Source organism: Erythrolamprus reginae, chromosome 5, assembly GCF_031021105.1.
Source record: "Erythrolamprus reginae isolate rEryReg1 chromosome 5, rEryReg1.hap1, whole genome shotgun sequence".
NCBI lineage: Eukaryota > Metazoa > Chordata > Lepidosauria > Squamata > Dipsadidae > Erythrolamprus > Erythrolamprus reginae.
This window is the reverse complement of record NC_091954.1, coordinates 36357668-36501846: the sequence shown is the minus strand read 5'-3', so window position 1 is coordinate 36501846 and position 144179 is coordinate 36357668. Positions and strand designations below refer to the sequence as shown.

Below are 144179 nucleotides of genomic sequence, written 5' to 3'. Positions count from 1 at the left end.
AAATCAGATTTAAAAACATTATTGCAGAGGCAAATGGCAAATCAAACCGGTGACCACAACAATGAGGATGGTTTTCAGCAATGTTGCTAATGGTATTTTGGTGCTGAAGGAGCCAAAAGTTTAACATCCATGAACTGACCAGGCTTAAGTGATAAAAATCCTGAAATTTACACAGGAATCAACATTAGGAGTACATTATCTTTAAGGGTTATCAAATAACTTGAGGAGGGATAAGGACTTCTAACAGCTTCCTTTCTAAAAGAGTGGAGCCAGTTTTTGATAAGATACAATGGAAGGGATGCACCAGACAAGCACACCAGCCTTTGGACTCCCAAGTCCTTAGGAAGCAGCTGGTTGTGATTTCGTGGCAGACCAAAGGTTGAATATCTGTTGAAGGTGGGGGTGGAAAAAACAACAACACAAAGAACCTTTCCAGTAATATTTGATGATTTCTGGAGTTAGTCTGTTCTAGCCACACACACAAAATAGAAGGGGACCCCTTTAAAAAGCAGGCAATTCCATCTGCCTTTTTTGAAAACTTCGAGCTAAAACCAGATTTTCAGCAATTTAAGTAACAAAATAATTCAAGCCGTCATTATGTCAGTCTATTCTGAGCAACTTCCTTAAATATAGCTGGAGCTTTAGTGGGCAGGTGTGGGAGATTTCCTTCTCCTTTCATCTATTATATGTAACTGTTTAGAGCAGGTGTCTCCAACCTTGGCAACTTTAAGACTTGTGGACTTCAATTCAATTCAATTCAATTTATTAGATTTGTATGCCGCCCCTCTCCTAGAGTTCCTCAGCAAGCTGGCCAACATCTCTTCACCAAGTAAGAGACTAGACTACACTTCCTCCCCAACCCAGTTCTTTCCAGATTTATTGAATTTTGGCTTTGAGAAGTCAAAGGTAGCAAGGGCTCTGAGTAACTACTGTAGCTCTCCTCTTGGTATACTCACTTCCTTTCTGAAGAAACGAGGCCACACCCCAATATTTCATTCTAAACTTGGCAGGGTCCTCTGTCTCAGTGAAGGTGCCAATCATATCAGCACACATTTCCCAGTTTCTGAAAAGGAGAGATGGATTTAAGGTCATAGTTGTAAATCTGTAGCTACTTGTGCTTTATCAGTAAGGAAAAAAATGTGAGCAGGTAGCAAAGAGGCACAGAATGTGAGCAGGTAGAAGAGAGGCAAAGACTATAACAGGCTGGGTCACATCATTTTTTTAACTTGAGAAATAACCCTTTTTCTTCTTGTGTTGAACCTTCCAACACAAGTCAAAGTGTATAATAATCAAGGCCAGAGGTGATTGTTGGCATAAGATGGAAACTACCACCACTATCACTATAGGATTGACCCCTGCTTTGTCCTTCTTTATTGCAATAGTAATAAATTCTAAAACCTAGCAGTTTGATGTCCCAAGGTATCTAAGATAGCAACCTGGCCCTTCCTAATGATAGAGTCGGAAGGAAGCTGGATGTCAAAACTCACTCAAAGAGCATGACTCGGCCCGTGGCAGTGGCAGTCATTCTATCATTCGCATCCACAGTAAAGGTGGCCACCACATTATCCTGAAGAAACAATCCTTCAGGGTCTTTCTTGGCTACGGCATACCAGACACCAGCGTACTGTCAAGAAGAGAAAAAAATAAATCCTTACCAGATCTATCTAAAGGAATAGGTCAACTTGAGGAAATGAAATGCCAACAAAGAAATTTTCAGTTGCAGGCATTTTCATATGTCACTAACATTTGCAACAAAAATGAAATTCCAAGTACACTATGCAAGAATGAACTTCAAGAAACCCTAAAACATTTTGAGAAAACCTCAACCAACCTTAATTCTCAGCAAATGTTGCTTAAAGTAAAATTCCATATTAACCCTGGTATTCTCCTCCCATTTACTATACACTTGTTACCCTCCGGGTCCTTTTAGACCCAGAGTATAAAAAGGTTGGTTCTAGCTACTGGAATGGTCTTTTTGAATACTTTTTTCACTAGTATACTAATTTGAACATTTCTGAACATAATGAAATGAAAATTGAAGTGAAAAAAATAATGCTTATTTGTTTATTTTGCTCATCAAACCTGCCCCCCCATTTTTGTGAAATTTTGTTCATTTTCATCTAGATTAGGCTGCAAAATCTGACTTTTTTTACCATCCTTGGTATTGGGAAACTAATTTGAACATTTCTGAACACAATGATATGAAAAAATTGATGCTTATTTGTTTATTTTGCTCAGAAAAGGGCCTCCCCTCCCATAGCTGTGTGCACTTTTTTCAATTTATAGATAGAATAGCCTGCAATTTTGTTCATTTTTATCTTGATTAGCCTGCAAAATCAGAACCTTTTGACCATCTTTGGCATTGGCATACTAATTTGAACATTCTGAACATAATGAAATGAAAATTGAAATGAGAAAAAATGATGTTCGCAAAGATTATACACTTGTATAATAATATATAATATAATATATTATATACACTTTGAACACTTGGAGTCCTCCGGGTCATATGTGACCCGGAGTAAAAAAGGTTGGTTCTAACTACTGGAATGGGTTTTTTGAATACTTTTTTCACTAGTACACTAATTTGAACATCCCTGATCACAAACAAATGAAAAATGAAATTTTAAAAAATGGATTTTGCAGGCTAATCTATCTATAAATTGAAATAATTGCACACAGCCAGGGGGCAGGGTTTTCTCAGCAAAATAAACAAATAAGCATTAATTTTTGTGTTCAGAAATGTTCAAATTAGTATGCCAATGCCAAATAAGGTCAAAAAATTCTGATTTGGCAGGCTATTCTATCTATAAATTGAAAAAAGTACACACAGCTATGGGGGGAGGCCTTTTTCTGAGCAAAATAAACAAATAAGCATCAATTCTTTCATTTCAATTTTCATATCATTGTGTTCAGAAATGTTCAACTTAGTATTTCAATGCCAAAGATGGTAAAAAAAGTCAGATTTTGCAGCCTAATCTAGATGAAAATGAACAAAATTTCACAAAAATGGGGGGCAGGGTTTGATGAGCAAAATAAACAAATAAGCATATTTTTTTCACTTCAATTTTCATTTCATTGTGTTCAGAAATGTTTAAAGTAGTATACTAGTGAAAAAAGGTATTCAAAAAGACCATTCCAGTAGCTAGAACCAACCTTTTTATACTAAAAGGACCTGGAGGGTAACATTGGTAACTTTTTTTGCCCAGCCAAAACTATACACACACACACACACACACACACACACATCCCAAAAAAACCCCACCACCCTTAGAAAGAACCCCTCAAATGAGAAAAAGTCATGGAATTTCAAATTTTAAATATGCAGGGGAAATTTTTTACAGGGTCCCAAACTTCATTTCGGGTCCTTTTAGACCTGAGGAGAATACCAGGGTTCAGTTGGTGAATGCCACTTACAAGCCACATTTTAGGACTTCTGAGAACAGATGTACACATTTTGATTATAGGCCTAAAAATATTTACCCATATAGTAGGATTGTATTGATATCATCCTTCTCATCTTCTCATCTTTCCTACTACCTTCTCCTATTGGTGTCTAAGATTTATCACTTGTTGTATGTTGTGATTAATGATTGTAACTATGATCTATGATATATGTTCTATTCCTTTGTTGTTGTATGTCCTCTAAGAGCTTATACACCAAAGACAAATTCCTTGTGTGTTCAATCACACTTAGCCAATAAAGAATTCTATTTTGTTCTGTTCTGTTCTGTTCATTCCATTCCATTCCTTTGAAGAGGAGTAGATTATTTACAATAACTATGTCAAACTTAATCATTAATCTTTGTTTTATTTACCAGATAGTTCTTAGGTCATTACAAAACCAATAGGAAGGTACAAATACATACCATTTCACAGTGCCGCAAATTATCAACTGATTATGAGCCAATAGACAAAGGAAAACACTAGATAGTGTATATCCATACCTTTTCCTTGCATATCTAATTTTTATTTCCATACTAACCAGGAAAAGTGATAGGGAAAGTTGCCTGCCAGTAAGAAACATCCAATATCAGATTTGCATTTCCTAGAAAAATCACAGTTGAAGGAGTCTCTGCAATCTTACAAAAGGAAGTCTAAAATATTTTATGACTGTTTTTTGTCAAGAATCCTAAAGATCCGTGCCTTATATTTCATGAAATGTGGTCTTCTGCAGCTAAAGTAGCTTGTTTCCTCTCTATTTTATTTTACTTATTTCATAGGTATCATCCCACCTTTATTCAATGTTCAAGGCAGTATACAGCACTGAAAAAGACCCATTACAAAATGTAAGAATAAAAACTATATTCTTGAAGACAAGCCACAATTAAGATCCGTATCTAAAACAATTGCTATCCATCAGAAGTTATCTATAAAGCTTTCTCTCCCCCCCCCCCCCATCATCTCTCAAAAAGGTAAAGTAGAGATAAACTGGATTAGATAAATCAGCCTTGTGGAAATTACACATAAATGATTTGGATAAAAAGAACAGAGCCAAAACTCTTTCCCCATCAAAAGAAAAAACAACCCTGTCTCAGTCTGTCAATAAGAAAACATGATATCTAACCTTTATAATAGAAGATGACTCACTTGGAGTTTACGTACTGGTGAAACATCTACTTACATAGGCTGCAATATTTCATTGATTATTTTGCTTCCACGCATGCACAGAAGCAAAAAAATCACCAAAATCTCTCTCTCGTGCACGTCCCCTTGAGAGATTTTGTGTCCTGCGCATGAAGCAAAAATACGGAAAAAAGATGGCGGTGCCCAAATTGCGCAATCTGGCAGCTGCTACCGGTGTGCCTGCCCCAGTGAGGGGCTACCAAAATTTTTACTACCACACTGTGGGCGTGGCTTATGCAAGATGCCCTGCATTTTCTTTCATCTTACAGTGCAAATTGGGTGCTCTGGGTGGAGCTCCATTTTTGCTACCCCACTGCGTTCCACCCCATTCGGGCAGCAGCCCACCCCTGGCCTTCCCCTACCATACCGGTAGGACCCACTACTAGCTGTAGGGGAGCAAACTAGAATAGCTACAGGAAGGAAAAGATGAAGAGAAGATACTTACCCGATGTTTATCAAAGTTTTCCTGAACCGCGAAGTTGCTCACTTGACAGTTCCGCTGAGCTTGACATCTGCTATCCAATAAGGCCAAGAACGTCACCAGCATCAACCGGGCAAGAGTTGGACTCCTACAAGACATCTTCCTCCTTTGTGCCTGCAACAAAAATCAAATACTCATCATCACATGCCGGGGGGGCAGGGGGGAGGAAGACTGCCCCGAATAACCTAAAGATGAAGAACAGACTCTTTTAGGCTTGTGGCAGATGAAACAGGAGGTCTTATGATGCCCCCTGAATAGGGCACTAGAATTCCTCTAAAAGGATCTTTCTGAATCAGTATTGGGGAGTATTAGTCAGGTCTTCTTCTATATAACATGGTCACCAGAGAATCAAATAATGAAAGAAGTTACTTGTCTGTGGAAGAGAAATGCAGATCCAGCAGCTAAGTTCTAAAGCAAACAGGAAGAAGACATGAGCTTTATAACCTTGGATGAGGCTGGTGGAGCAGTTTGTTTGTTTTTTTTTAACCTATGGAGTAGAATTGGGAGGGGGAGGCGTTAGATTAATTCCAGCTGTTGGCCAAACTCTCCTGACAAAGATCTTGCATAACTGTGCAGCAGGAGGCTGGGGAAGCAAACAGCAATGATCTTTGATCCCCAGCCACTGGCTAGGTAGGGAGGGTAGTAGAGCACATACTCTTCCCTGGATTCTGGACCAAAGGAGGTCTTTCCAGTTTATGTAACACCATCTGCCTAAAAGCCAAGTCAAGAAAGTAGGGTAAGCGCAGCAAATTCTGGCTATGGTTCAGAAGAGGGCTTGATGGCTGCAAGAACTGATGGCTGCTTGATGTCTCTGAGGACTGTTTTTGTTTTCCTGTGTGGTTAGGAACACTTTGTTAAGACAAAAAAAAAAGGATTCTTGTTCATTAAATGTTGTCGTTGATTCTTTGGGCCTCTCTGATATTTTTTTTTACAATGGAATTGTGATAGGAAAGAAGGATGACAATATAGTGGTTGGATCCCCCCCCCCCTTTATTGCAGAGGTCTTCAAGATTGGCAACTTTGAGAGTTGTGGACTCCAACTCTGAAAATTCATAGCTAGCTGGAGAATTCTGGGAGTTAAAGTCCACAAATCCTAAAGTTGCCAAGTTTGAAGACCTCTGCTCTATGGACCAGCCTGGTTAACTTGGTTTTAAAAGGGAGAAAAAGTGTCTTACATGTGAATGTGAAACAGAGCAGAAGATGGTTTTCCTGGGGATGAGCTGCCTTTCACATAAAGTATAGTTCTGAAGAACAATTGATTGTTTAAGACTCCATCTTCTCTGTGGTCAACATTTATTTATTTATTTATTGGATTTGTATGCCGCCCCTTTCCGTAGACTCGGGGTGGCTAACAACAGTAATAAAAACAGCATAAACAATCCAATATTAAAATAGTTTAAAATCCTTATTATAAAACCAAACATACATACAGACATATCATGCATTAAATTGTGAAGGCCTAGGGGGAAAGAGTATCTCAGTTCCCCCATGCCTGGCGGCAGAGGTATAAAGGCAATAAATGAAACAGTTGTATCAATAGAGATATTTACCAAAACAGCTAGAGAAACTGAAGTTGGCTATGACAACGCTGCCCTTTCCGCGACGCCATTTGCCGCCGCTGCAACCGGCGCGGCCACATCGCAGAGGCATGCAGAGCGCCCCTTCCCGAGGAGTCCTTCTCTGCACCCCGCCAACCGAGATTCAACAATCAGGCACAACAACCGCGAGACAACAAATTTTCCAGAGGCTTCAACCACAGAAACTACTCCACCGCTAACCGTGACTACTCACGAGGTAACGCACAAACTTACGTAAATTGCGCAAATACAAAAAAGGGGAGCAAAATTGTTATCTCCTTACATTTAAATGGCAAACCCTGTAATTTGGAATTAGACACAGGGTCAAAGTACTCTATTATGCCTTGGGACAAATTTAAAATGTACATGCCAAATTTTCTTAAATCTGATTTAATGCAATCAACTCTGGTTATAAGAGATTTTCAGGGAAATGTTATACCTGTATTGGGTAAAGTAGATGTGCCTGTTCAATTTAAGAAATGTAAATGTTCTCTTCCATTGGTTGTGGTTGAGGGAGCTAAACACTCCCTCCTTGGGTTAACATGGATGTCTCCTCTAGGCATTGAAATATCGGGAATTTGTAATATTAATGCTGATAATGATGTTCCTAACTTTGTTCAAGAGTTCCCTGAGGTTTTCAGCCCTACTTTGGGCACATATAATGGGCCGCCTATTTCTTTTTCTCTAGACCCAAAGGTTCCCCCTGTCAGACTTAAGCCTCGCAGGGTCCCTTTACCACTCCTCCCCAAATTGGACATCCAACTGGATAAACTTATAGCTCAAGGCATTCTAGTCCCGGTGGAACAAGGGCCATGGGAAACCCCTATAGTCACACCGCTTAAACCTGATGGCTCCTTAAGGGTCTGTGCAGATTACAAAGCAACCATAAACAAAGCCCTCCAACACCACCCATATCCAATTCCGGTAGTCCAACAGCTCCTGCACTCACTGGGGGAGGGAAGGGTCTTCTCTAAAATCGACCTCGCACAGGCATACCAACAGCTCCCGGTCGATGAGGCCACATCCCTGGCACAGACCATAGTTACTCACAGGGGTGCTTTCAGGTGCACCCGCTTACAATTTGGGGTCAGCATAGCCCCAGGCATTTTCCAAAGCCTAATGGAGCGGTTACTGGCAGGCATAAAAGGAACCACCCCATATTTTGATGATATACTTATCTCAGGGGACGACCAGTCACAATTAAATGACAGAATTAGAGAAGTATTGTCCAGGTTACAATCCAGGGGTTTGAGAGTAAAAGCAGACAAATGTGTATGGGGAGCCAAAAGCATCGAATTTCTGGGTTACAGAATAGACGGTGAGGGAATCCACCCCACAACAGAAAAATTAAAAGCCATAACAGAAGCACCCGAGCCAAATAATAAGACGGAACTCCAAGCATTCCTGGGCCTTCTTAATTTTTATTCTATCTTTCTAAAACAGAAGGCAACGGCAGCAGAACCGCTACACAGACTGCTGCAGAAGGGAATTCCCTGGACCTGGGGCACACCTGAGCGCGAAGCTTTTTGCAAAATAAAACAATTATTGACATCTAAAAGTGTAGTGGTTCAATACAGCTCAATTTTGCCCATAAGGCTTACATGTGACGCTTCGGCTTATGGGGTAGGCGGGGTATTAGCTCATATAATGCCCAACAAAACAGAAGCCCCAATCGCTTTTTTCTCCAGGACACTGTCCATGGCCGAAAGGAATTATAGCCAACTGGACAAAGAGGCATTGGCCCTAGTCTCCAGCGTGAAGAAATTTCACAACTACCTGTGTGGGAGGAGTTTTGAACTTATTACAGATCACAAACCCCTATTAGGTCTATTGGCTTCTAACAAACCAACTCCTCCTTTCATGTCCCCCAGATTGATTAGGTGGGCGCTATTTTTATCTGGATACCAATATGAGTTAAACCACAAAGGGGGAAAAGCAATTAACCATGCAGATGGCCTAAGCAGATGCCCCATGCCTGAATTAGTTAAAGACCCAACCCCGGCAGAAGACATATTGCTACTAGACTTTGAGGAAAATCCTCTGACCACAGCCAAAGAGGTAGCTGAACACACCAAAAAGGACCCAATATTGTTAAAAGTTATTAACTGTATTCAAAAGGGTTGGATAGGAGATCATGAGGAAGCAGGACTAACAGAATTTAAAGCAAAAAGGTTGGAATTGTCTTATATGAAGGGTTGTATTTTATGGGGTGACAGGGTAGTCATCCCTAACAGTTTATTTATTTATTTATTTATTTATTTATTACTTAGATTTGTATGCCGCCCCTCTCCGAAGACTCGGGGCGGCTCACAACATGTAAAAAACAAATCATAAGCAATCAGACAAATTTAAAATATTTAAATATTTAAAAAACCCCATATGCTAACAGTCACACACACAGACATACCATGCATAAATTAAACGTGCCCAGGGGGAGATGTTTCAGTTCCCCCATGCCTGACGGCAAAGGTGGGTTTTAAGGAGTTTACGGAAGGCAGGAAGAGTAGGGGCAGTTCTAATCTCCGGGGGGAGTTGGTTCCAGAGGGCCGGGGCCGCCACAGAGTCTTTGTTTTTAATTTAAATTTAAATTGTTTTTAATTTAAAACAAAAAGTGCTATGTATGCTACATGAGGGCCACCCAGGTATTGTTAGAATGAAGGGCTTGGCCAGAGGACACTTGTGGTGGCCAGGCCTAGACTCAGACATCGAGCAATGGGTAGCAAACTGTGACCCTTGCCAGGAGTCACGTCCCAATCCCCCCAAAACAACACCAATTGAATGGGAGAAACCCACTGGGCCATGGTCACGCATACACATCGATTTTGCAGGCCCTATTGGATCCCAAAACTTTTTGATTGTAGTAGATGCTTTCTCCAGATGGGTAGAAATAATAGCCATGCAAAACATCACTACTTGTGCCACCATAAAGGCTTTGTATCACTTGTTTGCCACGCATGGGTGTCCAGACATCCTGGTTTCTGATAATGGGCCACAATTGACTGCCAGACAATTTGAATGCTTTCTCAGTAATTTGGGGGTCAGACACGCCCTCACATCTCCTTATTCGCCATGGGTTAATGGTCTGGCAGAACGTTATGTTCGGGTGGCCAAAGAGGCACTGCGCAGGGCAGGCCCAGGGGAAGTACAACACAATTTGGATAAATTCCTATTAATGCAACATATCACCCCAAATTCCATCACTAATAAAAGCCCTGCAGAAATTCTATTGGGTCGAAAAATAAGGTCCCCTCTGGACAGGTTGCACCCCCATTATTGTACAACAAATTATAATGATGTAACAGGTAGAATACCTGAAAGAAGTATGTACCTAGGGCAAAATGTATTTGCTAAAAATTTTGATGGGGGTTTAAACTGGCTCAAAGGAAAAATACTCCAGCAAACAGCTCCTAAAACATATTTTGTTCTACTAGAGGATGGCCGCACATGGAAGCGGCACATAGATCACTTGCGGGGGCGTTTAACACCTGACAATGATCAAACCGCTAACCAACATTCTTCCCCCCAAGCAGACTCTCACACAGAGCCTGAACTTTTTGATTGTTTAATGGACTCACCACGGCCAGGATTCTCCAACAACGACTCCGAGCCGTCCTCCTCGTCAGGAACCGGTGCAACGCCATCAAATCCTCAGCCGCAGGCCGGAGCCCCAACTCGGGCCCAGCCGCGGACAAGAGACTGCAACGAGCCATCCTCCTCCGTTGAGTTCACAGACGCAAATGATCTGCGCAGGTCTGAGCGACTTTCACGCAGGCCAAGCAGACTGGAGGATTACATCACATGGCTCACTGATTGACAGTTGCGCTCAACCAATGAGGGAGGGGTGTTAAGTCTATAAAAAAGAAATTCTGTAAAATACTGTCTCTGTAAATTTTAAAATGTGAATAAATCAAGGTCGCGTCTGATTGGTTAAGACGCACGGCCGTTTCTTTTAGGCGCGAGCCTTTAAAGTATAAATAGAGCTGCTTTTGACACTGACAGCTCAGACGCGTTTCCTGGCTGAAGTCACTTGTTCGAGCTGAATAAACGGAACCGTCTGTACCATTCCTGACTGGTCTGATTCATTTCAGCTATGGCACTACTTAAGACAATTTTTTTAATGTTCAAAATATTTTACATACAATAATTCAGTAATTCCTCAAGGAAATCCCAAAGTCAGGACACTTCCGTATTTGTTTTTAATTATCAGATTTATTTGCCACCCATCTTGTATTTCAAAGCGAGCAGCTAGAGATTTCATCCCCAAATCCTTCCTAGCCATTCTATAGACATCCATAGTGGTAGGCTACTAGACAGAATGCCTAATCCGGCTTGCTTCTGCGGCTCTGGAGGTCCCATGAGTTTTGGCAGAGTTATGCTGCTGCACCCATGCAGATAGCGAAATCGTGCATGGAGATGCAGGCCTGCTTGTCTTCCGTTGAGGTTTTTTATTTCCGCGTATGTGCGGAAGCAAAAAACTTAGCCGGAACATGGGTGCACCACTGGACATCCATGGTGAGTAGATGGGAAAGTGGGGCAGGAAAGTAACTCATGCATATAGAATTTTTATTGGTCAAGTGTGATTGGACACACAAGGAACCTGTCTTGGCGCAGATGCTCTCAGCATACATAAAAGAAAAAGATACATTTGTCAAGAATCATGTGGTACAACACTTCATGATTGTCATGGGGGTCAAATAAGCAATCAATATTAATAAAAATCTTATTACGAGTCAGAATTGTGATAGCAAGATGTCACTGACATGTATTATATTTAGATAGTCCTCGACTTACTGCCACAACTGAGCCCCAAAATTCTGTTACTAAGTGAGACAATTGTTAAGTGAATTTTGACCCATTTTACGACCTTTCCTGCCACAGTTGTTAAGTGAGTCACTGAAGTTGTTAAGTTAGCAATGTGGTTGTTAAGTGAATCTGACTTTCCCATTGAATTTGCTTGTCAGAAGGTCGTGAAAGGTGATCACATGACCCGGGACACTAAAACCATCATTAATATGAGTCAGTTGCCAAGCGTCTGTATTTTGATCACATGACCATGGGGATGCTGCAACTGTTGTAAATGTGAAAAATAGTCATAAGTGATATTTTTTCAGTGCCGTTTTAACTTTGCTCACTAAATTAGTTGTTGTAAGTCAAGGACTACCTATAATTCACACTGAACAATGATATCATGATGCATTAGACCAGCATGCTGGAAACGGGGGATTCTGGGAATTGAAATCCACCCATCTTCAAGATCCGAAGATTGAGAATCATTGGATTAGACATTACTACAAATTCTAGCAAAAAGCCTAGGGTAGGCACGTGGAGATAAATAATGGCTTTTAATCAACAACTGGTACAAGCAGCGATAACCAACAGAACTCTCGACAACAGCTCTTATACTGAGGTATAATAACCAATGAGCTTTTAGAGAACCCCCACCTCTGCACAAACCAATAAGCAATCAGTGGGGACACAACACACAGCATGTATACCACGCTGGGTTGATCCTGATTCAGAATGGTTTTTAGAACCAGTAGCACTGGTGGTGAGAAGCTCCGCCCACCTGCCCAGGTTGCTTCTGTGCGTGCATAGAAGTGTCACACATGTGAGCACGCTTGTGAACTGGTGGCAAAATATTTTATAACCCACCACTGATATATACTATAATGTCTGAAGGTTGCTAAAGTCTGCACTACTATTAATCTTCTCATTGTTCCCATCACCCATCTCCTCCCACCAATGACTGTATGACTGTAACTTTATCTTTTCCTTTATGTACGCTGAGAGCATATGCGCCAAGACAAATTCCTTGTGTGTCCAATCACACTTGGTCAATAAAGAATACTATTCTGTTCTGTTCTGTTCTGTCCTGTCCTGTCCTGTCCTGTCCTGTCCTGTCCTATCCTATCCTATCCTATTCTATTCTGTATTTGTACCTGAGCAACAAGTATAATATATTGCTAAGAAGCCAAGAGCAGAACACACACACTCACACAAGGCAGTTTTTGCCCATACCTCTTCCTATGGCAGCTCAAATGTTGAGGTCAGTGTGAAGGGCTTACTGAAGGACAAATGAAGTCTCTCTTGTGAACAAAACAACAATCATTGCCCCTGATTGTGTATGGATCTTTCCTAATCCAATACGCTGAGGTTATCTCCAGTCATCTGAGAGGTTACCCAGCAGCAGCCCTTAGAATTGTGAGGCTGAACCCATGCCACATGTTCCACAAGTGGCATGCAGAACCATATCGGTGGGCATGTGAGTGTAGATCCGGTGCACATGCATGTACCAGCCAGCTGATTTTCAGGCCTTCTGGGCCCACTGGGAGTTGGGAAACAGCCTGTTTCCAGCCTCCAGAGGGGGTGGGGAAGGCCCGTTTTGTTGCTCTCCCCAAACTCCAGAGCTATTCTAGGAGCCTGGGGAGGGTGAAAATGGCCTTCCCCATCTTCCCAGAGGTCTTCTGGAGGCTGTAAATGTTCCATTTGCCGACTTCCAGTTGAACCGGAAGTTCTTTTTCCCCCCACTCTCCCCAGGTTTCAGAGCCTTTCTAGGAGCCTGAGGAGTGTGAAAATGGCTTCCCCACCCCAGAGAAATGGGTCATCTCTGGCCTCTGGAGGGCTTCTGGAGATGTGGGGAAGGCTGTTTTCACCATCCCCAGGCTCCTAGAAAGACTCTGAAGCTTGTGGAGAGGGAAAAATGGGTGTGCCATCATGTGCTGGGGGGGGGGGGGTCATCCGTGCATTCATGGTGGGGCCATAGGGAATTATGATTGTGGGCATGCCTGCACGTAGCCCCCCCCCTTTGGCAAGTAAATTAAAAAAGGTTTGCCATCACTGCCTTAGAACATACAATAACACATTATAACACCACCACCACCACCACCATGTGTTTACAATGGATTATATAATTGCGTGTGGAATATATGGATTGAGATGAATGCCATGTTACCAGCTCTTGATATGCCATGCTTCCAAGATGGCATCCATTGCTGTGGAGGTGCAATTAGAATATTGCTTTGGGTTTTAGTCAACAGACACAAGAAGGATATTAAAAGGTGTGTCATAGAAGGTGGTCAAGGCAATCAGCAAATCAAAGTCTTTAGAATTTACCAGACACCCCCTTCCCTGTCTTGTTGATAGGTTTCTTTCGTTATTATATAAAATGACCTTTTTTCCTTCCTTTTCAAACAATTGGCATTTCCTCAAAGTCAATATTTATCCTGAAGTTTCAACATGTCTCTAATCATTTCAAAGATCCTGTTACATATTCTTTAAAGAGGTAGCCTCAGCTGAACAAGGCAGAACAAGCTGAAACCAGATGAGGCTCCATATTTGGATGGAATGACAATTCTAGCGATAATGGTGGAAAGGTGTTGCAAACAAAAATATCCAGATTATATTGTTAATCAATTCTTTCCTCTTTCTTTCATTAAAAATCCTAAACCCTGGACCTGGACAGGAAACATATATTTCAATGTTTTTAGTAAAATAAAATAACTTTAAAGAACAGCATCAGAATCAAGAGAAAAGCCCATTTAATTTCTTGAGAAACCTATCAGAAATCTTTATAATTGACTTATTTGACATGCAATGCCATGATTTGTTTTAGCCATGGTTTTTCAAGCAAGCCATTATGTCTTCATGCACTCATCACATTAAGCCATTTTAGCTATTATGGAATGTTTTCAGGGCTTGTGTTCAAACAGCATGTTCACTCAACATGAAGCAAATCATATTAAGGTCAGCACTAATTGAACCATTAGTTTTCAAATGAAGTGAAGGGCCATATATAAAGTCCAAAGCTATTTTTTTTCCTACAGGAGAAAACTTCTTACAGAAGCAACTTGACTTCTGATATGCAGGATTTTATACAGATATCCCGTTGTTAACAATCACTTAATTCAAAATTATGACAGCAGTGAACTAGTCATCCTTATTATTGGTTCTTGAAGTTCCATCTATCTTAGCACACTGTCACATGATCCCAGTTATCACAATTAAGCAAGGACTATATATTATGGTTATAGTCATTTTAAAAAGTGACTTAACTATGTGTTTAACTAAGGAAATCTTCTTGCTGCTTTATAAAAACACCTATATTTGGAATATGACATCGCACCACAATTCCAATGAAACTAAGGAGTTTATTCCACAATTTCAAATTTTCCTACCTAAATATCACTATCTGCCAAAAACTGACAGTCACTACAAATTTTATCGGAAATAAAATTACATTTGAAGTTGATTTAGTTTGAGCATTTAAATGGTAATCAAAGATCCTTTTTCAGTGCTCTGGTTTGATACCATTCATTTTTTAAAAGGAAGCTGGGTCTTTTCTCCATTCAAAATATAAACATTCATACAGCTTAAATGCAAAAGGAAACTTAAGAAGCTTTTCCTTTTCAAACTTGGATGCTAAAAAAGCAGTGAATAAAATATCCAGATCTTCTTGGTTGATTAACTTAACCTGAAATATCTTGTCAAAGGTTGCACTGATAACATGACAAAACTAGGGTTCTTTTTGTCTTTCCTTTATAAAAAAAATTAGCCATGGGGATAAGTAGGAGAATGAGTTGCTATCACTATGGTTACAGTATTTAAAGGTAAATACTGGATGAGCAAGTAGAACCTCATAAATACCTTTGGCATTTCCCTGGCACTTGAAGCTATTTAAATAATCACTTGCTCATCTTTTATCCTTCTTAGACTATCCACGTACTACAGAAGCTCAGGATTGAGGCATCACTAAGAATGATTCCATAAATAGTTGCATTTGCTATAGTAACCACAAATATCAAAGGCAAAAAGGCAACATGTGTATTAAAATAACAAACGCTGGCTATGCCAAAATTCCCTGAAAATCAGAACAACATCTATCTAGTTCATCACTGCTTTAAAATTCAAATTTACCATAAAGAAGGTGGTGGTTGGTGGTGGGGAATATGCCAAAATGTCTCACCTGAAAATATAATCAAACACATAAATCTCCATCTTCTCCTTAAGAATGATCTGCTTTTATTATTTTTTTAATATAAGAAATTTATCAAGGGATAAAGGGACCTGGGCACATTGGAAGATGACTATTTTGGCAATTATGCTTTTAGGACTATTTGAAATTAACTGAATAAACAGACCCGGAAAAAAGAGAATGTTAATAAACATAATAAAATCTTCACTACTGATGTTCACTCAATCTTGTTATTTATTTTCCTTGCTGCAATTGATGGATAAATCACTTTTTCTTCTAACAGATTGCATAGACTTCTTTTGTTATTTTGGGTGGTTTTCATTTTGCTGAAAAGTGTCCTAATTATCTTGGGCAAAAGGCTGCTTTAAAGAAAGAAACAAATATTTGAAATTGATCTTATTCTAAATTCTAAGAGACTTAGATCTCCGTAAACATGCATAACTCTTAAGGCTTTTTTCCACTGTGGCCTTAAGCAGCTTTTGATTGCCTTGCGTAAATGGGCTGGAAATGAAGTCAGCTTAAGAAATCTCTTTCCAGGGTTCAGCCCTTTCCTGTGCTTCGGCCCTTGGGGATAGCCTGGGATTCTGTCTTTACTCCTCCCAGTGTTCTGGGCAGGCAATGACCAATTCCGCTTCTTTTCATGTATGGGTCTTTGAGGACATGTGGCTTTCATTGATAAGCCTTTACGTCAGACCTCCTCTGTTGACGCTGCCTTCTCCTTGGCACTTCCCCTGTGATGTGTCTCATCGGTGGCATGGTCTAAGCCACAACAAAACCAAGCATGTTTTACTGTAGTCTTCTTCCTGTCCCATGTGTTAGAAAGTGAAAATCAACAGAACTCTTAGCCAATTCCACCTGATTTTAAAACTGCATTTCATTAAACTTGATGTTACAGTGAAAATTGAAGTGAAATGAAATTTCAGTGAACTTGTTAAACCCCCCGCCCCAAAAAGGAACTCAATCTGGGATTATTATTATTATTATTATTATTATTATTATTATTATTATTATTATTATTTTAAGACTAATGTTTCACCAATCCAACAGTCCAATTTCTTTCTTCTTGGTCTTTTGGTTGCTTTTCTAACAAGATTTCCTGATAGAACAATTAATCAGTGGAACAGCTTGCCTCCAGAAGTTGTGAGTGCTCAAACACTGGAAGTTTTTAAGAAGATGTTGGATAACCATTTGTCTGAAGTAGTGTAGGTTTTCCTGCCTAAGCAGGGGGGGTTGGACTACAAGACCTCCAAGGTCCCTTCCAATTCTATTATTAACATTGTTGTTGTTGTTGTTGTTGTTGTTGTTATTCATAAATGATTACCAAAGGAAACAGAAACAAGAGAAAGAAAGAAAAAGAGCTGAATGGTGCATATCTAGCCACTTCGTTTAGTTTGTTTTCTCTGTGAAAGAATTACAAACACTGAAGGGTCACTGTTTTCATAGTCTATTGTAAAAACAAAGGAGAAAAGAGGGATTCGCTGGTCAAAGTTCCTTCAGACAAAAAACTGGCAACGTTTCGACGAGGTCCCACTTGTCATCTTCAGGCTGGTACTTTTGGCCTTGTGCTAGGGTGAACATGTATATGTTTTCATAGATTTTGATGGGTATATGCATTTAGATTGTTGTGAGTTTGGTTTTTTTCCCATGTAAAATTTTGAGTGTCTTTGCGAAATCACATTCGCCATCTTCAGGCTGAAGTTATTGGCTTCTGCTGCTCTGAGTATACCTTTCGTCTCATCACCTAGCCATACCCTTACCAGGGAAGAGTTATATGTTTTTTCCCCTTTTCTGTAGAATCACCCTGGTATTCGTAAACATGGGAGAGAGCACACTGCTTCCTTTCTGCCTTTAGGCCCTTCCAGTGGCCATATCCAAGACAGTTAATTTTTTATAGCCAACAAACTATATTCTCTGTGTAACATATTTTTGATGAAAATGAAAAAGAAGGGAGGCTAGTATAGATCTATTTCAAGCTTATTTTGCTCTCATCAGCTAGCCAGACCTTTACTGGAATTTTAACCTGGGGCCTATACATTTATATATATGTATGTATATATCCTGCAGCTTTGTTGCCAAAGTTTTTTTTAATGATTTGTTTCCTTCCCAGGGTTGAGAGAGAGTGACTGGCACAAGGACCTCTAGATGGCTTCATGTCCAAGGTGAAACCAGAACTCATGACCTCTCACCTTGTAGTCTGATGCCCCTAACCATTGGACAACCTGGCTCTCTTATTTGGTATACATTGCGTCCTTAGCGGAATGAAGGACTACACTCGTGGGTGAGTAACGGCTCTTTTATTACAACAAGTAACGGTTTCAGAATTCAGCATAAAGACAACATGGCCTTGCCCAGCAGCTATATATATGCCGGGCTGCCGACCAATCACCTTATAGTATTTTCCTGCCCAAGGAATATGGGGCGGGTACATTGCCTAACTGTCCTCTGGACACAACACCCCTTCCCACCTGGTTGGTGCACACAAAATCCTCTAAGTAAGCGGGACGCTTGTGTGTCCTTGCTGAACGGCGGGGTTTGGCCCCTGATGGGGGCAAGGATGATTCTGTTTCTGTAGACAATGGTTGTGGTTGATCTTACGTGTGAATTTCCTGGTGTAATGGTTGCGGTATTGGTCTTTGATATTGATTGTTATATTGGATAAGGACTGCGTCAGATGACAGCAAGTCCTTGACTGCCTTAAATGAAGCCTGTTCTACGTCTCCCCAAACCCATAGTCTGTCGTTTCCCAATAGTCTATACAAGGGTTCAGCTATGGTTGCTTTGTGTGGTAAAAAGGTGTTGTAAAAGTTGAGGAGGCCTAAAAAAGCCTGTAATTCAGACTTGTTCACAGGTGCAGGTGCCTGTTTGATAGCTGATATCTTAGCCTGTGTTGGGTGAATGCCGGCAGCGTCTATGGTGTAACCTAAAAAATCAACACGGGGAACTCCTATGTGGCACTTGCTACGTTTTAAGCGAAGGCCTGCCTTTTGAAAACGGGATAGGACACCCCTAACACGTGCGAGTAATTGTTGTTGTGAGGTGGCTGATATAAAAATGTCATCAAAGTATGGCGTTACGCCAGGTAGTCCGTATAACAGCCTCTCGATGATGTTCTGAAACAGGCCAGGAGCCACACTTATGCCAAACTGGAGGCGGCGACAACGGAAAGCTCCTCGGTGGGTGACCAGAGTTTGAGCCTCCGCAGTGGCATCATCCACCGGGAGTTGTTGGTACGCTTGCGCCATATCCAACTTGGCAAAAATTGACCCCTGGCCGAGGGAATGTAGCAAATGCTGTACCACCGGTACTGGATAGGGGTTGGAGCTTAGGGCGTGATTGAGTATCGCCTTATAGTCTCCACAAAGGCGAAGAGACCCGTCGGGTTTGACAGGAATTACCAGCGGAGTTTCCCATTTGGAATAATCAGTGGCCTCTAGAACCCCCTGCTGAATGAGTTTGTCCAACTCTGCGTCCACTTTTTTCCTGAGTGCAAAAGGAACTAGTCTGGGTTTTAGTCTAATGGGGGCCACTTTGGGGTCTAGGTTAAGGGATATTGGTGTTCCCACATAACAACCCAAAGTGTTGCTAAATACATCAGAAAACTCATCAAATATACAAGAATATACCGTATTTTTCGCTCTATAAGACGCACCTGCTGATAAGACGCACCTAGTTTTTAGAGGAGGAAAATAGAAAAAAAATATTTTGAGCCAAAAAGTAGGCTAAAATATTTATTACAATAACACTGCCCTAGGGGAATTGGGAAAATATACAAACAAGCCCCCCTCTCTCTTTCTTTCTATCTCTCCCTCTTTCTCTCTACCTTTCTTTCTCTTTCTCTCTCTCCCTTTCTCTGTCCCTCTCTTTCTTTCTCTCTGTCCCTCTCTTTCCTTCTCTCTGTCCCTCTCTTTCTTTCTCTCTGTCCCTCTCTTTCTTTCTCTCTGTCCCTCTCTTTCCTTCTCTCTGTCCCTCTCTTTCTTTCTCTCTGTCCCTCTTTCTTTCTCTCTGTCCCTCTCTTTCTTTCTCTCTGTCCCTCTTTCTTTCTCTCTCTTATCTCTCCTTCTCTCACTCACTCTCTTTGTATCTCTCTCTTTCTCTCTCTCCTTCTCTATCTCTCCCTCTTTCTCTCTCCCCCTTTCTATCTCTCCTCTCCCTTTCTCTGTCCCTCTATTTCTTTCTCTCTGTTCTTCTCTTTCTTTCTCTCTGTCCCTCTTTCTTTCTCTCTGTCCCTCTCTTTCTTTCTCTCTGTCCCTCTTTCTTTCTCTCTCTTATCTCTCCTTCTCTCACTCACTCTCTTTGTATCTCTCTCTTTCTCTCTCTCCTTCTCTATCTCTCCCCCTTTCTATCTCTCCTCTTCCTTTCTCTCTCTTTCTCTCTCCCTTATTTTTTCTGTTTTTCTGCTGTGGGCGGTTTAGGGCCCCTCAAACCCCGACGACCTCGCCCCCGGATCCTGGCCGGGACAGGGCAGCTTCCTCTGACAGGCGCCACGCGGGGCCGAGGGGGCTCAGCAGGAGGCGCAGCGGCGGGCGGAGAGAGGGAGGGGGGGCAGCGGCGTCCCTCCTGGCCTTGGCGGGCCGCCCAATCCTCCCCACCTCCTGCAAACGCGGCGGGCAGCGGGGGGAGAGCGAGGAGCCGGCTCCGGCGGGCGCGGGGCTTGGCTGGCTGGCGGGGGGAGCGCCGCTGGTGGTGCGAAGGGAGATTCTCCTCCAGGAGGGAGGGGGCCAGGCAGCAGCTAGCCATCCGAGTTCGCAGCCAAACTTTGCACAGGCGGCGGCCGGCTGCGAGCGACTGGCTGGGTTTTGTGTCTTCGAGACCTCCCTGCCTCCTGAAGCGATTCCCGTAGCCTTCCCAAAGGCTCGGAACCGCCAACGCTCCTCCGGTGCTGCTCCGCCTCCTAAACCTGCAGGGTGGAGGCGTCCCCCGGCCCAGCACTTCCCGAGGCCGAAAGGTGCGGCTCTCTTCGGGGTTGGGAAGAGGAGAGGTGGCGACAGAGGCGGCGGTCTCCAGATGAGTATATCGCCGCCCCCCCCCTCTGCTCCAGCGCCTCCCCCCCCCTCCCTGCCTGCATCTTCGCTCCATAAGACGTGGCTAATTTTTCATCCTACTTTGGGAGGAAAAAAACTGCGTCTTATGGAGCGAAAAATACGGTACATCAGGGGTCACTGAGTGAATTCCCGAGACAGACAACCCTAGTTTGGTAAACCAGTCCTGCCCCAACAGAGATGGTAGGGGATTAGCTACAATTATTAATGGAAGAATTCCAGAATATGCCCCTTTTTTAACATGAAATTTCCCCTCCCCCTTGGTTGGAATTAGGTTTCCCTGATAGTCCCTCAGTTTTACACTTGTTGGGCCCAATTTGGCTTGGGACGGGTCTGCAACAAGCTGCGAAAATGTGTCCCAGGAAACCAAACTTCTGGCAGACCCGGTATCTACCTCCATTTCTAAGGGTGACCCTTCAATAGTTACAACCAAAGAAATTTTTTTGGTCCCACCTCCAGCTGCTAAAAATACTTCTTCTTCCCCATCAAATAGCTCTCGATCAGGTTTTGTGGCGAAGCAGTCGCCACGGCGTTCTGGCAGGCGTTGGTTTGTGTTGCGTGACGGTGTAGCACAGTTGGCCGGTTGGTTGGGAGTCGAACGGCAGACTCTTGCTAGGTGACCCGCTCGTCCGCAGCTGTAACAGGTTGCCGTGCGAAATTGGCAGGAAGAGCGAGGGTGTGGATCTCTGCAGCTAGGGCACGGTGGGTAAGATGGCCGTGGTGTCGGTGTGGTCCTCTGGTTGGTTCCATGGTTTGGTGTGCGACGGCGGTTGGTGGTGGTACGAAGTCAAGCGACTGTTTCACCTTGGTTGGTGTTGTCAGTAGAAGAGCAGGTTGTCGCATGAATGCTCGGTTGTGGAGGAGATTTCACCGTTTCCGGAATACGGCGTTGGATGTCAGCGGACGAGTGAAAAGACGTCTCCGCGGCACAGGCATCATCAATGGCTATGGCTAGGGTGAGTTTGGAGTGGGCTAGGAGGTGGCGCTGCACCTGAAGGTCTCGCACCCCGCAAACCAGCTGTTCCAACAGGGAACGTTCCAGATTTTCGAAATCACAGTCCCGCGCTGCATCCTGCAGGGCAGCCACATATTGAGTGATTGACTCCCCCTCTGCCTGGATGCGACAGCGGAAATGAAAATGGCATGAAATGAAGGATGGAGCAGGAGCATAATGTTTTTTAAGTTTGTCCATCAACTCGTCCCATGGAACCTCATAGACCACCTGTGGTGCTACAAGTGCACGTGCCATGCGGAACATGGTTTTGCCACAGGCATTCAAAAAGCATGCCGTACGGCGGGCTTCTGACAGTTCAGTAAGATCTTGCGCTTTGAGGTAGCATTCAAAACGGTCGAGGAAACTTTCCCAGGTGTCGTTACCGGGGTCAAATGGATCGAAAGAAGCAGGAAATGCACCGTGGCTCGCCATAGTGGTGATGAAGGTCTTTGGTTGGTACAATTAAGGCCTGGTGGTTGTTTGGCTGTCAGAGATTCCTGTGGCCGCCCAGCAGGTGGACTCGGTGGTGGTGGTGTTATTTATTATTTAACTATTTTTCTTTTTTTTTTCTTTTTACTGGCCCGCCACCCGGTGCCGCTTTGGCAGCGTGGGCGGCTGGCTTCGGTGGCCGTGGAGCAGCTGAGCCCAGCGGCAGCACAGCAGCAGTAGCGTGAGGGGATTTCCCTCCGGCGGCAATGTGAGCGGCTCAAGGAATTTCTTCGGCCGCCAGCAGCACGGGCGGAAAGAGGTAGTGTGGAGCCCTGTGGCGTGGCGGTAACGTGGGCAGCCCGATTTCTTTGGCCGCCGAACAGCTGAGCTCGGCGGCAGTGCGGTAGCAGCACGGGCGGTTAAGCGAGGCTTCCTTTGGCCGCCGAGGAGCCCGGCGGCGCAGCGGTAGCGTGGGCGGCCCGACGGGCAAGGATTCTTCGGCCGCCAAGCAGCTGAGAGGCTCGGGGCGAAAACAGGGGGATTCCCTAGGCTACCGAGCCATTGGTGAGCTTGGGGGCCAGTGCGGCAACAACGTGGGTGTTGGGAAAGATCGGGGTTTTTCCCTCGGTTATTGCCTGGCTCGGTGTGGTGCCGTAAAAAGATGGCTGAGGGAAATCCCTGGTTACCTTTTCTCTGGTGTCCGTTTCCTCGTCGCCAAATGTTACGTCCTTAGCGGAATGAAGGACTGCACTCGTGGGTGAGTAACGGCTCTTTTATTACAACAAGTAACGGTTTCAGAATTCAGCATAAAGACAACATGGCCTTGCCTGGCAGCTATATATATGCCGGGCTGCCAACCAATCACCTTATAGTATTTTCCTGCCCAAGGAATATGGGGCGGGTACATTGCCTAACTGTCCTCTGGACACAACAGTATAGGAATTCCATGCTAGGTTTTTTAGCCTTACATACTTTCTTCCATGGAGAATGCAGCATCGATGCTTGAAGAGCATCCTAGCTCGCTTTGTGTATCCAAGATCGATGAATCGTTTATATTGAAAAGAGTCAGTCTGTGTGAATGCAGATCTCCAAGAAGCAAAAGATTGTCTATGCAAACCCTCAGTGGGAAAATTAATAGCAAGAAGGAGCAAGCAAAAGCAAGTGAAAATATACACACACAGCCTTATAAGTATCTTTTCTATACTGTGCATGATGTAGCAATGGATAGATTGGTTTATCATGCTAAACAATCTGATTTAGAATAGGCAAGTTAAGAGCGCTGAAGGATTTAGTGTCCTGACATCTCTTTAATTAGCAGTCACTGGATCCTTCACTTAAGAAGACATAAGCTACTGGACTGCTGTCATACTTCAAGGATTTTAGAAGGTTGGAAAGCCCACAGAACAAATCTATAGTTGCTGAAGATACAATGAACAACATATCCTTTTCCCATTAGAAGAAAAATCCGACTTTTGTTGGGTTTTAGGTGGGGATGCAAGAGTAAAATAACAACAGCAGCAGCAGCAATAACAACAACAACAACAATAACAACAACAAGCTGCCAAAGAGAAGTCAAACAGAATGGGTGAAATCAATAAAGAAGATGTTGAAAAATATTTGGACAACAACCCGCAATTTGCCAAGGAGTTTTATGATAAAAGACTTCGCCCAGAAGCATTAACGAACCTCTTCAGAGTCAACACTGAGAATTTGAAGGACGGCATCTCCTTCCAAGAGATGACCAAGGTAGAAGAATGTGAGATACTTTTGGAATTGATTTACGAAATCCAGGACGACGAAGCTGGTTTGGAAAAGATCTCACATAAAGTCCTGCAAAGGTTGGCACAGTTAATAGCAGCCGACAAGTGCAGCATGTTTGCCTGCCGTTCCCGCAATGGTACCCCAGAGTTAGCTAGCAGACTCTTTGATGTCACCCCTACATCCAGTTATGACGACAATTTGGTGGCTCCTGAAAAAGAAGTTGTTTTTCCTCTGGACATGGGGATAGTAGGTTGGACGGCTCATACTAAGAAATCATTTAATGTTCCAGATGTAAAAAAGGTGAGTAGAAGTTTCTTCTGAGTTTGGAGAATTGATAAAGTCCATTTTATGTTCTGGAGTTGTGTAAAAATACTTTTTACAAAAACATTGGGTACTATAGAGCAGTGTTTCCCAACCTTGGCAACTTGAAGGTATCTGGACTTCAACTCCCAGAAGTCCCCAGCCAGCATTTGCTGGCTGGGGAATTCTGGGAGTTGAAGTCCAAATATCTTCAAGTTGCCAAGGTTGGGAAACACTGCTATAGAGCTCTAGAGACTTCCTTAAATGTGCCAAGTCTCTGAAATGGCTGGCAGACGTAAATATTTTTTTCAAATAGGAAACTATTTAACAATTCATATTCTTCAGCATCTTAAATGAGATGGTTTTAGAGCACTATTTAAACTATAGACAGAATAAGGAAGGTCTGTTATTTCTCAAGCAAATCCTTGTCTGAGATAATTGACATCTAAGCTTCTACCTAATGTCCTTCCTGATTTCAAACTGGATTGAAATTAGTCTTATTTATTTAATAACACAAAGGTAGTGGTTTCTGTATAATTTGAGACCATCGCCCTATTTTAGTTTGAGGGAATTCCCTATATCATGAATATTAGAAGTACCGTGCTAAGTCCAGTGAGGTAAGATTGTTCTTGATCTCCTTGGTTTATTCTCCTGTAATCTACTTTATGAATTAAAAGGATTATCTACCAAGCTCCCTTGTTGATAGCAACGGGGAATGCATCAAAGACCACTTGATATTTCCCAGGTAGCACCTGGGTTGACTTTTGTGCTGCAAAGAGATGTTTGACTAAAACAAACCACCACGGGCCAATTCAAGTCTGTGACCATAATAAAGATTGATTGAATCACAATAGGCTTGTGGCTCAATTAATCTAATTCTTGGCTGTGTGGTTATGTTCTCCTGCAATTATTTCCAAATCGGGGCATAATCCATTAAAAATTTTCTCTTGGGGAAACAGATCGAAATAAATAGGAAGGATAGCATTAAACAAAGCTCTAGAATATGATCTGCTTTCTGGGAATCACCCTGAATTGCAGCCAAAATGAATCCAGCAGTTCTGATTTTCATACTAAGTCTCCAATAAATTTGGAAGAAATTTATTGTAGAATTTTAAAGCCTAAAATCTATCCCTTCCCTTCCTTTCCTTTTCCTTGCTTTTCCTTTTCCTTTTCTTTTTCATTCCCTTCTTCATCCTGCTCTTGCCCCTGCCCTTTCTTTCCCTTCTTGTGGATGCAATTCATGCCGCTTATGAACTCATAATCAATCTGAGCCTTTTAGTCAGGGATACCTAAAACTAAACATCAAATTTATTGATCTGTCAATTTGATGCAGCCTGTTTTTTTTACCTCCCCACTCTCTGTATTAAAAAGCAGTTATGTGTAATTTTTCATTGATACAGGGATATTTTTCTATGCTGTTTTTATATCCTCTAATTTAAAGAAAACCACTTTAGGAACATTTCCTATGACTTTTGATTGCATTTTACAGATTCTTCTGCAGAAAGTGTGTCTCTTTTGAGCTAGGATGTGAAGAGCTGGATTGTTTGATTCTAAAGAGAGTAAAAAAGAGGAGTTAACTAACTAATGTAATTATAAATGCTATAGTACCAACCTTGTCTGCATATCCAATTTCCAATACAGATTTTGAATGTAATTTTTCAGACATTTTTAAATTCAATATTAGCACCCGGGTACTGACCTTCTGATATCATCCCTTCCTGCTGATATAATCCTACACTTCTGAACTGTTTCACTATTACGATTTTGTTATAATTTTGATACCACCACTATTAATACCAATAATGTCCTATTTAATTATTCAGTCAAAACTCCCCTGCCATGCATTTACACAAGGGAATTATGAAAATATAGGGTCTTAATTAACATCATCATTGGAAATAAATTTTATGAAGAACAGTTGCAGGAACTGGATATGTCTGGTTTAATGAAAAGAAGGACTACGGGCAACATGATAACAGTGTTCCAATATCTTAGGGGTTGCCACAAAGAAGAGGGAGTCAAGCTATTCTCCAAAGTACCTGAGGGTAGAACAAGAAGCAACGAGTGGAAACTAATCAAGGAGAGAAGCAACTTAGAACTAAGCAGAAATTTCCTGACAGAACAATTAATCAGTGGAAGAGCTTGCCTCCAGAAGTTGTAAATGCTCCAACATGGGAGGTTTTAAAGAAAATGTTGGATAACCATTTGTCTGAAGTGCTTAAGCAGGGGGGTTGGACTAGAACAGTGTTTCCCAACCTTGGCAATTTGAAGATATCTGGACTTCAACGCAAATGCTGGCTGGGGAATTCTGGGAGTTGAAGTCCAGACATCTTCAAGTTGCCAAGGTTGGGAAACACTGGACTAGAAAACCTCCAAGGTCACTTCCAACTCTGTTATTCTCTTCTACAATCTCTGATTACATAATATCTGTAGGTGGTATGTGTCTTCCTCAGTCTTGGGCCTGGAAGTTTGAGACTTCTGCACAATATCTTAGCTGTTTTTAGCACTGAAGTCTGGACACAGAGCTCTGATGTTGTTTCTGTGATTTGTTGGGAGAGAATCTCCTAGTTTAGGAGTTACAGCCCCAAATGCTCCTATCACCACTGGGACACTTTGGTTTTTACTTTCCACATCCTCTTTAGTGCTTCTTTCAGGCCATGTTACTTCTCCAGTTGCTCATACTCCTTCTTCCTGATGTTGTTGTCATCAAATACTTCTGTCATCACTTCTCCCCCCCCCCTCTCTCCCTGTGTGTATGTTAATTATGAAAAAGTATACTCTTTCTGGCTCGTTAGAATTCAATATCTCATTTGCATGGGAGATGAGGAACAATGGTTTATTTAATGTGAAATTACCCAGACAATCAGTAATATTCAACTTTTAGAACTAACATAAAATCATCTTAGGAAGCTCCCCAGAGACAAAGCCATTCTTCTCCAAAACCAACTAAGCTTTGGATGCGGGAATTCATCATGTGTGTTTATTTGGATTCTTCTTCTGTGCTCAATTTGAATATCCAGAAATAAGCAAACATTTCCAAAATACTTGAACTATAACTCCTACAGCAACTCAGAAATTCTAGATCTTTCCAAATCAGATCTCATATATTAATGCTTTTTTCATTAATACTAGCCATAGTGGCCTGATTAATTGTATTTCAAAGGAAAATTCCCTCCCTGAAGCTTTGGAAGGAGTGTGAAGCATTTTTTTTTTAAAGGCAAGATGGTGGTCATAACTCCGCAAATGGAGCCATTTTATTACCTGCTTTTTAGCCCCCTGTAATAGGGGCCTCAGTGTAAAAAACAACTTCACTAAGGCTAATAAATCATTTGAGAATTTCCTTCTGGTTTAGGAGTTAAAAATGGCTATTTGATGAGATATGCCGGGCTTCACCCAAAGCTTTGCTATAAAAAATTGGCTATTGTCCTGACGTAAGCAAATCTTCCTGGAAACAAGAAAAAGAGTTCTCATAATAGCAGTATTGTTTCCACTTCTCATTTCTGAGGAAAGCAATAATTTCTCTTCAAAGTGGGATGAGGTTTGGTTATTGTCATGTGCGAATCAGGGGTGAAATTCACAGGTTCTGAGAGGTTTTGGAGAACTGGTAGTGGAAATTTTGAGTAGTTTGGAGAACTATCAAATACCACCCCTGGCTGGCCCCAGAGTGAGATGGGAATGGAGATTTTGCAATAACCTTCCCAGTGATGGGTTCCTACTGGTGTGGTCCACATCTACCACTTAATCTTCCCCCAGGAGTAAGGAGGAAATGGAGATTTTGCAGTATCCTTCCCATGAGAGTGTTGTGTGGAAGGAGTTTGACCGGGTGACGCCTGATGAAGCAGACAAGGCCATGGGAGCTGGGAGCTCCGCCACCTGTTTATTGAACCCGTGTCCCTCCTGGCTGGTCTCGGCCAGCCAGGAGGAGACACGGGGCTGGGTCCAGGAGATTGTCAACACTTCTTTGAGGGAGGGGTCCTTTCTATCTCCCTGCAAGGAGCCGGTTGTTCACCCCCTCCTCAAGAAGCTTTCCCTGCACCCAGCTGTTTTGAAAAACTATCGTCTTGTCTCCAACCTTCCCTTTTTAGGGAAGGTTGTTGAGAAGGTCCTTGGATGAAACCGATTATCTGGGCCCTCGGCAGTCAGGTTTCAGGCCGGCTACAGCACAGGAACTGCTTTGGTCACACTGACGATGGACTCTGGTGGGCCCGGGATAGGGGTCATTCCTTTATCCTGGTGCTTCTTGACCCTCCAGTGGCTTTTGATACCATCTGCCATGGTATCCTTCTGCACCAGCTGGAGGGGTTGGGAGTTTGAGGCATTGTTTTACTGTGGTTCACCTCCTACCTCTCTGGCCAGTCACAATTGGTGTTGGCAGGTGGCCAGAGGTTGACTCCTAACTCCCTCCCCTGTAGGGTTCCTCAGGGGTCGGCCCTCTTGCCCCTGCAGTTTAATATCTACATGAAACTACTGGGTGAGATCATCCACAGCACGGGATGAGTTACCATCAGTATGCTGATGGTGCTCAGTTATACATTCTCACTCCATGTCAACTCAGTGAAGCAGTGGAAGTAATGTGCTGGTGTCTGTCAGGCTGTCAGGGTTTGGATGGGCATCAATAGGCTCAGACTGAACCCCGACAAGACGGAGTGGTTGTGGGTTTTGTCTCCCAAGGACAATCCTATCTGTCCATCCATCACCCTGTGGGGGAGAGTTTTTGCCCCCCTCAAAGAGGGTCCGCAACTTGAGTGTCCTCCTCAAAACACAGCTGAGCTTAGAAGACCATATCTCGGCTGTGGCAAGGGTGGCGTTCACACGAGTGCACCTGGTGCGCCAGTTGTGGCTCTATTTGGATAGGGAGTCACTTCTCACAGTCACTCATGTCCTTATCACTTTGAGGTTCGACTACTGCAATGCTCTCTACATGGGGCTACCTTTGAAGAGTGTTCGGAGAATGAAAATAGCACAAAATGCAGTCACATGAGTTATTGTGGGAGATTTGCCCACATTTCAACGTCATTCCGTAAGCTGCATTGGTTGCCGATTGGTCTCCGGACACAATTCAAAGTGTTGTTTATGACCTATAAAGCCCTATATGGCTTAGGACCAGATTAACTATGGGACCGTCTTCTGCCTCATGTATCCTAGGGGCCAGTTAGGTCCCAAAGAGTCGGACTTCTCCAGGTCCCATCGGCCAGACAATATTGTCTGGCAGGACCTAGGGGAAGAACCTTCTCTGTGGCTGCCCTGGCCCTCTGGAACGAACTCCCTACAGAGACACATACCACCCTCTTGGATAATTTCAATTTGTCTTCTTTGGGCATGGGATCTGAGATAGTTCTGGAGTTCAGGGCTATCCTGATGTCATGGGCTATTCCTGATCATCCAAACTCTGCTGGTCTGACAGGTGTTCTTGTCGGAGCACTGAAATGGGGGAGCTCTTGGTGCCTCCCTTCTCTTGGTCAAATCATTCCCTGATTAGCATTGGATTCTCTAGAGTCACTGTCCCCTGCAGGGAGGCTGGATGCACTAGATTGATCTGTCTTGATGACAGATCGGCCCAGATAGGTTTCAGAGGGAGAGGAAGGAGAGTGATTCCTGCTACTTCGGGGTGTCAATGAGGGCTGCATCAGAGTTGTGTTTGACCTGGAGGGGGTGTATGTGTGGTCAGAGTGGGTGTGACCTGTTCCATGTCATTTATGTCGAGGGTGCTTGTCCCAGCAAAAATGGGTTCCTGTGCTGCGAAGGTCTCCTGCAACCATCTCCCAGTGGATATGGAGCTTGGGAGGGCTGCCCGAGCTCCGTTTTCACTGGCAGATGGTTGCAGGAGATCATCACAGCCGGAAACGGAGCTCAAGGGCACATTTTTGCTGGCAGAGGCACTGTTCTTCACTGTTTCCAGGGTGGCCCTGCAGCCCAGATCTAAGCACCCCACGGGCTGGATCCAGCCAGTGGGCCTTGAATTTGACATCCTGTGCTAGTTGCTACACAGTGCACCTGAGGCCTTGGTTGCCACTTAGAATAGGAGGGTTGCTGAAGCTTTTGACGGGATTACGCCCATGCAATTTCTCCCCTCTTGTGGATCCTGCCACTTGCTGTGGTTCATGGACGAGCTAAGGGAGATGAAAAGATGAGAAGAGATATCTAGAGTAATACTGGTGCTCAACAAAGGGAGAACTTACCCAAACCTGGCTTAGTGATGCCATTAAGGCCTACTTTGTGATATTAAGAGTAGCAAAGCATCAATGCTTCTGCATCCATGAACTACCATCCCCTGACCTTGTTGGGATCTTCCCATCTTGGGAAGAAAGGGCTCTTGTCATGTGAGTGGACGCATTAGTGATGAACTCTGATTTGAATGAGAGTTCTTCCTTTACCTTTTAAAAAGGATTTGGTTTGCCCCCTCCTCAGGAAGTCATCCCTGGGTTTCACTATACTGTACTGGGAAATTCTCATCCATTATCTAACCTCCACTTTCTGGGGAAGGCAATTGAGAAGGTGGCTATACAGAGGTTTTAGAGGACCTTGGATGAAGTGGGTTATCTGTTTTCCTTTCTGTCGGAATTCAGATCTTGGTATGAAACGGAAGTGACATTGGTTGCAGTTTTCTCTGGCAAAACAAGATGGGAATCATCCATCCATCCTTGCCCTACTTGATCTCTCTGTAGCTTTTGGTTCAATGGTATAGTATCCTTCTGGATTGTCTCGGGGGATTGTGAGTAAGTGGAACTGTGTTGTTATCAGATCCAGTTGGAGTGTGTTCAAGAGGGAGAGATCCTGCCCGAGAACCAAGTACAGTGGTACCTCTACTTACAAACTTAATTCGTTCCATGACCAGGTTCTTAAGTAGAAATGTTTGTAAGAAGAAGCAAATTTTACCTTAGGAATCAATGTAAAAGCAAATAATGCATGCAATTGGGGAAACCACAGGGAGGGTGGAGGCCCTGTTTCCTCCCAGGAAATTCCTAGAGAAGCCCCACAGAGGCTTCTCCCCACCTTTTCTGGCCCTGTTTCCTCCCAGGGGATTCCTAGAGAGGAAGCTTCTCTCTGCCTTTTCCGGTTACAGTTTTGGAGCCTCGGATTTGTAAGTGGAAAATGGTTCTTGAGAAGAGGCAAAAAAAAAATTGAACACCTGGTTCTTATCGAGAAAAGTTTGTAAACAGAGGCATTCTTAGGTACAGGTACCACTGTATGTGAGATGATGCAAAGTCCCTGCTCTTATTCAATGTTTATATGAAGCTGTTGGGTAACCTTGTCTGTCACCACAGGGTGAAGTATCACAGACCAAGTGCACAATTTGTGGGCCTCCTAGATTCCTAGACTGCAGGTGGCAGTCGTGGCTACAAAGGCACAGCTTTGTGTTACATACCAGTTCCACCCTTTCCTGGATCGGGGATCTCTGCTCACAGTTACTAATGCCCTAGTCACCTCCTGATTGGATTACTCTAATGCGCTTTGCACAGGACTGCCCTTGAAGATTATCTGGAAGCTTCAGCTAGTGCAAAATACAGTAGGATGAGCAGTTAGATGTGCTAAAACAGCACATGTTATGTCTCAGCTCTGCAAGATGCATTAGTTCTCAGTCTACTTCTGGGTTCAAAGGCTGATTTTGATATTTCAAAGCCTTCATGGCATAGCGTCAGGTTACATTTTCAACTACATCCGCTTGTCCCATCAACTCCAAGAGAGGCATGCTGTCTCTCAGTAGGCCCATGGAGGGGTGGTGTGGGGAGCCTTCTCTGTTGTTGCACTTGTCTTATGGGACCTTCTCATCCCTGAAGGGAGATCAGCCTCGTTCCTCATTTCCAAGAAGTCGCTCAAAATCTGGCTTTGTCATCAGGCCTCGGGAGTGGTGGGAGGTCTCAGGGAACTGGTGGGATCTAGAGGTGCCTTTATTATTAATAGAATTTCATATGTCTGTGCGTATTTAAATATGACTGTGTTCAACATGTTTATTATAGTTTGCATACCTTTTTTTTTTGCTTTATGCCATCCAGAGTCAACTTCTCACAAGTTCAGGAACTAGACAAATTTGATAAATTAAAAAATTGTTTTTTTCTTCATAAGATGGTAAAACTGCTTCTATAAGTGGGCCGATATAGAGCTATAGTCCAAAGGTGATAGTATTACTTGTATTGCGTATGCTTAGTTTTGTTTTTCAATGACAAAGTATATATTGAAATGTCATCCAATCACTGTTTCATATTATGAACTGCGAAAATTTGTTTGTTTGTTTGTTTGTTTGTTTGTTTGTTTGTAAGCTGCCCAACTCCTTACGGACTTTGGGAGGCGAACAACAATATAACAATATACGAAGGTCACCCAGAAAGTAATGCACCACATTTTTTTCTTCAACAATTATTTATTGAACACAATGAAACGTACACACAAGAAAGAATGATGTTTTCTTCTACACTTCCTATTTTTCCACGTAATCTCTGTCCCGTTCTATGGCCTTCCTCCAGCGAGACACAGGGGCATGTATGTCCTGTTGGTACCACTCCTTGTCCTGGTCACGAAGCCTTGGAGCTCTGCCCATCTGTCTTCTAATGGCCTCATCTTCTGTGCCCAGGGACTAACCATACTTTTGTCAACTGCAGATTCTTCATAAACTGTACACAAACATTTGTGAATGTTCCCAACAGTTTCTTTCTCCACAGTGAGAAATTCAGTGATGACACGCTGCTTGTAATGTACATCACTTACAGATGCCATTTTGAAACACTGCTGCGGCTAAACTATCTGTCTGAACAAATGCAAAATTTACACATGCACTCCTGACAATTCAAATAATGTATATCTAAAGTTTCCCAATTGTACCATTACTGTAGACTGAAAAAAAATATGGTGCATTCCTTTATGGGCAACCGTCAAAAAAACAATTTAAAAACCCTTACTAATAAAACATTCATATCCATTCATCCGGGACTAGATGGTCACTGGCCCCAGGCCTGCCAGCAAAGCCATGTTTTCACGGCCTTTCAGAAGGCCAGGAGAGTGGGAATCGTGCAGATTTCTGGGGAAAGTTGGTTCCATGGAACCAGAGCCACCACAGAGGAGGCCTTTCCATGTGGTCCTGACAGCCGACACTGTCTAGCCGATGGGACCCTGAAAAGACCAATTCTGTGGGCCCTAATCGACCATTGGGAGATATTGTGCCTCTATTCATATACATATGTTGAAATTCAGTATCTTCTACATATTTATATTAAGAAGGTTCAAATAGCTATAGCATCTATGAGACAAATTGCACATACAATGGAGCAGGGCTTATGAGAGAGACAGAGAAGTTGACTCAAAATTGATGCAGATGTAAAGAGAAATTGGTACCAATCATGCCTCCTAACCAGTGAAGGGCTACCAAAATTTTTACTACCACACTGTGGGCCTGGCTTATGCAGGATGCCCTGCATTTTCTCTCAACTTTCAGTGCAAATTGCTCTGGGATGGAACTCCATTTTCGCTACCCCACTGCGCCCCCCACCATGTGGGCAGTAGCCCACCCCTGCTCCTAACCATCAAAAGATGGCTTCACGTGAATGTTCATATGACCCTCATTCTGAAATTGGAAACACTTTGTTATGCATGCATGTAGATTCGTGGGAAACAGAAGTTTAGTTATCCAGAAATTGAAGGTGGGGTTCAATTGGAATAATTCAATTTGTCTTCTCTGCCTCTCCAAAATAAAAGTCCAAAGCTGAGAATTCATTAAAATTTATTTATTAAAGCACTTTGGATCTGAAGATAAAAGACTGATGTGATGAAGAGGAGGCTGGAATGTTCAGGTGGACCTCATTTGCAGCTCTTTCATAGCTGCGTCTTTCCCTGGGATCGTTTTCAATTTTCAATTTATGGTAGTTAGAGACCAGTATAGATAATAAAATACAATTAAGATGAGAGTTAAAATCCATTTGTTAAACAACCCCAACTGACATCTATAAGTGAGATCCAAGATATAGCCTGTATAAAATTATAATTTGAACACTAACATTGTATTACATATGATAACTTGTAAAATTACAACAAAGTAAAAGTATCTAAAATTATTACTATCAATGAAGTAATAATATATAGAATTTCAGTGAATTATAGTTATAAAGAATGGATTGTTGACCCATCAAGATTTGATGAATGTCCTCTGCTAATGCATAAGACTTATGTATTTTTCAGAGTATAAGACACACCGTTCTCCCCCCTAAAAGAGGTTGAAAATTTGGGTGCAACTTATACTCCAAATGTAGCTTTTCCAAAGCTGTTTCCCAGCCCTAAGGAGGTACTAGTGATCTTCCCTGCTTGCAGGCTTGTTTTCATTGCTATTCCGAAGTTCTTTTTCCAGCCCTAAGTATTTGCAGCCTTATTTTCATTGCTATTCCCTCCAAAGAAGTTTTTTTCGGCCCTAACCAGGGGACAAAATAATGTGCTGAAGCTAGGGGTGGGCTGCTGCCCAGATTGGGGGGTGGGTGGGATGCAGTGGGGTAGCAAAAATGGAGCTCCACCCCAGAGTGCCCAATTTGCACTGAAAGATGTTGAAAGAAAATGCAGGGCGTCCTGCATAAGCCACACCCACAGTGTGGTAGTAAAAAGTTTGGTAGCCCTTCACTGGCTGAAGCTGACCAGACTAACGATGCTAGCCAGATGAATACTTGTAACATAATTGGTAGTCTTGCTAGAAGTTAGCTTTGTATAATTTTCTCGGCTGTCCTCACTACTCTCTATATGGACTTTCTATCTGAGGCACTGCTATCACCAAACCAAACGGATGCAGTTTGTTAAAATGCTCTCAACTGTACCTCGGTAAAAAGTGGCCAGGACAGAAGGACAAAGATGTGCTCTCCTTATCCGACACAGGAAATGCAGGCCCTGTTTTGCATGCTTCACTAAGAATGACGTCTGGAGAGACCAGTTCAAATTGTTAGTCATCTGCACCCCCAGATACTTAATACTATTGACAGCTGCATCCTTGATACTGAGTGGAATATGACTACGCCAGCTCTTTCTAAAATCTACAGTTATCTCTTTTGTTTTATCAACATTTAGAACAAGATTACTTTTGTTGCACCAGTCCACCAGACCCTTCACCTCTTCCCTATAAGCATCTTCATTGTTACCTGGACACTGCCATGTCATCCGCATACTTCATAATATGAGTTGTGTGTTTCATCACCTGCCTCCCTATATCCCTCTTGCAGATGTCATTATATAACTGTGCCATTCCCTCCATACACTTCTCCGTGTTAAGGGATAAATGAGACTTACTGTATCTCTCAGGGGCTTTTAGAGACAAGCAGTAACAATTCGGTTCTTTGCAGATGAAATATGTCCTCCTCACAATTTTCTTAATTTACATTTGAAAAGTAAACTAACTGTTCCTGTTTGTTTCAGAATACACACTTTTCTGACTTTGTGGATAAACAAACTGGTTATACAACCAACAATATGCTCACCATTCCCATTGTGCTAAATAAGGAAGTTCTCGCTGTTTTCATGGCAATTAATAAACAAAATGCCTCTGAGTTCACTAAAGAGGATGAAGAGGTAAGTATGGATTTCTTTTTCAAGAAAATATACATTTTTAAAATTTATTTTTGTCAACCATATTAAGATTACAGTAAAATTATAAACATGTATATATGAGAAGGTTTTGAGTACATGAACATTAGGACAGGGACGGTAGGCACATTGGTGCGCTTATGCACACCCCTTACAGACCTCTTAGGAATGGGGTGAAGTCAATAGTAGGCAGTCTAAGGTTAAAGTTTGGGGGGTTTGGGGAAGAAACCACAGAGTCAGGTAGTGCATTCCAGGCATTGATCACTCTGTTGCTGAAATCATATTTTCTGCAATCGAGTTTGGAGAGGTTTACATTAAGTTTATATCTATTCTGTGCTCGTGTATTATTGCAGTTGAAGCTGAAGTAGTCATTGATGGATAGGACATTATAGCAGATAATTTTATGTGTTACACTTAGGTCAGACCTAAGGCAGCATAGTTCTAAATTGTCTAAGCTCTAAATTTCAAGTCTGGCGGCATAAGGTATTCTGTTGAGAACAGAGTATCTCTGGACATTTTCAAGTGTATTAATGTCTGATATGAAGTGCAGGTTCAAGACAGATGAGCTGTATTCAAGAATTGATCTAACAAATGTTTTGTATACTCTTAACTAGAGTAATTAAAAGTATAATATTACTAGAGAAGAAACTATGCAAGATTAGGTTAACAACTCTTAATGCTTTTTCTGGCAATGTTGTTACAATGGGCTCTGGCACTTTTGTATTTTGTGTCCTGATTTTTTATTGCCAATATGTAAGACAGAGCATTTGTTGGTTGAAATTTGAAATTGCCATTTTTTTGACCATTCTAACACAAATTCAAGGTCTTTTTGAAGGGTAGCAGCATTGTCGGTAGTGTTGAATAGTTTTATATCATCAATGAAGAGAACACAGTTGCTTTTAATCTGATCACAAAGGTGATTTATGTAAAGTATAAAAAGTTTTGGCCCTAAAACGCTGCCTTGATAGGTACAGGATTTGATATAGCGTTCGATATTTTGACCACTTGTTGCCTGTTTGACAGGAACACAGTTATCCATTTATGCTGAGGGGTAGAAATACCATAAGATTACAGTTTTAGAAGTGGTTTGTCTTGCACCACTGAATCAAAGGCTTTACAGAATTCTATATAAATTGCATCTATTGTTTTGCCTTGATCAAGTTGTGTAGTCCATATATTTTTTGCAGTGTAGGGGTTGCAGATTGCAGGATATTTTTTTGCATTGTTTTGCTTAATTTCACCTCTTTTAGTGAGCAGCTTAAGATCATCTTACATTGCATTTAACGTTGTTGAAGCCTAATATGGGCATTTCTTATGCACATCAGAGGAAAACTTTAAGAAGAAACAGGTGCATTTCAGCTAAATATATTCACAGCAGATGCCACTAGCCTAACAGAAGCATCAAGGGGGAACAGGGGAGTATCCAAATGTTAAGATGAAGTCTTTAATTGTGTGAATCAGGCCCTGCCTTTTTAATATATTGTTGTGCACATAAACAAGAAAAGGGCCTCAATCCAGTTATTGTGGCTGTCATCTTGAATTTTTATTTCACTGTGGGTGCTATTGCTCCCTACAATATTGGTGGCAAGTGATGATATGTCACATAAACCAGCCAATGTTCAATACTTTTCAAGATAGAAATGCTTCTTTCTATCTATTTTGTGTACTTTATTTGTTTTTGACTATGATTGGATTAATAAATACAATGCTATTCTTTTAGTATTATTTACTTCTACTCTTATTATGATATAGCAGGATATATGATAGCACTAGAGTTAGCAGGAACAATTTTTGTTTTAGGCTCTACCAATTCTTCTATACCAAGACCCTGATAGCTTTCTGTCGGCAAGCCAACTTTTCCCAGTAAGAGTCAGGCAACCATGGGGCTAACTTCCCTACTATTTCATTATCTAGCTTTATATTATCTATATTAAGTTTATTTGCTATCCATCTCGTTTTCATGGAATTGTAATTGCATAAATTTGGTCTCAGCATTGACAACTTAAAAATGCATGGATTTAAACTCCCAGACAGGTTGGCTAGGAAATTCTGGGAATTGAAGTTCACATACTTTGAAGTCACCAAGGCTGAGAAATCCGATAATTTGTTGTACATTACTTTTTCTTTTCTTTTCTTTTTTTGCAGGTATTTAATAAATATATTAAGTTCCTTTCACTTGCTGTGAAACATTACCACACTACATACCTGTATAACATTGAACTTAGAAAGAGTCAGGTAATTGATCATTATCTACTTTAATAGTCAATTAAATGCAATTATTTTGTATGGACAGTTTGGTTTTACCTTTTCTCTTGCCAAGAGGACATGTGAAGCTGTCATTGCCTATATTTGGTAACTATGTTCGTTCCAAACAGTCTATTATGTCATAGGCTTTGTCAAATAATACCACAAATGCCTTGAATGTTTGAAAAGAGATTATAATGGGTTTTTTTCTATCAGCCACATATTAAAATGCTATCCCCCCCCCCCCCCATCCTGCCTTCTCTTCAACAGATACTGTTATGGTCTGCCAACAAAGTGTTTGAAGAACTGACAGATATTGAGCGACAGTTTCACAAAGCCATGTACACTATTCGACAATATTTAAATTGCGAAAGATATTCCATCGGTCTGCTGGATATGACCAAAGAGAAGGTCAGTATGATTTTATTTACCACCAGAAAACAATTTAACTCTTTATCATTCCTTGCTTCCAAAGAAAGCCTCTTGTCATATAGAAACCATAAGTGAGCCAAAAACAAACATTGAAAAACTTAATCTTTGAAAATGAATTATATTGCAATCAACAAAAGCAGTAATGGGCTGCTGCTCCCATTTGGGGGGGGGGGTTAGTAAGTTTATGCACTATTTATTGAATATTTAATAGGTTTTTTTTAATCGTCCTTCATTCTCTGGTACCTTAGAATGATCCTTATTTACTTTTAAAATAGGAAATAATTAAATAGTATGTTTTTACCCATAAACACTTTAATCTAGAACTGAACTTTTATAGCAATTAGAGAAAATTGAGCTACTTGCCTAATCTGTTATCATACTGAACTTTGTGGGTTCAGTACAAAACCTTAAAATGTTACTGTGCTCCTCAACAAATAATGCTGTCTACCATTTGCCCTTTTTGTGTGTCTATTCAAATAATGTGACTTAATCAACTGAAATAGAGTCCAAGCACCTATTATCTTATCTATTATCTTAACTTATCTGGGTCGGTAAGCCACTCCCACCAAGTCACATGATCTTTAAGCCACCCCCAGTGACATGATTGTCAAGTCACTCCCACCATCAAGCCACACCCACACAATAAGCCACATCCAAAGTGTGGCAGTAAAACTTTTGGCAGCCCATCACTAGTTTCAGGTTTAGGGTATTTAGAATGGAAATGTTATTTGTCTTTCAGAAACCTGTTGTTTAAGGCAAATCTTGCCTACCATGTTGTTTTAACTATAGAAGAGAATATTTGTAGCACAGGATTGAACAGTGGGTTCCTTGGTGCTCTCTATTTTATTTGTAAATTTTTATTTTATTTGTAAAATTTATATGTTGCCAAACTCCACTTGGACTCTGGGCAGCTTACAATAGAAAGAACAGTTAAAAGAATTTTAAAATGCATTAATAACCCTTAAAAAAACCCCATACATATCTCTCAATTACTCATGGCCAAATCAAGATAATAACCTAGTGGCCCCAGGACTACAGGAAAAGCAGGTCTTAACGGCTTTCTGGAAGGCCAGTAAGGTGGGGGTAGTACGGATCTCCAGAGGCAGTTGGTTCCAGAGCATCGGAGCCACCACAGATAAGGCCCTTCCCCACGGCCCTGCCAACCAACGTTGTTTGGTAGATGGGACCTGGAGAAGTCCAACTCTATGGGCCCTTATTGGCCGCTGGGAGGTGTTTGGCAGAAGGCAGTTCCATAGGTAGTCTGGTCCTAAGCCATGTAGGGCTTTAAAGGTGATAACCAACCCAGAGACCAACTGGGAACCAATGCAACTTGTGGAGAGTTGGAGTGATGTGGGTGTACTCTAAGCTTGAATGTCTCTGTAGAGGTTCTCAGTCATCTGGCTCATGGTAGTCCAAAAGTGCTTTTTTTATATAAAGGAAATTGGACTTACTGACTTTTCTTTAAGACATTTCTCTTCCCATCCAACAGCCAGACGCAGAAACAGAGGCCTCTAGTCCTGGAGGCTGAGGCTAGCGGATCGCTTGAGCTCAGGCGTTCTGGGCTGCATTGGCCTATGCCAGGGGTAGGCAAATTTGGCTCTTCTATGACATGTGGACTTCAACTCCCAGAATTCCTGAGCTAGCATGATTGGCTCAGGAATTCTGGGAGTTGAAGTCCACAAGTCATAGAAGAGCCAACTTTGCCTATCCCAGGGCTATGCTGATCAGGTGTCTGGACTAAGTTTGACATTGATATGGTGATCCCTGGGAAGCCAAGGGCCACCAGGTTGATGAAGGAGGGTGGCAGGCTGAAGCCATAGAAACATAGAAACATAGAAGTCTGACAGCAGAAAAAGACCTCATGGTCCATCTAGTCTGCCCTTATACTATTTTCTGTATTTTATCTTAGGATGGATATATGTTTATCCCAGGCATGTTTAAATTCAGTTACTGTGGATTTATCTACCACGTCTGCTGGAAGTTTGTTCCAAGCATCTACTACTCTTTCAGTAAAATAATATTTTCTCATGTTGCTTTTGATCTTTCCCCCAACTAACTTCAGATTGTGTCCCCTTGTTCTTGTGTTCACTTTCCTATTAAAAACACTTCCCTCCTGAACCTTATTTAACCCTTTAATATATTTAAATGTTTCGATCATGTCCCCCCTTTTCCTTCTGTCCTCCAGACTATACAGATTGAGTTCATTAAGTCTTTCCTGATACGTTTTATGCTTAAGACCTTCCACCATTCTTGTAGCCCGTCTTTGGACCCATTCAATTTTGTCAATATCTTTTTGTAGGTGAGGTCTCCAGAACTGAACACAGTATTCCAAATGTGGTCTCACCAGCATTCTATATAGCGGGATCATAATCTCCCTCTTCCTGCTTGTTATACCTCTAGCTATGCAGCCAAGCATCCTACTTGCTTTCCCTACCACCTGACTGCACTGTTCACCCATTTTGAGACTGTCAGAAATCATTACTCCTAAATCCTTTTCTTTTGAAGTATTTGCTAACACAGAACTGCCAATACAATACTCAGATTGAGGATTCCTTTTCCCCAAGTGCATTATTTTACATTTGGAAACATTAAACTGCAGTTTCCATTGCTTTGACCATTTATCTAGTAAAGCTAAATCATTTACCATATTACAGACCCCTCCAGGAATATCAACCCTATTGCACACTTTAGAGTCATCGGCAAATAGGCAAACTTTCCCTACCAAACCTTCCCCTATGTCACTCACAAACATATTAAAAAGAATAGGACCCAGAACAGACCCTTGTGGCACACCGCTTGTAACCTGACTCTGCTCAGAATACTCGCCATTAACAATAACTCTCTGATGTCTATGCTTCAGCCAGCTGCAAATCCATTGAACTATCCAGGGATTAAGTCCAAATCTGTAAAGAAGGGGGATAAAACCTTCTTCAGATATATTAGTGATAAGAAGAAGAAAAACTGCGGCATCACGAAACTTAGTACCGGGAATAATACATGCATTAATGGGAATAAGGAGATCGCTGACCATTTCAATAGCTACTTCTGTTCAGTTTTCTCAAAAGACACCGTACAAAATAATACTATAGAGGGATATAGCATTGCTTCCAGCTGTACGGATTCAGCTCCAGTGATCTTAGAAGCCGATGTCTTAGAAGAACTTGAACGATTAAAGATAAATAAGGCAATGGGTCCAGATGGCATCCACCCCAGAGTTCTTAAAGAACTCAGATCTGTCATTACTACCCCCTGACTGATTTGTTTAACCAATCCTTGTTAACAGGAGAAGTTCCTGAGGATTGGAGAATGGCCAGTGTTGTGCCTATTCACAAGAAGGGCAGTAGAGAAGAAGCTGGTAACTACAGGCCAGTTAGCTTGACATCAGTTGTAGTTAAAATGATGGAGACTCTACTCAAAAAGAGGATAAATCAGCACCTAAAAAACAATAACTTATTGGACCCAAATCAGCATGGCTTTACTGAAGGCAAATCATGTCAGACTAATCTCATTGATTTCTTTGACTATGTCACAAAGGTGTTGGATGAAGGTGGTGCCGTGGATATTGCCTACCTGGATTTCAGCAAAGCCTTTGATATGGTTCCACATAAAGAGCTGATAGATAAATTACATGCATTAATGGGAATAAGGAGATCACTGACCATTTCAATAGCTACTTCTGTTCAGTTTTCTCAAAAGACACCGTACAAAATAATACTATAGAGGGATATAGCATTTCTTCCAGCTGTACAGATTCAGCTCCAGTGATCTTAGAAGCCGTCATTTGGAGTTAGAGACTTTGGCTATTTGGGGCACTGACAGAGTGGGCGAACCAGTCCAGAACGCTTCTCATGCAAAAAGCTTCTTTAGTTCTGAATTGGATGAGAAGCAAAATTTCTTAAAGAAAAATCAGAAAATCTCTGAGCTAGGTGGTTTTCTTACAGACATTTCATTACCAGATGAGTCAACATAATCAGTGCATGATGATATCGGTAGTGCTAATGTTACTACTCTGGTAACGGAACATCTGCAAGAAAACCACCAAACTCAGAGAGCAAAGAGGATCCCGCTGTTTTAACCATGTTAAGTGTTGTCCTACCTGGTCCAAATGTTCTAATAAGGGGCTCAAAAATAGACTACAGAGTGAAGGAAGTCCTGCTCTATTTTTACATGAATAGGGTAGACAGCACACAGGAGACAGGGTTTCCGTTTCATAATAGCCACAGAGGTTATTCTCAGTCATTCGACTGGTTTCCAGCCAAGAAACCAAATCCATGAGTACTGGCACTATTTTTATTGTAAGGTTACAATCATACAGTGGTGAAATCCATTTTTCTGGTTCTGTGGGCGTGGCTTGGTGTGCATGGTGTGGATTGGTGGGCGTGGCTTGGTGGGTATAGCAGGGAAAGGATACCGCAAAATCCCTATTCCCTCCCCACTCCTGGCAGAAGGATATTGCAAAATCTCCATTCCCACCACTGCACTCTGGGGACAGCCAGAAGTGGTATTTGTCGGTTCTTCAAACTACTCCAAATTTCTGCCACCGATTCTCCAGAAACTGTCAGAACGTGCTGGATTTCACCCCTGCAGTCACATAAACTTGCATATCTGGAAGCATTTCCCCTCTTTCCTGTCTTTATTTCTGGCTAAATAGGGAGGGTCTCTTTTTAGATTATTTCTGCACCTTCATTCCTACTACAGGTTGTAATTTCTCTCATCCAACCAATGTCCTGGCTGAAGCTCTTTTCCCTGTCTCCCAGGGTTACTCTTGCCCAGAGGTGGGCTGCTAAGGTGGAATGGTGATGTGTGCTCGCCTCCGTGGCTCTGAGGGCTAGCGGAGTCCAGCGCAATTATGCTACTGCACCTGGGTGATTTCACTACCTGCCCAGGTGCCGTGGCATAGTTCCACCTTAGCAGCCCACCTCTGCTCTTGCTACCCATCGCATCTGTCTTGTCCTTCCCTGTGGATGCTGCTGTGTACTGAGCTTACAATATACCTGATTGAGTTTTCTAGAAATTAGATAACCTATTGGAAACAGATTTTCTCTTACCCAATGGCCGAGGATGAGAATTGAAGTCCAAAATATTATATATGGAGGACATCAGGTTTTTAGAAGCTTCTTTTATTCAGGAACCCCTTCAATAATATGTCATTATTTCTAGGAATTTTATTTTATTTATTTATTTTGTTTTAACATTTTTTCAATCCATGTCTGTACTCTAGCCCAAAATATTTTTGGCTCTGCACATGTCCACCACATATGGTAAAAAGATCCTGGTATTTGTTGACCTTTCCAACATTTTATGCTCTTGTCCTTGAACATTTTAGCAGTTCTTTCTGGTGACATGTGCCATCTGTAAAACAGATGGCACATATTATATTAGTTCTCTTTATAAGCTGTTGACATAGTCAATTTATAATTCCTTTCCCAAAGTTGTTTCCATTTTTCTAGTTCTATTGAGTGCCAAAAATATTGTGCCCATTTAACCATAGTATCTTTTACTTGTTCAAATTCTAACTCCACACGCAACAAATAGCTATATTGTTTTTTATTCAAATTTTCATCTACACTTAACAATATTTCATCTAGTTCAGTCTTTTTCAACATAATGTTCTCCAACTTATTATCTTTTTCATATATTCATTTCTAGGAATTTTATGATGAATGGCCAATTAAATTGGGAGAAGCAGAGCCTTACAAAGGACCAAAGACCCCTGATGGTCGGGTGAGTAGACTATATTACATCTGTCTACACTACAATTGGTACAATGTTGATACATTTAAGATTCTCATATTGCTTTTCCCCCTTGTGTTTAGGAAGTTAACTTCTATAAGCTTATTGATTATATTCTACATGGAGAAGAACAAATCCAAGTAATTCCGTAAGTGCTTCTTATTAAATGCTCAAATAGTAAATAGCTGTAGAATTTCATGGTATAATATGAAATGATGGTTTTTCATCTCATTCTCTGTCTTAAGGTCACCTCCTGCAGATCATTGGTGTCTTGTCAGTGGCTTACCAACTTACGTTGCTGTAAATGGATTTGTAAGTTCCAAATGTTGCTTCCTTACTATTCCTTCTGGGGCTATGTATTTTTTGTGTGTAAATCTACATGTTCACATTTGAATTATTGTATTTTTCGGACCAAAAGATGCACCTTTTCCTGCCCCCGCCACCCCTCCATAAAAGAGGCTTAAAATTTGGGTGAGTCTTATACTCCAAATGTAATTTTTACTAAGGTTTTTTTAAAGCCCTAATGAGGTGTTAACATGATCCTTCGTACTTTGCTAGCTTTTCTTTGCCTTCTTTTTTCAGTGCTGCTTCCCCTGATAATCAGCTGAGCCTTTTTTCAGCCCTAACAGTGAAGCAATCTTCTGTGCTTTCCTAGCAAGCAATCTCCTGCCTTTTATCAGATGTAATGAAGTGCTAACAAGTGATGTGAACTTCTGTGCTTTGCTAGCAAAGCAATCCTCCCTTTGCCTGATTTTCTCATTGTCTCTCTCTGAAGAGAGAGAAAGAAATGAAGTGTTTTAGAAACTGTTTTTTATCCCCAACCAGGGGATAAAAAGCAAGCATGTGGGCTCCAAACCAGCAAACTAATGTGCTGAAGCTGACCAGACTAAAGACTAGCCAGATGAATACCTGGTAGGCAGATTATTTTTTTCCTATTTTTCTCCCCCAAAACTAAGGTGCGTCTTATGCTGCAAAAAATATGGTAATCATTTTAATTTCAGAATCTTGTATATGGAGAGAAACAACATTGTGATACAATTACTTGTGATTCTCTTTTACTTCATGTGTACTGTTTGATTGTGATCAAATTAACTGTCTTCTGTGACACAAAAATATACCATTTGTCTATTTAGCTTAATGTTCTCCATACTGGATGACAGGAGCTCAGAATTCTAGAGCAGGGCCTCTCTCAGCTCTATTCATGAAAAATTGTGGATTATGCCTAGAGCTCATAGTTCCCTCTAAGCTGAGCAGTGAGCAATCACTCACTTAAAAATCATCATCAACTCAGAGTTTTCCAAACCTGCCCAGAAGCCGAGAGGGAAAGAGTGAGAGGGAAGGAGAGAGAGAGGAAGAGAGGAAGAGAGAGAAACAGATAGAAAAAAGAGAGGAAGGAAAAGAGAAAGAAAAAGAATGGGAGTAAGGAAGAGAGAAAGAAAATCAAAATCTAGTTTGAAACTAGCTCAACTATTTAAGTGGCATTTTGATATTGATAGAGTTGCCCTATTATGAGCTCACCATTATAGACACACAGTACAGTATTTTATTTTGAAATTCTCTGAGGCAAAACAGGGTGGGTTTTTCACTTATTTGTTTGTTTGTTTATTTATTTATTTACTTATTTATTTATTTGTTTATTTATTATTTCTGTGCTGCCCAGCCCCGAAGGGACTGCCGCTCAGACACTATACTTTTCCGCCCACCCCCCCAAAAAATTAGAGGGAACACTGCTGTTAGCTAGCAAAGTCCTACTATCTTACTGCAGTCTTCCTGCTCTAACTTCTGGATCATGGTTTCCCAAACAATGAAGTTTATCTCCCTTGAGGAGGTGCAGACCAAGTCCAGGGAAGGTTGTAGTTGTACACTCTTACAATAAATCTAACTTTCCCCCAAATTTCATTGTATGGCTTCATTCTTCATCTATATTGATTTTGCCGCTTAGATTTTAGAAGATGGTTTATATTGAGATCACACTATGGGAAGTGGATGGCAAAACGTTTATCTTTTCCAGTTAATGTATTTTGTGAGTAGTTGGCAATCATCTTCATCAGATACAGGTAGTCCTCTACTTACAATCAAAATTGAACCTGGAATTATAATGGTAAGCAGTGAAGGGCTACCAAACTTTTTACTACCACACTGGGGGCGTGGCTTATGCAAGACACTTCATTTTCTTTCAACATCTTTCAGTGCAAATTGGGTGCTCTGGGGTGGAGCTCCATTTTTGCTACCCCACTGCGACCCCCTCCCCCCGGTCCAGGCAGCAGCCCACCCCTGTTCATTGCGTGGCTCACAAAGTGATTGTGCCCAATTGTATAACCTTTAGTTAGTTGTAAGTAAGCAAATACTGGAGTCATTAAGAAAATCTTATTTATTTATTATTTTATTTGTTTGTTTTGTCAAGTACGTATTGGTGGTGTACAAAGATATAATAATATATATATACATGATACTAGTAAAAGAGAAACATTAGGACAGGGGACGGAAGGCACTCTGGTGCACTTATGCACGCCCCTTACTGCCCTCTTAGGAATCAGGAGAGGTCAACAGTGGATAGTCTAAGAGTAAAGCTTTGGGGGTTAGGCGATGGTACTACAGAGTCTGGTAGTGAGTTCCATGCATCAACTACTCGGTTACTAAAGTCGTATTTCCTGCAGTCAAGTTTAGAGCAGTTTACTTTAAGTTTGTATCTGTTTTGTGCTTGTGTGTTGTTGTGGTTGAAGCTGAAGTAGTCGTTGACAGGAAGGATGTTGTAGCAGATGATTTATGGGCTATGCTTAGGTTGTGTTTAGGGCAACGCAGTTCTAAGCTTTCTAAACCTAGCATTGTAAATCTAGTTGCGTAGGGTATTCTGTTGCCAGTGGAGGAGTGAAGGGCTCTTCTGCTAAAGTATCTCTGGACATTTTCTAGTGTGTTTATGTCCGAAATGTGGTGTGGGTTGCAAACAGATGAGCTGTATTCAAGGACTGGTCTGGCAAAAGTTTTGTATGCTCTGGTTAGTAGTGTCTGTGGCGGCTATTCTTTGACCAGAAACCAAAAATAAAGACCACTTTCCAGCAAAAAAAAACCCAATCCTAAATCATGGTCTCATGTCTGTGGGATACTGTAAATGTAGGCCAGTTGCCCATCACCCGAAGTGCGATCATATGACTGTGGGAGAGTGGCCGTTAGAAAGGATCCCTCAGGGGGAAAGCCACATCAAGGCATGGAGTGTGGAACTGTGAAACCATGTTTTAAGTTTATTTTGGGGCGTCCATTGAACTTTGAATGGTTGCTAAGCAACTACTTGTAAATTGAGAGCTATCTATATTGCTTTTTAGACAGACCATATTGGCAGTAACGTTTTAGTTCAAAATCCCTGAAGGACACCAAGGCACTGAAAGCATATTTAGGCAAAAAAAGTAGGCTTGACCATTATTGTACGCTATTCTTTTTCAAGCCCAGGTAGTCCTTGACTTACAACAGTTCCCTTAGTGACTGTTTGAAGTTACAACGGCAATGAAAAAAGTGACTTATGGCCATAATTTAACAATGGCAGTGATTCACTTAACAAAGGTGGCAAGAAAAGTCATAAACTGGGGCAAAACTCACTTAACAAATGTCTCACTTAGCAACAGAAATTTTGGGCTCAAGTATGGTCGTAGGTTGAGGACCATCTTTTTCATTATCCACTTTTAGGCAAACCTGAAAATGGCAATTCCAAATATTTTTTTCCCTCAATTTGGAAAGCAGAGTCTCAGTTACTGAATTTTATAGGGAAATTGTGCTCATTAGTTTCCTTTTAGCATTCCATTCAGTTCTCATAACTTCTTCTAACTTTTATCATATCACAAACTAATTAATAAATACCTGTTAAGAATGGTAAGATGGAAAAAGAGAAATGAATGTCATTTATAGGTAGGAATTAGGAACTAATATTATATATTTTCTCCCTAGATTTGTAATATGATGAATCCAGCAGCAGATGAATATTTCACCTTTCAGGTAATAGCAATTTTTAACTGCATCATTTTACTAAGCAAGCAAATAGAGAAAAACATTAATTTTTATTTTATATAGTTTGACCCTCCTCCTCCTCAATCCTATGTACAGTACATGCACTGTGCATTGCACACTATGCTGGTCTCCATAAATTACTTTTCAAGCCTTTTCCTTTTGTTTAGAAAGAACCTTTGGATGACTCAGGCTGGACTGTCAAAAATGTCTTATCTTTACCTATTGTAAACAAAAAAGAAGAGATTGTAGGCGTAGCTACCTTTTACAACAGGAAAGATGGCAGACCCTTTGATGAATATGATGAACAGATAACTGAAGTAAGTTCAAAGTTGGCAGGTTTTATCAGCTTACAGCCTGGCACTAGGGAAAGAAAATTCTCATAGAAACTAATAAGTATGTATACTTGCTAATGTTTTTATCTGATTGTTTCTGCTGCAGTCCTTTAAATAGAATTTAGAATCAGTGACTCACCTTGCAATCAAGGAGTTAAATATCTTGAGTGTGTCCTCAGGTACAATTCACTGTTGTAAACAATGATAATAATAATGACAGAATACAGTAGCTGTTATAGTGGTAAAAGTAAAGGTAGCATGAAAGTTAGGGTACCATTTATCTGTCAAACCTGCCTCAGATTGAACCTGTCATTAAGGATAATCCTTAACTCCATTTATTGAGAAAGATAGTTTACTAGAAAGCGTCTTAGCCAATCAGAGGCATTTAACAAAATTCAACTATTTACATTGCTTCTATACATACTCAACAAAGTGAATTATAGGCAGAACTGAAAATCATGCACAAAAATCCCCAAGTCTAACTTTTTCTGCCCGCACTTGCCTCCTACCACTGGGCCACCACGTCCAATCAAGTCCAAACAAGATGTTTTTAGAACTGTCATATCATTGGGCATAACTTTGATATGCAGCTGGTTTCCATTCCCAGCCATGTGAAGTTTTGTTTCCCCACTCCCATCCAGCCCCCTTAAACTTCATGGAGGCTGATACTGAATGGTTGTGAAACACAAGTGTGAAGTGGTCGCTGACACCATCCATCATTAAGAGAATCATTGGAAGTCCACTATATGGTCAAGAACCCTTCATTCTACCCATGGAATGGACTAGCTTGTTGGAAGCCATATAGTAGTAGAAAGTTTTACTTGTTTCCTTTGAGTTGCATTGGTTGAACTGTCAAGATGACAGTAGCAACTGGCAATCAAGGGCCACCCCTTTTCTTTGTGTAAACATTAGAGATACACAAAAAGGGTTCAGGCATTGATAATTACAACTGCCGTTTGGGGGGGGTTTGGCCACCTTCTCTCCCAGACATTATTAACGTTTATGTTAATATCTAAATGGCTTTGAGGCATGGCACTTCCTACATATTTTTCCCATCCTCTACTTATTTATACATCTTCCTGAAGATAGGTAGATAACTATAAAGTCTGGCACTTTCTCTGTGGCTCCACTCACTGTGTATGCGATCCCAACAAATATTTGAAATGTGGTTTTAATGTAATCACATAAATCTTTATTGCATAATTGTTGCAGGCCATCATTCAACCACCCAAAATGGTACAGCTTGTCCCTTTTCTCCCAATCTTTCTGTAGTTTCTTCCTCTTAGCCTGCTCCATTAGGATCCCTACTTTTCAAGTCCTAAAACAGATGAGAAGGGGATCCATTCTCCTAATGGTGTTACTTACATAGCATGTCTACGAAACTGAATAGAAGCCATAAGGTATACATAACATGCCATAATCAGACAAGGATTCTTGTACAGAGATGTTGACTTCCTCTCCAGCACACATACATGCAGAGAGATGTTCATTGTACATGTGAAAACTTACATATGATAAAACCTGAAGGATATGAGGTGTAAAGGTTTCTTGATGTGTAACATACAATATGAAGCCTAAATTGGGGCTATGGATTTGATTAAGAGTCTTTTATTTCTTCTTCATATGGGGATGTTGCTAAAAATTATCAACTATATCTTTCAACATCATTGGATATGTTTTTAAGAAATCCTAAAGAAAAGCATAAAAGTATTATTGGATATGTGCCTTTCCAAAATCTGAAATACATTGGGCACTGAAAACCCTAAACAGTTCTACCTCTTTGTCAATTCAGATGCTTACACAATTCCTTGGGTGGTCTGTTTTAAATCCCGACACATATGAGAAACTGAATAAGATGGAAAATCGAAAAGATATTGCTCAGGAAATGCTCATGTATCAGACAAAAGCGACAAATTCAGAAGTTAAAAGTATATTGGTGAGTGTTCCTTGCACAGCCTGGGTGGAAGTGTGAACCTTATTGTTGGACGAACCAAACTTAATTGTTTATTTCATTTGCTCCTTACTTTAAGAAATACGAAGAAAAATTGAATAAAGAAAATGTTGAAGACTGTGATGACAAAGAGCTTATTAAAATTCTGGTAAGTAACTAAATGTTTTCTTAAATGTCGACTTTAAGCCTATAAACTTTAAGCCTATACAATCATAGTCCCATACTGTAGAAATATTCTTGGTGATTTGTTTATTTACCAGCTAGTGGTCTTTAAACTTTATTTGTTAACTTGTGCCTGTTGGTTTTACTTGAGGAATACCTATTTGTCTGAAAGAGAATTTTACACGCCAATGACTATGAATTAGGATGTAACAGATATACCGGCATATAACAGATTATAGGAAAATATAGTCAGAACTCCTACATTTTAGATAGTTGAGTAGATTAATCAAGTTTAATTTCTTCTACCTGTCTTAACTAGAACTACCAAAAAACTAGCTGCATTTCTGTATTCTCACATCTCAAATAGGATGGTGCACTTTTAACCATTGATTTATAATAATAACTTTAAAAATGATAGGATGACCACTTGCTTTCCTGAATCCTATTTTACCCTTTGCTCTGCAAGAAATATTTGAGATTGATTACAAATTATAAATAAATATGTAAACTGAAAAGTCCAGAGACAAGGCTAGGTAAAGACGGTTCCTTTATTTCAGCTCTTAAAGGTAAGTGACAATCAGCGGAATACTGTCTGCTCAACCTGGGGAGAAACCGCTCTTTTTATACATTTGCGGCTCCCGCCAAAAGAGAGCAGCCCGCGTCTGAGCCAATCAGACGCGACTTCCTGTTTCCCGCTCAGACAGCGTTTCCACACGGAACCAACTATTTACAAGGATACAACACCCCTCCCTCCTTAGTAAGAATACATCACTCAAGAAAGCCACGTGACGAAATCCTCCAATCTGCTTGGTCTTCGCGAGGCTCGCTCCGACCTGCGCAGTTCATTTGAGTCCTCGCTTCCAACGGTGAAGGTCGGTTCGCCTGCACTTCCCCAGTGCGGCTGGGGCCTGGTTTGGGCTCCGGCCCGCTGAGTCGATCGGGCAGGCACAACACCGACCTCTGAGGATGAAGATGGCTCGGCGTCGCTGGAGGATCCTTCCTGACTCGATAAGTCCATTTGAATGTCCATTAAAGCGGGTTGCGCGTTACAGTCTATTAGAGTGGGAGAGTCTGTTTTAGCGGTTTGCTCAGGGGAGGTTTCAATGCGCTTTTGTACATGGTCAATGTGCCGCTTCCACATTCGACCATCATCCAATTTTACAATATATGTTTTAGGAGCAGTTTGTTGTACAATTGTTCCCTTCATCCAATTCAAACCCCCATCAAAATTCTTTGCAAAAACACTTTGACCCAAATACATTTGTCTTTCAGGGTTCACATACATAGGGTTATGAGTACAAAACCTTGGGTGTAACCTATCCAGTGGGGATCTCAGTTTCCTTCCCATTAGTATTTCAGCAGGGCTTACATGTGTGTGGGAATTTGGTGTAATATGTTGTGTTAACAAGAATTGGTCCAGATGCTGTTGTACATCTCCAGGGCCTGACCTGCGCAATGCCTCTTTTGCAACCCGAACGTATCGTTCTACCAAACCATTAGCCCAGGGCGAGTAAGGCGAGATGAGGGCATGTCTGACCCCCAAGTTATCTAAAAATAATTCAAATTGCCTGGCTGTCAATTGGGGGCCATTGTCTGACACTAAGATGTCAGGACAGCCATGGGTGGCAAACAAATGGCGCAGAACCTTAATGGTGGCACTCGTAGTTATATTATTCATTGCAATGATTTCCACCCACTTGGAAAATGCATCTACCACTATTAAGAAATATTGTGACCCCACTGGCCCTGCAAAGTCAATATGGACCCTGGACCAAGGCCCTGCAGGTTGTTCCCATTCTGCTGGAGTTGTTTTGGGGGGGTTAGGCCGCGACTCTTGGCATGGATCACACTTGGCTACCCACTTTTCAATATCAGTATCCAGACCTGGCCACCATAAGTGCCCCCTAGCTAGGCCCTTCATCCTGACAATCCCAGGATGGCCCACATGTAACATTGTGAGTACTTTGGTCTTTAGACTTTCAGGAATGATTACTCTATCACCCCACAACAGGCAACCTTTAACATATGACAATTCCAGTCTTTTGGTTTTAAAATCACATAAATCAGATTCTACAGAGTCATTCTGCCACCCCTTAAGTACACAGTTTACCACCTTTTTTAGAATTGGGTCTTGCTGCGTGTGCGCAGCCACCTCCCTTGCAGTAGTTAGTGGGTTATCTTCGAGCTCTATCATTAAAACGTCAGCAGATGGGGCAGGGTCCTCTACTAACTCTGCCATTGGGCACCTACTGAGACCATCTGCATGATTGATGGTTTTACCCCCTTTGTGAATGAGCTCGTACTGGTATCCTGAGAGGAACAAGGCCCACCTGATTAATCTTGGAGACATAAATGGGGGAGTTGGTTTGTTGGGGGATAAGAGGCCTAGTAAAGGCTTGTGGTTGGTACCCAATTCAAAACTCCTGCCAAAAAGATAATTATGAAACTTCTTCACCCCAGCCACTAACGCTAGAGCCTCCTTATCTAGTTGGCTGTAATTTCTCTCCGTATTGGTCATTGTCCTTGAAAAGAAAGCAATTGGGGCCTCTGTATTATTTGGCAACACATGTGCCAAGACCCCTCCTACGCCATATGGGGACGCATCACACGTAAGCCTGACGGGTAGTAACGTGCAATACTGGACTACTACACTTGCGGAAGTTAACAACTGTTTTATTTGTAAAAAGGCTTTGTGTTCAGTTCTCCCCCATGTCCAAAGGGTTCCTTTCAGAAGTAGCCGGTGTAGAGGCTCTGCTGCTGTTGCCTTCTGTTTTAAAAAGACAGAGTAAAAGTTTAGAAGGCCTAAGAATGCCTGCAATTCTGTTCTATTCTGTGGCTCTGGGGCTTCCCTGATGGCTTTTAACTTTTCAGTAGTGGGGTGTATGCCTTCCCCATCTATTCTATATCCTAAGAATTCTACACTGTTGGTTCCCCACACACATTTGTCAGGTTTGATCCTTAACCCTTTATCTTGTAGTCTATGTAATACTTCTCTTATTCTTTCGTTGAGTTGAGATTGGTTTTCTCCTGAAATTAAAATGTCATCAAAATAGGGAATGGTCCCTTTAATTCCTGACAATAAACGTTCCATTATGCTTTGAAAAATCCCGGGAGCTATGCTTACCCCAAATTGTAATCTGGTACATTTAAATGCACCCCTGTGGGTGACAATTGTCTGTGCAAGTGCTGTTGGTTCATCGACAGGGAGCTGCTGGTAAGCTTGGGCTAAATCGATTTTTGCGAACACTTTGCCTTCCCCCAGGGAGTGAAGGAGCTGTTGTACCACTGGAATGGGGTAAGGGTGATGTTGGAGGGCTTTGTTGAGCGTAGACTTATAGTCAGCGCAAACCCTCAAAGAGCCATCCGGTTTAAGAGGCGTAACTATGGGTGTTTCCCATGGCCCCTGCTCTACAGGAACTAAAATGCCCTGGCTTATGAGCTTATCTAGCTGTAGGTCAAGCTTGGGAAGGAGCGGGAGGGGTACCCTGCGAGGTTTGAGCCGGACAGGAGGGACCTTGGGGTCAATAGAAAAGGAGATAGGGGGCCCTTTATACGATCCCAAGGTGGGGCTAAACACTTCTGGGAATTCCTGTAAGAAGTTAGGCATGCTATCAGAGTTAACAGTACAGATACCAGAAATTTCAATTCCCAATGGTTCCATCCAAGCCAAACCCAGGAGAGAGTGTCTAGCCCCTGTAACAACAATCATAGGAAGGGTACATTTAACAGTCTTAAACATAATAGGTACATTCACTTGGCCTAGAACAGGTATTATTCCCCCTTGAAAATCTCTAATTACCAATGAGGTTTGTAAAAAGTCAGACTTTGAGAGGCTAGGCATGTACATTATAAGCTTTTCCCATGGCATAATGGTGTATTTAGACCCCGTATCAAGTTCCATAGAGCATGGCTTGTTGTTTAGGAGCAGTGAGATTATAATCTTGCCCCCATTTTTTGTTGCCGTGCTATTCACGTAAAATTGATTGTTACCTCTTGAGTAGTCGCAGTTAGCGGTTGAGTAGTTCTTGCGGCCAGAAAACCGGGGAAACCGGTTTTCGCGCGGTTGAGGTGTTTGATTCTGGAAACGAGGAGGACGAGGAGTGGAGAAAGATTCCTCAGGCAAAGGTGCTCTGCAGGCTTCGGCGATATGGCCGCGTCGGTTGCAGCGGCGGCAAATGGCGTCCCGGAAGGGGCAGCGTTGGCGCGGATGGTTTCCTTGGCAGCCGGCGCAGGGGGCGACGGGGTCAGGGTATCTAGGTTGTCTCGGTTGGTCCTGTTGCAGCAGGAAACAGCTGTCCTCGTTGAGGGCTGGTGGGCTGAGGTCGTCTAGGGCCTCAGCACGGGAAAACGTGGAGTCGATCTTGGCGATGACTTCTCGCTTGTCGTGCTCCTTCAGCTCTTTGGCAGCAGCGTCGGCGACCTCTGCAGTTTGTGCCAGCTTGATTACTGCCTGGAGAGACGGCTCGTCTTTGGTGAGGAGTTTGTTCCGCACCATGGCATTTCTCATGCCGAAAATTAAGGCATCAGTGAGGCGAGCTTCCGGGCTATCAAACTTGCATTTTGAAAGCACCGTTCGAAGACGCGTCGCGAACTGATTAATGGATTCGGATTCGAGCTGGGCCATTCTTGAAAACTGGTGCCGGAAAACGACGGCTGGTTTCGTAGGCTTGAAATGGCTCGCGAGCTTGGTTTGCAGGACGTCCCAAGCGACGGATTTGGCTGGGAGCGGATCAGTGAGAGTCTGGGCGAGATCGAATATTTCTGGGCCGCAGTAGTTCAGGAAGATTGCCCGCTTTCGTTCGGCGTCGGCGTCCCTTATTCCCGCAGCTTCGAGGAAGATCTCGAACTTGGCTATGTAGGCGTCCCAGGAAGATTTCTCCGGATCGAAGAACTCAGGAGCCCGGCCGATTTGAAGGTTGTTCATCTTGCACGCGTGGTTCTTCCGTCCGTCGTCGCCAGTGAAAAGTCCAGAGACAAGGCTAGGTAAAGACGGTTCCTTTATTTCAGCTCTTAAAGGTAAGTGACAATCAGCGGAATACCGTCTGCTCAACCTGGGGAGAAACCGCTCTTTTTATACATTTGCGGCTCCCGCGAAAAGAGAGCAGCCCGCGTCTGAGCCAATCAGACGCGACTTCCTGTTTCCCGCTCAGACAGCGTTTCCACACGGAACCAACTATTTACAAGGATACAACATAAACAAACAAACAAATAAATGGGTAACCACATAGAACACCAAGATGCCATTTGTACCAACTGTACTAATCCTAGTTCTGCCTTGATAAACAATGAGCCAACAAACATCATTAGGACTTTCTGTCCCCAAGGATTCTTCAGTTTGGATTGCTAAAATTTAAATTTAATGCATTGGATCATTTGCCCCTCTGACCAATAAATGTGATGCATGGTGTGATTGGATTGTCTGACTGGGTATTATATAGGGTTTTTACTTGTACTTTTTTAATATATTAGATTTGTCCTGTATGTTTTGTTTTTATACTTATTCTGTGAGCCACTCCGAATTTTCGGAGAAGGGTGGCATGCAAATCTAATAAATTGAATTGAACTGAATTTTTAGAAAATCTTTCTTTCACGTGTTTAAAAGGCAGGATATGAATCACAGTAAGAAACCTATATGGAATGGACACAAATGCTTTCATAGAGATATCTATGGTACCGTGCCACCAATAAAGGCTTTAATCTCTATGAAAGTTTGGAATATGGGCTCTCTAATGGAATAAAGCAGGTGTCATTTTATGACTGCTATTTTTTTGAGGGGAACTGATTCTTGGCCTGGAGGTAGTGTCAGAATAAGTTTCAGGAACAGCAAAACAAAATAAGAACTTGGCTTGCTTACCTCCATACAATTCTGTTTTCCATCAGCGGATATAGTGGGAATATTAAAGCAGCAGTTGAATTTTTAACAGCTTAGTTGAAGAGGAATAAATTGAGAATCATTCCAACTCTGGCAGAATAGAATTGCCTGGTAGTCTGAATGGGTCATCTTTATTCTGATTTGGATTGATTTACAAGGATAAGGCTGCTCCTTAAAACATTGTAGCATGGAATAGATTAGCTGTATTCGCCAGCTATAATTCTTTTAGGGTAGAAATAGTTGGCTTCACTAATCTGTGTTAGAGTAACTTCCAACTGCATGTAAGTTTACCACTCTCTCATGTATTGTGGGATGGGAGGTATTATGTGCCTATAGTTCAAACCTGCAGTGATTCCCAAATCCCAATCCATTGCCAGGCCCCCTGTTAAGTACTCTTAATTTTTAAAGCTTGAATTCAGAATAGGTAGGTAAGCCGATATTTACACAAACACCATTCAAATATACACTGCTCAAAAAAATAAGGGGAACAATAAAAGAACACATCCTAGATCTGAATGAATGAAATAGTCTCATGGAATACTTTGTTCTGTACAAAGTTGAATGTGCTGACAACATGTGAAATTGATTGTCAATCAGTGTTGCTTCCTAAGTGGACAGTTTGATTTCACAGAAGTTTGATTTACTTGGAGTTATATTGTGTTCTTTGAGTGATCCCTTTATTTTTTTGAGCAGTGTATATTCATAGCTTCTAATCTGCTTTTTGTCCACCTGGTTTCTTTGCCACCTAATCTCTATAAAGTTAGCCCTCAATTTATGACCGGTTGTTTAGCGATTTTTCAAAATTATGATAGACACCCACCCCCAAAAAAGGTATTTAAGACCTGGATTCAAAGTTCTGGCCATTCTTCCACCCCCACATTCATGTAGTCACATTTTGGAGACATTCTTATGATCATTTACAGTGTTGTGTAGGCATATGACTGCAATTTTCAATGTTTCTGTAAGAAACTGATATTTATTTCTGGTTTCCAGCTGAAAACATCTCATTGTGGATGATGATCACCACAATAGCTTAATGGTTACCTCATTCATTTAACATTCACCATGCTCTCTTAACAATTACAACCAAAAAATGTTGTCATATCCGGTTGGTCACTTGGGTATCTTGACTTATGATTGTCATGGCACATGACAGAAATTCCAGGCTCCACTATAGTTGCAAGTTGAAGAATATCTTTATACAGAACTTTCATATTATGAGTGGGCTATCTCTATTGCTATATAATGTTCCATTCTATCCTGTTTCTTCTTGCCTAGTATCACATTACAGTATGTTTCCTCCCCTTTGGCTATAAACTATATGTAATTCACAAATGTACCATAAACAATAAGTAAGAAACATGTTCAGTTCCTAATGTTATCAATTACCTGTGATAGCTACCAAGGGATTCTTCTACTGCTATTATATAAATGGTTACTATTTCTGCTTTTACAAATAGACTTTATGACATGTGGGTGTTTGGTTCCCTCTGCCTCTTTTGTGATTGCATGATATTCAAAGCAATATTCTAGTCTAGCAATAGCAATATAGCACTTATACATTGCTTCATAGTGCTTTTGCAGCCCTTTCTAAGTGGTTTACAAAATCAGCATATTGCCCCCATGGTTTTTCAAAAATATTAATTAAAAAAATACTTTGCTGTTTTTTTCCCTATACCACGGTTTTTCCCGCCCGATGACATCATATGTCATCGCTAAACCTTTGTCCGCCTTTAATAAATATTTTTTAAAATAAACTTTAATAAATAAACATGGTGAGTAATAATCTAAATGGTTGCTAAGGGAATGGGAAATTGTAATTTAGGGGTTTAAAGTGTTAAGGGAAGGCTTGTGATACTGTCCATAGCCAAAAATAGTGTATTTACTTCCGCATCTCTACTTCGCGGAAATTCGACTTTCGCGAGTGGTCTTGGAACGCATCCCCCGCGAAAGTCAAGGGAGCACTGTATATATTTTTAAAGTATCCTGCTACACTGGTATTTTATTAAATAATATATTAGTACACCATTTGGTTCAGAATACTTTTTTCTTTGTTTTCTACCTCTAAAATCTTGGTGTGTCTTATGCTCTGAAAAATTAGTAAAACTGTCCTCCTTCAGAAATTGTGGGTTCTCTATCACTAGAGGGTTTCAAGAAGAGACTGGACAGCTGTTTGCCAGGAATAATATAGGATCTCCTACTTGAATAGGGATTAGAAGACCTTCAAAATCCCTTCCAACACAGTTATTCTGTAATTCCTAATTAGCAACATTTGACAGCTGGAGAGCATGACCTGGAAAGTGCCATTAATCCCCTGCGTGTCAGGCTTCTTAAAGCATCAGGCTGCTCATTGTAATAAGAAACGGGATTAGAGAGCCCTTTGCAAACTATACAGAATTTCTTCGGAGGATAAGCATAATTTCCCATATTGCTTCTTTTCCTGAAATTACAGACCTTACAACAGTGATAGCGAATCTTTTTTTCCTTGGGTGCCAAAAGAATGTGGGTGCATGCTATCATACTTGCCCAAGTGCCCACGCCCATAATTTAATGCATGGGGAGGGCAAAAACAGCTTCCCCTATCCCCCAGAGGTCCCTGGAGACAAGAAATGGCCTGTTTCCCAACTTCTGGTGGGCTTGTGTTTCATTCTCCCAGGTTCCAAAGGCTTCCTTAGAGCTGGGGCAAGGTAAAAATGCCCTCCCCCATCCTCCCGGAGGCTCTCTGGAAGCCAAAAATGCCCTTCCAGAACTTTTGTGCAAGCCAAAAATCAGCTGGCCGGCACACACATGCACATTGGAGCTGAGCTAGGGCAACAGGTCGCGTGCCAGCAGATATGGTTCTGTGTGCCACCTGTGACACCCATGCCATAGGTTCGCCATCAGGGCTAAAGGTTCTATCTGTCTGTCTGTCTGTCTGTCTGTCTGTCTGTCTGTCTGTCTGTCTGTCTATCTATCTATCTATCTATCTAACTAACTAACTATTTGATTTCTGTCCTGCCCTTCTAAGACGACTCAGGATGGCATACAACATAACAAATACAGTACAATACACATGTATAGAAATCTAATATGAAAAATTACTATGAAAAAAAATTTAAAAACATTTTTTTTAAACCCCATTCATCCCAACATAATCATCCACATTTGCCTAATCAATCACGATTTTGATCTCGATACTGACAGCCACCATGCCTGCCGGTAGAGATGGGTCTTCAAAGTTTTGCGAAAGACCAGGATGGAGGGGTGGTGTGTATCTCAATGCTACGTCCCAACTGGGCCTATTTGATAAGCCAGATTTTGTTCGAAGGAGCACTGATTTAGCTAACTTGTTGTAAAACATATATTCATCTTAGAGCAAATGATCTGGATATTTCAGACGATCATTTCTTTCAGTTATATCTCATAGAAACTACTAGGTAGCAATAAATGTCACTACCATAAAATATTTTCCTTGCAAAAATAATTCATTATTATTATTGTTGTTGTTGTTGTTGTTATTATTAAAATTTATGGCCTCCCTTCTCCTCGTAGACTCAGGGTGGCTTTAATTATCAAATAGGTTAGAGTTTTTTCAGACATGCCTCTTGAAACCTGAGAATTCTGCATAGGTGATCATTCCAAGTGGCTAGCAAGGAACCGTTGCCCCTAACAATAAATACTGGGAGAGGTAAATAAATAATAGATATTCACAATATCTTTTACTGTCCAACTGACGCTATCTTGTTTTTTTCTCCTTCAACAGGTAGAAGAATTGCCTGATCCACCCAGCGTTGAACTCTTTGAATTTCGCTTCAGCGACTTCCCCGTTACAAATCACGACTTAATCAAGTGTGGCATACAAATGTTCTTCCAGTTAAAAATTGTAGAGAAGTTCAAAGTGCCACCAGAGGTCGGGTTCATTTTGCCTTTTCCCCCCATAAAGATGGTTCAGGATGAAATCCATGACATATGACCTTTGCCCATGGATATTGATTTCACGATAGCACAATAAGCCTACCTGAGGGGAGAATGTACCAGAAAACGTATTCTAGATGTGACATAAAAGGGTCCCTGATATGACCCCCACTGGGTTTCAGAAGGAGTTTGGAGTTATACCTAAGGTTCTGACCAGGGGTGGGCTCTCCTTACCATCAGTGATGGGCTCCTACGGGTACGGTCAGGTACGCAGAACCGGTAGAAAAATTTTGATTTTTTTCCCCCTCCCCTTCTGGGCTCTGGGTATGTTTTTCCTATTGCAGTAAATGACACCATCAGGGCTCTTCCTACTGTTTGGAGACTCTGGCCTAATCCTAGAAAGTCTAAGGGTGCATGTGGGGTAAAGTGCCCCCAGGATCTGAGGGGCTTTCCATGTTTAATTTCGGATGGTGCAGCGTTCACCCAGACAGAATTAGTGTACAATTTTGGGACTTCTCTTGAGCTCTTGGCTCCTGTTTGGATGGCCAACTGGCAACACAATCAGGGGACACTTACACAAATCCATTTTCCTTCAATTACTGGATTGGGGTGTGGCCATGACTTTAGGAGAAAAAAGGAAGAGCTGCAAACTAGGTAACAGATAAGAGGCAGTTGCGCAAGCAGAATGAATGGGGTGCAGCAAACATCACAGACAGGATCTTCTTCCTAGGTTTTTTGGACTATGAATGTCAGGAGGGAGAGATCGTACTTTCAGACTTGCAAGATTCTGTTAGTGTAAGCTTAAAATAAAGTCAGAGTTCAGACTCCTGCAGATATGTTCTTGCCTGGACTATCTGGAAAGGCTGACTCAGTTTTGTGAATCTGAAAGTACAGCTCTCTCTCTCTTTTTCTTTTTTTCAAAAATGTTATTTATGATGTTCAATTACATAAAAGAAAAGAACATCTTATTAGTCTTTTACAGATCAAAGTATATCTCTCTCATTTGCCTCATCATTTCACTATGACCATTAAAGCTGTTTTCTTATACAATGTTCACAAGTACCATACCATGGTAAGAGAATGGAATGTCTCCCTTCTTCACAGGTACTCACAAGATGGATGTACACAATCAGAAAAGGATATCGTGACATCACTTATCACAACTGGCGGCATGGATTTAATGTCGGACAGACTATGTTTGCTCTTTTAATGGTATTGGTTCTTTCTTCGGATCTAAGCTTTCATTTCCTTTTCATTATGATGGATACATAGATAGATAGATGATAGATAGATAGATAGATAGATAGATAGATAGATAGATAGATAGATAGATAGATAGATAGATAGATTGATAGATAGACAGACAGACAGACAGACAGAGACAGAGATATATAAAGATACATGGTATGCATGGATAGATAGTTGGATAGATAGATGGATAGATGGATGGATGGATGGATGGATGGATATGATGATATGATATATAATATGATATGCTATATACTGTAGAAATATAGAGGTAGGTGTAAAGCTGATGTAAGTATATATATATACTGTACTACTATATAGGGATATAGATATAAATGTACATGTCAATATAAAGAAATGATTTTAAAAGTTTCTCTTTTTATAGACTGGTAAATTAAAGAAATATTACACTGACCTAGAAGCCTTTGCTATGGTAGCTGCAGCTTTCTGCCACGATATTGATCATCGAGGAACCAACAACTTATATCAAATGAAGTGAGTGATACATTTCTTTTCATCTTTGATTACTAAATAATGTGTTATTTCATGTCATTATAAAACATTTCATGCTTACACTTGCATTCTTGTGTATTATTGACTGGAAAGAGTATGCAATGCCCTGGGAAGGCCACAAGTCGGCCCAAACAATTCTGTCCCATTCAACCAAGCTCAATATATGGCATATTAAGTGTGGAAATTCATAGCTGTTGAATGTAGAGTTCTATTTAGCTACCGCAGTAATTGATAATCAGGGAGTCGAAAGCCTTACATGACTTTTTTCATTATTAAAGGAGCAATGGCGAGGAAACTTGTTTATCACCCACATTCTTGAAAATGGAATGTGAAAACCTGCTATATTTCACTCAAGGCTTAGTGCTTTTATTTGTGGTGTACTACAATGGTGGTGCCTGCTTTTAAATGTTGCCTTCAGATGTGGCTATAACATAGAAACAGCTTTGGCTACCCTCAATTAATAACGTTTACTGGGAGAGAGACACAATGAGTGCTGGACATTGGGTCAAGCCTAAATGCTGATCCTTTTTGATCTTTGAGACCCCCAAAAAGGGAATATTGTTGAACTGTCCAAGAGGTATGTGTGGGAATGTGTGGAACTGGAGGGTAGTTCCATCCTTAGCTGCAGAACTGTTGCCCCGAGATGTGGCAATAGATTTTTGCTTGGCCCATGTATGTGTGTATTCATGTGTGTGTAATTTTTATTTTAAAAAATAAAAAGAATAAAAACAATGCAAACTCTGAAAGAGAAAAATAACAAAAGCAAAATAAATAAATATTTTTTTAAAAAAGTGGAAAGAAACAAACCAGTTAGAAAGAAGAAGACTCTTCTCTTCTAAATAGCAGTCACATTTATATTTTACCTTATTTATCTAAGATTGTAATGCAATTTCCTACTTCCATAGGTTTTTTCTAAATATCAAATTCTTCACTCACAATCTGGTTTTATTTATATCTTAAGCTTCTCTGAGCTTCTCTGGAAATGAGAAAGGTATAAATCATAATCATGATGAAAGCAATAATAATTTTTAAGGGGACTTTTCATTTGCTGAATTAAAAATAACTGAAATGAAAAGTTACTCGGTATTTAGGTTGCTAATATAATCTGATACAGCAGTTACATCTCAGAGGTTTGCCAATGGCGGAGAACAGATGATGGTTGATCTAATAGTCACTGTTGGCCCATGAAAATGGTCTCTGGGGTCTCCAGCACTGATTGCTAAGATCTCATGAACTTTTAGCAATTGGACATATTGAGCTCAAAAGTTCTGGAGTCAGAGACTGACTAGCAGAAAGATTTGTTGTTGGGACTTTATTAGTAAAAAGAAAAGTTCTATATCAGAAGTGGAGAATTTATATGCAAGCAAGCATAATGTTAAATAAATACATAGATGCCATTGGAGAGATTAAATGACCTTTGCAAAATGGGCAAATTGTTTTGCCACATGAACACCATTGAAAGTCAAGGATCAAAATAGAAGTCATGATATCTGCTTTCAGCAAATCTGAAAGCACCTATTTTGTTCCTCCAAATCTAACAGATCATCATGCATTTTAAGACATAAAATAGACATGTTAAACAAGGCCTTAACGCAGTGGTTCCCAACCTTTTTTTGGCCATGCCCCACCTAAGCATCTCTAAAATCCTGATGCCCCCCCATGACATATAATTATTATTATTCAAAAAGTAACTCCTACTCATGTGGACCAAGCCTAAAAGGCCTTTAACTTGGTTTGAACAAGGTTCCAATTGCCCCCATTAAAAATCAAATTGCCCCCCTGTGGAGCGTGAGCCCCGTGTTGGGAACCACTGCCTTAACGTGTCTCTTTTGCCCCTGCTCTTCTCAAATAAGGAGAAATTCCAGGGCCATTCTGGGTATGCAAAATGAGTGGTGAGGCGGCCTAGAGGCAGGGATGGATTGCCATTACTGCCGCTATGAGTGCACTGTGCGTGCAGCTTCATTTGTCTTGCATGTGTACATGTCCCCAGTTTGTTTTCACTTCTGCGCATGCTCAGGAAGCAAAACCTCCCTGAAATCTTGCGAGGGAACATGCACGCGTGCGAGATTTCAGCGATTTTTTTGCTTCCCCAAATGCATGCAAGCAAAAAAATGCCAAAATCTCACACCCTCATCCCCATTGCAAGATTTTGCTTCTACACATGCGCACAAGGCAAAAATATATGAAAAAAATTGGGAAAAAGATGATGGTGCCCATAGGACCGCCAGCAGAGTGTTCCCACGCAATCTGGTGGCCACTACCGATGCGCAATCAGCTATTGCACCGGTAGCAACCCACTACTGCCTAGAGCAGTGAGGGCAAACCTTTTTTTTCCTCAGGTGCCAAAAGAGGGTGTGCATGCGCTATCGTGCATGAGTGAGAGCCCAACGCATAATTCAATGCCTGGGGTGGGTGAAAATAGGTCCCCCCCCCAAGGCCTTCTGCAGGCCAGAAACGGCCTATTTCCTAACTTCTGGTGGGCCCAGTAGGCTCCTGTTTCACCTTCCCCAGGTTCCAAAGGCTTGCCTGGCACCAGGGGAGGGTAAAAACACCCTCCCCAATCTCCCCCAGAGGTTCCCAGGACCCAAAACGCCCTCCCAGAACCTCTGTGTGAGGCAAAAATCAGCTGGCCAAGACACACAGGCATGTTGGAGCTGAGCGAGGGCAACGGCTCGTGTAACAGCAGATATGGCTCCACATGCCACCTGTGGCACCCGTGCCAGAGGTTCGCCATCACTGGCCTAGAGGTAGAGCTCTCGCCTCACAATCAGGAGGTTTATGAACTCAACCCTAGGTAGAGGCAGATCTTTCTCTCTCTGGGCACAATGAGAATGTACGTTCAGTTGCCAAGAAGAGGATGGTGATTCTGGGCCTGCAAAAATAATGTTGCCTCTATTCCACAGGTTGTTCACTACTGTTCTAAAATGTGCAAAGATTCGGGCAAACCCCTCTCCCAAAACCTGATATATTCTCAATCCTCTAATGTTTCACCAGGACAGCAGCTCCATTGGCAAGGCTCCATGGCTCTTCCATTTTGGAAAGGCACCATCTAGAGTACAGTAAAACCCTGCTACAAGATGAGGTCCGTGCTTATTTTCATTCATTTGGTATATAAAATATTTCGAGTAGCTATAGCCAAACAATAGCATTCCTACGTAGAGGCAGGGGTGGGTCCTTACTTACCTCGCTGCCAGTTCGCTTCCTCCCACGTTGTGTGGGCGCACCTCATGGGAGTGCGCATGTGCAGTGCTGAAAAATCCAGAAATAATAATTTTTAAAAGCCAAAAACAAGATGGCAACCGCACGCACAGTGCCAGTAACTCGGCTTCTGAGTATTCAATTCAATTCAATTTATTAGATTTGTATGCCGCCCCTCTCCGAAGACTCGGGGCGGCATACAAATCCTTCCAAGCATACAGTATGCTTGGAAGGAAAAAAAATCAAAATTGTTTTAATTTTTTTTTAATATGGTGGCGCCCATGGACTGGCACTGGCTGAACTGGGTCGGTGATGTCATCGTGATGTCGCCAGCAGGTCACTATCCCTTTGGGTGAAACGGTCCGAACTGGAAGGAACCCACCCTTGCAAGAGAGGAATGCTATTTTTCTACTTTGGAAGCAATACTGACTTGCACAAAAAAAATCTTTATTCTGCAGAGTTTAAACATCTTCCAAAACCTAAATAAACGCCAGCATGAAAATGTTATACATATATTTGAAATTTGCATCATAGCAACAGATTTGGCTCTGTATTTCAAGTAAGTCCCTTATTTCCTATTACCAAACCATGAAGTCTTCTTATGCACATTAACGTTACTGCATTTTGTCATACGGTACTTTAATTTTAAGAGCCCTTTTGTTTCGCCCTGTTGTGATTTTAATCATTGTCAAAGGCAAGTTAAATAGAACAGAATAGAATTCTTTATAGGCCAAGCGTGATTGAACACACAAGGAATTTTTCTTGGTGCATATGCTCTCAGTATACATAAAAGAAAAAGATACATTTGTCAAGAATCATGTGGTACAACACTTAATGATTGTCGTAGGGGTCAAATAAGCAATGAAGAAACAATCAATATTAATAAAAAAATCTTAGGATACAAGCAACAAGTTACAGTCATACAGTCATAAGTGGGAGGAAAAGGACTTAGTAAAGAGTTTGACAGTGTTGAATTGTTTGTTTAGTAGAGTGATGGCATTCGGGAAAAAACTGTTCTTGTGTCTAGTTGTCTTGGTGTACAGTGCTCTGTAGCGATGTTTTGAGTTATGATATAAATGACATAAAACCTTAATTGAATTCATCTATGACTATGTCTGCTTTAAACTTTTGCATATCTACGCATCATAAAAACGATTGCATTCCAATGTACTTTCTGTAATATTTCTACTTAAAAACACAATGTAAATGTGATACTGAGATTTAATAAGAAAACTCAACATGATTCAAGCATCAGGGCATTATGATACTTAAAATATAGCATGATAAAACATTATTCCTTTCTGCATTATCAACTAATCTGTTGGCCGGGCTCCTAAAATCTATGAATTGAATTCAGTGGTGCAATTCTGTTGATTGATCTGCATCTCTAAGGAGTTTTTCATACATCTTTCAAATGTGGTTTGGGGGCTTGGGGACCATCCAGAGCAGATTTGGATCATCCTGGAAGGGAGGGGAGGTGAAAGTTCAAACTCTTCACACAATACTGGAAGTTGAAGCAGACCCACAAAAATGTGACTTGTATATATATTACAAAAGTTACTGTTTTTTCTCAGGAAAAGGACTATGTTTCAAAAAATAGTGGATGTCACTGAAAAAATGGAAGACGAGAATGAAGCCATTAAATACATAACTATGGATCCTACCAAAAAAGAAGTCATCATGTAAGTAGATTTAATGTTTCTCTTCCTGCAACATGGAGTGTGCTGAATTCTTTTAAAAATGTCTAAATCTATTATTTTTATTTCAAGGGCTATGATGATGACCGGCTGTGACCTTTCTGCCATCACTAAACCTTGGGAGGTGCAAAGTAAGGTGAGCACCATAAGAATCAAGAAAAACTCAGAATTTAATATATGCTATTCGGTCTATTTGTTGAATTTGCAAAGCAATTTAGACATAATGCAAAAAAGGGGAAATTTGAGACAGTGGTACCTCTTCTTACGAACACCTCTACTAATGAACTTTTTGAGATACGAACCTGGTGTTTATGATTTTTTTGCCTCTTCTTCCAAACTATTTTCACCTTACGAACCCGAGCCGCTGCTGCTGGGAAACCCCACCTCCGGACTTCTGTTGCTAGCCGAAGCGCCCGTTCTTGTGTTGCTGGGATTCCCCTGAGGCTCGCCTCGCTGGGATTCCCTTAATTTTTGCCGGCGCTACTTTGAATCCCAGCAAGGGGAGGCTTAGGGAAATCCCAACAACACTAGAACGGGCGCTTCGGCTGGCAATGGAAGTCTGGAGGCGGGGATTCCCAGTGGCGCAAGGCAAAAGGGGTGACTTTTGGGATGGGGTTGCACACATTATTTGCTTTTACATTGATTCCTATGAGGAAAATTGCTTCTTCTTACAAACCTTTCTATTTACGAACCTGGTCACGGAACAAATTAAGTTCGTAAGAAGAAGTACCACTGTATATATATTTTTAAGGAAGCAAAACTCCTTCATGAGTCCTTCCAGTTCGGACCAAAGCCCAATCTACCCCTGAAATACTCCATGTATTTTAAACCAAAGGCCATACTGGACTCTGGATGCATTACACTAAATCAGATCAAAATTTAATTTGGGTAATACAATGCAAGCCAATTCATTTAATGAACTTAATACAGGGACCATATTAATGTTTGTATATTTTAATGATTTCCCCCTCTGAGACAATTTAAAATTACAAATAAATGGTAAATTTTAGTTCAGATGACAGAAGGGAAATATATATGCAAACTTTTTAAGGTCTGCCTGTCCTCAGATGTCTTTCATCAAACATTTCTGCTAAGTCTGTTGTTAAGAAAATGTCATCTTTTTTATTGCTCCATGAATTGTCAACTAGGTCTCTCATGTCCAATCCCACTTTAAAGCTATTGTTCCCACAACTATGACATCTGCAAATTGTGTGGTGAGGACCACATTACTGGAACTTCCTTGACAAACATCTGATCATGATTTATATGAGGATCCACTTTTAGTAGTGGAAAGAAAGTAAATGTTCATTACTTAGTTTTACATAACTTTAACATGTTCTGCTTTAAGAAATAGTCTCTACCCATGTTTACCAACCATTTCATCATGTCTATAACTATTTTTTTTTGTTAAGATATTTAAAAAATAAAGACAAGGTTCTAAAGCAGCAGTCCCCAATCTTTCCAAGGAGGGGATGCGAGGGAGTGGGGATAGTTTTATGCGAGTGGCAGGCGAGTGAATGGAGCTGCACACGCAGATGCGAGGACCTGCCACTTGCATGAATGGAGTAGTGCCAGCAGCAGATTGCTACCGGTATGGATAAGAAAACCACACCAGTAGTGAAAGTTGAGCTGCACGCATAGCTTTACTTCTTCTGCAGGCATGTGCCTGTGTCCCAGCAAGATTTTGCTTCTGTGCATGCACACGAGGGAATGTGCACATCAGATTTCGGTGGTTTTTTGCTTCTGCACATGCGTGGAAGCAAAAAAACCACTAAAATCTCTCTCACACGCATGTCCCCTCACAAGATTTTGCTTCGTGTGCATGCGCAGAAGCAAAAATCTCACTCAGGTGCATGTTGTTGTTATTATTATTATTATTATTATTATTATTATTATTATTATTATTATTAATTAGATGTGTATGCCGCCCCGCTCCGAGGATCCGAGGATGCAATACAAACAATATGTATACAGATCTAATAGTTTAAAAACAGTAACTAAAATCCCATTATATTAAAAACAGTCAGTCTACTCAATCACATCCATATACCTGTATAACATTTAACGGTCAGAGAAGAAGGGGGCATGATCTAGCTGCCCCATGCCTGGCGACATAGATGGGTCTTAAGTGTCTTGCAGAAGGTGAGGAGTGTGGAGGCAGTACGAATCTCCGGAGGGAGCTGATTCCAGAGGGCAGGGGCCACCACAGAGAAGGCTCTTCCCCTAGGTCCCACCAGACGACATTGTTTGGTTGACGGGACCTGAAGAAGGCCAACTCTGTGGGACCTTATCGGTCGCTGGGGTGTATGCGGCAGAAGGTGGTCCCGTAAGTATTCTGGTCCAATGCCATGTAGGCCTTTGTAGGTCATTACCAACACTTTGAATTGTGTCCGAAAACCAATCGGCAGCCAATGTAGGCCGTGGAGTGTTGAAGAAACATGGGTGTATCTGGGGAGATCCATGACGGCTCACACACCCACGTTCTGCACGATTTGCAGTTTCCGAACACTCTTCAAACGTAGCCCCATGTAGAGAGCATTGCAATAGTCGAACCTCGAGGTGATGAGGGCGCACCAGGCAGACCTGGGCAAACGCCCCCGCTTGCCACAGCCGAAAGATGGCGTTCTAACATCAGCTGTGGATCGAGGAGGACGCCCAAATTACGGACCCTCTTTGAGAGAGTCAGTGATCCCCCCCCCCAGGGTAATGGACGGACAGATGGAATTGTCCTTGGGAGGCAAAACCCACAGCTACTCCATCTTGTCATGGTTGAGTTTGAGCCTGTTGACACCCATCCAGACCCCAACAGCCTCCAGGTACCGGCACATCACTTCCACTGCTTCACCAAGTAGTGGCAACTCACACCTGACAAGTGCATAAGCATGAATGCTCAACCGCCATTTGTGCAACCTAGCTCCAAACAGGATGCACCTGATAGTGGGTGGCAGCTCCAGGTTTAAGGACCCCAGTTTTTAAACAGTTACAATTTTTCCATAGAAAAAAATATTTTTCTCTGTCCTTCTGTACAATATCCTTTTCTTGGATCAATGTATGCTTTGATGGAGGGGAGAGGGGAGGCATAGAAATCAAATTAATAATAATAATAATAATAATAATAATAATAATAATAATAATAATAATAATAATATCTAATTACTCTACTTTCTGACAACAATTGTGAAAAACATAAAATTAATTCTTATCCGTTCCTCAGGTTGCTTTGATGGTTGCAAGTGAATTTTGGGAGCAAGGTGATCTTGAACGAACCGTCTTACAGCAACAGCCAATTGTAAGCATCCTACACAGCAGCAATGTATTCAATCTTAAAAAATAAGATTACAAGCCCACTAATTACTTTCTTCAATTCTTTCTAGGCTTTGATGGACAGAGCCAAAAGGGATGAATTACCGAAGCTTCAATGTGGTTTCATTGATTTTGTATGTACCTTTGTGTATAAGGTAAGGGATAGCTTCGTATCATTCCATTTTATTATGTATGTTCTTAATGTAGAAATACAAAATATGAGATTAAATCTGGACAGAACCAGGGGTGGGATTCAGCCAGTTCAGACGGTTTCAGGCAAACCGGTTGTTATGAATCTGGGCTGTTTGGTGAAACAGAAAGTCCCTCCATTGCTTGGCCCCGCCCTTCCTGACTCTCTCTGCCCCACCCACCCTACTTTGCAGTCACTTCTTTTCTCACCTCATCTGCTTGGGCCACTCGCTGGCCTTGCTCGTAGCTTGCCTAGACCCTAGACCACATGGCACCTGCGGCCTAGCTATTTTCCTGTTCCCTCACCTGCTATCGTGACTCCCTAGCCATCGCATCTTGCCTAGGCCCTCTCCAGTTCCCTCACCGGCTTGCCTGCTTTCCCAGCTCTCCAGCAATTGCAGCTTGCCTAGGCCCCTAGCTTCTCTCTGGCTTCCTCACTCCCAAGCCTTCCCCGCTCCCTAGTTTTAGGTAAATAAGTTGCTGTTTTGCTTTACACCTCAATCCCAGGGCCGTTGCATGCATCCTCCCTGGGAAATCTATGTTCACTGCCCATGCTTGCTTAGAACCTCTGGCCTCAAACCATGGTCCTCAGGGCTTAAGCAATTTATCTGTCCTGCAGTCTGCTGCACTCAGCCGAAGAACCATGAGGGGGGCAGTGCAGACACGGGGGGGGGAGTGTCACAGGCCCAAGGGGCCAAAGCATTTTGGGTTCTTACTGGTAAGAAATCCTACCCAGAAAGCCCTGCAGCGGAGAGAAGCAGACACCGACCTAGAGATCACATGGAGCATCTCTCCGCCTGAGGTTTGCCCAGCACCAACAAGGGCTGCAAGAAGCAGCCACAAGATCAAGCAACATCTTATAGCTGCAGAGCTTCTTCAGCCCTTGTTGGTGCTGGGCCAAGCCTTGGTCACTCAGGGAGATGCTCCATGTGCTGTTCAGGTCGGCTGCTGCTTCTCTCCACTGCTACTGTTGCTGGGAGAGCGTCTTGGGCAGCACAGTGAAATTTAGCATCCGTGAGCCACCACTTTGGGTCCTGTAACATGTCCTATCTGGAAAGCACTGCAGTGCAGTGGAGAGAAGCAGCATTCTTCTACCTGGCTGCTTCTCTCTGCAGCAGCACTTTTCTAATGGGACTTACTGGACCCAAAGTGGCGGCTCGTGGATGCTAAATTTCACTGTGATGACCAAGACGCTCTCCCAGTGGCGGAGAGAAGCAGCCACCAACCCAGTAAGCATATGGAATGTCTTTCCGAGTGACCGAGTCTCGTTGTGCCTTACTTGAAGTTGTCAGCCCTTCATTTAAAAATTTCCTCAAAAGAGGGAGGAAGTCCGGCCCCCAGCCCCTTTGTTGGACCCGGAAGCCTTGCCTGCCCACTCCTCAGGAGACTAGCCAGGAACGGCTGGTGGGCTCAGGCTATTCAGGCCGGCTGGCTCGTGGGTAGGGGGACGCCAGACTGGTGTGCGAATGATGCTCAGGATGGACCTGTTTTTCACTCATTTTTGTGAAAAATGGGGGCACACAGAGTGTTTGGAAAGCATGCAGAGTCTTCTCGGGGGCTGGGGGAAAGCAAAAACAGTCCCGTTTTTCAAAAAAAATTCCCCATTTTCACCCTTTTTTGCAAAAATGTGGTTCACAAAGGGTTTGGGAGGCCTGCAAAGTGCTTTTAAGGGCTGGGGGAAGGCCAAATGCTGTTTTTGCAAAAAAAAAACAAAAAACCAAATTTTGCCCATTTTTTTGCAAAAACGGAGGTGTTTTTGCCTTCCCCCAGCTGTCAATTTTTTGCAAAAATGGGGTGTAGGGGCAAGGCTTTGGAGGGCCAAAATGGCTGTATTTGGTGTCTAAGATGCACCAATATTTACATCCTGAGCCGCCCCGAGTCTACGGAAAGGGGCGGCATACAAATCTAATACATAAATAAATAAATAAAATCCTCCTTTGGGAGGTGGGGAAAGATGCGTCTTATATCCCCCAAAATACGGTATGTAAGAAATGCATCCCTAAAGAAAAATATTGTGCTGGTAAGATTTTTTCAATCCCCTCTATATAAAAATGCATGTGTTGCTACTGCTAATTTTCTATTTCAATGGTAAATAAACATTCCGCTGTTTCTTTAGGAATTCTCAAGGTTCCATAAAGAAATTACACCTATGCTTGATGGTCTTCAAAACAACCGAGTGGAATGGAAAGCTCTAGGCGATATTTATGACGCAAAGATGAAAGCTCTCGAAGAAGAAAAGCAAAAGCTAGAAGAAAATGATAAACCAGGTTAGGCATATAGAAATGCGCTGATTCAAGCAATCCATGGGTATATACAAACATTTCCGTAACCTTGAGAATTTTTGCTGAGTTTGGAACTTAAGGTACCAAATGTAGTTTTAATTGATATAATTTCAAGGTCTGCAGTACATTCCATCAGTTCTTTGCTGCAACAGATTAACCCAGCTATCTTTAGGGATTAGTGTAAATAATGACATATCGTGAGCAAAATCTAAATATCCCAAGAGTCCACTAACTGAAGAAAGTTTAAATTGATTTACACAGAGGATTCTGGAACAATATGAAGCAATAAAGCAGAAAATCAGCCAAAATTCACAATTCTTGTGCTAGATTGCAGAGACTATATTTTAGAGGAAGGGAGGGAGGGAGGACGGATGGAGGGAGGATGGGAAGGAAGGAAGGATGGGAAGGAGGGAGGGAGGAGAGGGAAGGGAAGGGAAATACTAAAAAATACTAATTCATTTTGGGAAGAATCCATCTGAATGCAATCCGAATGCAGTGATCCCTCGAGTTTCGCGATCTCGTTCTTCGCGAAACGCTATATCGCGATTTTTCCACCCGATGACGTCATACGTCATCACCAAGAGTCACTTCTCTGTCTCTTTCTCTTTCTTTCCTGTCATTCTCTGCTTCAATCATTTTCTCATTTCTCTTCCTTCCTTTCTCATCTTTCTTTCTCTCTCTCTTTCTCTATCTTGCTTCTTCCTCTCTCACACTCTCTTCCTCCCTCTCTCATCTCTTTCTTTCCTTCTCTCTCTTTCTCTATCTCTCCCCCTCTTGCTCTCGAGCGGCTGCCTAGCAGCTGATCTGCTTGGCAGCGCAGCAGCAGCGAGGAGCCGAAGATCCGGGTTTCCCCTTTCCGTGGGCAGCGGGGAAACCCGGATCTTCGGCTCCTCGCTGGTGCTGCGCTGCCGAGCAGATCAGCTGCTAGGCAGACGAAAGAATCTTCCCTGGGTCTTCCCCCGCCACCCACGCAAACTCCACCATCTGCGCATGCGCGGCCATGGAAAAAAGGGCACGCATGCGCAGATGGTGTTTTTACTTCCGGAACCCTACATTGCGAAAAATCGATTATTGCGAGGGGTCTGAGAACGGAACCCTCGCGATAATAGAGAGATCACTGTAGTATATTTTAGAGGGACAGTAAAGCAACAAATTTAAAAAGTGCAGACAAACCAAAATGACAGAAATAAGATATACCAATTTTAAACCACTATGTTTACCAAGATCAAATTTAAATAAACCACAGCTGAAAAATATTATCTGTTAACTATTTTGAATGCCAGCTTTTTAACTTCAAAAAGTTAAAATTGTAAATTAGTCTGGGTTTAAGGTTGTGGAACTTAATTTATGAAAATTGTATGATTTAATGAGAATGGGCTTGCTCAATTAATTTCAATTTTTGCTACTGCACAAATTTTTTATATTACATTTTTTTTAAAAAAAATTTGCTGTATCTTGCAAGTGTTTGAGGCCACAATCAAGACTATCCTGAAAATACCGTTGGATCTCTATAACAATGGCTGTAATTTACTTTGACATTTTTCTGACTGTTAATGATACTCATAAATAAAATCCAGTGGCCCCAATCCCACCAAAGTTTCCCCATAAATAGCCCTATTACAGTACTTTACTATGAAAGTATAACCCAGCCTATGGTAAGACATCATCAATTCACTTATATCTCTTTTTGTGATAAGTAGGTGATGTTTTTCTGAAATACATTATTTCCCTGGGCATGATCTCCAATTATATTTCCACTTTGCTGATACTTAAGAATGCTTCTACTTAAGAACTTTTCTAGATAAGAACTGGGTGCTCAAGATTTTTTTACCTCTACTTAATAACCATTTTTTACTTAAGAACCCGAGCCCAGAAAAATTTCCTAGAAAATTTGAGAGCGGCACGAAGGCCCGCCCAGTTTTCTGCCATCCCTCCTTTAATCCCGGCCATCTCGGGCTTTTCTGGGCTACCAGAGGAGCCTTTCGGTGGCGCTTAACGAGGCTTTGGCAGCCCAGAGCAAACAAAGCATTTTCCTTTCTCTGGGTGCTTGGAGGGGGAATAAACTAATTCGCTGTGGTGACTCCCTCATGCTGCCTTCCATACATCTGGCATGAGGTTGCCTCCTGGAGCATCTGGGCACGGAAAGGCAAAAGGGGACTCTCACCTCACCTTCTTCCTTTGGCAGTGACTGTGCTCCTCGTCTTCTTCCTCCTCCTCCTCCTCCCACCCAAAATTTGAGCTTTTCTTTCTTTCCTAATGGGTTTACACGCATCATTTGCTTTTACATTGATTCCTATGGGAAAAATTGCTTCTACTTAAGAACCTGGTCAGGGAATGAATTAAGTTCTTAAGTAGAGGTACCATTGTAAAATGGTAGGCTGGTAGCTGGAGTTGGAGAATGTAGAAATTCAACACTAGCATTGTCCAGGGCTCACCATCAAAATCTCCCCCCCCCCCCCCCGCTTCAATCTTTTGTGGAACATCTAGCAACCTTTCTGAGTTGAGAAAGGCTGATATGTACTATATATACTATTCTGATAGCTTCCATGCTGTATATTCCTTCCTTCAACCACTGAGCAGCAGGTTCTATGCAGCTGTTAAAGTTATTGCCCTGTATATACATTAGTTATCTAAAGTACAAAGATTGACTTCCTGGTATAAATAAGTAAAACACCTCAAAATTCAAGTGAAAATTATACTGTTAATTATACTTCAGCATTTCAGCAGATAGGTCATGGATCAAATTGCCATACAGATGAAAAGAAAAAAAATAACATAGTATCATAGTGATCCCCAGTTTTCAAATTTAAGTTTAATTCTAATATTGATTGTGCTAATGTAAATAAATAAGAAAAGAGTCATATAACAAATACAATCTGGTGTAATCATTTCAAATCAACTGAGAGCAGCTTATATTGGTCAAGTAGAAAAGAGGGTTATATTGTCCTATCATTTAATTGTATATACCAAAATGTCCACTGAGAAATTTTGTATGATGTTTTATACGTCTGATAATTAATCATTGGTTATAATAGAAAAATTGCACCAGAGTACATTCAATGTGGTCAGCAGTGAAAATGGGTTGAACTTTCAAATGATTAGATGATTCTTTTGATGCTAAAGTATACATCAATAAACCATTTCAAAAATTAAAATGCATGCATATTTATACATTGTTGGGTTTTTTTCCATTTTAGCAGGAGAAGTTGCTGGAAATGGAGAATCAGCAGATGGCAAATCAAAAACATGTGTAATTTTATAATTAAATGGAAGCCATTTCTGCTACAATCAAGACACCTATCAACATTTTCAGTGAGCTCAAGGATTTCTGTCAATATAACGGAGCATAAACTGTTCAGTCTTTATTCATCTACAATGAAAGTGGAACATTTTTACCAGTGGAAAGTGGAACATTTTAAAGAAATGACTAACGTGAAATTACTTTGTCAAAAGTGATTGTGGACTCATTTCTTGGTTGCTGCTCTTCTCAGTTAACAGTATTTATTTAATATATTAAACCCTGTGAACTTTCAGGAGACTATAATTTTACACAACTTTCAGTTAATTTCATATGATAAAATTCAATATTGCACAAAACAGAGCACTGTAATTGTAGCATTGTAATTATTAATGCACAGAAGTAAGTTTTATATTATGTTTAGTTACTTTATTTTATTTATTTATTTATTTATTTATTTATTTATTGGATTTGTATGCCGCCCCTCTCTGTAGACTCCCCTGGAATAATTCATGTTCATATACTTTTACTATTACCAATAAAGTTATAGGTCATATCATTTTGAAAGTTCTTTTTGTAACATAAACTTATGGCTAGAAACAGGCTTATTTCATAAATATATCTAAATCTAGCAAAAGGATTCTAATACAGAGAGTGCTCAACTTATGACCATCACTGAATTATGCTTGTAAGTTATTGTAGATGTAAGTCCACACAATCAGACCCGAATTTTCAATACTTATTTACAGCAGTTGTTAATAGTGTGATTGTTAAATGAATCCATTTTTCACAATGGACATTTTTTTCCAAAAACTGGAAGTAATGTCCTAAACTGACAAAACAACATTGCAAATTATGGTTATATGAATGCAAGATGCTGCAAACAAGCCATAAAGATATTTTGGGTAATTTCTCAGTTTAGCCTACAAATGTTGTATTGACTCAGGGAAATGAATTATATCTTTTATACTTATATCTACTGTATATAATTGTCTCTTTGATAATAATTACACATTATTTCCACATTAAGGGTGTTTAAAACAATCCAAATGGAAAATTACAAGGTGGAAGTTTTTCAATAGTAATTTGTCTTTTGAAAACTAAAAGGAATGGGAAAACCTGCTAACCATTATTAGCTATGAAATCTAAGGTCATGAAATCCAATCATAGATTTTTATGTCTCCATATTGATTGAATTCATCATCCATATATAGATGGATTATTTTCAGAGGAAATTTAAGACAACAGGGCAATGGAGAGATTTTCATTACATTCTTTTCTGTAATAAGACTCCCAATATAAACAAGGTTACAGAAATGATAACACTACCCCAGCATGGTAATACCTAACAGTTATACCATTATGTTTTTCTATCTTGAAATACAAAACATGTTCTTTAGAATAAAGATGGAAGTATTTCCCCTTTCCCAAAGGGCAGGTAAATGTTTCCTGTATATTTTAAAGATAACAACCATGAATAACCAGATTCTAGGTCTGTTCCATTAATTTGCTGCTATTGTAGTTCGATAATTATTTCATTTGTTCGTTCATTCCTTTATTTGTAAGCTGCCTTATCTAATGATTCTAGATGGCTGGCACAAGATAACTGGATAATGTAGAACTAAAATGCAGCCGAGATATAAATATCCATGTTTTTCTTTACAAAATAGAGATACAAGAGGATATGATTGAATTAGATCAGTATGTGCAGATGTGTTTCAATAACTTCATTACAAAGTTCTACATGAAATCTAACCTTCAAAATAGACAGATGTTTAATAGGGTTTGGTTGAGCAGCTATCGCAAACAGCTCCTGTAAATCTCTTGAGAGACCAGGTAGATAGATGTAAACGGGCTGCCACTTATTGGATTTGATTGCCATCTTGCAACGTGTCAAAGAATTAACCTTTAAATCCATCTTCTTATGTAAAGAATCCCTCAAAGACTACCACCTTTCTTTGCCATTTGAGGACATCCTAGTTTAGCCTTGTTTCACCCTTACTTGTGTATGCATGATCTGTGAAAAATGCAGTTTATTTTAAGTAGCTCTTTGAGAGTCAGTCCTTTGAGAATCTGAGTGAGGAAACAAACTCCGCAATGCTACTTTTACTTCTTGTAGGGTATGTAACAGCATATCAACCATTTGCCAGGGTCTCTCTCTCTGTCCCTTCCTACCCTTTGCAGAATCAAAGTGAATTTTTTCTAAAATCTATTTCTCACCCCCTCTCTTCTCATTACTGTTTTATTGTTAATCTAAGAGTTCTTCAATAGTCAACTTCATCTGTGGTTTTATTTATTTTGTTCTATTCATTTATTTATTTTGTCAAAACATGTACAAGATAGCAGGTATTGGTATGAAAATAAACAAAAGCAGAGTAGGTACAGGTAAATTTGGACAATAGAATAAGACAGGGACAGTAGGCACAGTAGTGTGCTTATACACACCCCTTCCAGACCTCTTAGGAATGGGGTGAGGGTGACTGTAGACAGTCTAAGATTAAAGTTTTGGGGGGTTGGGGAAGAAATTAGAGTCAAGTAGCTCTAAGTTATCTCAGCCCAAAATTTCAAGTACGGGGGAATAAGGTATTCTGTTGCAAGCAGAGGGGTGGAGAACTCTTTGTATGAAATATTTATGGACTCTCTCAATTGTATTAATGTCTGATATGCAATCCGGGTTCAAGACAGGTGAGCTGTATTCAAGAATTGGTCTAGCAAATGTTTTGTACGCTCTGGTTAGCAGTGTAATATTGCCAGAGAAGAAGCTGCGCAAGATTAGATTAACAACACCTAGTGCCTTTTTGGCAATGTTGTTACAATGGGCTCTGCTACTTTGGTCATTGGGTCATTTTTTTCAGCACAAAGTGAGATATTTGAACATTCATCCGGGTTCTGCATTATACCAGAAATATGGAATCAGGAATTGGATTAGATGGCATATTCATTCAACTGTTAGCTTTTAAAGTGTTAGTCACCTCCTTTTGAATATCATTGTATGTCCACAGATGTGCCCTACGTTGATTTCAAGTGTAGTGAAAACACTTCATCTCATTTGCTCATGTTACTAGGACTCTGCAAAGCATAGAAAAGAGGGGCTTCACATCAGCGATAGAGCAAAGAAAGTACCCTAGATTTTGCTGCAGTTGTCAGTTCTACTTTTGCCAAGACATTTTCAGTTTGCTACAGTTACATCTTTCCAAGGTTTCTGCTTGGAAGAGTTTCCAAAGTTTCCAGGAAAGATGCAGTTGTGGAGTTGCAAACAGAGGCTATGTGATTTGTCCCTACCCTTCCGTGAAACAGCTGTTGGCCTTCAAGACTGAAGTATTACCCAGCAGTATTAATCATCCCCCTTTAATGACAAACTCAGGTGGCTGGCTGGCTGCCAATACAGTGATATCAAACATAAAATTGCTGGGAAACCAGAGGAGACAATGTAAAGAAAGAAGCATATTCACCTGGGAAAAGAGAACTGGAAATATGGTGGATCCTGGGGAAAAATGTATTTATAGAGTTATTTATATTTTTTTTTAAAGTTTGACAGGACTAACTATGATTGTTTATTACTATTATTAAGGGAATGGAGGCTAAAAAATATGAAGAATGGTTACTGGAACTGGGCATGGCTAGGCTAGCGAAGAGAAGGACCAGGGGAGACATGAGAGTGTTCCAATATTTGAGGGACTGTCACAGAGAGGAAGAGGTCAAGCTATTTTCCAAAGTATCTGAAGGCCAGAAAAGGAATAATGGATGGAAACTGACCAAGGAGATTCAATCTAGAAATAAGGAGAAATTTTCTGACAGTGAGAACAGCTTGCCTTCGGAGGTTGTAGGAGCACCATCATTGGAGGCTTCCAAGAAGATATTGGACTGCCATTTGTCGGAAATGGTGTAGGGTCTCCTGCTTGGGCAGGGGGCTGGGCTAGAAAGTCCCTTCCAACTCTATTATTCTGTTATTTTTATTAAAAATGTGAACTCACAACTTCCATTTCTGGAACTGCTGTTATTGCCCTTCTTATCCACTGAGTTCTTCCCCAAAACCTATCATAATGCAATGTGCATCTTAAACAGTGTGGGCTTTCGTAACTGACAGAAGGAAAATTTGTCAGTGTGCCTATTATCTAATTCAAGACTTTTGAATTAGAACCCAGTGTGTCGATAACCATTGAGACCATCACAGCTAGTTATGCAGCAATTTTTCCATTTTCAATGCTTAGTGTTCTTGTCTAATTCTTTATTTTCTATTCTACACTGCCTTCTTTTCAACCAGTTAAATCTGTGTGATCAGTGTCAAGACTGTATTAGTTTTAACCTGTTTACCAATGAGTACTTTTTCAACTATATGATCCTTCCAATTTTTCATTACTGGCATGATTTTTACAAATATTCCAAATGAATCATGTTGGTGACAATGTTATATTGCTGTTATAATTAATTTTCTTAGACAATAAGATCTACCGCTTATTTCTGCTTCTTTGCACAATTTTTACTTCAAATCACAATGATTTTTTATTTCTGGTTTTGATTGAATTAATTCAAATAGTTTTGTCGAGGCTTGAGACACTTTTATAAATGTTTTAACTGTAAGCCATTGCCAAGTTTTATCTTTATTCAACTTTCCCTCAATCTGTTGTATAAATTAATCATGTAATGGCATTCTGCTTATTTTTATTACATCATTTCAGCATTCCATGTTTTGTTTCCTGTACATTCAATAAGTTCCAATTTTTATTTTGCATCTGTACTTGTTCCTGGCTGTCTTTTATATAATCAGTCAACGAATGGTTTTTCTTCTATGACAATTTGTTTGACTTGAAATAAACCTCCTCCTCTCTTTTTGAGAAGGTACAGTATTAATTTATAAGGATGTAATTTATAATGAATATTCATTAGTTTTCTTGTTATTTGGTCCCAACTGGTGTCCAGTTAATTATTCCAGTAGTGTTATCACATCATAGCTATGGCCCAGATATTGATGTCTTTGATGGTGTTTTCACCATTCAATTTTGTTTTTAGCAGTTTTCTCAATCTTTGCATGCATTCTTTACTATTCACATTTTTGACTTCCCATGCTTGATATTATTCAGCTATAAAATGCCCAGATACTTGTAGGTTTCATTGTGTTCCTTCTTGATGGTTTGGTCATTTGGCATTTGGCATTTCAATTCCATTTCTGCTTTATGATTTTACCCCAATTTATTGTTCCTGTAGATTTATCCAAACCTATTTCCATTTCTACATCTGTGTTAAAAATGCTTACAGTATTTATTAATGACTGGATTTCAATTTTTGGTTTTTCACTAAGCTTCAGATCATCCATTAAAAAACAATTTTCTTTTGCCTTTTTAGCTAACCTCGGCTTCTCTAAACTGATTCCCTTTTTATCATCAGTGATAAAACTCTGAATTACATCTGATTATAATTTTTAAAACTTGGCATGATTAAAAATAAAAGCTCCTACCAAAGTTTTAATTTAAACTAATACTTATGGTTCAAGGTGAATGAGACACAGGATATTTCCTGTTTCCTATTCAAGTAAAACATATACAGTTAAAAAAACATATTTTTTAAAAAAGTATTGTGAACAAAATATGAAAACCTGCTTTTTATTTACAGATTTTGAGAGGTATGGAGAAACAAATTTCAGATTTGGAGATTTCATTTTAGAGAAACAAGTCTTGAAAGTATTCATCAAATTCTTCTTCCCTATAAAATAAAGGAAATACATATCATGAGTTAGAACAAGAATATAGCGGTTTTTATTTATAAATGCAGGGAATATTTTACAGCAAAAGTTCCACATTTTACAGATATACCACCAAGGGTATGCTGACAGTTTTTATCTGACTAGACAACTCAAGCTTTGGGGATTTCTCATTAGGTCAAAGTATATTCACTGCAAACTATCCTTTCTATTTCTAGTAAGGTAGGCCTACTAAGTAAGAAGTAAGTAAATATATCCTTGAGCAAAAGTAATCTCTGCTCTGGAGTTTAAATAGCAAGAAAGAATTTTAACAGAGACTTTTGTTCTTTTGAGTTGTGGAGAACAAAATAAAGGAATCCTAACACAGATCGAACTGAGAATAATAAACTAACCCATCCAATCTTCCAGATACAATGAATAACTATGCAGAGTGGCTATGAGGCTCGGCTTTATTTGTATATTCTCAAGCTAATCTTATCATCTTAGACAGTTCTAATTTTAAAGAAAAATGTTATTGCTTTTAGAATAATGACAGAAAAAGCAAAAAATCTCAAAGATAAAAATATATGTGTTATCAAAGTAAAGAAAACGCATAGGGTTTTTTAGATGAAAGAATGCAACAAAAGAAAAGAGGGTATTATAGATCAGTTTAGCTATAAATAGTTACAATTCTACATGTACTCTAATTATCTAAAGGAATTATTTAGATGCATACATATTTCTCTCGTATTTTTACTTCTCAAAGATTAGATAGATAGATAGATAGATAGATAGATAGATAGATAGATAGATAGATAGATAGATAGATAGATACAGATACACAGACACACACAGAGTATATATACAGTATCTACATACTGGTATTTTATGTCTGTGTGTCTGTATTTATAAAAATAAAAAACAATACTTTTTCTTCTTACCGTATTTTTCAGAGTATAAGACACACCATCCTCCCCGCCCCCCAAAAAAGAATATCTGGGTGCATCTTATACTCCAAATGCCGCCACACCCAGTCTTTCAAATGGAGATTTCAAAGTCTGAAAAAATCCTCTGAAATGGACCTTCAGAAAAAAGCCTCTCAGACGGAGGTTTCAGAGGCAGGGGAAAAAGCTCACAGCCAATGAAGCCACTGCTATAATTCACTTCTGGGAACAGCTGATTGGGGCTATTCTGGGAAGCCGATCCACCCATTAATCAGTTTTTTTCTTATTTTCCTCCCCCAGAATTAAGGTGTGCCTTATACTCTGGTGCGTCTTATAGTCTGAAAAATGCGGCAATTAAAATACTTTTTCTGTTTAGATAAACTTTTAAGGAAGGTCGCAGACCTTGTTTTTTCTTCTGCATCCTGTAGTGGACCCCTCCAGAAATCTGCCTCAGATGGACCATCTTCCTGATCATCATCATCTGAGTCTGTTAAACAAGATAACAATGTTTAAAATAAGATGATTTTAAGAGCATTTTCACATTTTTAGCTAGATTTTTTTAACACATTTTTTAAAGCATAAAAATAAAATGGGGAATAATGCACCATAATTTAATTAAGCAGATGTCTCTGATCACTAACCATTGGAGTTATCCTTATTTAGCTATGACAAATCAGGAACATAAAAAAACATGTTCATAGATACAGCCTTTTTTTGGTCCTATATTAAGAAGGGTTTTGTGTAGTAGTGAAAGACATAGGTACTAAACACAGACCACGAATCCCTCCTCTAGCGTAAAGCCAGTTGGACCAGTCACATCCTCTCAATCTCAGGAAGGAGATAATGGCAAACCACTCAGGGGTGGGTTACACTTACCTTCGCCACTGGTTCACATCATGACGTTTTTGCGTGCGTCCCTTTGTGCAATTCTGCTTTTGTTCATGCTCATTAGCTATAATCAGCCCGAAACACAGCTGAGGAGCTGATCAGCTGTGCTTCAGGTGAAGGAATAAAGCTAAGTATAAAAACAAGGGCAGGCAGGAGGGCCCTTATCCAAGCAGCAGCAGAGGAAAAAACTTCCAAACAGTAAAAGAAAATCGCAAAAAAAACACAAAAATGATGGCAGCGCTCACGGACTGACACTGAGCAAACCGGATCCGTGACGCCATCATGATATCACCAGCGGGTCACTACCGCTTCAGGCAATCCAGTCTGGACTGGAAGGAACCCACCCCTGAAACCATTTCTGTATGTGTTGCCAAGAAAACTGCAGGGACTCACCATATAGCCACTAGGAAGTTGGGCTAGCTTGAAGGCACCCACATACAGACCAACAAATATATATTTGTGTCCTCGTCTCCAAATAATGTATAACCTCATTTCCATTTCAGGTGTTTGTTATATAGCAAAAAGGGAGCTGCATTTTAAGGTATTGAAGCTGAAACCTTGATGAATTTCTTTGGGTTTCAGAAATCCAAATCCTAATTAGAATCTTTAGCAATACATTTCTTCCTTTTCTGATGTTTTTCTCCAGATCCTTTTTTTCCTGGTTCACATATTTTGATGATTCTACAAGTTTCTTTACTCAACAGAAATGATTTCCTACAATTTTTTGAATACTAACCTTCATCAGTTTTGTCCGATTCTTCCAATGATGCTCGACCTAAAAAAAAATCATTTCGGAAATAATTAGTTTACCTTTGCCATCAAATGCACCTCAATTAATAATAACAATGGAATCCAGAGTTTCAGTCATAAATCATTCTGGTCATAAGTTGAGGTACCACATCAGTGGATTTGATTTTACAACTGTTTCTATGATGGTCAAAAAGCAAGTCATCATGGTTGTTAAGCAAACACGCAGTTGTTAAACAAATCCAGCATATCCAATGATTTTTTTAAAAACTTGTAAATGTGAACTGGTTTCCAAGGGCTTGAAATGAGATCATGTGCTGGGGGAGGGGGGGCAGCAGTCATAACTCTTAGGTTGGGTGGTAAGTAGCTCTTTTGAGGTCAATCATAACTGCGAATGCCCACTAAGCAATCAGCTGTAAGTCAAAGATTACCTGTGTTGTCTGTATATTTAAATTGTAACCTCACAGAGTCAGATATCCCCATTTTATAAAATGTAAAATGTACCTGTAATTTAGTTAAAGGCGAGCTTAAAGGTAACCCTTCATGCTGAAATTTTCTTTTTACCTTCATGGGTCTTTTTTTTCTTTGCCTTGTGTCTGTGAGGTGAAGATGTCCTTGATTTTTTACCCTTTGCAATTTTGGAGCTTTGTTCTGTGTTGTCTTGCTTCTTTCCTGGTTTGACCTCCGTTTTCCTTTATAAGAAGAAATAAATAACATCCAGCTTCAAAAATTTATAAACATGGGTTAGAACTATATCCGTTTTAACCTTCTCTAGATGATCATTTAAATATAAACTTTTAAACTGCCCACATTTTGTTTCTAGCCTGCACAAAACTAGACTAAGGAATGTACTTTTCTCTCCTTGTATTACAGATAAATGTGACCCAATCTTTCTGCTTTCAAAAAGTATCTGATCTCAATTGAACTGATATGTGCTGTGTTGATTCTAAAGGAGAATTTACTGACTTTTAACCTCAAAAATGTCTGGAAATGTTAGCACTTAAAAGTTTTTTGGGTAGGAAACAGGGTCCTGGTATCTATCAATCTGATGCCATGTTGAAAACCACAAAGACAAATGCTGGGAGTGGGTGGGTGGGTGGTTGCAGGAGAGGGGGAGGTCTCTATACCATAAAATTCTATTTTTTTAAAAAAAGGTATTGTCTCTATACAATTAGAGATTATACACATACAGGAAAACTTGTGCACTTGTATATTTCTATTTCATGAGCAAGTAACTGCTACCTACACACAGTTTCTCTGACAAATTGGCATTAAAGATACTAGTTTGCTTCTTAGAACATGGATGAATGAAATTTAATGGTGTCACCAATCAAGTAATAAGCCAATAGCAATAACGGCTCTGCTTATCTTTAAGGTAAATTCTATACTAGTTTCCCTTAAATTATCTCGCAATGATAGGTCGGTTGGCAATAGAAAGCAAGATGTGGTGGAAAGTGTGCCAGAGTCACAGAAGGAAAAAGCTTAGGGGGCCAAGAGACAAAGAAGCTTGGAGTGTCTGGGAGACAGAAAGAGGGCAGAAGAATCCCGCTAGCAGTTTGCGGAGTATATCTAGTCGTTAGGCACAAAGGTTCTTTAGACTGGCATGATTTCTGTAGACGAGCAACAATGAAGAAACTATTCTGAAGTACGGTAACTCTTTGTGTTGTTCTTGGTCCTTCGACATAGGCTTAGCTAATGTGGCGTTTTACAACTGTGATGGTGAAGCTTGTAGGTTGGTTTCAAAACATTTTGTTACCAGGCTAAGTAACATCTTCAGGGGAGGTTTACGAGATGCCACTGTTCTTCTGTTTATAAGGGCTGGGTGAGTGGGTCAAGGGAGAGTCTTATGATGGGTCTTGTGATGAATCATCAGTAGGCGTCTTGTGACGCATCTTGTGATAGGGAGGTTACATCAGGTCAGGGACCTTGGGAGGTGAACTGCCTCTCTCTTCCCATCTTGGGTCTCTTGGGTAGTAATTTAGCCCTGCGCCTCTGGAAGGAAAAAGCTGCGTCTTCCATACCTGAGCAATGTGGCCGATTTTTACACAACATTGGCAACTGTGTTGTGGAACTGGCATGCTGCCCCCTGCAACTGTAACATGTTGCTGACCCCAACCTTCTCACTTTGCTTCTTTGCTCTGCCCTGAATACCTCTTCTTCCTCTTTGTCCTGGTAGCTCCGCATCCCAATGAGTTTCATGAACTTCAGAAATTGGTTTGTTAGGGACCTGCACTTTTGGCGGAGCGTATCGTCAGCCTATTCCAACCCTCAGCGACCCAGGCCTCCTCTACTGCTGCCTTCAGAGTCAGGTTGGCTTTAGATAGGAGCTTCTTTTGCAGATTAATGTTCTCATAGCCCACGAACGAGCTGGCCCAGTAGTGGATCATCTAGATCGTGGAATTGGCAGTGAGTTGCCGCTCACTTTAAACTGTTTCATATTCATTGATGCTTTCCTCTTCTTATTGTAGTCTTTCCCCGAATTTATATCGGCTGACCACCTTCAAGGATGCAGGATCATGCCTTTGGAATCGGTGTCTTAATGTGTCCCATGATACTGCATCAACAGCATCAGGTTTAGCTAAAGCTATAGCAATCTCAAAAACATTAACCCCACAATGGCTCAGAAACATCGCTCTCTTTCGGTTGTTGGATAGAGTCTACAAGTCATTAGCTTCCAAGAAACAGCGGAACCGTGTCACGTAGTTTTCCCAAGTTCCATTCACTGGGTTGAATGGAGTTGGTGGTGGAAGGACAACGTGGCTTCTTGCTATTGCAGTCTTCGTTCCTTTGTTCCGATTTGAATTTGGCACCTCGTGGGCTGACGCTTCCTTCCAGCCGTGCTGGATTATTTTGTAGAATCCCACCTTTGTCGCCAGATGTTGAGTTCCAACATTGACTAAGCAGGAGGCAGGTTGAGTGACTTCAGTTCTTTATTGGTTACGGTGAGCAAACATCAGCAAAACCCCTAGGTATGGTTGTGGTTTAAATAGAGAGCCCTGGCTGGGAAAGACCAATCAGCATTTACCTCTTCTGTTCCAACAGTGAAAACTTCCTAGCTAATATGCGTATCTCAAGACACAACATCGGGTGGGGGGGGGAGGTGCGTGGGTTGCTAGAGGGCCAAGTCTGTCTCTGATTGGCTGGGAAGTTGATTTGGAGGGGTTTGTAGCCTGGTTGTAGGTCAATGTGTCTGTTGATAGAATGTGGGGTTCCAGGCTTTGATGAACTCATCATGGCAGGTGGTTTTATAACTATTAAAGTACACTTCTTTTACTCATATTAGCTAGGATTATTAAAATAGTAATCAAACATATCTGGAAATAAAATTTCAATAGTAAATGGTAATAGTAATAATAAAAAAGGCCAGGCTGCTAGGAACTGTTAATATTCATGATGCCAATTATGTCATCCTACGTTCTTGTAAAGGACAAGACGCACATGAAGGCCAAGATCAGTTAAAAAATTGATAGATGTGATTTCACATTGTTTTATATATATATATATAAAAATAACATCGAGATCTAAAAACCAAAGGTTAAAGATTATGGCATAAATCAGCAGTGGTGGTCCCAAGGGTTATTGATATACTGGGTGTCCTACCAAAAAGCTTGGATGGCAATTAGAAAATCTGGGCATTGACAGAATTTATGGTTGTCAATTACAAAAGGCCATGCTATTTTATATACAGTATTTCATTATATACTGCACTGATATAATACAACATACACAATGCGTATGAAGGCCAACACGAATTAAAGAACTGGCAGCTGCAATTTCACATTTTTGTGTACATAATAATAGATGCCTTGGGTGCAATCCCAAAATATCTGGACAACCATTTGTAAACATCAGCACTGATAAAATCACTATTAGTCAATTGCAAAAGGCAGCTTTACTTTCAACCTGAAACAATTCTTTTAATACCATCAAACAACAACATCCCAGATCCCTGAAAACTGACATCAAAATGCCAAATCTAGTCTAAACATCTGGCTGACTGTGTGACAAACCATAATAATATTCATTGAAAGGTGCATTACCTGTGATGAAAATTTAATTTGAAAGAGCACTCTGGACAGAGTCCTTTAAAAAAAAGAATAACATATTTTATTTGTATGTACACACAGAAACACACACATAGATTGGAAACTGCCTACAAATTGGAGGGATACCAATAAGTGTCATTAAATGCATAAGTAATTAAAAATTAACATGATTTTGAGAGCCTGTCCAGTATAGTAGTTAACAGCACTGGCATAGAAAGCAGGAAACCGAGTTTTAGTCCTGCTGACTGACACTGGGCCAGTCTCTCTCATTCCGCCCTAGGAAGCAATCAAGGCCAAACCACTTCCACTAAGCTGGTCAAGAAAACTGCACTGGCTTGTCCAGGGTGTTATCAAGAATCAACCCCGACTTATCAGAGATAAGGTGGCTCACTAGGTTATGATGCTGGCCTGACAATCAATAGGCTCACGTTCAAGACCCAGTTTCTGCCTCATGGTTGAGATGAGCTCCCAGCACACGCTCCAGCTCCTGTTGACCCAGCAGTTTGAAAGTGGGCAACTGTAAGCAGAGGGCAATTGTGAGTAGATAGATGGATACCACTTTGGTGAGCAATTTAGTGGGGTCACCAAAGGAGCCCAACTGCGTTACTCGCGATATCACCATTCAATCCTTTAAAACCCGGAAGCACTTTGATGCTCTCGATACGAATGTAGTAGTAACTCTGACTTGAAGGCACATATACACACATCTAAATGTTATTTTTATACTTCAGGATTGCCATATATAAAATTCAGGGTGTCCAGGGGAAAAGTATTTTGAAATTCCCTGATATTTCCCTGACATTTCTCTGTAACTTGCGATGTAGTTAAGGCGCAGTCATAGATGACATCATACCAAATGGCTAAGCCATGGAGAAATATCGGTAGCTGAGGAAGGAAGTTGTTGCCATAGTCATGCTCATTTTTTCTTGACTCTGCCAGGCAGCGCAATCCTTTTTTTCCCCATTAATTTCCCCTGACTTTTAAACATTTTAATAGTTTGTTTTCCCCCCCTGATTTATTCCATTTTTTTTTCACGAATTGCCTGATAATTCCCTGATATTTCCTGAACTGCTGATTTCCCTCATAATTCCGATTTCCCTGTTTTCCAGGTTTGCTGGACACCCTGAAAATTTCACTTTGCATTTCTTTGGGCTAACTAAATAACTCAAATTGAAATAAACAATGCAAATCTATATAAAATAAAAATATTCCCTAAAGCTAATTTATAACATGGAATCAAGAGTCTTGCGTCACCTTTGGTCAGAATGGTTGTGTATCTACTCGGACTGTGTGATGGCTGAAAGTCAGCCAGCTAATTAACCTTCCTGATATTCTTCATTCTCAAACTCTTCCACAGATAAGGCAAAAGTAGCGGTTTGAGCCACAGCAAATGATGCACCAGAAATAAACTGTCAATCTATCATGGATTAAAAATGGACCTAACTGTACTTTCTTTTGGATATGTTGTAGTTAAATTTCCCATCACCTATATTTTAAAAATTCCTAAAGTTATTTTTCCGCATATTTAATATCCATCAAAAAGGAGATAAATATTGACTGTATGACAGACTTACTTAATTTAACAAGAGCATTTTTCTTTTGCCCATGTTCAACATAACCAAAATTCACCTCCCAGCTCTTTAAGCCTTCTTTTTCTTCACAATGTTTGCTTCCACAAGAAAATTGCCCTGGAGAGAAATTGATCAGAACATTAAATCACCAAGATCGTAAGAATTTGTACATGATAGAGTCTTTACAAATAAATAACTTGCTCAGGTGCCCAATTTAAGGGTATTATATTTAAGGATATTATTTGAGGATATTATATTTATTAAATGCTACAAAGTATTAATAATGGAGAAAAAACTAACATTAATACACTCATATGCATACACTTTAATCTGATCTCTCTGGCATTTTGCATAGATGGGAAAGAAAAAAGAATTAGAAATAAAAAGCATTATATTATTTACAGTTAGTTATAAAAAAAATGGGGATCAGCCTGCCTCACAGGTATTTCTGGATAGCTTCTGGCCAGTGATGGGCTACCAAACTTTTAACTACCACACTGTGGGCATGGCTTATGCATTTTGTTTCAACATCTTTCAGTGCAAATTGGGTGCTCTGGGGTGGAGCTCCAAATTTTGCTACCGGAACTGCGTTCCTGAACATTCCCATAGGAGCCCATCACTGTTTCCGGCACTATAAATAAGAATACATTGTCAATTCATTTAACTTTTTCACTTTAACACATTTTTAACTGTTGTTCCATGATTGTTGGAATTCCTGTGAGATGGGATATTTTATACAAAACAAATCTTGTCTGAAGCATTCTTAAATTCTCCATAAGTATTTGCTTAAAGAAACATAACTGGCAAATCAGAAGTTCAGAAAAATGGACTTCCAGTTTGCCCGTTGTGCTGGTTTTCACACTTCGGAATCTTCAGGGAAGCTTCCTGAACACACACACACACGAGGGTAGGGGTGTATATATATCTTCATATCCATACGCGCACACATACAGAAAAAGAAACTCCAATAATACATTCATCTCTGCATCTCATAACAATCTTGCATGCTTATGCCTCTTAGTGGTAAACTATATTATTGCTCTATAGCAGTGTTTCCCAACCTTGGCAACTTGAAGATATTTGGACTTCAATTCCTAGAATTCCCCAGCCAGCAAATGCTGGCTGGGGAATTCTGGGAGTTGAAGTCCAGATATCTTCAAGTTGCCAAGGTTGGGAAACACTGCTCTATAGCAATGATATTTGATGACTATAATAATCTTAGCAAGTCTTTAACATCACAATTTACAAAACAGTAGGAACAAATTATTATAGGACTAAATTATGGTATATTAGAAGACTACTGTACAATTAAATAAGCTCTGAGGCCTGTAAGCAACGCTATAACTGGTAAACTAGAAATAGGTTTTTGTAACTCTGCGAAGATGCTACATCAACACCTGATGTTAGGAAGGGCCAACAAACATAAGATGAAACCCACTTTTACCTGCAGTTCTTCAGCCTTCAAAGCATCAGATTTGGGAAGCCTGAAGAGGCTGCAGTGATAGGTGAGAAAAAGCTACTGCATAACAGAATTCTGCTCATCTAAATTAGACTCCAAGGCTCAATAAGGAACAAGAAGAAAACTTGCCTTTTCCTGACACAACTTCTTGCTCGTGTCGCCATCTAAATCCAAACTGTTGGAAAGATTTTACAAATACAGAGTTAGTATTTTGCTTTTACAAATTCAGCAAGCGCACGGAAATGTGATTCATTGAAGAAAAACGCAGCCTAGACAACTATTTTATTTAATTTGTAAGCAATAAACAGCACTGCTCAGTTATGAAAATGAATGTCACATGATTCCATAGGTTGATTTAGGAATGATTTATGTGGAATAAAAAATGAATATAACACAATTGTGCTTTATAGTAAGCTTTTAAAAAGTTGTTCATGTCTTTTATTAGGCTTTTTAAAAAATCAGCTGAATTTTGGATAGTCAATATAAAAAATCAGTATGAAGGAACTAGGTGACTGTGCGAGTTCTATGACAGCCAGTATTTCAAGGAACAGTCGTAAGTACTACTGTTCAGTGCCACTGTAATTTTAAATGGTCACTGAATGAGCACCATCAACTGAGGACTACCTGTATATTGACTTAGATTCAACAGGGTGGCCATTCAGCTATACTGTATTTCCTTTTAATCATCCATCACACTGGAATGGTTTTCCGAAAACGATCAGCTGCTAAGAAGCATTGTAACCATTAAAATTCATAGCCAGCACTATATCTGTTTTCATCTGTGCAAAAGGCTAATTTTGAGTATATTGATTTCAAGAGGATGAAAGAGAGGAATGCAGTCATGTCATTCGCCTCTCTGGTTTTGTACTTAAGAAATGTGCTGGATCAAACTAATGCTATATTTCAATGCATCTTGCCCATTATTTGCTAATCTCTCTGAATCTTCACTGCTGCAGACCATCTGTGAGTGACAACTACGGCATTGTGACTTTTCTTAAGGACAACCAGGGCCGCCGATAGACGGGTATTACTGGGAGCCCCGTACTGGGCCCGGTGAAATTGACCAATTAGAGGGCCCGCAGTCAGCAGCTCCTTGCACATGTGCAGACTGTCACCTCAGAAAAGAAAAAGAGCAGGCCCTTTTGCGCATGTGCAAGGAGCTGCAAATTTGGCGCCAGAAGGCCAGGGCCCCTAATTATGTTCAAAAAGTTGTGAGAAGAGGAAGCTGAGCTTCCTTCTTAGCAACTGCAGCGCCCCGCCCGGCTGGAGTTTCCCTGGCGGCTGCAGCAGGTGAGCTTTGGGGCTGGTGGGAGGGTAGCGGCAGCGGGAGGGCGGCGCGCAGCGGGCGGGTGATGGCAGCGGCAGCGACAGCCGCAGCGGGTAGTAAGCCCCTCTCCCCCCTCTCTCTTTCTCTCAGCCGCGCGCCCTTTTCCATGGGCGCGCAGTCCCCATCCCCCTGCCAGCCCGCGGGGGGACGGGGGCGGGGAGGCGCCGGCAGCAGAAGGGAAGGGAGCTGCGGCCGCCCCTGCCTCCCCACGGTGCCTCTGGCCCCCTCGGCCTTTCCGCGCTGCCCACCGCCCGCCCGATCTGCCCCCTCTGCTCCTCCGCCACCTCCTGCCTTTCAGCGCAGCTCCTCCCGCACCCGGAACGCCCGCCCTGCCCGCCTCACCTTTGCCGAGAGCACTTTCGTCCATGGCTCTCAGCAAGGGGGTTGCAGGAGAGACGGGGCAGGTGTTCTCTCAGCGGAGGCCAGCGAAGGTGATATTCAATGTCGGGGGCGCGCGGGCAGTTGCGCGCGCTCCCTATCTCCCTGCTAGCCCACTCGGAATATTCAAAATAAGAAAAACCTTCGCCGGCAAAGGCTTTTCTTATTTTGAATATTCCGAGTAGGCTAGCAGGGAGATAGGGAGCGCGCGCAACCGCCCGCGCGCCCCCGACATTGAATATCACCTTCGCCGACCTCCGCTGAGAGAACACCTGCCCCGTCTCTCCTGCAACCCCCTTGCTGAGAGCCCGGGACAAAAGTGCTCTCGGCAAAGGTGAGACAGGCAGGGCATGCGCGCGTCACCGCTGAGAAGAACGGAGAGAGAACGAGAGTGAGTGAGAGCAACAGACAGCACGATAGAGAGAAAGTGAGAAAGAGAGAGTGAGAGAAAGGGGGGGAGAGAAAGAGATAGCAAGAGAGAGAGAACAAGAGAGAGAAAGAGCGTGAGAAAGAAAACAGAGAAAGAGTGAGAGAGAGAGAAAGCAAAAGAGACAGAAAGAAAACAAGAGAGAGAAAGTGAGAAGAAGAGAGAGAAAGAGGGGGAGAGAGAGAAAGGGAGAGAGAAAGAGAGGGAGAGGGAGAAAGAGAGAGGGAGAGGGGGGAGAGATAGCAAGAGAGGGAGAGAGAGAAAGAGAGAGGGAAAGGGGGGAGAGGGGGGGAGAGAAAGAGAGAGAAGAGGGGGGAGAGATAGCAAGAGAGGGAGAGAGAGAAAGAGAGAGGGAAAGGGGGGAGAGGGGGGAGAGAAAGAGAGAGGGAAAGGAGGAGAGATAGCAAAAGAGGGAGAGAGAGAAAGAGAGAGGGAAAGGGGGAGAGAGGGGGGAGAGAAAGAGAGAGGGAGAGAGAGAGAGGAGATAAAGGAAGAGGAGAGAGAGAGAAAGGAAGAGAAAGAAAGAGAAAGAAAGAAAGAGGGATAGAAAGAGAGAGAGTGAGAGATGCTCAGTGAGCCTTTCTTTGAAGTTGCTTTTCTTTCTTTCTTTTTCTCTCTTGCTCTTTTGCTCTTTCATTCTTTTTTCTTTCTCTTGCTTTCTTTCTTTCTCTTGCTTTCTCTCCTTCCTTCCCTCCTTCCATTTCTTTCATTCCCCCTCTCTATTTTTATTTCTCTTTCATTTTCTTTCTTTCTCTTTCTTGCTTTCTTTCTTGCTCTTTTTCTTTCTCTCTTTTACCTTCCCTTCCTCTATTTCTTCTTTTCTTTCTCCTTCCTACCTTCTTCCCTCCCTCCCTCCCTTCAGTCCTTCCTCTCTTACTCTCCCCTTTCATAAGTTTCCTTGCTTCCTTCCTCTGTTCCTGTCCCTTCCCCCTTTCTTTCTTTCTTTCTTTCTTTCTTTCTTTCTTTCTTTCTTTCCTTCCTTTCCTCCCTCCATTTCTTGCTTTCCTTTTCCTTCCTCCCTTCTTTCCTCCCTCATTCCCTTCTTTCACTCCTTCCTCTCTTACTCTCCCCTTTCACACCTTTCCTTGCTTACTTTGCACCCTTCTTCTGTTCCTGTCCCTTCCCTCTTTCCTTCCTTCCTTCCCACCCTCCGTCCATTCATTCACCCATTCCTCTCTTGATCGCCCCTTTTACCATTCCTTCCTTCCTTACTTCCTCCCTCCCTCCCTCCCTCCCTCCTTCCTTCATAGCTTGCCCTCGCCTTTCTTCCCTTCTTTCCAGATGGGAGTGCCCCCTCAAGACACCCGCCTGACTGCTGGTACCCTGCTTTTTCTCTCCCCTCGTCCTTTCCAGCTCCTCGCGTTTGCTGGCTGGGGAATTCTGGGAGTTGAAGTCCAGATATCTTCAAGTTGCCAAGGTTGGGAAACACTGGCCTATGGGACCGCCTTGCTTGGCGTGAAGCGGGAAATGATCCCCGGGGGATGGAGTGGCTTGGCGACTTAAAATAGTTTTAAAATGGCCGGGGGGGGGGGGGCAGACACTTAGGCTGTATGGGGCCCCAAAATTCCTGATGGTGGCCCTGAGGACAACCACAAGGAATCTGTGGAACCACTTTTGGAAACAGCGTTTTCTGCCACATGGTTTGCTCCATAGATGTTCATCCAAATAAAGCATCAGTCTGCCACTTCCAAGCATAGTACCTACTCATTAACATAGTAGCTGCCTCAAACATTTGCTATGGTTCTGCAACAGCCATTGGAAACAAATAGATCAACATTGCTTTGTTACCTAAACAAAATCTCTAAAAGCAAGGTATACGTTAAGTGTCCTCAAATATGTGACTTTCATGCACTGGCCATAAACAATAATGGTTTTGTAAAACAACCCTCTATATCAGGGATGGCGAACCTTTTTTGGCTCAGGTGCCAAAAGGGAACACGCACATACATACACCCATAATACAATGCCTTCCCATGCTGTCCCAGCCCCCCCCCCCCACACTTCCGCACAGGCCTCACTGAAGCCTCTGGACTTCTGGTAGGCCCACTGGGCTGCTTTTTGCTCGGCCCAGGGTTCCAAAAAGCCTCCTAAAGCCTGGGGAGAATGAAAAACAGCCAAACAGAAAGCTAAAAATGAGCTGGTGTAGCTGACATAGGACAACGCCTCTCATGTCATCGGATATGGCTCTGCCTGCCACCTGTGTCACACATGCCATAAATTTGCCATCACTGCTCTATACTGTCCTATTCCCTGAAATAATTTGTTAAAGAACTAAAATTATCTTCAAAACTTTTGGCCGGAACCTAAAAATTACCTTGTTCTCTTTGTAGTTTCTCAGATCTGCTATACAGTATTCTTTGAATAATTTATCATAGTATTTCTTGCTCAGCCTCTTCTCCCTGAAAGATAGAATTAATGATTGAACAGAAGAAAAAATACAAACGGACAAAAAGAGGAAAGGTATTCTGCTTTTAACAATGGGTAGATAGAAACACCAAGTTTAGATTGCCATTATTAGTTGCAACATAATTTTTTTAAAATGGTTGGCATTTATTGTTCAAGTAGCTTGCTATTACCTTACTTTTATCATGAGCATGCTTTGCTACAGAGTGCATTACCGTATTTTTCGGACTATAAGACACACCCTTTTCCCCCCTAAGAGGATGGAAATGTTGGTGCATCTTATACACAAAATGCAGCCATTTTTGACTTCCGAAAAGCCCTGTTCCCATGTCCCAAAATGATGTTTTGGAGGCCTGTAGAGTGCTCCTAGGGGCTAGGGGAAGGCTGAAATTCACCCGGCCCGGGGGTTGTGGATGCTTGGTGTAGTGGTTAAAGTATTATTAGGCTAATGACTGGGAGACTCTGAGTTTCAGTGTTTCCTGTCCTAGGGATGAAGGCAGCTGAGTGACCCTGGGACCGGCCACTTTCTCTGTCTTAAGGACCGGGAAATGGTAAAGCCCTTCTACAACCTTGCCAAGAAAACTGCAGCAGCTTATCCAGTAAAACCAAATCAAAGGCACCAAACAAATAAGTAAATAAAAAATATTTGGTAAAGGAGACTTAAGAATTAAAATGTGAGTGTGAGGCCACATCCACATATGCTGCCATCCCATTCAGGCCACCCTAAATCTTGCTGATCCCATAATGCTTTTTCCGCCCATATACCTGGAATGAGTCTGTGCTATACTGCTATACATAGTTTTAACAGGCAACATCCTAAGAGCAGTGACTTCTGTTTCCATCAGCAAAACTCCAGTCCCATTACGGGTTTGAGACCTTTTCTATTTTTTATTTATTATTAGAGTTGGAAGGCAGTCTAGTCCAACCCCCCGCCCAAGCAGGGGTCCCTACACCATTTCAGACAAATGTCCGTCCAATCTCCTCTGGAAAGTCTCAAATGTTGACTTCTCACAATCTTCGCATGCAAGCTGTTCCACTGGTTGATCGCTCTTACTAGCAGGAAATTTCTCCTTATTTACAGGTTGAACAGCTTTCATCCATTACTCCTTGTCTGGCCTTCTGGTGCTTTGGACAACAGTCTGACCCCCTCCTCCCTGTGGCAGCCCCTCAAGTATTGGAACACTGCTATCATTTCTCCCCTGGATCTTCTCTTTGCCAGACTGTCCAGTTCCTCGTACATGTCCAGCTCTTCGTACATTTTAGTTTCCATAATTTAGTTAGGAGAATCTGTAAAATATCCTATGAACAAAGGGTGATGAGAAGAGACAAGAAGCAAAGGCTTTCTCTGTGGAAGCAGCAGTACTGGGAAGGGAATGCCTGCCAGTCAGGCCACAGAAGCTCAGTTAGCATCCTTTCAATTGCATATCTTAGCCTGGAATGAAATTAATCAATTTTAAGGCCAGTTTACCAACCCATTTAAAATAAAAAGGTATCTGCAGAAAGCGGGAACACTGATCTGCCTTTAGGCTGGTCTACAACCATAATAAGATTTGAGTTGATCTGATCTGATCTGCCTTACATCCAAAAGCAGACTGAGAAGGTGAGCAAAGAGGTCAGGGATTAGTCTGAAGGAAGTAATCCCAAAGGAAGTTGGGAGAACTAACTGGCATCAATCATTTCAGCCAACACACAGAAATTTCACTTCAGACTGCTTCCCCAATGCACATCTGTGAGGCCTACATCACCAGCACAGGGCATATGAGTTAGGACATAAGGAAACACACACCACTTCTACATGATCCACATCTTCACTACACTTGATCTTAGCCAAAAGGCTGGAAAGCGATGGCCACGTCTTAAGCCACCTTTGGGCTTTCATGGGATACTGAGATACAGGGGGAGACAAGCAGACATGTGCTTGGGAAGGGGTCAATGGGCTGTCCTTGGGCCAGACCAAAGAAGATGCACGGATAGGTTTGCCCTGTCAGAGAAATAAAGAATAGCTCAAGTTACCAGTTCATATCAACTTCATCCTCTTCTCTCCAAAGGAACCTGTGGTTCTCTCTTATAACATCAAGGTCAGTCTTATCGTTTTCTCTGTTAAAAAGGAAAAAAAATCATTTGGGGCTAATCATCAAAAGAGCTGTTTTTAATTAAAACCAGTAATAAAACATGTTCATTCTTTTTGGCAGGTTCTTTAGCACATACATTTCCCCCGCTAAAAGGAGTTCTTTATCAAAAAAAACCCAACCCATATCCCTGAGACTTCCCCACACTGCATCAAACTGCTTCTCGGATTCTCTCTAGATTCAGAAAAAATGACAAGGCAACTGTGCTCAGATTCTTTTATAACCTAGCAATGTTGATTTTAGTAAATATGTTTGTGCATTGATGCTACCCACCACATTTCAATTAGATAATACACTTGAAGTGTGCTTTTTTAATTCAAAACACAGGATCCAATTCAATAGTCTATTTATATATACCAGTAGCTTTCTATTTTTAGTTCCGAATTACACAATTTGCATAATTAAAAGAGTATGATAGGATGCTCTGCTAAAATTAGTTTAAGCATTACTACCTCTTATAGAAACTATGATCTCCAGATAGGAAAAGTGTGCATTTATTTACATAGGAATTTACTGTACTTTTTATCATCAACCTATTCAGCATTAACAGGATAAGTAAAATATAATAAGGAAGAAGTCTTTAATTATCCAAAAATTACTCATGCATAATTTAATCTTATAAATATTTACACATGCCAAATAAATTTTTATTCTATTTGTCTTCGATTATTAATGATTTCAGCCTTTCTATCTTTTAGAAATAAAGTTCTATAAATAAGATGGTACTTACCCTGAACGTCTGAAGTCTTCTTTCTTACCACCGTAGTATAAAATGTAATCATTTACAAATTTTTTATGTCTTGCATACTAACAGAATTAAGAAAATTAATAATGTTTCTTTTTAATGATTGCCGAGTAACAATGTCATCTTGAATCAATTCATAAAAACTAACCCCAAAACAATCTATTATACAAGATGTAAGAGTGGAAGTGATGATGATTATTAATCTTAATAATAATAATACATTACACACAGTTATTACAACAACAACCTCTATCAAAACTGAAGGATACCTGCAGTAGTTGTGAGACCTGGAAAAACCCCACTATTTTAAAGGGTTGCTGACGGGTGCTGTATTTACATTGAGTGTCTTGAATAATTTATTCTAAATCAAAATTGAAACACTGCAGAATTACATAAATGTGAATTTTATAGTGCTGCAATTGTTATACATTTGAATGCATACACGGAGATACAAAGACATTAATCATAGCTCATACAGTGTAAGTATTACTGTTAGCTTCAAAAATGGAGAAACCAAAGTTACAATTCTTTGCCTTCATTTAATTGCTCATCTTAATTGAAAACACAGCCTTATGACAGAAGCTATGCTGGTTGGAGAATTCTGGGAGTTGAAGTCCACAAGTCTTAAAGTTGCCAAGTTTGGAGATTCCTGCTAAGATATATAATTAAATAAATGTATCTGTGTATAGGCGAGTAGCAAAGAGAAGACAGTTTTCTCCTTATTAAATTACATTTTCATATTTTGAAGTTTTGAAGTCACAGCTATGAAAATGCATCCTGTTAATCTTCAAGACTGATCTTTGATAATTTTTTAATGTAATTTTCGTGTCCAGCAGTTCAATTTATTTAGTATTTCCTTTCATTTAAAAAGAAATACCAACTTAACCGGATATCCTGTTTTTCCCCACAAAATTCGCACAAAATCAAGATAACCAGAAATTGTTCATGCTTGAACTCTGCCTTAAGAAATATAATTTAAAACATTCTTAAAGAAAACCACAAAGACAAAAATAAAACCGTACGCAAAAAGAAAAAAAGTCCTTGAGAGTGTTAAAGGATACAGCATCCATTGCTATTAAATGGAACCTTCTATTTCTGGCTTCTTCCCTAGAAAAAAGAAAATGTTATTCCAGTCATTTAGATTAGTGGTGAAATCAATTTTTTTAAAATACTGGTTCTGTGGTTGTGGCTTGGTGAGCATGGTATAGCTTGGGGGCGAGGCTTGGGGTGTATGGCAGGGGAAGGATACTGCAAAATCCCCATTCCTGGGGGAAAGATATTATAAAATCTCCATTCCCATCCCACTCTGGGGCCAGCCACAGTTGGTATTTGTCAGTTCTCCGAACTACTCAAAATATCCGCTACTGGTTCTCTAGTCTAGAACAGTGTTTTTCAACCAGTGTGCCGCGGCACACTAGTGTGCCGTGGAACATGGTCAGGTGTGCCGCAAGAGGAGAGAGAGAAAGAGAGAGAGAAAGAGAAAGAAAGCAAGAGAGAGAGAGAGAAAGAATGCAAGAGAGAGAGAAAGGGTGAATGAGAGAGAAAGAAACAAGAGAAAGAAACAAGAGAAAGAAAGAGAGAGAGAGAGAGAGATAAAGAAAGCAGGAGAGAGAGAGAAAGCAAGGGAGAAGGGGGGAGAGAGAAAGAGAGAGAAAGAAAGCAAGAGAAAAAGAGAGAAAGAAAGCAAGAGAGAAAGAGAGAGAAAGAGAGAAAGAAAGCAAGGGAGAGAGTTTGTGTGTGAGAGAGAAAGAAAGTAAGAGAGAGGGAAAGAGAGAAAGAAAGAAAGAGAGAGAAGGAGAGGGAGAAAGAGAAATGTAAGAAAAAAAGGGGAGAAAAAAAGAGAACTGAGAAAATGATTGAGGCAGAGAATGAGAGGAAAGAGAGAGAAACAAAAGGGAGAAGTGACTCTTGATTTAAAGCATATGATAAAAAGCACCCAAAGAATAAGAGAGAAAAAACCCCCAGCTGTTTTTGGAAATGGTTCAAGAGTGTGTATACACACACACAGGGGGGGGGGGGCAATATGTATAATATGTACTGTCTTAGAGTGTCATTTTGGTTGGTGGTATGCCCCAGGATTTTGTAAATGTAAAAAATGTGCCGCAGCTCAAAAAAGGTTGAAAATCACTGCTCTAGAACCTGTTAGAACTTGCTGGATATTCCCCGATTTGGATGCTTAATGCGATTCTGATAGTTACATAATGTGACGAAGTACCTGTCCCACTCATCCATTGCCACCTGTCTGTGGGCCACCTTGTCTTGCTTCTCCTTCTGGAAGGGCTTTTTGAGAATTGCATCTTCGCTGGCAGGGAGAACGAAGAAGAAAAAAGGAAGCAGTTCTTAGATATTGCATTTACCATAATTTTAAAAATCTCTCTTTTGAAAACCACGCACTTATAGTGGTTGTAAAATACTCGGATAATAACTAGAATCAACAATGGTAACTAGAATCATAGCTTCCTTGGAACACATGTTCAAATGCCGGGGTTCACATACTTACAAAGATCAAAATTGTTTAGCATCTGTTTTTTTCCCCCTGGCACTCTGTGAAAGCAAAAACTGGACTTTTAAAAATCACATAGGAAGACTATTGATACCCCCCCCCCTTTTTTTTTACATGACACTCTAGGAGGCTGCAGCTGAGATAAATGTGACCAAGTCAGACTGCAATCATCTCAACAGTTGTGCGATGGCTGATCGTAAATCACTTTTTTTAGCATTGTTGTTCACTTTTGTAACTAAATGAACTGTCATAACTTGAGGATCATCTGACACAGTAGGGCAGTGTTTCCCAACTTTGGCAACTTGAAGTCCAAATATCTTCAAGTTGCCAAAGTTGGGAAACACTGCAGTAGGGGATCACTAGCCAGCCTTTGGTGGGACTCTGCATCTTCTGAGCTGAAGCTCAGAACTGTGGGTAGTCCTTGACATACAACAGTTCATTTTAGTGTCCGTTCAAAGTGGCACTGAATGTGGCACAATGGCACTGAAAAAAGTGACTTATGATCACTGTTCACACTTTATGACTGTGGCAGCATCCCCACGGCAACACGATTTACATTCGGATGCTTGACAACCAGTTCATATTTATGACCTTTGTAGTGTCCTGGGGGTTATATGATCCCCTTTCACAACATTCTGACCAGCAAAGTCAATGGGGGAACCAGATTCACTTAACAACCATGTTACTTGTTTAACAAGTGCAATCATTCACTTAACAACTTGGCAAAACTCACTTAACAAATATCCCACTTAAGCCATGTAAAGTCTGGGCTCAATTGTGATAATAAGTCAAGGATACCTATACAAAGCTTGGGGTGGCAAATAGCCATTAAATCAAAGATCTTCAAACTCGGCAACTTTAAGACTTGTGGACTTCAATTCCCAGAATTCTCCAGCCAGCATATTTCAATCCTGGGAATTGAAGTCCACAAGTCTTAAAGTTAGAAACATAGAAATATAGAAGATTGATAGCAGAAAAAGACCTCATGGTCTATCTAGTCTGCCCTTATACTATTTCCTGTATTTAATCTTAGGATTGATATATGTTTATCCCAGGCACTGAAGTTGTCAAGTTTGAAGACTTCTGCACTAAATGGATGCCACAGTATATTTTTCCTGTCATTTCAAGACAAGGTACTCTGCTTACACTTAAGTTTTTAAAAAGAATTCTGCTACATGTGCACATACAAATTAGAATGCTACCAGAGCAATATGTTACCTATTTTTCTGCTGGCAAGATTTCTCCACTGTTTCATCATCGCTAAAATCAGAGTCATACTCTCCATGGCGAAATATCTGAAGGGAAAAAAACCATACGGCATGGATTCTGGTAAATTTATGGATTATGAGACATTGGCTTCAAAGGGCAATTTCCAGACTGAAATAACCAGAAACATATTTTGCAGGGAAAAACATGAAATGACAAAAAATAAAAATAAATTGGCTATTGGCTTCATAAACAAAGACTTGGTCAGAGCAAAGGGAAACAGCAGCAGATTTTTCTCTAACCCTCTTGTCCGATATGCAAAAATCCATTTTCTGCAATCATAAACTTCAACGTATAAAATAGCAAAGAAGAAAGAACAACTTTACAGCAGGAGAGGATAGGAATCTCTGTCTGCATGTATAGGCAGCTCTCAAATTACTACAGTTCATTTAGTGACCCATTCTAAGTTACAACAGCACTGAAAAAAAGGGACATGACCATTTTTCACACTAAAGGCCATTGCCACATCCCCGTGATCACATGATCTAAATTCGGGCGCTTGGCAAATTGACTCATATTTATGATTCAATTCAATTCAATTTATTAGATTTGTATGCCGCCCCTCTCCGAAGACTCGGGGTGGCTCACAACAATAATAAAAACAATATTCCAGTGAAAACAAATCTAATACTGTATTAAAAAGCACATAAAACCCTATCATATTTTAAAAAGCAAACAACATATACATGATGCTTCCAGAATCCCAGTGTCATGTTTTATGACTGTTTGGAAAGTAAAGTCAACAGAGAAGCCAAGTTCATTGAAAAACCAGGTTACTAATTAAACAACTGAAGTGATTCTCTTAACAACAAAAAAGGTTGTAAAATGGGGTTTTCAAATTCACGTAACAACTTTCTCACTTAGAATAGAACAGAACAGAACAGAATTCTTTATTGGCCAAGTATGATTGCACACACAAGGAATTTGTCTTGGTGCACATGCTTTCAGTGTACATAAAAGAAAAAGATACATTTGTCAAGAATCATGTGGTACAACACTTAATGATTGTCATAGGGGTCAAATAAGCAACGGGGAAACAATCAATATTAATAAAAATCTTAAGAATACAAGCAACAGGTTACAGTTATAAGTGGGAGGAAATGGGTTATAGGAATGATGAGAAAAAACTAGTAGTAACAGTAGTGCTGTCAGCTGCTACACTCAGAATTTAAGAAAAATAAAACTCAAGAGTCCATTTTAGGTTCCAAAAGTGAATTTATCAAAAATCAGAACTGAAAGCAAACAAGGTGAAAGCAAAGACTGAGGAAAAAGGCACGATACATGCGTATATAAAAATCCCTTTTGACCCCCCCCCTCTTGGAGATTAACCAACCCCTATTGTCCATAACCGTCAGGTGGGCGCATCTTCAGACCATGTCACATTTATGGAATGCAACTTCTAACGTCTCATCCTGGTCACCTGGTTTCTAGGAAAACGAAACTTATCCCACTTCACAGGGCCTCCTGCACTCTTCCCCTCCTCCCAATGACCAAAAATCCTCCCTGCTTCTCATGGCAACATAGTAGAAATGCACAATCATAGCGAAAGTTGACAAGTGCAGATTTAGTAAAAAGTCTGACAGTGTTGAGGGAATTATTTGTTTAGCAGAGTGATGGTGTTTGGTGAAAAAACTGCTTGCGTCTTGGTGTGCAGTGCTCTGCAGTGACATTTTGAGGGTAGGAGTTGAAACAGTTTGTGTCCAGGATGGAAGGCAGGTTGGCAGCAATTGTTTTTTCTGCAATTCTGATTATCCTCTGAAGTCTGTGTCGGTCTTGATGGGTTGCAGAACGAAACCAAACAGTTATAGAGGTGCAGATGACAGACTCAATAATGGAGCAACATAAATCTTGGTCTCTATTGTGGTCGTAAATTGAGGACTGCCTGTACTTCTCTCTCTTCAGGGAGATCATATAACCCTTCAGAGCCAAATGAGAGGAGGGCTTATAGAGTAGACTGAGGTGAGGAATTATGGAAAATTTACCATCTGTGGACTTCAATTCCCAGAATTCCTGGCTCAGGAATTCTAGGAGTTGAAGTCCACAGGCCCTAAATTTGCCATGATTGCCCACTCTTGAAGTAGACTAACAAAGGGTTATTCGTTTTTCTACTTCTCTTTCCTCTTCTTTTCCACATCATGGGGGTAGGGGAAAAAACCTGGGACCACAGCAATGGCTGCAGGTTTCTACAATGAAGCCTCCCACTTCAAACAATACTCATCAATCCTCTTCAACCCTTGACTTCTGAACAAACTTACGATCAAACAAATCTTATGACTTAGGAGCAAACAATCCTTGATTTATGATCAAAAGGGAATCTATTCATTATGGGTATTATGTCATGATGGTCTTAAAGCAAGTCATCACATGATCGATTCCCATTTTGTGAATTTTTCAGCAATTGTTAAGGGAATCCCCACTGTCATTATGTGAATCTGCAGTCGTTAAATGAATTCATTATTCACTATGGGCATTTTTGTTGAAAACCAGAAGTAAATGCTGGGGGGGGGGGTTTGGGGGGGGTTGTAAATTGTGATCACATGACATTGCAAATGGCCATAAATCCAGGCCGGTTGATGAGCATTCAAAATGGATCATGGAGTGGGGGTAGCCAGTGGAAATTTGGAACTGGATCGTAAGTACTGTGGTGATTTCAAATGGTCATTAAGTGACTGGGCACAAGTCAAGGGCATGCTATAAAACAACTTTCAAGGCAGTCACTCTTAGCAGCCACTATGAAAAGCCAATAATTTCTCACATTTTTGCCCAGGACAAATTGCATGTCCAAATGTATTCTGTGTATTGGGAACAATTTTAAAAGTCCACCCATGACTTCTTCAGGTCATATTAGTTGTGTGACTGTTATTCAGCAAAAAACTCTAATAAAAAGTATAATTGACAAAATTATACTTTAGCCTTATTTAGCAAAGTACAAAAAAGACCATCCCATGCTATGCATCAGACAACAAGGCACCAAAAGGCAGGATTCTAAAATTTATTTCCAATTTTCTCTTTCACCCAAGTGGTTACAATTCTTCTTTAGCAAGGCACATAACCAGGCAGAAAATATGGGATTTATTAAATGGGGTGTTTTTAAGGATAGGTTTTAAGGATAGATTACATAATATCTGTTTAGCTTCCAACTTCAGTTTTGTTTATGAGGAAAGGCGCTTCCTTCCACCAATTTCATTTTCTATCATTCAACTTTCAAGAGCTATTTCAAAAATGCCGTACATTCCTTAATTTTTCCCAACTCATTTGGCAGATTTCTGGGAGAAAATGGTATTTCTAATCACTAACGTTTACAACTGATTGTAGAAAACCATCTTAGTTATTCCACGCTGATGTGGTTTGAATACAAGGATGATACAACAGCAACTGGAATTGGCAACCAATTTTTAACGGAGGTTTGGGAACCTTGACAATTAATAAAGAACATGGAAGAGTCCTCGGAGAGGGGCGGCATACAAATCTAAATAATAAATAGATAGATAGATAGATAGATAGATAGATAGATAGATAGATAGATAGATAGATAGATAGATAGATAGATAAATAAATAAATAAGAGCAATTGAATGTTTTCTATTCTCTGATTAAAAAATTGTCTTCCTCTTGCAATTTACTTTAGAACAGGTTTTTCAACCAACAATGGCAAACTATCAAAGTGATACTCTATCTGAAACACTTATGATATGGGATAGATTTATGATGGGGACAAACACATTTACTAGCTATAAACGTTATCTAATGGGTCATTATCACCATGCATACAACAGATTGCAAAGATGCACAAAAATAGACAGTTTCTTCAGCCTTTCAAATTATGCACACAAGTTATTTCTTATCTTTCTTATCTGCCTATGAATTCAAAATCAGACAAAAGAGTTATCTACAGTTAAAAATGACATTAAAAACTATAATTACTTTTTTGATTAGACTGAATTGTTGGATGGTGAGCAATCTATTAACTTTTTTAAAAAATTGACATAAAGGAAAATAAAAGTAAAATGATAATACATGGAAGTAAATAAAAGTAAAATGATAATACTCTTTGGGAGGAAAAGCTATATAAGCAAATAATAATGACCTCCCCAAAATAGACCACATACTTGATTACCAATAACTTTCAATTGCTAACTGGTGTGCTAGCTGATGCAGCCTAATAGCATCTATGTCGGTGTTCCAAGTAATGCACCCATAGAAAGCAGAACTTCGACAACAGTCTTCAGTGAAAAACAAAGTCCAGTTATCTTTTGAAAAAAGCACCTTTTTGGAACTATGGGAGTAAAGTTCTCACATTCAGCCTTCAGATTCAAGAAATGCAAATACAGATAGTCCTGGATTTACAATAGTTCATTTGAGTGACCGCTTAAAGATACAGGACTGAAAAAAGTGACCTATGACCATTTTTCACACTTAACGACCATTGCAGCATTCCCCCAAGGTCATGCGATAAAAATTCAGACCCTTGGCAACTGACTCATTTTTATGGTGATTGCAGTCATGTGGTCGTCTTTTGCAACCTTCCGACAAACAAAGTCAATGGGGAAGCCAGATTCACTCAACCATCTGTGTTACTAACAACCCCTGCAATGATTCACTTAACAACTTTGCCCAAAAAATGGAGCAAAACTCACTTAACCAATGTCTCGCTTAGCAACAGACATTTTGCAATCCAACAAGACCGATTTCAGAGGATAATCAGAACTGCAGAAAAATCAATTACTGCCAACCTGCCTTCCATTGAGGACCTGCATACTTCACGAGTGAAAAAGAGGGCCGTGAAAATATTTACAGACCCCTCGCATCCTGGACATAATTTGTTTCAACTCCTACCTTCAAAACGTTGCTATAGAGCACCACACTCCAAGACAACTAGACACAAGAACAGGTTTTCCCCCCCCTAAACATCATCACAATGCTAAACAAATAATTCCCTTACCACTGCCAAACTATTCACCAAGACTGCATTACTATTAGTTTTTCTCATCGTTCCTATCACCCATCTCCTCCCACTTATGACTGTACGACTGTAACTTGTTGCTTGGATCCTTACGATTTAAATTAATATTGATTTGACACCTATGACAATCATTAAGTGTTGTATCTCATGATTCGTGACAAATGTATATATTATTTTATGGACACTGAGAGCATATGCACCAAAGACAAATTCCTAGTGTGTCCAATCACACTTGGCCAATAAAGAATTCTACTCTCTTCTCTTCTATTTCTAATATTAGAATTCTATTCTATTCTATTCCAATTCCTGTCCTAGCCCGTCGTATCCTGTCCTTTATTTGTTTATTTATTTTTATTTATATTTGTCTATATTTTATTTTCTATTCCAATTCCAGTCCTGTCCTGTCCTAATCCGTCCTGTCCTGTCCCGTCCCATCCCGTCCTATCCCAATTCCTAACCTAGTCTATTCTATTTCCTGTCCTGTCCTATTCTATACTTTTATTTTGGGCTCAAGTGTGGTTGTAAGTCGAGGACTACCTGCACTATCCCCGCAATTCACCGTCCGCCTATAACCCAATTTTTAAATTCGAGCGAATATTCTGAAAACGCATCCAGCTATGATGCCAGGGAAGGTTTTCCCTGCCGGAACACCCAGCGCAGCGCCGCCCCGGAGTGAAATCTCTAGCTGCACCTGCTGCTCTCTCTCTCCCTACTAAGTAAGAGGGCCGCTACTTACAGCCCTGGGGGGCAGCTTCCTCTCGGGGGCCTCCATATCACTTCCCGATCAGTCCACTTTCCCCGGCTCGGCCTCGTCCGCGACTTGGCCGGTGCGCTAGGGGCTCCTCCGCGGCGGCGTCCCTCAGCGAGAAAGATTCGGTCGGAAACCGCGGCGTGAAAGAAAGGAGCCGGTCAGCGAAGCGGCCGCTTCCCTCGCTGATTCTTCAGCCCGGCGGCTCCCGGGTCGGGGTGGGTGGGGGGGGAGAGGCGAACGGACCTTCTTGTGCTCTCTTAACTGGGAGAAAACGGGAAGAAGAGGCGGGGGGAGCATTGCAGAGCCCCTCTTTTGCGGGTCCCGAAAAACCGAGCGTGATGGTCGATCTCTTACGTTCTCTTAATTGGTTTGGAGAAAGGGATCCAGCTTCATAAAATGGGACGAGAGAGAGAGGCTTTTTGATCGCGTGTGATCTGGAAATGAAAAAAGGGAAGTGGAGGGCTTTGAGCTATATACTGCTCAAAAAAATAAAGGGAACACTCAAGAGAACACATCCTAGTTCTGAATGAATGAAATATTCTCATTGAATACTTGGTTCTGTAGAAAGTTGAATGTGCACAACAGCATGTGAAATTGATTGTCAATCAGTGTTGCTTCCTAAGTGGACAGTTTGATTTCACAGAAGTTTGATTTACTTGGAGTTATACTGTGTTGTTAAGGTGTTCCCTTTATTTTTTTGAGCTGTGCATAAATTTCATTCAAGGATGGAAAGGAAATGGTTTGTCCTAAAGGTGCTTTTCTCATAAGATTCAATTAGAACTTTTCTGGTTTTTCTTTAAAGATATTTCGCTTCTCATCCAAGAAGCTTCTTCGGCTCTGACTGAATGGTGGGAAATAGAAGGATTGGTTGTGGTTTTAGGCCTCAAATCAAAACCCAGCCTTTCAGATGGAATGGGTTGGGTTAAGGCTGGGTTGGGTAAATAGTAGCTCCTGCTACTATTGGTGCACTATGCCTGCAGCTCCATAGCTCCAGCTTCTGCGCGCAGACATCTGAGTGAGATTTTGCTTCTGCGCATGTGCAGGAAGCAAAAAATTGCAAGGGGGCACACGAGAGAGAGAGAGATTTTGGCTTTTTTTTTCTTCCGCCCAAAATTTTTGTTGCCAGGTGAGACATTTATTAAGTGAATCTTGCCTTGTTTTATGTATGTATGTATGTATGTATGTATGTATGTATGTATGTATTCATTCATTCATTCATTCATTTATTCATTCATTCATTCAACTTCTATGCCGCCCAATCCCGAAGGACTCAGGGCAGCTTACAACAATAATATCAATATAAATACAAATAAATACAGAACAATAAGAAAAAGTTGAATATAGTATCGAAAACTATAAAACCCCATATTTTAAAAACCCCATTAATTATAAAACCATCATATGTGCCATTCATACAGTTTGGCCTTATCAGTTGTTAATTCATGGTCCCTCAGGCCTGCCAGCAAAGCCAGGTTTTCGTGGCCTTACGGAAGGCCAGTAGGGTGGGAGCAGTACGGACATCAGGGGGTAGTTGGTTCCATAGGGCCCAACCTTTACGATCTTTCCTGCCATAGTTGTTAAGTGAATTGCTGCAGCAGCTGTTTAATTAGTGACACAGTTCTGTAAGTCAGTGTTTCCCAATCTTTTTTGAGCCGCGGCACATTATTCATGTTTTCAAAATTCTGGGGAACACTGAACGGGGGGGGGGGGGGTAAAGAAAAGTTTGGACAAAAAAAATATCTCTTCCTCCATTTCACTCTATTTCTCCCTCCCTCTTTCTCTCCCTTCCTTCCCTTCTTTCTCTCCATCCCTCTTTCTTTCTTTCTTCCTCTTTTTTGCTCTATTTCTCTCTCCCTCCTTCCCTCCCCCTATGTCTTTCCCTCTCCCTCCTTCTCCCCTTTCTTTCTCTCTCTCTCTTGCTTTCTTTCCCTCTCTTTCTCTCTCATTCTCTCTCCCCTCCTTTTTCTCTCTCTCTCTTTCTCTCTCGTTCACCACGCCAGCAACAGAGAGAAAAAGAAAGAGCGAGAGAGAGACGGAGAGAGAGTGGAGTGCGCAGCAGCCATCAGCCTCCTCGCCCTCCCAGACGTCCCCAGCACCCGGCCTCGCGCCGCCTCCCGTTAGCCCGGCCGACTTTTCCCTGCTGCCGTTTTCTCTTCATGGCGCAAAGCCACACAGTCCCGGAATCCCGGATCGCTCGCTTCTCCGGCCAGCGCGGCGCTTTCCTGGGCAGATGGCTTTGCTGACCGGAGAAGCGAGCGATCCAGGAGTCCGGGACTGTGTGGCTTTGCGCCATGAAGAGAAAACGGCAGCAGGGAAAAGTCAGCCGTTTTCTCTTCATGGCGCAAAGCCACACAGTCCCGGACTCCTGGATTGATCGCCCCAAGGCAGGAGGCGGCGGTGGAGGAGAGGGGGCGGATCGCGCCCCAAGGCTTGAGGCGGCGGCGGCGGAGGAGGAGGAGAGGGGGCGGATCCGGCGGGCAATGGGGCAGGGCGGAGAAGCCAGGGGTGCGTTTGGCCGGAGGCACCATGGGAAGGCAGGGGCAGCCGCGGCTCCCTTTACTCCTACTGCCGCACCTCCCTGTCCCTGCCTCCTTTTTCCCGCCTTCCTTCTTTGGGGCCCAGCAGGAGAACGCCGGATACGGCGGTCCGGCACTGGCAGTGCCCCGCCCAGCTGGAGCTTCCTAGGGGCGCCGCGGCACACCTGACGGTGTCTCGCGGCACACTAGTGTGCCGCGGCACACCGGTTGGGAAACGCTGCTGTAAGTGAATCTGGCTTCCCCTTTGGCTTTGCTTGTCAGAAAAAAGGTCACAAAAGGTGGGTCACATGACCCTGTGACACTGCCACCATCATAAATATGAGTCAGTTGCCAATCATCTGAATTTTGGTCATGTGAAGCTGCAACGGTGGCAAGTGTGAAAAATAGTCATAACTCACTTTTTTACAATGCACTTGTAATTTTGAACAGTCACTAAATGAACTGTTTTGAGGACTACCTGTACATCCGGAGCTAATGCAGAAATGTATGTATAGAAACAAATCCCCCATTCTTTGATTTATAATATTGTCGGTTCAGTTTGATCACATATGGTGGTATAGGAATGCAGCTTTGCCAAAGATTACTGATTATTGATATCTCAGGGAGAGGCAAGATGGTGGTATTGTTGGAGAAGCTCTGTGGACTACACCTGTTTTCTGAAATTGATAGCTTTTTAAGTATTGCAAAAGCCAATTTTCTGTGGTACTATTTTCCTGCTCTGATACCATCACTTATCTAACAATCTAAATTGGTTAACAAGAACCTCCCAAAGGTAAGGGTGGCATGAGGATTGAGAAACTTTGAGTGTATAGATTTAAAAAAAACCACCAGCTGTGTTTTTCTTTAAATATTTTCCATTGGTCAGGTTCTGCAGATTTGAGAAGAACAAAAAAACCTTAAGAGCTTGTCCATTCTTGTTTGAAACTCTCACCAACCTAAAAAGAATCAGGGCTTCCAATTCTCTGTGATATTTCAGTACTACTGCTTTATATAACCAGAACAGTTAATGACATCAACTGCATCTTGTCTCCAGCCTATTGGTTGCCTTACCGAATCTTGGAATCTGTTTTCTTACTCCTGGCACGACATTAGTAGAAAATGTGAGATTATGAGCATCTCCTTTTTGTTCAGCAGGATAATTATTTGCAGAATTGATGTTGCAATGTTAATAGCTAAAAGTCCCAGCCAAGACCTACCGCCAGATAAACAGCTACAATAGGGTTTGACATATACTAAATGAGAAATTACTCTATAATTAATACATACTCCGAGTCTACGGAGAGAAGCGGCATACAAATCTAATAAATAAGTAAATGAATAAATAAATATTATTATTAATAATAACAACAACAACAACATGCATACCGATATGCACCTTCTAGCAGTGTTTCTCAATCTTGGCAGCTTTAAGATATGTGGGCTTTTGATTGACAGACATCCCCAGCCAGCATGCCACCAGGGAAATTCTGAGAATTGAAATTTTTTGAAATTCTTAGAATTGAAATTTAAAGTTTGCTAAGGTTGAGAAACACTGCCTTATAGAAATGTGCATATTATTCAGCAAGGTGCTTGGCTTATACAGAATGCACACACACAAAAGAAATTGAGAAAGCCTACAGATAGGTAAGGGGCTGTCATTACTTCTTGTTTCCTTGGAAGAAGCCGATTATCTAGGCCCTCAGCAGTCAGGATTCAGGCCTGGCTACAGCACGAAAACTGCTTTGGTCACGTAGATGGATGATCTCTGGTGGGACAGGGGTTTATCCTCTGTCCTGGTGCTTCTTGACCTCTCAGCGGCTTTCGATACCATCGACCATGGTATCCTTCTGCGCCGGCTGGAGGGGTTGGGAGTGGGAGGCACTGTTCTTCAGTGGTTCTCCTCCAACCTCTCCGGTCGGTCGCAGTCGGTGTTAGTGAGGGGTCAGAGATCGACCTCAAGGTTACTCTCTCAGGAGTCGGTCCTCTCTCCCCTGCTATTTAATATCTACATGAAACCGCTGGGTGAGATCATCCAGGGGCATGGGGTGAGGTATCATCAGTATGCTGATGATACCCAGCTGTACATCTCCACCCCATGTCCAGTCAACGAAGCAGTGGAAGTGATGTTGGCTGTTAGGGTCTGGATGGGTGTCAACAAACTCAAACTCAACCCGGATAAGATGGAGTGGCTGTGGGTTCTGCCTCCCAGGGACAATTCCATCTGTCCATCCATAACCCTGGGGGGAGGGGAATTATTGACCCCCTCAGCGAGGATCTGCAACTTGGGCGTCCTCCTCGATCCATAGCTCACATTAGAGAACCATCTTTCAGCTGTGGCGAGGGGGACGTTTGCCCAGGTTTGCCTGGTGCACCAGTTTTGGCCCTATCTGGACCGGGACTCACTGCTCACAGTCACTCATGCCCTCATCAACTCGAGGTTCGACTACTGTAATGCTCTCTGAAATGACCGAGAAACACGGTTTCCAAATAAACTCTCTTTTATTCTCTTCAGGCTCTGAGCGAGCGGAAAACACTTTCACTGTATACGCGAGTTACAGAAGAAGCGCGTAAGACCAGAAGCTCGGCTATTTAAAGACTTTCCCTCAGCAACAGCCGGCGGCTGACAGCTCTTCCATTTTGGCGCCCTCTAGAGCAGCCAATAGGAAGCAGGTAAATAATGCCTATGGTTTCTTTCAATTCTGCTTAACAACTCTTGTTTAACAAGTTAACCCAGATACAGAACATTATAGAACATTACAGAATTTACAGGATTTAACACCCCTCCCCCTTCTGGATGATTTTACAGATTTTTATTCGGTCAAGTAAGTAACAAAGTCTTCTAAGTGAGGGGGTCTTCGCGAAGTCCGATCTGACCGTCGAGGGTCGCTCATGACTTGTGTGTCTACCGACGAAGATGGTTCCTCTCGTCCTGCAGACGCGTTGCTCCCATGACCAGGAGATGGCAGAGCTGAGGCAGCGCTGGAGTGGCTATTTCCCCCAGGTAAGTCCCAATCAACTGGTTCCGGGTTCCTGTTTGTCCTTGCGAAATTCCCTGTGGGGAGGGGATGAGTGTTATCTTTATGTCCTTCACTCTCGATTTTCTCCACTCTCCCCCTAATGTGGTCAATGTGCCTTTTCCAGAGGCGGCCATCTAGTAATTTCACCATATATGTTTTGGGACCTGTTTGGTCTTGCACAATGCCACTTTCCCAATGCTTCCCTGCATCAAAATTTTTAACATATACCTTTTGTCCCACGGCCACTGCACGTTCAGGTATTAGTATATTGTCCGGTTTTAATTTGATATAGGAGGGGTGCAGCCTATCCAGGGTTGATCTTAGCCTTCTCCCCATTAGCAACTCAGCAGGGCTTTTCCCAGTGGTCATACTAGGTGTTATGTGTTGGGTCAGCAAAAATGTGTCTAATCTCTCCTGGATGTCACCTGGAGCTGACCTCTTAATGGCCTCTTTGGCCACTCGAACATAACGTTCTGCTGCTCCATTAGACCACGCTGCGTGGGGCGAGGTAAGTGCATGTCGGACCCCCAGACCAGCTAGGAACACCTCAAATTGTTTAGATGTAAATTGGGGCCCGTTGTCCGAGACTAATATGTCCGGGCACCCGTGTGTTGTAAATAACTTCCTTAATACATGTATTACTGCTGATGATGTGGTAGATGTTAATGGCACTATTTCAAGCCACCTTGAATACGCATCAATCAGGATTAAAAACATATGATTCCCCACTGGTCCAGCCAGATCAATGTGCACCCTAGACCATGGCCCTTGGGGACTGTCCCACTGTGCAGGGGTGGTTTTAGGCGGGTCTGGCCGCGTTTCTTGGCACTGGCCACATGTGGCCACCCAGTTCTCAATTTCTTTATCCAAGCCGGGCCACCACAAATACCCCCTTGCCAATGCCTTCATCCTCACCACCCCTGGGTGTCCCTCATGTAGCATTTTCATAACCCTCGGTCTCAGGGCAGTAGGGATAACCACTCTTTCCCCCCAGAGAATGCAATCATGCATAACTGATAGTTCTAGCCTCTTTGTTTTAAATTCACCTATTAAGGGATCGTCCCCATTTGCTGGCCAGCCTTTTAAAATGTAATTCAAAATCCTGCTCAAAATCTTATCTTGCCTGGTTTCCAATGCCACCTGCCTGGCAGTGACCACAGGAGACTTATCTAATTCGATAAGGAGTACCTCTGCAGCGGGCGCTGGGTCTTCTACTCTCTGTCCCAATGGACAGCGACTGAGGCCGTCTGCGTGATTAATAGCAGAGCCCCCTTTATGAATGAGTTGGTAGTCATATGCGGCTAGGAAAATAGCCCATCTGGACATACGGGGAGACATGAAGGGAGGAGTTGGCCGTCCGGTGGCTAGCAGACCCAAGAGAGGCTTGTGGTCAGTAACTAATTGAAAAGGTCTCCCAAGCAGATAATGATGAAATTTTTTCACCCCGGCTACTAGCGCCAGAGCTTCCTTGTCAATCTGTGCGTAATTGCGCTCAGCCCCAGATAGTGTTCTAGAAAAATAGGCAATTGGAGCCTCCTGCCCATTAGGAAAAATATGGGCCAACACACCGCCCACCCCGTACGGAGAAGCGTCGCAGGTGAGCCTCACAGGGAGGGTTGAGCTATATTGCACTACCAAGCTATGGGACGACAAAAGATCTTTAACCATGCAAAACGCCCGTTGTTCCTTCTCACCCCAATGCCACTCTGTCCCTTTATGGAGGAGCCTATGTAGGGGTTCAGCTGCTGAGGCTTTCTGTCGCAGAAAAACAGCATAAAAATTTAAGAGCCCTAAAAAGGCTTGCAGCTCTGCTTTACAAGTTGGGGCAGGGGCGTCTTTAATTGCTCTAACTTTTTCCTCTGTGGGGTGAATGCCCTCAGCATCTATACGAAATCCCAAAAATTCGACTGAAGGGGTTCCCCACACACACTTTTCTGGTTTCAGCCGTAGACCCTTATCTCGCAATCTAGTGAGTACCTGTCTAATTCGACTGTGCAGCTGGGCAGAGTTGTCCCCACAAATTAAAATGTCGTCGAAATAAGGGACCACCCCATCAAGGCCCCCCAATAAGCGCTCCATTAACCGCTGGAATATACCAGGAGCAACACTCACTCCAAATTGCAGGCGCGTACACTTAAAAGCACCCCTGTGCGTTACAATAGTCTGTGATAAGGCAGTGGCTTCGTCCACTGTTAATTGCTGGTAAGCCTGTGCAAGGTCCAGCCTCGCGAAGATTTTCCCAGACCCCAAGGTGTGTAACAGCTGTTGCACCACTGGAATAGGATACGAGTTGTGCTGTAGTGCCTTATTAATTGTGGATTTGTAATCCGCACAAACTCGTAGGGAGCCATCTGGCTTCAGTGGGGTTACAATTGGTGTTTCCCAGGGTGCATGTTCCACTGGAACCAATATACCTTGTGCTTGAAGTTTTGTTAATTGTTCATCTAGCTTATTCAGCAAGGGTAAAGGTACCCTGCGAGGTTTTAATCGAACGGGAGGAACAGAAGGGTCTAATGAAAAAGAGATGGGAGGTCCTTTAAAGGTACCCAGACCAGCACGGAAAACCTCAGGAAATTCAGTGACAAAATCAGGGGTAGTAGAAAATGTCAATTTGTTAAGACCTGTTACCGCTAATCCCAAAGGTGCCATCCAGTCCAACCCTAGAAGGGAATGATTAGCCCCGTCTACAACTAACAGAGGGAGAACATGGTTCACATTTCTAAAGGTAATAGGAACCCTAGTTTTACCCAAAATCCTAATTGGGTGACCCTGGAAGTCATTGATAGCAATGTCCAAAGGTTGCAAACTGTCCCGTGCCAAACTTGGTATATACAAATGTAATTTATGCCAAGGCATTAGTGTATATTTCGAGCCGGTGTCCAATTCCATATGGCACGGCTGATGGTTTAACAGGATGGGGGCAACAATTTTATTAGGGGCAGGAGGGTAAACTGTAGAACCACTGAAAAAGCGGTTACCTCTGGCATTCCAAGGCCGGCGAAAACCCCGTCCTTGTGGCCGGAAAGGACGGTAGGCTCGGGGAGCAGGAAAGGAAGGCTGTTGACCTTGTGGAGAAGAGTTGTCATCTGGCAAGGCAGCACGGCAAGCGGCGGCGATGTGGCCTCTCTTCTCGCATCTGTAGCAGAAGGCGTCCTTAAAGGGGCAGCGCGATCGTTGATGTTGCCCTCTGCATCCGGCGCAGGCAGGAAAAGTTGCCCTGGCTTGTCGTTCTGGTGGTCCTCGAAGGTAGCAGCAGTGGTCATTGTAGTCTTCATAGTCGGCGAGCTGAACTTCAGGTAGGCGGCGAGCCGAGGGACGCTGAGAGTCTGTGATCTTAAAAACAGTTTGCAGCTTGTCATTGGACTTTAAATCAGCTGCCGCAGCCTCAGCTACCTCAGCTGTCTGAGCAGCTTTAATCACGTCTTGCAATGTGGAGCTCTCAGTTGCCAATAACTTGTTCCTTATGGTAACGTTTCGCATCCCAAAAATGAGGGCGTCCGTCAATCTGGCTTCCGGATTGTCAAATTGACATTTCGCTAGGATAGTTCGGAGCCTGGTCGCGAACTGGTTAATAGATTCCCCATCTGATTGAGACATACGGGAAAATTGATGCCTATAAACTATGGGCGGCTTAGTTGGTTTAAAATGGGCAGCCAATTTCTCTTGTAAAGTAGCCCATGGTACAGCATTAGGAGGTTCGGGATCTGTCAAAGTCCCGGCCAATTCAAAAATATGCGTGCCGCAGTAATTCAAAAATAAAGCGCGTTTCCTGCTGTCCTCAGCCGTATGTAGGCTGGCAGCTTCCAGGAAAATCTCAAATTTAGCCATATAGGCTGCCCAAGTTGACCTTTCCGGGTCAAACAACTCGGGAGGTTGAATCAGCGAAGGGGTCGACATATTGATTTTTTCCTAAAAAAAAAATCACCGCTAAGACCCTCGTCGCCAATGAAATGACCGAGAAACACGGTTTCCAAATAAACTCTCTTTTATTCTCTTCAGGCTCTGAGCGAGCGGAAAACACTTTCACTGTATACGCGAGTTACAGAAGAAGCGCGTAAGACCAGAAGCTCGGCTATTTAAAGACTTTCCCTCAGCAACAGCCGGCGGCTGACAGCTCTTCCATTTTGGCGCCCTCTAGAGCAGCCAATAGGAAGCAGGTAAACAATGCCTATGGTTTCTTTCAATTCTGCTTAACAACTCTTGTTTAACAAGTTAACCCAGATACAGAACATTATAGAACATTACAGAATTTACAGGATTTAACACTCTCTACATGGGGCTACCTTTGAAAAGTGTTCAGAAACTTCAGATCTTGCAGAATGCAGCTGCAGGAGCAATCATGGGCTTCCCTCGGTATGCCCATGTCACACCAACACTCCGCAGTCTGCATTGGTTGCCGATCAGTTTCCAGTCACAATTCAAAGTGTTGGTTATGACCTATAAAGCCCTTCATGGCATCAGGCCAGAATATCTCCGGGACCGCCTTCTACCGCACGAATCCCAGCGATCGATTAGGTCCCACAGAGTTGGCCTTCTCCGGGTCCCGTGAACTAAACAATGCTGTTTGGCGGGACTCAGGGGAAGAGCCTTCTCTGTGGCGGCCCCGCCCCGCTGGAACCAGCTCCCCCTAGAGATTAGAACTGTCCCCACCCTCCTCGCCTTTCGTAAACTCCTTAAAACCCACCTCTGCCATCAGGCATGGGGGAATTGAAACATCTCCCCCGGGCCTATACAGTTTATGTATGGTATGTCTGTGTGTATGTTTGCTTTTAATAATGGCTTTTTTAGTGTTTCTCTTAAATTATTAGATTTGTTATACTGTATATCAGGGGTCAGGAACCTTTTTGGCTAAGAGAGCCGTAAACGCCACATATTTTGAAATATAATTCCGCGAGAGCCGTACAATATGTTTAAAGGGCCATTGACAGATCAATCGCTCCAATGTTCACTTAGTACAGCAAGGAATGCTCCTCCCTGCTGTATAAAGCCACAACTGGACTGAAACAATGGTAATTAGCAGTAAAAAAATTAAATAAATAACTTACATTGTGAGCTTGCGATGCATGACATCAGTCCAGCAGTCTGGCTTCTTTTTCCTGCGCATGACTGGCTTTGGCTTCCCCTCTGCAGAACAAAAGCTGGGGACCTCTCCCTCCACATACACTGGATCCCTATGGCCCATCCGAGGGCTGGCAAAATAGGTGTGCCCCCCTACCTGCTTTTCTATCTCTCTCTCTCTCTTTCTCTCCCTCTCTTTCTCTTTTTGTCTCTCTTTCTCTCTCTACTTTTCTTTCTTTTTCTCTTTTTCTCTCCCTTTCTCTCTCTTTTTCTCTTTTTCTCTCCCTTTCTCTCTATATCTCTTTCTCTCTTTTTTCTCTCTCCCAACCTCTCTCTTTCTCTTTCTATCTCTTTCTCTCCCTCCCTCTATCTTTCTCTTTTTATCTCTCTCTTTCTCTTTCTCTCTCTCTCTTTCTCCCCCTTCTCTCTGAAGTGGGGAGGGCCGGGTTGGCACCAAGGGAGCTCGAGACGGGGTGCAAAAGCAAACTACTCTGCCGGCCCGGGCCCACATCGGAAGGAAGGAAGGAAGGAATGGTAAAAGGGGCGATCAAGAGAGGAATGGGTGAATGAATGGACGGAGGGTGGGAAGGAAGGAAGGAAAGAGGGAAGGGACAGGAACAGAGGAAGGGTGCAAAGGAAGCAAGGAAAGGTGTGAAAGGGGAGAGTAAGAGAAGAAGGAGTGAAAGAAGGGAATGAGGGAGGAAACAAGGGAGGAAGGAGAAGGAAAGCAAGAAATGGAGGGAGGGAAGGAAGGAAAGAAAGAAAGAAAGAAAGGGGGAAGGGACAGGAACAGAGGAAGGAAGCAAGGAAACTTATGAAAGGGGAGAGTAAGAGAGGAAGGGCTGAAGGGAGGGAGGGAAGAAGGTGGGAAGGAGAAAGAAAAGAAGAAATAGAGGAAGGGAAGGTAAAAGAGAGAAAGAAAAAGAGCAAGAAAGAAAGAAAGAAAGAGAGAAAGAAAGAATGAAAGAGAAATAAAAATAGAGAGTGGGGATGAAAGAAATGGAAGGAGGGAAGGAAGGAGAGAAAGCAAGAGAAAGAAAGAAAGCAAGAGAAAGAAAAAAGAATGAAAGAGCCAGAGAGAAAGAGAAAGAGAGAAAGAAAGAAAGAAAGAAAGAAAGAAAGAAAGAAAGGCAACTTCAAAGAAAGGCTCACTGAGCATCTCTCACTCTCTCTCTCTCTCTTTCTATCCCTCTTTCTTTCTCTCTCTTCCTTTCTATCTCTCCTCTTCCTTTCTCTCTCCTCTCTCTCTCCCTCTCTTTCTACCCTCCTTTCTCTTCCTTCCTTCCTTCTCTCCCTCCCTCCCCTCCCTCCCTCCTTCCTTCCTCTCCATTTCTCTTTCCCTCCCTCTCTTTCCCTTTTCTTTCTTTTGGTCCACTTCTCTCTCTCTCCGCTTCTCCACTTGCCTCCCCCTCGTGCCTCGCCCTTCCCACCCGGCCACCCGCGCGCGCTTACCAGGAGCAGGAATTCGAGTAAGCCCAAAAGAAGCCATTGGCTCCGGGCGGCGTTCATGGGCCCCCCGAACCCCCGGCCCAGCACTTCCGGAAGCCGAAAGGCGCGGCTCTCTTGCCCTTGCAATCCTCGGGGGGACACAAGGCTGGCGGAGAAGCCGGCCGGGCTCAGCCCTCTCCTGGCTTCCCCAATTCCGCTTCCCCAGCAGCGCGGCTTGGCTTCCAGAGGGCTGAGCCAACCCCATGGTCATTCCTCCTTCCGCGGCTGCCATCGGGGCTCCCTGCCTCCCTGCCGGCCTCCCTGCCTTCTTTCCTCATGGGGGTGGGAAGAAGGTGCGGGCCGCAGAGGCAGAGTTTGTCTCAATCGGAGTTGGGGAGTTTTTGGCGGGCACCGTGTCTGCGAGCCAGATACGGCCATCAAAAGAGCCATATCTGGCTCGCGAGCCATAGGTTCCCGACCCCTGCTGTATATTGTTTATTATTGCTGTGAGCCGCCCCAAGTCTACGGAGAGGGGTGGCATACAAATCTAGTAAGTAAGTAAGTAAGTAAAAGTAAGTAAGTAAGTAAGTAAGTAAGTAAATAAATAAATAAATAAATAAAAGAATCTCATTCTAAAATAAACCCCCCTTTCAAATAATTGGTAGAGGTTCAATATATTTATTTATTATATTTACTTATATTTCTATGCCACCCAATTCCCTAGGGCAGTGATGGTGAACCTATGGCATCGGTGCTACAGGTGGCACGTGGAGCTATATCTGCTGGCACGCGTGCTGTTGCTCTAGCTCAGCTCCAATGTGCATGTGTGTGCTCGCCAGCTGATTTTTGGCTCACACAGAGGCTCTGGGAGGGCGTTTTTGGCTTCCAGAGAGCCTCCAGAGGGGGTGGGGAAGCCTTTGGAGCCTGGGGAGGAGAAATATGAGCTAACTGGGCCCACCAGAAGTTGAGAAAGAGGCTGTTTCTGGCCTCCAGAGGGCAGGGGAAGCTGTTTTCGCTCTCCCCAGGCATGGAATTATGGGTGTGGACTCTCACACATGTGCGATAGGACACAGGCACACTCTTTTGGCACCCAAGGAAGAAAAGGTTCGCCATCAGTGCCCTAGGGCAATATTTTTCAACATAGGGGATTGGGACCCCTTTGGGGACAAATTTCCCATGGTGTTAGGAACTAAAGCTTCTATTCTGGCTCCTTGGAACATATTTTTACAATCCAACCAATCAAGCATTTACAGTGAGGATATCCCTCTGACCTTCCTGCCAATCAGCTTAAAGCTCTGTTGGGAAAATTGGTGCTAGACTTTTGGTTGGGGGTCACCACAACATGAGTAACTGTATTAAGGGGTCGCGGTATTAGAAATGTTGAGAACCACTGCGAGGCTCAGGTATCATCTATTTCAGACCTGGGCAAGGTCCGGCCGCTATCTGTGACCGGTCCGTGGAGGTCGGGGTCCGCTCCAGTGTGAGGATGAACGAGCTCACCACGTCTGCTGGGACTCCTCCAGTTCCTGCTTTCCTGATGAATCATGAAAATTAATTGCCCACCCCTGATCTATATAGTCATCTATAGCCAAAAAAGGGGGCAAATTGCCTTAACAAATGTTTCACTTAGCAACATAAATGTTAGGCTCCATTTGTGGTTGTACCTCAAGGACTGCCTGTAAAAAAAATGATATTGGGAAAAATGACTTACAGCTGTTTTTCACACTTTAAGACTGTTGCAACATCCCCACCACAGTCATGTGATCAAAATTTAGGGGCTTGGCAACTGACATGTATTTACAACAGTTGTACGAATGGGGGAGTGTGATATCTGAATCCAGAACTTTTCATTAAAGACGGCAGGCAACCGAGCTATAAAAAACTTCATCTGAAAATATGCACAGGGAGCCTTTTTTAAAAAAAATGCCACTGATATTTTTGCACATAATTTCAGCCTTGCACTGTTGCTCTCTGTATGTCTCCAAAATCTTAATCAAGTAAGAATTGGTGGAAGTAAAATATACATTGCATTTCAGATTTATAAATTTTTGTAGTTCATAATTTCTGGGGATTCTGAGCAGAACTTGCTGGAGTTTTAAAAGGAGTTTGTTTATTGTGGCTGAGATCTAAACAGGGCCTCAGTTAAACTGAGCCTGATGTTTGCCACAAAAGCATTGGCAAGAACGTGGACTCATAATCCTGATGGAGGATCTTGAAAGAATTTCTGGTTTCAAGTTCTCGTTTTAAAACCAGGTTTGCCGAAGAACACAGCAATCAGGTCGTAATTGTAATAATGAATTAAACAAGGTAAAGATCAGTTTCTACCATGTCATCTTTAATACAATTTTTCATTTCTCATCATATATACTGCTCAAAAAATGGGACCTCTCAAAGAACACATCCTAGATCTGAATGAATGAACTTCTGCAAAGCCTTTGATTCAGTGGTCCATGACAAACTACTCCAAAAATTCAAATCCTATGGCATCTCAGGATCCCTCCACAGCTGGATTACAGCATTCCTGTCAAACAGACAACAAGTGGTCAAAACAGGAAGCACCATATCCACCCCGTCCCAGTTAAAAGCGGTGTTCCCCAAAGTAGTGTATTGGGACCAACGCTCTTCATTCTCTACATCAATGACCTTTGCGATTACATCACAAGCAACTGTGTCCTCTTCGCCGACGATGTAAAACTCTTCAACACCACCGATAACACAACTACTCTCCGAAAAGACCTGAACTCAGTTTCTGAGTGGCCCAACACATGGCAACTAGCAAATGCTCTGTCCTACACATTGGGAAGAAGAATCTGAACTCCAAATACAAACTGAATAATCAAATTATCACAGATAATCCCCACTCGGTTAAAGACCTCGGTATACTAACAACAAAAGATTTAAGTGCCAAAGCCCACTGCAACAACATAGCCAAGAAGGCTTCAAGAGTTGTAAACCTAATCCTACGTAGCTTCTGTTCTGGCAATCTCACACTACTTACCAGAGCTTACAAAACTTTTGCCAGACCCATCCTCGAATACAGCTCATCCATTTGGAACCCATATCGCATCTTAGACATCAACACCCTTGAAAATGTCCAAAGATACTTCACCAGAAGAGCCCTTCACTCCTCCACTCGAAATAGAATACCCTACGAGACTAGACTTTCAATCCTGGGCCTAGAACTAAGATGCCTTAAACAAGATCTAACTATTGCCCACAAGATCATATGCTGCAACGTCCTGCCTGTCGGCGACTACTTCAGCTTCAACCACAACAACACAAGAGCACACAACAGATTTAAACTTAATATTAACCGCTCCAAACTTGACTGTAAAAAATATGACTTCAGTAACCGAGTTGTCGAAGTGTGGAACTCATTACCGGACTCCATAGTGTCATCCTCAAACCCCCAACAATTTACCCTTAGATTATCTACAGTTGACCTATCCAGATTCCTAAGAGATCAGTAAGGGACGAGTACAAGTGCACTAGAGTGCCTTCCGTCCCCTGTTCTATTGCTCTCCTATATCTCCTATACCTTTCTTCTATATCTCTTCTTATATTCTTTCATTGATATGTTCTATTACTATATCTTCTTTTCTATTCTTTCATAGATATATTTTACTATGAGTATCTCCTCTATAACCTTCATGTATTTTACTATGTTTATATAGATATATATATACCCACTAAAACCCTCATTGTGTATTGGACAAAATAAATAAATAAATGAATGAATGAATACATTGTTCTGTACAGAGTTGAATGTGCACAACAGCATGTGAAATTGATTGTCACTCAGTGTTGCTTCCTAAGTGGACAGTTTGATTTCACATAAGTTTGATTTACTTGGAGTTATATTGTGTTGTTTAAGTGTTCCCTTTATTTTTTTGAGCTGTGTATATGCTGTTCATGTCCGATGTAGCTCTGGGTTCTGTGTGAACTCTGATTCATATAAAAAATCCCTTGCATACCTAACTTCTCTTCAATGTGTGCAGGCAGTCTAGATTTCTTTCTAGGAAGTTGACTTTCTTTAACTTTTGCAAAGTTTTGCTCAGCTTCCAGTATTATTTCCTAATTTATTGGCATTCCTTGAGCTTCTAAATGTTCTATGGCTGATGACCATTTCAGTTTCCCTGGCAGAGTTACTTGATTTGACACCATATACAGTGCTACCTCTAGTTAAGAACTTAATTCGTTCTGTGACCAGGTTCTTAAGTAGAAAAGTTTGTAAGTAGAAGCAATTTTTCCCATAGGAATCAATGTAAAAGCAAATAATCCGTGCAAATCCATTAGGAAAGAAATAAAAGCTCAGAATTTGGGCGGGAGGAGGAGGAAGAGGAGGACAGTCGCTGCCGAAGGAAGAAGGTGAGGTGAGGAGAATCAAAAAAATCCAAAACTTTAAGACTTAAAAAAAAAAAAGAGGGACTCTTAGGTGGCGAGGAGGATACACCTGGCCTGAGGCTGCCTCCCATATACTGTGCCAGAGAAAGAAACCCAGGCGGGCGAGAGTGGGGATCTTCCCACTCCTTTGACTTAAAGGCGGCTGCTGCTGCTGCTACTTGCTTCCTCTTCCTTCTCATGCTGAAGGGCTCCACTCTCCTCTCGCTCGCTTGCTTTGTAGACGGCGCCTTTTCTTCATTGTGGTAACTCCTCGGTTTGGCTGAAGCCAAGTTGATCCAGTCGGGATAAAGCACCTCCTTTTGCCTTTCCATGCCCAGACGCTCCGGGAGGCAACCACGTGCCAGGTGTGTGGGAGGTAGCGTGAGGGAGTCACCACAGTGAAGTGGTTTATTCCCTCCAAGCGCCCAGAGAAAGGAAAACGCTCCGTTCGCTCTGGCTGCCAAAGCCTCCTTAACCGCCACTGAAAGGCTCCTCTGGCAGCCCAGAAAACCCCAAGATGTCCAGGATTAAAGGTGGAAGGGCAGAAAACTGGCTGGGCCTTCATGCCGCTCTCAAATTTCCTGGGAAATTTTTCCAGGCTTGGGTTCTTAAGTAGAAAATGGTTCTTAAGAAGAGGCAAAAAAATCTTGAACACCCAGTTCTTATCTAGAAAAGTTCTTAAGTAGAGGTACCACTGTATATGATCCAATAGTTTGTTTACCCTGGAAGATTTATTTGGGTGTGGCTTTTAGCTCGGTTCCTAAAATTCTCCTTCAGGCATGCCAAAAAAAAAGAAAGAAAAAAAGGAAAACCTATAAAAGTAAGTTGAATGCAAGAAGGGAACATTAAAAAAATTAAAAGAAGTGTGGTACAGATTGTCCTTGACTTACAACCACAATTGAACCCAAAATGTCTGTTGTTAAGAGAGGCAGTTGCCCCATTTTACAATCTATTTTTTTGCCACAGTTGTTAAGCAAATTACTGCAGTTGTTAAGTGACTTGTGCAGTCATTAGGTGAATCTGGCCTCTCTCTTTGACTTTGCTTATTGGCCAGGAAGATTACAAGCGATGGTAACACAGTGTATCTGTCATAAATACACGCTGGTGGCCAAGCATCCAAATTTTGATCATGGGACCATGGGGATGCTGCAATGATTGTAAGTGCGAAAAACGGTCATAAGTCACAATTTTCTTTGTAACTTCAAACAGACACTAAACAAATAGTTGTAAGTTGAGCACTACCGGTAAAAGAAGAGGACAGGATTAAACTGGTATTGGATAAATCCAGATTGAATCCAGAATCCCTTCCCCAATATGTGTTGCTTATTTAGAAAGAATGAGGACAAAAAGGAAGCAAGAGGGATGTCAAAAATTTGAAGCAATTGGGGGGGGGGGGTGTCAAATTTAATTTCATTGAGGGCTGCATCAGGGTTGTGACCTCGGTGTGTGTGTAAGGTCAGGGTGGGCGGGGCCAGCGCAACATCACTCATGTTGGTGGCGCTTGTGACCTGAGCATTCCGTCACCGAAAATGGGTTCCCGAGCTCCGTTTTTGGCTGTAACAGCCTCCAGCAACACTCTACCAGTGAAAACAAAGTTGGGGAGGGGCATGTGTGGCCCTCATGAGCTTTGTTTTCAGCTGTGATGGCTTCCTGCAATGCATTGTCAGCGAAAACAGTTTGGGAGGGCTGCCCACAGCCCTTGCGAGCTCTGTTTTTGCTGGCAGAGGCACTGTTCCACGGTAGCCATTGCAGTTTCCAGGGCGGCCTCACAGGCCAGATCTGAACAACCTGCAGGCCAGATCCGGCCCAAGGGCCTTGAGTTTCACATCCCTGGAGTAGATTAAGATCAAGAAGAAAGGGAAGTCACAGATGAACATTTTATAAAACTCAAAATCTGAGTAAATGCATTTATTTATTTATTTGCTTGCTTGCTTGCTTATTTAGCTGCACATCTCCCTCCAAAGGGGACTCCAGCAGCGCAAAAAAATAATTAAAATATATAAAAATCTGAAAGCCACAGTAATAAATAGCATAAAACCAAAACGTATGCTGCTCAAAAAAATAAAGGAAACACTTAAACAACACATTATAACTCCAAGTAAATCAAATTTCTGTGAAACCAAACTGTTCACTTAGGAAGCAACACTGATTGACAATCAATTTCACAGGCTGTTGTGCACATTCAACTTTGTATAGAACAAAGTTGTATTCAGTGAGAATATTCAGATCTAGGATGTGTTCTATGAGTGTTCCCTTTATTTATTTTTTGAGTAGTATATTTTAAATTGAAAATAAAAACGATGTATGGATATATTACATACAAGGACACATAACCCTGGGACAATGCAACTGTCATAAATACATGACAGTTGTCAAACACGTGCATTTTAATCTTGTGACTATGGGGGTGCTGCTACAGTTGTAAGTATGAAAAACAGCCATAAGTTACAATTTTCAGAGCTGTTGTAAGTTCAAGCAATCAGTAAATGAAAGGTTGTTAATTACCTATAAAGACTCATCTTCTGTATAAGACAAAGCTATTGTGGAGAGAAATAGTGAATGGCGTTGCTGTTAATTATTTTTAGCAAAGCTTCCTTTTTATTTTCTTTCATATGCTTTTAATTTCTTTAGCTTACTATGTTCTGCTCTTTTTCTGCACTCTGTATATCATAACTTCCAATTAAAGTGAATAATGTAATGGCTGTAAAAAAAAAAACAAAAACGACAAATTAGCAAGATTTTAAAAATCTATTGAAAATCCTAGGAAATCTTTCTAATGAATGTATTTCTTTGTATAGAGCAGAGATAGGCAAAGTTGGCTCTTCTATGACTTGTGGACTTCAACTTCCAGAATTCCTGAGGCAATCATGCTAGCTCAGGAATTCTGGGAGTCAAAGTCCACATGTCATAGAAGAGCCAACTTTGCCTACACCTGGTATAGAGGAAGCGTTTCTCAACTTTAAGAATTTTGGACTTTTAGCTCTCAGAATTCCCCAGCTAGCTTTGCCAGCCAAGGAATTCTGGGAGTTGAAGTTCCATCCATCTTAAAATTGCTAAGGTTGAATAACACCAGCATAAAGTATAGTATAAGGATAATGTTTGATTGGTGTTCTTGTTTCAATAGGCTGGTTCCTTCTTCATGTATGGTAAATAATTCAGTTGGCAGATATTCAGAATCAGCTGCCAAAAACAATTTTGTAAGTACATAAGGGCTAATTCCAAACAGCATGGCAATCTAGCAACAACAACAAAAGTCACAAATATAATTGATCAGAATCTTCTAATGTCTACAAGAAGCTATTCATAATTTAACTTAAGACTTATAGCTTCTGACAAATGGGAACTAACTAAAGATGTTTTAAATAATGGAAGCACAAGTGATTATTGCTGAAACAGAATCGTCCCTTCAGTGAGGCAAGAGGGAGGCCTAAACCTTGAATACAAACCGGGATATGGAAACAGCTTCGTGAGGTTTTCTTTTCAGCTTTGAGCAAGTATATTGGAACGGCAGTAAATGAAAAGCCATATGTCAGCTTGCTAGGAAGCTTAGGAGAACCAGAAGGTCTGGCAGAGTGGAAGCTTTTCATTGGATTTCTGCCTTCTGCCTCAAAAAACATTCCAGAACTCTGTTGGTTGGGAAGGAGGAACCTGGAGACGGGTAACTCTGTGCAGCTACTGCTGATTTGTAGCAACAAGCCAACATTTTACTACTCAGCTTCTTGGTGGTCTCACCTTAAAGCAACTTCTCCTTGTGGTAAGGATTCCCAGTGTTGACTTCAAGAAAACCAGGATGGTGTAATAGTTAAAGCAGTGTTTTTCAACTTTGACAACCTTTAAGATCTAAGGACTTCAACTCCCAGAATCCCCCAGTCAGCCATAAATCAATTTTCATCCATGCAGGCTGGGGGATCCTGGAACTTGAAGTCCACAGAGCTTAAGTTTTCTGTGGTTGTTAGAAATACTGAGTTAACAGAAATGTAACAAGTCTATAAAGGATGTGAGACATGATAGTCAGCAAAGAGGTTGACTTGTCTCTGTTATATATCTGTAGTTTCCTTCTCTTCTTTCTCTTTTTCTTCTCTTTCCTCTTCTCTTCTTTAACTCTTCTTCTTTCCTTTTCCTTTTTCCTTTTATTAATATGTTGTACTCTTCTCTCCTTTCTATTCAATTGAGACATTAACTACTTGTTATGATAGAGGTTCAATGCAAAAAGTTTATATTTGCATTTGTTTTTAGAATCCTCGTGCTCAAATTTCTCTTGTGATTTATACATGTAGACACATATACATATTGTGGTGTTGTTCTTTCTTCAATAAAGATTTTTTTTTAAAAGAAAAGAAATTACAAAGGTGTTGTCTATTGTCAGGCATAGTTTCACAGAGAGATTTGGGATTAATCCTAGTCCGTTTCTGTCAGCTCAACCAAAAGGATACAAAGGACAGAAGGAATTTTAAATTAGTCAGCTAAAGGAAAAGCAGGATGTAGTTTAATAAATATACAGATAAAAGAATTCAATTCCTTTGGATTTAACGCAGACTTTACTCAAAACTTCCCAACTGGATAGCTCCACCTCCCCTCCTATACATTCAGATGGACTAGGGCCAGAAGCGAATGGAAAATTGGAAATCTGCCTCTGGCACAGATATTACACATTTTTGTTCTTGGGTTGTCTTCCGGGCAAAAGAGGTTTAACTGAAATGCAGAGAGAAGCAAGTCTATTTCTCTAAGGAATAAAGTAGTCTATCTAGCTCTTTTTATTTCTAATGGATGTTTCAGGACATAGTAGTGCTACTGGGAGGAGATGGGAGGGGGGGTAGGAGAGGGAAAGCAACCGAGATGTGCTTGCCAAAATTTTGCTCTTCAAAAAGCAAAGGCTGACATTCATAAGGAGAGGTGGCTGCCTAAATGTTAATAGGATTTGCAGAATTTAAGTGACTGCGTATTTCTGGTTGCCAGGTTACCTAGCTGTCACAGAGAGAGAAACTAAAATATAGACAGGGTGGGAGAAGGGGGGGTGTCAAATATAGCACATTCGGGATATAAAATTCATATTCACTTCCAAGGGTCCTATATTAGATGCTCAGGAGTTCTGTTATTTTAAGCTTACCTGTCAGGTGATTATGGTGCTGTCCATTGGCTGCCCTTAACCCACAACAGCAGAAGGGGCTGGTCAGACTAGTTTCAGATTTTGGGTGTTCTGTACAGCTTGCCTTTCCACAAAACAAATACTCTACAACTCTTCTTCCCTAGTCACTGTGTTATCCACCAACACCTTCTTTGTTACTAATTATAAAGAAATGCATAGAAAGCAAGAATGCATCACCACTGAGTCTTGGAACAATCTTGCTTCGAAGAATGCTTCTAAGTGCCCCAGATGTTATCTGAAGGCATTGGTACTAGAAGCTATTTGCTACGGTCCAAAATATTGCTTGGAACTACTGTACACATGCCAGCTCAAACGAGATTTAATACTGTAGAACAGTGTTTCCCAACCTTGGCAACTTGAAGATATTTGGACTTCAACTCCCAGAATTCCCCAGCCAGCGAATGCTGGGGAATGCTGGGAATGCTGGGGAATTCTGGGAGTTGAAGTCCAGATATCTTCAAGTTGCCAACGTTGGGAAACATTGCTTAGAATATTCTACATTGGCTAGACTCACCATGGCAGTCATGATCTCAAAATGCCAAATTTGCTAGTGATCTATTAGGATCTTCTGTCCTAATCCACGCAGAGATTCCTATGGTAGAGTTCAGCTCAGTCTAGAAGTTATTACTGTGTATAAACATGCTGAACTTCTACAGCTATATCTGAAAGCACTACCCAAAGAACAGAACGTAACAATTTGAACTGGTTAATGTCTGAAAAGACATTAATGCAAGAAATTTCCTTCTCTATCACAATTGGAATCATGCAAAAAAGATCTCCATCTCATCCTTAGATGAATTCAACCACATTAGCCAATTCAGTTTAGATCTCATCGAAGTGCAATAAATTGGTAAACATTTTATTTCTTTATATTGTATATATAGTGCATCTGGGGGTTTTTTTAGAATGGACTTCTTGGTAAGATGGAGTTAAGATGCTATTAATCCTGTTCTTTTAACACCAAAAGTTCCCTTCAGTGGTAAGATGGGCAGAGAAGGAAGGAAGGAAGGAAAGAAGGAAAGAAGGAACAAGAAAAAAAGGAAAACTAAGGAAGGAAAGAAAGAACAGAGGGAGGGAGGAATAAGAACAAGAAAAAAAGGAAAATTAAGGAAGGAAAGAAAGAAGGAAGGAAGAGAGAGAGAGAGAGAGAGAAAGAAAGAAAGAAAGAAAGAAAGAAAGAAAGGTCTTTGACACTCCTAATCAAAAGAGAGTTTTGTTACGGGAGTGCTGGGCAAGTTGCAACCTGTGGCCTCATTCAAAAATTGGAGGTTCATATCACTTTCTTTACTAGATTTTATTGATCGATTTATTCCTATCCATAGGTAGTCCTTGACTTATGACCACAATTGACTCCAAAATTTCAGTTCTAAGTGAAACATTTTTAAGTGAGTTTTACCCCATTTTACCACTTTTCCTCCCACAGTGAAATATTGCACTTTAAGTTAATGATACAATTATTAAGTGAATCTGGCTTCCTCGTTAACTTTGTTTGTCAGAAGGTTACAAAAGGGGTTGACGTGACCATGAGAAACTGCAACCATCATGTGTCAGTTGGGAAGCATCTGAATTTTGATCGTGTGAACATGGGGGATGCTGCCAAGTGTGAGAAATGGTCATAAGTCCCTTTTTCCAGTGCTGTTGTGACTTTGAACAGTCGCTAAATGAATCGTTGTGAGTCAAGACTACCTGTATTCTTGTGGATGAAATCATGGATCAATAACTCAGCTTCTTATTTATTTATTTATTTTTATTTATTCATTTATTCATTCATTTATTTATTTTGTCCAATACACAATGAGGGTTTTAGTGGGTATATATCTATATACACATAGTAAAATACATGATGAAGGTTATAGAGGAGATACTCATAGTAAAATATATCTAAGAAATACGACTTACTCAGCAAATAACCCTCCTTGCCTTTCGCAAACTCGTTAAAACCCACCTCTGTCATCAGGCATGGAGAAATTGATTCCCCTGGACCGTTTCCATTTTATGTATGATTTGCATGAGATATATGATTGTTTTTATATTAAGGGTTTTTAATTGTTTTAATAATTGGATTTATACTGTTTTGTTGTTGTGAGCCACTCTGAGTCTGCGGAGAGGGGCGGCATACAAATTTAATAAATAATAATAATAATAATAATAATAATAATAATAATAAGTCCTAGCTTGATTTTTACATGTGCACCAGTATTGGGTTGCTAGCCAGTACGGGCTACATTGTACACAGGTAGTAAAACCAATGATGTGCGCGCAGCTCCGGGTGACCAGTGGGTGTGCGCATCCAGGCAAGATTTTGCTTCTGTGCATGTGCAGGAAGCAAAATCTTGTGAGAGGACACACGTGCAAGAGAGATTTTGGTGACTTTTTGCTTCTGAAGCAAAAACTCGTCAAAATCTCACACACACACATGTCCTCTCACAAGATTTTGCTTCCTGCGCATATGCAAAAGCAAAACTTTGCCCAGGATATGCATGCACGCACGCCAGTTACACCGGTAAAAGGGAAAGCAAGTAGGATGCTTGGCTGCATAGCTAGAGGTGTATCAAGCAGGAAGAGGGAGATTGTGATCCCGCTGTATAGAGCGCTGGTGAGACCACATTTGGAATACTGTGTTCAGTTCTGAAGACCTCACCTACAAAAAGATATTGACAAAATTGAACGGGTCCAAAGACGGGCTACAAGAATGGTGGAAGGTCTTAAGCATAAAACGTATCAGGAAAGACTTAATGAACTCAATCTGTGTAGTCTGGAGGACAGAAGGGAAAGGGGGGACGTGATCGAAACATTTAAATATGATAAAGGATTAAATAAGGTTCAGGAGGGAAGTGTTTTTAATAGGAAAGTGAACACAAGAACAAGGGGACACAATCTGAGGTTAGTTGGGGGAAAGATCAAAAGCAACATGAGAAAATATTATTTTACTGAAAGAGTAGTAGACCCTTGGAACAAACTTCCAGCAGACGTGGTTGGTAAATCTATAGTCACTGAATTTAAACATGCCTGGGATAAACATATATTCATTCTAAGATAAAATACAGGAAATAGTATAAGGGCAGACTAGATGGACCATGAGGTCTTTTTCTGCCATCAATCTTCTATGTTTCTATGTTTCTGTGTAATGGCAGTAAGTAGGAACCTGTGCCTGATGTGCACCCAATATACGCACTATCTCCAAAATAAGCCCTAGGGTGAGCTTAAGCTAGGGTGGGTATGGGGGGGGGGTGGAACACTCGTAATCGTGCAGAATGCGGCCGTGAGAGTTATTGTGGGCTTACCTAGATTTGCCCATGTTTCTACAACACTCCGTGGCTTGCACTGGCTGCCGATCAGTTTCCGGTCACAATTCAAAGTGTTGGTAATGACCTATAAAGCCCTACATGGCATCAGACCAGAATACCTCCAAGACCGTATTTTGCCGCACAAATCCCAGCGGCCGATAAGGTCCCACAGAGTTGGCCTTCTCCGGGTCCCGTCGACTATACAATGTCATCTGGCGGGCCCCAGGGGAAGAACCTTCTCTGTGGCAGCCCCAGCCCTCTGGAATCAACTCCCCCCAGAGATTAGAACTGCCCCCACAGTTCGTAAATTGCTTAAGACCCACCTATACTGCCAGGCATGGGGGAATTGAAACATTTCCCCCAGGCTTATATAGTTTTATGTATGGTATGCTTGTGTTGTATGGTTTTATATAATGGGCTTTTAGATATTTTTTCTTCTTTTAAATATTAGATTTGTTTACTGTATACTGTATATTATTGTTGTGAGCCACCCCGAGTCTTCGGAGAGGGGCGGCATACAAATCTAATAAATTATTATTATTATTATTATTATTATTATTATTATTATTATTATTATTATTAACCTTTGAATAGCTGCAGACAGGTCTCGCACACTTCGGCCCATTTCTTCTGCAGGCAAAAGGCTTTCCTGAAGGCCTTGTAGCCGATAACAGAGCTCTGGATCTGGAAGATCAAGTTCCTAAAGGCCTCTGATAGTGAAAAAGAGGCTGGGAGCAACACATGCAAGTGAATTGAGTCAGTGGACAACATCCCCCCAAGAAAATAAGATCTGGTGTCTTTTTTGGTGGCAAAAAAAATTATACAACTGTGTTTTATTTGGGGAAACACAGTAGATCTCTTCTGAATCCCCCAAAATGCATCAGGGTTTATAAACGATTCTCAGTAAAGCCTCCGCCTTCAGCAGAATTCTGAGTGTAAGTAGACTTTCTGAAAACACCCAAATTTTTATCTTGTATCTGCTTTGGCAGAGAAATAGCCAGATAATTTTGAGTATAAAACTTCTAGCCAGGCTTCAGTCAATTTGCTGTAAACAAATCTATTCTAATCTGTTCCAGTTCCTGTCATATTATCCTGACTGCTCAGTTCTTGGAATTTCACATCATTCTTCTGACTATATTTTCAAATTGAAGTACATTTTTATTGAATGACAATTGACTTGCTTTTTTTTCCGTTTTCTGTTACGTAGCCTGAAAGTCAAGACATAATCTACCATAACTGAATTATCTTGCTGTCTGTCATCTCCAAATGAAGGTTTCCTCTCTGTATATACTAGATAATGGTACTGTGCAATCTATCTTATAATAACCATGCTGTATAGTTAACTCACTCCCTAATGCAAACTACAGAGCCTTGCAGAGTTTTAGAAAAGAGGTCATGAGAAAGGTCAAATGAATTTTAAGGAGTGACTTTCTTTGCTAAAATAAACTCTGAAGACAATCTCTTTTCAATAATGTAAAGTGATAACTAAAACTGTAAGAACAGATCCTAAAATTAGATAATCCTTCAGCTATATGAAGGATGAAAATTACAAATGTAATTTCTTTGGGGTGAAGATATACTTTAGGGAAACAGCCATAATATTCTACTCAATGATCCATAAAGCTCTTTCTTGACTTTTCAACATCTGAATTTAAGATATCTTCAATCTGATTTATCTGGATGTTGGACATATCAACGTATGAACCCTCCTTGATTTGAGCTAGGAATCCTATTTACAATAGGATTAGGAAACTTCTACAATTATAGATGACCTGCAGGATATCAAGTATAATGAAACTTGTTTCAAGAAAATCAACCAGGTACCTATTGGTATTAATAGAAGTTTTATGCAAATTAAAGCTGAAAATTTCTGACATTTCATCTGATTTCCAACACTAAAACTTAAACCACTAAATATTCCCACAATTCATAAAATTGTATAATCAGATTAATACTAGAATAAAATTCTACTCAGCAGAAATGATAACACAAGATCAAATTTATTAAAAATAATAAATTGCAACATTAAGATTTGTGGCTAAATCTGATTGTGTAAGACATCCCTTCAACTCTAAAGTTTCAGGATAGAAAATATTAACATTCTGTTTTCTCAAGCATAATCATGGACATCTTTAATAAAGATAAAGACTTATGTGGGTGTGTATTCTTATACATAGTCAGACAAATGCATAAGGATACTAAATGTGGAAAATCCATGTGGTGGTAGAAAATGGAAAAAATATCTCACCATTAAAAAAACTATGAACAACATAATTGACTCCTAATTCTATCAATCAAAAATATATTCCATCTTTTCCTCCTTAATGGACTTTCTGATCAGAATAAAGAGAAAGGGGAAGAGGATGTTTTTTAAACCTAGTCTATACATTCCATGAGCAGAGGTAATACAGGTAGTCCCTTGACTTGCAACAGTTCATTTAGTGACCATTCAAAGTTACAATGGCACTGAAAAAAAGTGACAGGGTGGTTGTTCATTTATGACGGTTGCATCTTCACCATCATCACATAATCAAAATTCAGATGCTTGGCAACTGGCTCATATTTATCATAGTTGCAGTGTCCCAGAGTCACATGGTCACGTTTTGAGACCTTCCGACAAACAAAGTCAACAAGGAAATCTGATTTACTTAACAACCATGTTGCTAACTTAACCACTGCAGTGAATCACTTAACCGTGGCAAGATAAAATGGAGCAAAACTCACTTAACAAATGTCTCACTTAGGCAACATAAATTTGGGGCTCATTTGTGGTCATAAGTCGAGGACTACCTGTTCACTTATTGAAAAAAATCTTATTGTTGACTTGTGCGATTGATTTTTGAAATGGGTTCTTCCTATGTTTATTTGAGCTGTGTGGGTATATAAAAATATACTGCTCAAAAACATAAAGGGAACACTTAAACAACACAATATAACTCCAAGTAAATCAAACTTCTGTGAAATCAAACTGTCCACTTAGGAAGCAACACTGATTGACAATGTTTCACATGTTGTCAGAACATTCAACTTTGTATAGAACAAAGTATTCAATGAGAATATTTCATTCGTTCAGATCTAGGATGTGTTCTTTGAGTGTTCCCTTTATTTTTTTGAGCACTGTATTTTCATTTATGGCCAATTGCAGTGAGCTACACTCACACGATTGCAATTTTAAGTATTTTGGGACTACTGTAGTTTCTGGTATTTTCTTCCTGTTTTTGGCAAAAAAAAACCCATGGGTTCATGCAACAACTGCTATGTTCTGGTAACACTCCACTACAGAAAAGGTTGTACTGTAAATCAATTAGAGTCACATTGTAACTCTCTTAACAATTATCATTATTTAAACCATAAGTATGGACTCACAGTTGTAAATTAAGGACTATCTGCACACCTATGGTAGGAATGAGCCGGGGTGGCGCAGCAGGTAGAGTGCTGTACTGCAGGCCACTGAAGCTGACTTGTAGATCTGAAGGTCAGCGGTTCAAATCTCATCACCGGCTCAAGGTTGACTCAGCCTTCCATCCTTCCGAGGTGGGTAAAATGAGGACCCGGATTGTGGGGGCAATAGCCTAGCTCTGTTAAAAAAGTGCTATTGCTAACATGTTGTAAGCCGCCCTGAGTCTAAGGAGAAGGGCGGCATAAAAATTGAATAAATAAATAAATAAATAAATAAATAATGACTGTTTTACCTTGAGCTGGGAACAAGATAAGGCCAGTACTGTGCAATCATGGGAAAAGGGTGGGATTATTAAAATGTGATGGAGTTGTGGTAAACCACAAGTGTGGGATGTAGACTAGATTCACAGAGCATATTAAGATGTGTTTGCCAAGTAACTGTGGATGTTGGCTAAAATGTGGTAGGCTAGTTTGTGATTCAGTGTTATCAAGTGAACTCACAACTATTGTTTCTATGGACATTTCCACACTACCGGCATGAGAATACACACCACACTGCACATTGCTTCAAAGCTATATGAAGTACAAGTAGTCCTCAACTTACAATAGTTCACTTAGTTCAAAGTTATAAAACGTGTCTTATTACGACCATTTTTCACACTTATAACTGCTGCTGCAACATCCCCATAGTTATGTGATATTCCATTCAGATGCTTGACAACTGACTCACATTTATGATGTTGCAATGTGCCAGGGTCTGGTACCCCCTTTTTGAGACCTTCTGACAAGCAAGTCAATGGGGAAATTAGATTCACTTAACAACCAAGTTATTAATTTCCGACTGCAGTGATTCACTAAAGAACTGTGGCAGGGAAAGTTATAAAATGAGGCAAAACTGAACACATTTCTCACTTAGCAACGTTTATATTTCTTAGTTGATTGATTGATTTTTATGCCACCCAACTCCCTAGGGATTCTAAATTTTGGGTTCATTGTGATCGTAAGTTGAGGACTACTTGTAAACGGTTTTGACTGCCACTAAGCGAAATTCTAAGAACTGGGTGAGCCAACCAATCCATTGATTGATTGATTATTTGATTTGTATGCCGCCCTTCTCTGAGGCCTCGGGGCAATCACAGCATATAACAATACAGTACAATGGCAAATCTTATGAAATTTAAAATTACAATCTAAAAATCCAATATTTAAAAACAATCATACCGGTTCAATCATACAACATATATCTCATTTCGTTGGCCAGGGGGCTAATTGCTCCATGCCTGGTGACACAGTCTTAAGACTCTTACAGAAGGGAAGGAGGGTGGGGGCAGTGAGAATTTCCAGGGGAAGCTGATTCAAGAGAGCCGGGCCCCACACAGAGAAGGCTCTTCTCCTAGGCCCTGTCAAGCAACATTGTCTGGTTAAAGGAGACTCCTTTTGTCAGAAGGAGTGCAACGAACAGAGTTCATTCAGTGGTAACCTCTCCTGTCTACACTTCTACAGTTCATTTTGTGTAGGAGATACTAAGCAACTAAGATATGACCACTCTATAGCAGTGTTTCTCCACCTCAGCAACTTGGATAGGTGGACTTCAATTCCCAAAATTCCTCAGCCAGCTTGCTCTATATTGCCTGTAACTGCTAAACCTTCATGAGAAGAGGTTCTGGGGAGGTGGGAGACAGAGATTTGAAAAAACTGAAACAAATGAAACCATTGCTTTATTTTTTTTTATTTTGCAATTTTAGGGTACCCAGCAGCCAAGCCAGAAATAGTCAGAGACAACGATGGGGGAATCACAGATACGAAGATACCATGTTAAATCTTTGCAAAATGCTCAGGGGATCTCCTTAGCACAGTGGTTCTCAACCTGGGGGTTGGGACTTGGGACCCCTTTGGGGGTCAAACGACCATGGTGCTAGGAACTTGGGAGTTCTCGGATAGGGGCAGCATACAAATCTAATAAATTATTATTATAATAACTAAAGCATCTGTTCTGTCACCGTGGAACATATTTTTACAATCTGATCAATGAGGTGTTTACAGTGGGGGTGTCCACTGTAAACCACCTTCCTGCCATTCAGAATTGGGGCTAGACTTATGGTTGGGGGTCACCACAATATGAGGAACTGTATTAAGGGGTCGCAGCATTAGAAAGGTTGAGAACCACGAGTCCTAAAATAAGTTATTTAGTAGGAATTAGCCCGGCATTTGGAATGAAATAATTATTATTTTTAACAGCTTTTTTTCAGTGTGATGCAACAATTTTTTCTTTTAATGTGTTAGATGCCCAGCGAAAATATTGTGGGGAGCCTGAAACGGTTCCATTCAACACATTATGGCTACATTTCGCACTTCCCTTGATTCCTATCTTTCTACACCGGTTCCTATAAAATATGTTTTCAAAATAGAGTAGCACAGGTTCAGCTCGCCTCGAAGTCCAACTATCGCACGTTAAGGACGGGAAAGAAGACGAGAAACGTTTGCATGTCGCCGGTTTGGGGTTTGTTTGAACGTGGCCGCTTGCAGATAACGCTCGGTTGATTAATAAAATAAGAAGCTGCGCGTTTGTGTCCGCGGCGTCCGTTTGTTTTTGCAGCTTGCTCCCCGCCAGCGTGTGCAATGAAATCACAGACCACACACGCACACCTACGCCAACCGTGTATTTTTATTAAAATACACCCCCACACACAAACGCGCGCGCGCGCTTCCACGCCGCCCTTTTGGATGCTTTCCCTCGCTTTCTTTCCTCCACGCCAACCCGGCTTTCTTCGGTTGTCGCCTGGCAGATGCAAAGGCCGATTCCTTCCCCTCAAGGGAACATTGGCGCGGGTGGAGAGAGAGATCCTCCTCCTCCTCGCCTGCTTGCTTGCTTCCCTCCTTCTCCTCCTCCCACGAAGCCCCCCCCGCCCGCCCACGCAACCGCCGCCACCAGCCAAGCAAGAGGTGGTCCTATTTTTGGCCGCGAGAAGAGGGCCTCCCCTAAGTAAAGTGAAAGCCGTGCCTCGGCTCCGCGGCGTGCGTCACACTTTGCAACCCCGAGCAGCAGCAGCAGAGCGGTAGCAGCAGCAGGAGCCACCGCGCGCGCGCCTCAGTGTGTGTGGTGTGTGCGCGCGTGTGTGTTGTGTGTGTGTACGCGTTTCGCGGGGATGCGAGTCTCTTTCTTCCCCTTCTCCTTTTTTTCCGCTCTTTCGCCTCTCCAGCTAGTTGGGTTCCCCCGCCCTTCTCCTCCTCCTCCCCCGTTTTCCCTCAGGTTCCTCTCGCCCCTCACGGCTGCCTGGCGGATCCCCAAACAACCGACGGCTGATCGGCTGGGAGCCTCTCAGCTGCCCCCGACAGCGCGGGGAAAGAAAGAGGAGAAGAGCAGAAGGGCTGACGATGAGGAGAACGGGAGCCGGGCAGGAGGGATGAAGGGGAAGCCGTCTCCTCCGGGCTCTGCGCGCAGGTCTCCCTCAGCCCGATAAAAAAAAAAAAACAGCAGCAACAACAACAACAACGCGGAGGTTCCCGCCTGTCCGTTCATGATTCGGGCTCCGCTTCTTCCTCTCGTCCTCCTCCTTCCAACTGGCCGGAACCAGAAGGGATCCGAAGGATGGGCCGAGCCGGCCGGCGACCTCTTGGGAGACCCTCGGCGGTGGTCCTGTGCCTTTTCTCCGCCCTGTTGCTGACCGAAGGGAGCAGACCGGGCAAGACCGCCTGCCCGGCTTCCTGTGCTTGTACCAAAGATAACGCGCTCTGTGAGAACGCCCGGGCCATCCCGCGCACCGTGCCGCCCGACATCACCTCCCTGTAAGGCGGCTGCAAGCACTTGGGGAGGTGGTGGATCGCGTAGTGGGTCTTGTTGGGGAGGGGGCTCTCTGTCCGGCGGGAAGACCCGCTGGGATTGCAAAAGGGAGCCGGGATGGAGAAGAAAGAAGAGCGGGAAAGGGAGGGGGGGTAGGGACTAGAAGTTGGATCCCCCTGCGCGTTTCTCTTAACGCGGCGCCGTCTGTTTTCTCGGTGGCGGCGAACTTCTCCCGCTGGAAATTGTCACTCCTGTTGACGGGAAGGTGGCGTTGGGGGGACGGGACAGGTAACCAGCCCCAAGTGACAAAACGACTCCCGGCTATGCCGGTGCTGTTGACCTCTGATTCGCTTTCTTTCTGTTCTTCCCCCATCCACCTCCCCGTTTTTCCTTTTCCAGATCCTTCGTGAGGTCCGCTTTCACCAAAATCCCAGAACGGAGTTTCATCTTCTCGCCCAATCTGCAACTTCTGTGAGAAAACGGTTTATATGGTGATTGCTTGTTATGAAACGGGTGTCTTAAAAAATATATATGGGTGTCTTTAAAAAAAAATACACAAAACACTCAGCTGACGGGCTTTTTAAGTACCACACCATGACTTGTTTTATGTGGAGGAGCTAGCGCACAGCTATTATATAACAAAATGCACCTAGTGTTTCCAGTGGAAGTAAGGAAAGGTGTGTCATATACCGAGCAGATTATCATAATTGATTATAATAATAATGATAATAATAATAATAATGATGATGATAATAATAATAATAATAATTTATTAAATTTGTATGCAGATTTATTAGATTTGTATTTTTTTCTTCACTGTATAGATTTGTTCTTGTAGTTTCTGATTAGAATCTGCTTTTAGCATTACCGCTGCTCTTATTAGGATGCTTAATTTCATAAATGTCAATTCTAGTTAGGGCAGTGACACTATATTCCCATATAGTGTACCGTTCTGTCATGTACCATGTACCGTCTTTTCTGAGGCTGGATAAATGGCTCATCATAAATCATTTCTCTACACTTTCAGGATTAGCGCTGTTGAACATTCAGAGTTGTGGCTGATTAAACAAACTTGCTTCTCTCAGAAAGGAACTGTTTTAATTTTATAAACAAGTTTCATGCCAGTGATAGGGATAGAGCCTTCCTGTTTGTGAATTGAAAGCTGTTGGTTGCAATAAAGCCAGCTGAGAAATATTTCTTCGGTTAGCATCCTTTGATTCTGAAGAAAAAAGAAACAAGTTCTGTGGGAAAACATAGTCCATAAATGGAGACACATCTGATTCAGAGACCTGTCAGGAAAAAAACAACTTCTGTTTTTAAGAAGAGCCTTAAATATGCAGTTTCACACATCGTGTATAAATTGGCCCAAGGTATAATTTTGCTTTAACGTTAAGCATTATGTCTGACTGATCATTATCCACTTCTGATGCTGATACACTGTCAGTGAGGTGATGCCCTTTTCTTTCTCACCTTGTATATTGGGAGCTGATCAGAAGGAGTGTGCACTCAGCTGTGGTTTGAATCCCAAACAAACGAATAAATATAGTTACCATGGGAACTATAAGGTTTCTCCCAGATCTTTTGCAGAATAAAACGAACATAATTGGGAATAGGGCAAGAATCTCACCTTATCCTGTGGGGAAGAAAAAAGATGTTGAAAAAAGATATGTTTCTCTGTAAAGGAAAGGTCCTTGGTGGCTACTTAGTCATGAGTGTGCCATGCCAGTAGGCTTTGTTGTGACCTTTTTGTAGATGGAAATTGTACATTTTATTGTGAGTAGATATTAATTGTACCTCTGATATATAAATGTACAATTTGAGTTCAAAGCCTCATTGGCAACTTGAGAAATGCGGATTGTTTGATATTTATGATCTGTAACGTGATATTCTGGGGCATCTCAGGATACCAATTTTCTCACCTTAGTTTTGTAGATGATGCCACATTATTTCTGATTCATATTCTCTCCATTCAATGCAAAATACTAGCTCCTTTGTGATCTTTGGAAAGGAAGGTTGTTATTAAAGGGAGAGGTGGGCTTTTGAAGCCATTTACATTTGTACTTTGTGATGTTCTCATTTCTGCATTGGTGAACTACTGCTCCTACTTCCTATTCCCTCCCCCCCCCCCCGAAAAGCATGTTCAGAATATTGAAACTGTGGTGGCAAGGCACAATGTAATTCCCAAGGAATGTACAGTATAGGACTTCTTTGACTTGGCATCTATAGCTCCCATATACCCCTAACTGACATCTTCATGTTGGCTGTTTAAAGATATTGTCCCAAGATCCCAGGAGGGCATTAGCTTGATGAAGACTGATAACAATTATAACAGAAAAAGACAAGGGTACTTTTAAAAGGGAGCTACATCTAAATGGAGATATCAGGAACACAAAAAATGTGAGCAAGAGTTAACATTTGTACAGGTAGTCCTTGAATTACAACCACAATTGAGCACAAATTTTTTGTTGCTAAGTGAAACATTTGTTAAATGAGTTTTGCCCCATTTTATGACTTTTCTTGCCACTGTTGTTAAGTGAATCATAGCATTCGTTAAGTTACTAACATGACTGTTAAGTGAATCTGGATTCCCCATTAACTACTTGTCAGAAAGTCACAAAAGTCACATGATCCCAAGGCACTGCAACCGTCATAAATGCGAACCAGTTGCCAAGTATCTGAATTTTGATCATGTGACCATGGGGGTGTTGCAACTGTGAAAAATGGCCATGAATCCCTTTTTCCCCAGTACCATTGTAACTCTGAAGAGGCACTAAACAAACTGTTCTAAGTCAAGGATTACCTGTAGTTAGTTCCTGCTTCCTGATTGAGTCTAAACTATTTTTTAAAACCATAAGTATGAAAAAGGTGAGAGGGTTTTCAAAAATCCCCTTCTCCCAATGGAAAGGCTGAGATTAGCCCTGAACATATCAAGAGGTACAGTTTGGTCCATATTAAGTCGCAATTAAAAAACAGGCACACAAAAGGAGAGGAAATACCTTATGGCAACCCACTGAATACACATCGAAGGTTACAAAATTGGGGGGAAAGGCTTCCAAAATCAGGAGACATATACATTCTCCATAATATTCATTTTACTATTAGGGAGCAGCATGTTTCCTTCTCTGCGCTTTCTCTTATATTTCAAACTAGTAGCTGGATACTCGTGTTTTGTTATGAAACTGAACTCCTTAGCATGGAGTAGAATGTCTAAACTCCCAGCCCATAGGCCAGATTAATCATGTGCTACCTATGGCCACTGCCAGTTGGAACAGAGCTCTTTTCAGGTAGAAAGGGGAAATAGAAGGTCTAACGCCTTAACATCAGAGTGTGTTAATATAAGAAATAATTAACGATCTGATGGTCATTTTGAAAAACCTTTTTTAGTTTAGTGAGCACCTAGAAGCCAAAAGAAACATATGTGCTAAGCTTCAAGTTTGTAGGCTTTACGGTTCTGGAGAAACATAGATGGCTTCTTCAATGGGTTTTTAAGGAGCAGTTTGGAATCTAAAGGCCTTCTGGGCAATGAGTAAGACAGGTTTATACCGAACTTCTAGGAAGGGAGGGAAGGAAGGAAGGAAGGAAGATATCTTGTAATATCTTGTATTGCCTATCTTGTGAAGAATCATCTTAATCCTGAGTGCATCACTGAATGAGGGAATTGCAGAATGGTTGACCGAAACAATATCCATCCATGGCTGCAATTGATCTATGATCTCATTGAGAATTGATAGATCTGATAAAACAAAGGATAAGTGACTAAGATAAAAATCATCAAGCAGGGAGGGAATGAAGTAAAATTCTACTACCAGTAGCATCTGGACATCTGGATGATGGCCAGAACCAAATTTTCTTTCCTTTCAGTGATGAATAGTAGAGATTAATGCTTCAAGAACATTTTAAAATAAAACACTACTTCACTACAGTATTTTTAT

The 144179-nt window shown here is 41.5% G+C and overlaps 4 protein-coding genes across 8 annotated transcripts in view; 2 read left to right on the top strand and 2 right to left on the bottom strand.

The window, feature by feature from the left end:
- Positions 1-5560, bottom strand: part of RBP4 (retinol binding protein 4) — a 10762-nt gene extending 5202 nt beyond the window's left edge. Inside the window, exons 1-4 of one of the 2 annotated variants that reach the window (XM_070752408.1) lie at positions 5477-5560; positions 5072-5221; positions 1488-1624; positions 957-1063 (exon numbers count right to left, since the gene is read on the bottom strand). In XM_070752408.1, coding sequence (XP_070608509.1) covers positions 957-1063; positions 1488-1624; positions 5072-5206 — 379 coding nt within the window. In that variant the 5' untranslated portion in view covers positions 5207-5221; positions 5477-5560. The other variant, XM_070752410.1, reaches the window with a different exon arrangement.
- A 30033-nt stretch (positions 5561-35593) lies between these two features.
- On the top strand, positions 35594-76563 carry PDE6C (phosphodiesterase 6C). The gene is made up of 21 exons (XM_070753976.1): positions 35594-35710; positions 37871-37960; positions 38240-38380; positions 44051-44125; positions 44218-44282; positions 44380-44446; positions 48071-48118; positions 48298-48447; positions 50255-50398; positions 50493-50561; positions 60190-60336; positions 61446-61553; positions 61975-62084; positions 65097-65184; positions 65759-65859; positions 66875-66982; positions 67070-67133; positions 70212-70286; positions 70372-70455; positions 72606-72756; positions 75969-76563. The coding sequence occupies exons 1-21, from the start codon at positions 35612-35614 to the stop codon at positions 76031-76033; spliced, it is 2049 nt and encodes a 682-aa protein (XP_070610077.1). The 5' UTR covers positions 35594-35611; the 3' UTR covers positions 76034-76563.
- A 5030-nt stretch (positions 76564-81593) lies between these two features.
- LOC139167672 (protein FRA10AC1) lies at positions 81594-108445 on the bottom strand. The gene is made up of 14 exons (XM_070752407.1): positions 108218-108445; positions 102472-102548; positions 100966-101052; positions 99812-99857; positions 98736-98812; positions 97890-97973; positions 95788-95872; positions 91471-91516; positions 89886-89999; positions 88306-88348; positions 84830-84957; positions 84255-84293; positions 83033-83117; positions 81594-81709 (listed from the first exon to the last, which is right to left on the bottom strand). The coding sequence occupies exons 1-14, from the start codon at positions 108251-108253 to the stop codon at positions 81667-81669; spliced, it is 990 nt and encodes a 329-aa protein (XP_070608508.1). The 5' UTR covers positions 108254-108445; the 3' UTR covers positions 81594-81666.
- Positions 108446-139368: 30923 nt separating this feature from the next.
- The window catches only part of LGI1 (leucine rich glioma inactivated 1), an 18894-nt gene continuing 14083 nt past the window's right edge, over positions 139369-144179 (top strand). The window contains exons 1-2 of one of the 4 annotated variants that reach the window (XM_070752366.1): positions 139369-140252; positions 140647-140718. In XM_070752366.1, coding sequence (XP_070608467.1) covers positions 140056-140252; positions 140647-140718 — 269 coding nt within the window. In that variant the 5' untranslated portion in view covers positions 139369-140055. Of the gene's footprint in view, positions 140253-140646; positions 140925-141611; positions 141618-144179 lie in introns of those variants that run through there. The other 3 variants (XM_070752367.1, XM_070752368.1, XM_070752370.1) reach the window with 3 other exon arrangements.

Coding starts and splice junctions, on each gene's coding strand:
- LOC139167672 (XM_070752407.1), bottom strand. CDS start 108,253: ATGGAGGCCCCCGAGAGGAAGCTGCCCCCCAGGGCT. Junction 84,294..84,829: donor GAAAAAAAAGACCCATGAAG/GTAAAAAGAAAA, acceptor ATTTTTTTTTAG/GTCGAGCATCATTGGAAGAA. Junction 81,710..83,032: donor GATGCAGAAGAAAAAACAAG/GTCTGCGACCTT, acceptor TTTATTTTATAG/GGAAGAAGAATTTGATGAAT.
- PDE6C (XM_070753976.1), top strand. CDS start 35,612: ATGCTCACCATTCCCATTGTGCTAAATAAGGAAGTTCTCGCTGTTTTC. Junction 44,283..44,379: donor GAACAAATCCAAGTAATTCC/GTAAGTGCTTCT, acceptor CTCTGTCTTAAG/GTCACCTCCTGCAGATCATT. Junction 65,185..65,758: donor AAACCCTGCTACAAGATGAG/GTCCGTGCTTAT, acceptor TTTATTCTGCAG/AGTTTAAACATCTTCCAAAA.